Raw genomic sequence first — 127,683 nt, 5'->3', positions numbered from 1 at the left:
ATTGGCTAGCGTAATGCTGTAGTAACAAGCAATTCCCCAAATCTCAGTGACTAAATACAATAAAAGTTTCTTTCTCACTGGCAAAAGTTAACTGCATGCAAAGCAAAGAAAACCATCAATACAATGAGAAGGCAACCTATGGAATGGGAGAAACATTTGCAAATCACATATCTGATTTGGAGTCAATATCCAAAATATATGAAGAGCTCACACAACTCAATAGCAAATAACAAAATGAAACAAACAAACAAACAAGTGGGCAGAGGAATCAAATAGATATTTTTCCAAAGAAGACATACAGATGGCCAACAGTTACATGGAAAGGTACTCAACATCACTAATCATCAGGGAAATGCAAATCAAAAGCACAATGAGATATCACCTCACACTTAGAATAGCTATTATAAGAAAAGAGATAACAAGTGCTAACAAGGATGTGGAGAAAAGGGAACTTTTGTACACAGTTGATGGGAAGGTAAATTGATTCAGCTTTTATGGAAAACAATATGGAAGTTCCTCAAAAAATTAAAAATAGATCTACCATATGATCCAGTGAACCCACTTCTGGGTCTATATTTGAAGGAAAGAAAATCACCATCCTGAAGAGACATCTGCACCCATGTATTCATTGCAGCATTATGTATAATAGCCAACTCATGGAAACAAACTAAGTATCCGTCAATGGATGAACAGATAAAGAAAACAAAACAAAAAAAAAAAAACATGCTCAGTCCAACTCTTTGCAGTCCCATGGACTGTAGTCCACCAGGCTCTTCTGTCCATGGAATTTTCCAGGCAAGAATGCTGGAGTGGGGTTGCCATTTCCTACTCCTAGGGATCTTTCCAACCCAGGAATCAAACCCACATCTCTTGCATCTCCTGTATTGGCAGGCAGATTCTGTACCATTAGCACTGCCTGGGAAGCCATATGTCTTACACACACATACACACACACACATACATATATGTATATGAATGTATATTCAGTCATATAAAAGAAAGACACTTTGCCTTTTGAAACAACATGGATGAACATCGAGGTGTAAATTCACTTATTCATCATAAGTGAATAAGTCAAACAGCGAAAGACTTATATGTGGAACTTGAAAAAAAACAAATTCATAGATACAGAGAACAGATTGGTAGTTGACGGATAAAAGGTTTGGAGGGCTGGGAAAAATGGATAAAGAGGGTCAGAGTGTACAAACTTCCACTTATAAATAAGTTCTGGGGATGTAGTGTGCAATATCATGAGTATAGTTAATAATACTGTATTGTGTATTTGAAAGTTGCTAAGAAAGTAGATCTTATAAGTTCTCATTAGAAACACAAAAATTTATAACTATATGAGGTGATTGATGTTAACTAAATTTATGATGGTAATCATTTCACAATATATACCTCTATCAAATCATTATGTTGTACATTCTGAACTAATACAATGTTACATATTGATTATATCTCAATAAAACTGAGGGACAAAAATTTATTGCAAATGTGGGCAGCTGCTCTCCAGGTGCTGACTCAGTGATTTGGGCTGCTTCAATATTGTGGCTACTACATCTGAGCACAAGATTTCCTCCATGACAATTGTAGCAGGGCAGAGAAAGGCTAGCTGCTGCTGCCGCTAAGTCACTTCAGTAGTGTCCGACTCTGTGCGACCCCACAGACAGCAGCCCACCAGGCTCCCCCATCCCTGGCATTCTCCAGGCAAGAACACTGGAGTGGGATGCCATTTCCTTCTCCAATGCATGAAAGTGAAAAGTGAAAGTGAAGTCGCTCAGTTGTGTCTGACTCTTAGCAACCCCATGGACTGTAGCCTACCAGGCTCCTCTGTCCACGGGATTTCCCAGGCAACAGTACTGGAGTGGGGTGCCATTGCCTTCTAGAGAATTGCTCAAAAGCTTGTCACTGTCTCATCCTGGAAATGATGTATTACTTCTCACATCTTACTGGCTAGAGCTAGTCACATGGCCCTACTGAACTGCAAGGAGATTGGGAAATGTAAACTCCCATATGCCCAAGAAGTAAAAAAGGACCAGATAATAGTGGCATCTGATATGTTTGCCACAAATGAATTCAATAGTCTATCAACTTGTATTCCAGCAGCCCTTCCAAGGACTCTGAATTGCTTGACTGATAGCTGTTTGTTTCAGGTTTCTACAGTGAACCCTGGCTGAACCAGGTGTGCACTGATAGCTTTCTATCCCCTAAACTCCATCACTCTCCACCCTTTGGTTCCTTCCTCTGTGCCTCAGGAGGCCATCTTCTACCAACTGCATCTTCCAGGTTTCTTTGCCCTCTCACTTCGGTTGGTTTTGGATCATGGGAAGTAAGCAGCAGGAGATCAGAAAGCAGGAGATGAAAGAGGTCAAGATATTTAACTCCCCTCCTTTCAACACCCCACCAGTCTGTGGTTTCCTTACTCTGCAGTTCTATAAAGAATCCTTTCATTAAAATTTCCTCATTTAAACACTCAAAGTATGATGTTTGTTTCTTGTCTGGACCTTGACTCACACACAGTGTTTAATAATCAAGTCTAAATAAGAATACTAGACTCCCTTCCTTCAGTTTTAGTGAAGCTGGAGATCTTTATATACTTCGAATTCTAGTATATCATTCCCATTTTAAAACTTCAGTGGCTCCCTATTATATCCCTGTCACCACACCCCCCTCTAAGTTGCAGCCAGACTGAACTACTTTCAGTTCCTCCTGCAAAACAGTCTCTCTTCCTCTGAGCCTTTGCACATGCAGTACCTTCCTCCTGGAAACTGCTCTCCACCCCCACTCTCCATTCTGACAGAAGCTCGAATGTCACTTACCCTAGAAAGTTTTCCACAACCCTACTATCCTAGTTAGATGTACTATATTCCCACAGTCAGACACAACTTGACAACTGAACAACAACATTCCCACAGAAGACTTTATTCATACCTACTGTCATAGGAAGACAGATTCAATATCACATTGTACTGCAACAGTCTGCTTACTTACCTCCAAGAGACTCTAAGATTTGGAATAGAAACCGCATCTTAGATATCTAGGACTTAACAAATGTGCTTGGCACATACTAAGCACTTGACAAATGTTGGATAGTTCCAGAATGTCATTGAAAAAGTTTGAATGTTCCTCTCCTAGCTATTACTGTCTTCTCTCTTTTCATTCACTGGCAAAAATCAGGAAAAAAAATTGTCACTCATTCCTCATTGCTACCTACCATTCACTTCCCAGACTGCTACCCAAAAATTGGGTTTGCTTCTTGGAGGTGTCAAGCCAAAGACACAAAGAGAGGGAAGGATTTAATACTTGCAACAAGTAAGGAAAACACTGGGGATCTTTCCTGAAGCAGTGTCTCCCCAATTGCAAATTTGAGGAAGTTTTAAGCTAAGGGTATATGCCTATTCATGAAGGAATAGGCAGAGGAGAATTTAGTGAAGAACTGGGGCAAAGGTGATCAGAGTCCAAGCTTTAGTTGGTTGAAGTCAGAAAAAGTCTACGTCATCAATCCTTAGGTTCTGATCAGTCTGGGGTCCCAGAATGCAGTTATTGTCCTGCACCTGGGCGCAGGGGGTGGGGGAGGGGTGGGGAGGTGGCTTGTATCCTGCCCAACTCAAAAATGTGTATTAGATTGTAACATATATCCCTTGAGGAGGAACCAGGACTCTCTTTTATTGCTGAACTATTGTTTCTTGACTGCTTTTCCTTTGTTCTTGCATTCCCTCACTTCCCTTAAGATCATTAATTACTGACATCTGTTCAACGGCAAGTATAATCACCAGGCTTAGATCCCTAAATGACTTAGGCCAAAAAAGTCTTCTCTTATGTCCAGAAAACAATGCCTGGTTCTCTTTTTCCAGGGACTCCCTACCCTATCTGCTTATAAGACCATTTTAATCTTACTTTGCCATCACCTTTTATGGAGGCTTCACTTGCCTAGATTACCAATAACTTCCTAGCACTGCAGTTTAATAGCTTCTTTTCAGTCCAAATCCTCCAGGACTGCTCTACAGCAATGCAGACTCCCCTCCTCCACTCCCCATAGATCATAGACCTACATCCCTCTCCCTCTCTCTAATTGATCTGCTAGTACATCTGTATTATAAGCCCCTCTGTGCCTTGTTCATTTGTATCTCTAGTCCCCAGCACAGTGCCTGGCACACAGTAGGTCTTAATAAATATGAATATTTAAAACTTAAATAATTTAAAACTTAATATTTAAATTTAAATATTTAAAACTTAAATAATTATTTAAAAGTTAAATAATTAAAGCTCTTCTTTGGCTTCCAGGCCATTTATCTTCCTTGATCTCCTCTTTCTTTGTTCTCAGGTGCCTTCACAAGCTCCTCTTCCTCCATCTACCCATTAAATATTCTTCAGAGTAACTCATTTTTAATCCATTCTTGGGGTTTCAGCCATCAAGGCATACTCTAATTCCCAAATACATGATTTTGGCTTTAACCTTTCCTGTGATCTAAGGCTGCCCTTCTCTCCCTGATGTGTCACAGCTTAAAGACTCATTATCTCTTCCATTCCCAATCTGCCCTCTCCTGCTCCCATCTAGTTTTCCAAGTTACAAACTGCAAAGTTCCCTTTTACTCTTCCCATTGCCTTTCCTTGTCCTGATGGCCAACCAGCTATATTCACCACCAACTCCCAACCCCAGACTCCTAAACTCTGCCCCTGGCTTTTTACCTTCATTTCCTCTGCCTGGAACACACCCTATTTCCACAACCCACTTTGTCCCAAATTCTGTTCATTCTTTGAAATTCAGAACACTAGTTAGTATCAATTACTTTAACTGCTTTCCCTTCCGATCTCGAGACAAACTGTCTTCATGCTAAACAAACACACGTGGTACGTTTTCTTTTTTAAGGACCGATTTATATATATATGTATACATATATATCTCTCTCTCTCAGTAAATCATAAAACAGTTGAGGTCAGGGTTTTTATGTGGTTTTTTGTTTTGTTGTTATTTTTTAAAATAAGTCATTGGGTCTTCATAGTGACCAACATTTTAGGTGATTAAAAATATTTTTATGTGAATGAATGCATGAATAAATGAGTGAACTGGAAACGAGGATCTTTTCAGTTGCAGCCGTTCAGAGAGATTACTGCGAAGGTTAATAATTTAGACTGAAAACAGGAATATTATGTAAGTAAGCAGGCAAGACACATGCAACAACATACACATGCCTATAGAGGGCAGGTAGTTGCTATGCATCTATGGACACTTTATTTTTAGGCTTTTCAATCTCGGTTTGGACAGACTACATTTTAGAAAGAAAGGTATTATTTTAATCTTTTCTGTACTCTTTTATCCTGGATGAAAGGAATTAAAGAATAAACAAGAGAAAACGTCTGTAGCAGTCAGTGCCTGAGTCCTCAGCACATTTTAATCCTTTCTTTTCCTTCCTCATTTTATATGAGGAGGCTCGTGAATTTTAGTTTTAGGATTTCAAATTGACGAAAAGAACGTCGTGGAGATTCTGATTCACTCTATTAATCCATGACTCTCAAACCCAAGGGGAAAAAAATATCGCTGAAGAGGGAGGGGGAGAAAGGAGGCGGAGCAAAATAAAGAAAGGCCGAGAGGAAGCTGTAGAAGGAAGTTCCTTTTTGGTAGGATTTGTTTTTTTTTTAACCCGAGAGAGGCGTGACACCCTAACTGCCGTCGCGGGTCAGTTTCCCTGCGAAGCGCCCGCCCGCCCCGAATTTCCTCGCCAGCCCTCCCCACTTCCGCCCAGCGGTGCGCTGCCGGCCGCGGCCGCTGGGGGCGCCGCTGGGCCCGTGGCGCTGAGAAGGCGGCGGCAGCGGCGGTTCTCCCGGCTTCGCCTCTCCTCCCAGACGGGCGGCGGCGGCGGCGGCGGCAAGCTGCACACGGAAAGGGCTCCCACTGCTCAGCCGAGCTGCAGCACGACCACTCCCCGCGGGCGGGCGGGGTCCGCGCTGCGGCCGCCGCCGCGCTCGGACCCGAGTTGCCGCAAGAAGACGCGGCGGCGGCCGGACCTCGGCGCCCCCCGGCCGCGCCCCCGCGCGCAGCTCGCGGCCCGGGCCATGGGGCTGGGAGGGCCCGGGGCTCGACCGAGTTGAAGCGGCGGCGCCGGCCCGCGCGCCCCTTGGGGCCGCCCCCGCACCCCGCTCGCCGGCGTCTGGCTCTCATGATGATGAAGAAGAAGAAGTTTAAGTTTAAGGTGGACTTCGAGCTCGAGGAGCTCTCCTCGGTGCCCTTCGTCAACGGGGTCCTCTTCTGCAAGATGCGGCTGCTGGACGGCGGCAGCTTCACCGCCGAGTCCCCCAGGTAACGCGCCCGCCGCGCCGCCGGCTGCTCCGGAGCAGCTGGATGGGCAACATCTCTTGACGCAGCCCCTTAACTCCAGGAGGGCGGCCAGCCTCGTGAGCTTTTCTTTCTCTAGGGACCAGTCTGAGTGAATCGATCTGCATAAAGTGCTTCGCAAATGGGTTTTCGGCTGGGGTAGCCACCTGTGCTCATGATTCCAGATGGTTCCTGGTATCTGCTCTTCCCTCCTCAGTTCTCCAGGAATGGGAGCGATGGTCAGAAGGGAGAGGATGCTTCTGGTTTCTCTTCAGACCTTTCCATGTTTGTGAGATGCAGAGTGGAACTTGAGCTGTTGTTAGAACAAAAATAACCCAAACTGCTCGAGTTCCAGGAGCGCCGGCTCTAAACAGAATCTGCCTGTACATTTATTTAGCTTTTCTCTTTATGCCTGTCGGTTGCTGAAGTGCTCGGGCGCCCAGGATGCCCAGGCCTTGTCAGACTTGAGTCAAGTGTTCCCTGGAGACAGGACAAGTCTGTGTCTCATCTCAGAGCTGCGTGTCCAGTTACGCCCAAACACTCACTGAATGACCAGTCTTGAAGTGACCGCTAGTTGCTCTCAGTGTGGAGGACTTAGAACCAGAAGCACAGCCCAGACCTTGTTCTCATTTGGGGTTTTTCTGTTGTTTTTTTTTGTTTGTTTTTTTTTCCGTTGTATTGGTCTCATTTTGAAATGCGCCCCTGGGCCTCTCAGGGAGCGTTATTGGCAGATTACAGAATGAAGTCAGGAGTGGTAGTGTTCCTTGAGTCATGCCAGACTATTTGTAGATTGACAGATCTCCTGTAGGGTAAGTGTTCCTTAGGAAAAGAGAAAATTTGCGGAATTTAAAAAAATGAACTTTTAAGGAATAAGGCTTTTAGTTAATGCTTATTTTCTCATTAGTGCTGTACATGGACTTTATCCTAAAATATACTCTGTTTTCCTTTTGTCATCTCTATTAATTATGTAAAGGAAATAATGTCCGTGGGTTGTGGAGTTGGGACGGCAATATTGAAGCCTGTGAAAGCCAGAAAATGTAATTGTCTTGTTGACTAAAGCAAGAGAGTTATGAAGCAATATTGATTCTCAGAATTTTTTTTTTTTTTAAAGATCAGCTGAGGAATTTTTTTAAGTGTGTGTATGTGTTAGTCACTCGTGCCCAACTCTGTGACCCCATGAACTGTAGCCCGCCAGGCTCTTCTGTCCTTGGAATTCTCCAGGCAAGAATACTGAAGTGAATTGCCATTTCCTTCTCCAGGGGATCTTCCAGACCCAGGGATCAAGCCCAGGTCTTCTGCATTGCAGGCAGATTCCTTGCTGTCTGAGCCATCAGGGAAGCCCCATTTTTTTTAAATTAAACTAATATGATGATACATCCGCTGCAGTCATTTTTAACACACTGGTGAGAGAACAGTGTTCGGAGAAGGCAATGGCACCCCACTCCAGTACTCTTGCCTGGAGAAGGAGGAGGAGGAGCCTGGTGGGCTGCAGTCCATGGGGTCTCGAAGAGTCGGACACAACTGAGCGACTTCACTTTCACTTTTCACCTTCATGCATTGGAGAAGGAAACGGCAACCCACTCCAGTGTTCTTGCCTGGAGAATTCCAGGGACCGGGGAGCCTGGTGAGCTGCCGTCTGTGTGGTCGCACAGAGTCGGACACGACTGAAGCGACTTAGCAGCAGTAGCAGCAGCAAGAGAACAGTGTTACTCAGAATGGTGGAATAAACATTGTACCAGCTCTTAAGGTTGAAAGCCAAAGCCAATTTTTGAATGTTTCTGTAGGTGCAAATGACAGTCTTATTCTGTCCTGTGACACTCCCATCCCCCGGCTCCTGGCAGTTAGACCAGCTCTCCTGGCCCAGTGGTGACACCTGGTGGTCAGGGTATTTCTCTACTCCCTGCTTTCTCCCTCATTGACTTGATTCATACCAATTATGAATCAGTTATCCGGGTATTGTAGGCAGTCGTTTATTTGGCAAATATGAATAGACTAAACCCTTTAGGCTTCCCAAGTGGCGTTAGTGGTAAAGAACCTGCCTGCCAATGCAGGATACATAAGAGAAGTAGGTTCTATACCTGTGTCGGGAAGATTCCCTGGAAGAGGGTGTGGCAGTCCACTCCAGAAGCCTTGCATGGGGAACCCCTATGGGCAGAGGAGCCTGGTGGGCTACAGTCCATAGGGTCACAAAGAGTCTGACACAACTGAAGCGATAGAGCAAGCACGCACGCAAACCTTTTAAATATATTATCTTCTCTCACTGCAAGCTTGTAAGGTAGGAATCCCCATTTTGTAGATGAATGAACTGAGATAACTTTCCCGAGGTCCCCACATCTGGTAAATGAAATGCCAAAATTGGAATTCAGGTCTGTATAATTTCAAGCAGATTAATGTCAGATAAAGTACAAAGTTGTGTGCTGTGCTGAATAGGGAATTTCCCATTGTAGTTAATGAGCAAGGGGTGTGATTTGAGTTGGAGTTAGCAAGATCGAAAAAGAAAAAGTAGAGTATCCTGTATGAAATTTATCCCTTTCTTTTCCAACTAAAATGTGACTGTAATCAAAGTCAGTTAGATTAAAAATATGCTGTGTATAACCAACCAGGCAACACCTATTTAGTTTGAAAGGAAGCGATTTATAATAAGGAGCCTGTTCCTTATTAGGTAGAGATAGTTGATAATAAATCTAAGACCAAGAGTATGGAATGAGGCGGATCTGAACCTAAATCGTAGCTCCACCATGGCAGATCTATAAAATAGAAATCATCGCTGGCTTATGTGGGTGTTGTGAGAATTTAGTAAGATGATGCACCTAAAACAGCTACCACAATGCTCTGGCACCTAATTGACATTTAAAGAGAAGACAAGGAGCTTATCTAAGAGGGTTTGTTTCCATTACATGTTATATTTCTTTTCTCCTGGCGACTATGAAAATGTTGAGTTGAAAAAGATTACCTCATTTTAGAAGAAAAAGAAAGAAAACCAGGAATACTTAAAGGATGTGAATTATTTAAAAATTGTGTAACTTTATTTGTGGATACCAGTCTAGGCAGTGTATCTTTAAATAAATGCTAGATTTTAATTGTTTAAAAAATTGCCTGTGCTTTGGCAAAAATCAAATATAGTTAACATCTAACATTTCTACCGTAGAAATATTCATTGAATTACGTAGAAAAGGGTTAATTTAGCAGACCCAAGACTGCTTTCCGTAGAAAGGCCAGCTTACAGTGTTTTTGTTGGCATCTGGGAACCTCAACAATCAATAGTTGCCTACACTGACATAAAACTTTAAAGTGGCTCATTGTGCCTGAACTACAGTGTGATTTGTGCTGAATACTTTCTGGGAGTCTGGGATTTTGGCCTGTGCTGGGCAGAGGGTGCCCACATGACCAGCTCAGGGGAGGCGGGCAGGGGGGGACCCTTAGGTACTGCATCTCTAATGAGCTTCCTTGGTAGACACATGTGTTGTCCCAGTTTGATACCTGAGAAGTTGGTTCTTGGTGACTCCACTGGGAGAGAGCTCTTGGAAGCTTGCACTTGGCTTCTCAGGGCTTTGTTCCATGCACTTTTCTCCTTTACTGATTCTGTTTGTATCTTTTTGCTGTAGTTCATCTTAGACATGAGTATGACTATATGCTGAGTCCTGTGAATCCTCCTAATGGATCACTGAGCCTGGAGATGGTTGTGGGGACCTCCTGATGGATGCATGAACCTACATAAACTAATAATTCATTTTGTTAAAGAAAAGCTTTGGAGGTACACAGCAAATTATAAACATACTTGGTTTTCTGCAAACATTAAAGCTGTAGATCATTCATTGTTTCAGATCAGATCAGATCAGATCAGTTGCTCAGTCATGTCCAACTCTTTGCGACCCCATGAATCGCAGCACGCCAGGCCTCCCTGTCCATCACCAACTCCCAGAGTTCACTCAGACTCATGTCCATCGAGTCAGTGATGCCATCCAGCCATCTCATCCTCTGTCGTCCCCTTCTCCTCCTGACCCCAATCCCTCCCAGCATCAGAGTCTTTTCCAATGTGTCAACTCTTCGCATGAGGTGGCCAAAGTACTGGAGTTTCAGCTTTAGCGTCATTCCTTCCAAAGAAATCCCAGGGCTGATCTCCTTCAGAATGGACTGGTTGGATCTCCTTGCAGTCCAAGGGACTCTCAAGAGTCTTCTCCAACACCACAGTTCAAAAGCATCAATTCTTCGGCGCTCAGCCTTCTTCACAGTCCAACTCTCACATCCATACATGACCACAGGAAAAACCATAGCCTTGACTAGACGAACCTTTGTTGGCAAAGTAATGTCTCTGCTTTTGAATATGCTATCTAGGTTGGTCATAACTTTGCTTCCAAGGAGTAAGCGTCTTTTAATTTCATGGCTGCAGTCACCATCTGCAGGGATGTTGGAGCCCAGAAAAATAAAGTCTGACACTGTTTCCACTGTTTCCCCATCTATTTCCCATGAAGTGATGGGACCGGATGCCGTGATCTTTGTTTTCTGAATGTTGAGCTTTAAGCCAACTTTTTTACTCTCCACTTTGACTTTCAGCAAGAGGCTTTTTAGTTCCTCTTCACTTTCTGCCATAAGGGTGGTATCATCTGCATATCTGAGGTTATTGATATTTCTCCCGGCAATCTTGATTCCAGCTCGTGTTTCTTCTAGTCCAGCGATGTTTCTCATGATGTACTCTGTATATAAGTTAAATAAACAGGGTGACAGTATACAGCCTTGATGTACTCCTTTTCCTATTTGGAACCAGTCTGTTGTTCCATGTCCAGTTCTAACTGTTGCTTCCTGACCTGCATATAAATTTCTCAAGAGGCAGATCAGGTAGTCTGCTATTCCCATCTCTTGAAGAATTTTCCACAGTTTATTGTGATCCACACAGTCAAAGGTTTTGGCATAGTCAGTAAAGCAGAAATAGATGTTTTTCTGGAACTCTCTTGCTTTTTCCATTATCCAGCGAATGTTGGCAATTTGATCTCTGGTTCCTCTGCCTTTTCTAAAACCAGCTTGAACATCAGGAAGTTCACGGTTCACATATTGCTGAAGCCTGACTTGGAGAATTTTGAGCATTACTTTACTAGTGTGTGAGATGAGTGCAATTGTGCGGTAGTTTGAGCATTCTTTGGCATTGCCTTTCTTTGGGACCAAATACTAATTTTGGTTTTAACAAGTTTCTAGCTGTCTGTCAGGGGCTATGAAAAGTACAACAGCTATAAAGGCCCATAAGGCAGTTACCTCTACTTAAGGAAATTAGATCATACACGTATAATTGCTTGACAGTAGGAGACAGTATCATTTAGTGCCTAATCAATGAGTCAGACAGTATGTGGATATTGTTGAAATTCTGACAGTAAAGAGTTTATTTACAGCTGTAAAGGTTATGAAAACCACATCAGCTTTTCAATTGTGCATGCTGGGCGGATGAATTTGTGTTGAGGAAGTGTGGGTGGGAGGACTGATTGAGCAAGTTGGTAATAGGAGTTGGTGATAGATCAGCCTGATTGCTCAGAGAGTTCACATTAAACTTCTAGCAGAATATAGAGACTTTGAGTGCCATTATAAAGAATTTACTTTCCACTGCTCATAGGATAAGAGTCGATTTAAGATTCTTACACTAAGTTGTAACGTGATTAAAGTGCTTTTAAGCTGGCTGTTGGGCTGATGTTCTTTGTATTCAAATAGGAATAGATTAGAAATGAGGAGACAAATTACAAGTCTATTAAAATAACCCAGGCAAAGTGATTAAGAAAATGAACGTGGAGGCTTTCATGTATTAATAAATCACTGATGAAACGATAACGCTATGGCAAATGACTTGATGACAAGACAGAGTAAAGAAGTCAAGAAAAATTTTGTTTCATTTTGTTGAGGGGAATATATATATATATATACATATATGTATATATTATTAAGGAGGATTGAAGAGGTCAGTTTTATGTTTACCATACTACATTGAGTGACAGCCTGATAAGCAGCTGGAGATATTTTTAGTGTGGATTTCTTAGGTTCTGGTAAGCCTGCTTACTGAATTTTTCATCTAGAATTTCCTTACATGATTTTGCCCTTTTAAAGATTATTATTATGCTCTGTGGAATGGAAGCAGGGAGGGAAGCTCAACAGGGAGGGAAATATATATATATGTGTATGTGTGTGTGTATATATATATATATATGTGTGTATATATATATAATTATAACTGATTCCCTGTTGTTATACAGCAGAAACCAACACAACATTGTAAAGCAATTATCCACCAATAAAAAAAAAGATTGTTATCAAAAATTATTCTTGAAAGGATCCAGCTTCTTAAAGAAGGTGTATCCAGTGAAGGGGCTTCCTAGGTGGCTCAGTGGTAAAGAACCCACTTGCCAATGCAGGAGACATAGGAGACCCAGGTTCAACCCCTGGATTGAGAAGATCCCTGGAAGAAGGAAATGGCAACCTATCCAGTCCTCTTGCCTGGGAATTCCCATGGACAGAGGAGTCTGGCGGGCTACAGTCCACAGGGTCATAAAAAAGTTGGACACGACTTAGCGACTGAGCAATAACATCATCCAGTGAAGAGGTTAGGAAAAAATATAAAGATTAAAAGATATTTATTTGTAATAAATGTTATTAAAATGATCAGCTATTTATATACTATAAACATACATTGTATGATTATAGTGATCTAATAAACTGAAGCCAAATTATTGCCTAGTAAAATATTTTTGAAGACCTTTCAAAAAGACAGAATATTACATTAAAATCTTTTCAGAACACTTAACTTTATAAAAGCATTCAAATCACTTTTGAGGTTTACTGAGACTATCAGAACAGATTTAATTTCTGGTCTGCTTTAATAAAGAATATAATAAGAAAATTTTCCTGTATTTTTTAGGATTTCCGAGTTTGCTTTATTTTTTTCTTTTGTGTGTGTGTGTGTGTGCTCATAGCTAAATATTTTTCTAAGTTTCACATGAACTTGGGGCAGAAAACCACGTGAATCCAGGGAGTGTCTGGGAAGCTAATGAGCACATCTGTATCGGATCTTTTACTTTGTAAACAAACTGAAGGGGTTTTTTTCTGTTTGGCCAGAGTATATTTTCATGTTTTCAAGGTTTTAGTTCTCTGCACATTGTGTACTTCTTTTTAGTAAACTTTTCCCTTATTGCAAAAATAATACATACTCATGTGGAAAACGTAGGAAATAGAAGAGAAAAAGAACAAAAGTTGCATGTAAGTGGACCAACTAGAGATAATTACTATTATTAGTATTTTGATGTATAACCTAGGAGCCTTTATTGATCCACACATACACACACACACACACACACACACACACACATCCCCCACACACTTATCACATACTTTATTTTTAAAACCAAAGTGCAGTCATACCATTCTTACATTCTTCTCATTTAATGATTCTTCCCATATCATTATTCAATTAATTTATTTTTAATAGCTGTATACCATTCCATTGTATAAATGTGTGCAGTTAGTTTGCTGAACAAAACCCTTTTTGAAAGTCTTTCTTCTTTGCTTTTTTTTAATTAACATTTTTATAAACACACTAAACTGAGCATCTTTAAAGTCAAATTTTGCACACATCATTATTTTTTAAGGATTAGCACTTAGAAATGAAATTATTGAGTCAAAGAGCACTTTTAAGGCTTTTGATTTATATATCAATATATTACTAACTTGCCCTTTGGTACATTAAATTGAATTTAAGATGAAAGAATTACTAATAAGTAGCAAATGCAGAAAATAACCAGCGTTAGAAAATGCTCTTTGACCATATGGCACAAAATTATTTATACACTGACCAGAAATGAGATTATTTGTTCACTTTATAGCAGTAGCTAGAACTTTACTTACGTGTCAGGAACTTTTCTGGGCTTCTCTGGTGGCTTAGACTGTAAAAGAATCTGCCTGCAATGCAGGAGACCCAGGTTCAATCCCTGAGTTGGGAAGATCCCCTGGAGAAGCGAATGGCAACGCACTCCAGTTGAGTGTAGGCACTCTTGCCTAGACTAGAATTCCATGGACAGAGGAGCCTGGTGAGCTACAGTCCATGGGGTTGCAAAGAGTTGGACATGACTGAGTGACTAACACACACACACAAGAACTTTTCTAAGCCTTCACATCCTCAAAATAATCCTAGGAGGAAGGTACTATTATTACGTTATCACTATTACTACTGCTATTACTCTCGTTTTATTCCTAAGGAAACAGAAGCCAAAGAGGTGCTGAAAATGAACACAGCTAGTAAGTGGCCAAGCAGGGAGTCAGTCTGACTTCAGGGTATGCCGTTAGTCACAGAACTCTGCTGTCTCTCAATTTTTATGTTATGTGTTAAACATCTTATGTTTTAACAAACCAGTAATAATATATATAGTATGTTTTCTGAATGCTGCTGCTGCTGCTGCTGCTAAGTCGCTTCAGTCATGTCCGACTCTGTGCAACCCAGTGGATGGCAGCCCACCAGGCTCCTCTGTCCCTGGGATTCTCCAGGCAAGAACACTGGAGTGGGTTTCTGAATGCTAGTTTAAGAAAACTGGTTCCAGCGTGCCATACCTCTAAACAAGTCTTTAGACCTGGCCTGTTTAGATTTGCCCAAGGTTATTGTATGTGGAAGGTAAGAAACATAGTACTCAGGCACATACTGGTTTTTTTCCCAAGGTGTGACTTTCCACCCATAAGTCCTCAAAACTGTTTCATTAATGGATAGTTGTAAAATTGTTATTAATGCCATTTACACTAGGAAGTTAATATTCACTATTGTATCACTGAGTCTTGCACACTAGGCAGTTTATAAATATTTATTGAAAGAATGCAGATATTTGAAGAAAAAATCAATTGTAGCTTTGCTAAGAATGACAAATACACAGAAATTCCCAAATTATATATATAGGGAAGTCATATGGGGAAATCACTGCAGATGGTGATTGCAGCCATGAAATTAAAAGACTTTTACTCCTTAGAAGGAAAGTTATGACCAACCTAGACAGCATATTAAAAAAGCAGAGACATTACTTTGTCAACAAAGGTCTGTCTAGTCGAGGCTATGGTTTTTCCAGTGGTCATGTATGGATGTGAGAGTTGGACTAGAAAGAAAGCTGAGTGCTGAAGAATTGATGCTTTTGAACTGTGGTGTTGGAGAAGACTCTTGAGAGTCCCTTGGACTGCAAGGAGATCCAGCCAGTCCATCCTAAAGGAGATCAGTCCTGGGTGTTCATTGGGAGGAATGATGTTGAAGCTGAAACTCCAATATTTTGACCACCTGATGTGAAGAGTGGCCTCATTTGAAAGGCCTCATGTGAAGACTCATTTGAAAAGACCTTGATATTGGGAAAGATTGAAGGCAGGAGGAGAAGGGGACGACTCAATGGACATGAGTTTGGGTAAACTCTGGGAGTTGGTGATGGACAGGGAGGCCTGGCGTGCTGTGATTCATGGGGTCACAAAGAGTCAGACATGACTGAGCGACTAAACTGACTGAACTGATTGGGAAATAAATGCTGTTCTCTATACACAGCTTATAAGAATTAGTATTCACTTTGGGGTGTCAGCCTTTGAGGAATATTATCAGGTAGAGATCCAGGGAACTATATTAAGCGAGTTTCAGGAGAAAATGATGGTGTTCAAATACTAAGGAATGAGCGTGTATATTTATATATTTTACATTCCTAATTTTATTTATTACAAAATCCCTTTTATAGAGGTAAAATCCCTTTTGCCTCCTACTGGGTTAGGATATATATCAACTTTTGTAACACATACATTTGAAAGATAACAAGTGGCCTAAACAAGCTGATGTGGTGGCTCTGATCTGTCAAGTTACCAGGGGCCCTGACTCTTTATCTTGTTGCTCTTTCAGGTCCAGGGTATTGTTCTTTTCCACAGGGACTAAGTTGGCTCACCCCACATCCGAATTCCAGCCACCGGGAAGGAGGAAAGGGGAAGGGGAGGTCTTTTTTGCTCATAGCCCATTGACCAGAACTTGAGCAGGAGAATACATCCAGCCCCAAGAAAGCTGAGAAATGTCATCTCTGCTGGGTGTCCATTTACCCAGCAGAAGATTCAGTTATGATAAAGAGAAGGGGAAGACAGTTATCAGGGGACAGTTAGCTTCTGCCATTCTTCTCTTTTAGAGAAGAAAAAGTTGATCTGCAGGAAAGCAACCTAATTTGTTCAAGGTCACACATCAATTAAATGAAAAATATTTGAAAGACTGTCCCATAAAGAGAGAACAGACTTAACACTGGGTAGATCAGAGAGAACCAAGGACCAGTGGGGAAATGTTAAAGATGGCATGTTTCTATTCAATATAATAACAGAAAAAATAATCTCCAACATTTAAAGGAATGCAGTAGTTAGTGAACAGGCTGCCTTGTCCATTTGTCAGGAATGTTATCCTTCATTAGAAGGATGGGTGACCCTAGGTGAGTCTTACAGCTCTTACTCCAGGATTTCTATCATACAGGACCCCAAAAAGTTTGTTCAGGGTCCTGTATGATCTTATGGAAGAACCCAAAGGAATTTTTTGGCCAACCCAATACGGTGACTGCAGCCATGAAATTAAAAGACGCTTATTCCTTGGAAGGAAAGTTATGACCAACCTAGATAGCATATTCAAAAGCAGAGACATTACTTTGCCAACAAAGGTTCGTCTAGTCAAGGCTATGGTTTTTCCTGTGGTCATGTATGGATGTGAGAGTTGGACTGTGAAGAAGGCTGAGCGCTGAAGAATTGATGCTTTTGAACTGTGGTGTTGGAGAAGACTCTTGAGAGTCCCTTGGACTGCAAGGAGATCCAACCAGTCCATTCTGAAGGAGATCAGCCCTGGGATTTCTTTGGAAGGAATGATGCTAAAGCTGAAACTCCAGTACTTTGGCCACCTCATGCGAAGAGTTGACTCATTGGAAAAGACTCTGATGCTGGGAGGGATTGGGGGCAGGAGGAGAAGGGGACGACAGAGGATGAGATGGCTGGATGGCATCACTGACTCGATGGACGTGAGTTTGAGTGAGCTCTGGGAGTCGGTGATGGACAGGGAGGCCTGGCGTGCTGCGATTCATGGAGTTGCAAAGAGTTGGACACGACTGAGCAACTGAACTGAATATGATTAAGTGTTCAATTTTATTTCCTAATAAACTGCTCTTCCTGTGTGTGCCAAATGTGTGTATGTTTCTGTCTCCTTGATCCTTTTTCCTATTTTCACCTCTTCTTTACCATTCTTTTAGTTGATTGACATTCCAGGCATTCTTCAAGATCTAGATCAAATGTCTCATTGGTTTTATGCCCACATCTGTCCCAGACTACAGTCCACCCACTGCTTTTCTCCAGTACTTATTTCACATATTGTGTTCTTAATATATATATATTATTATTTGTTGAATAAATGAAATCTTTTCTCACCATCCCTAATATGATTTTACCTCTTACTCAATTCCTGTAGTTCTTGTTTCTACCATTCATTTCACCCAAACTCATTCCTTTAATTACCTGTAAAGAGTTCCATGCAGTGTAAAATATTCAGGTGTTGTTCAGTTGCTAAGTTGTGTCCAACTCTTTGGAACCCCATGGACTGCAGCACGCCACCCTTCCCTGCCCTTCACTATCTCCCGGAGTTTGCTCAAACTCACATCCATTAAGTCAGTGATGCCATCCAACTCTCTCATCTTCTGTTGCCCCCTTCTCCTCCTGCCCTTAATATTTCCCAGCATCAGGGTTTTTTCCAGTGAGTCAGCTCTTCGCATCAGGTGGCCGAAGTACTGGAGCTTCAACTTCAGCGTCAATCCTTCCAATGAATATTCAGGGTTGATTTCCTTAAGGATTGACTGGTTTGATCTCCTTGCTGTTCAGGGGACTCCAAAGAGTCTTATCCAGCACCACAATTCAAAAGCCTCAGTTCTTTAGTGCTCAGCCGCCTTTATGGTCTGACTCACATCTGTACATGACTACTGGAAAAACCATTGCTTTGACTAGACCTTTGCTGGCAAAGTAATGTCCCCGGTTTTTAATGTGCTATCTAGGTTTGTCATAGTTTTTCTTCCAAGGAGCAAGTGTCTTAATTTCATGGCTACAGTCACCATCCTCAGTGATTTTGGAACCCTCCAAAAATAAAATCTCTCACTGCTTCCACTTTTCCCTCTTCTGTTTGCCATGAAGTGTTGAGACTGGATGCCATAATCTTTGTTTTATGAATGTTAAATTTTAAGCCAGCTTTTTCACTTTCCTCTTTCATGCTCATCAAGAAACTTTCTAGGTTCTCTTCTCTTTCTGCCATTAGATTGGTATTATCTGCATATCTGAGATTGTTCATATTTCTCCCAGCAATCTTGATTCCAGCTTGTGCTTCATCCAGCCAGGCATTTTGCATGATGTACTCTGCTTATAAGTTAAATAAACAGGGTAACAAAATACAGCCTTGATGTACTCCTTTCTCAATTTGAACCAGTCTGTTATTCCACGTCTGGTTCTAACTGTTGCTTCTTGATCTGCATACACGTTTCTCAGGAGGCAGGTATGGTGATCTGTTATTCCCATCTCTTAAAGAATTTTCCAGTTTGTCGTGATCCACACAAAGGCTTTAGTGTAGTCAGTGAAACAGAAGTAGATGTGTGTTTAACATTCCCATCTCTTTAGTAGAAATAAATGTGTGTTTACACGTTCCCATCTCTTTAGTAGAAATAAATACAAGAAAGGGTAGGAAAAATGTTTACCTGGTTTTGTTTTGGGTGGGGGAGTGTTAGAGGAAGTATCATAGAAGATAATTCCTTAGCAAGATTTTGAAAAAAGTCTCACTGGAGAATAAATGGGACAGTAGAAGGAACACTATGCACAGTGGCAAGGAACAGCAGCATGGTGTGTGCTGGAAGCCCTATGCGTTTAGTGGTTATTACTGCTGCCACATAGGAAACAAGAGAGAGTGGGCTTGCTTGGATGCTGTAAGCTCCAGGGAACCAAGAGCAGAGGAGTGACTTATGCAAAGTTAGTAGGTTAGCTTAGGGCTGGAGTTTAAGAGAATTCTCATCTGATGACCTTAGCTTTCTCAGTAGGAATCCAGAAAGATGAGGGATATGAGGATAATGATTGAAGACCAGAAAAGCTTCTATAAGGAATAGGAGAGGTAGATGATCAAAGACAAGGTCCAACTGAAATTTCAAACATGAATTTTAGTGATGGCAATGTGCATGTTCGTGCTTCTTTCTCTGGAGAAAGTCTAGAGAGTGAGCGAGGTCCAGTGTATAGGTGTTACTGAAATGGTGTGAGGATAGGCATAAGTCAGAGGACTCTGGGTCTAGGATGTTAGGTTATTTGCATAATGTTAAAACAGCCAGAGAATAAGAGTGTTACATAGCCAGATGTCATGTGCCTCATGCTGGAAGTAGTAGAGTTGGAGCCTATAAGTGGCACCAAGGATTTGGGGAAATGCTCGCACTGCTTCCTGTGGAAGATGGGAGTGGAAAATAAATAGCTACCCTATAGGGCTTTGCAGCCATGAAATTAAAAGATGCTTACTCCTTGGAAGGAAAGTTATGACCAACCTAGATAGCATATTCAAAAGCAGAGACATTACTTTGCCAACAAAAGTCCGTCTAGTCAAGGCTATGGTTTTTCCAGTGGTCATGTATGGGTGTGAGAGTTGGACTGTGAAGAAAGCTGAGTGCTGAAGAATTGATGCTTTTGAACTGTGGTGTTGGAGAAGACTCTTGAGAGTCCCTTGGACTGCAAGTGATCCAACCAGTCCATTCTGAAGGAGATCAGCCCTGGGATTTCTTTGGAAGGAATGATGCTAAAGCTGAAACTCCAGTACTTTGGCCACCTCATGCGAAGAGTTGACTCACTGGAAAAAGACTCTGATGCTGGGAGGGATTGGGGTCAGGAGGAGAAGGGGACGACAGAGGATGAGATGGCTGGATGGCATCACCAACTCGATGGACATGAGTTTGGGTGAACTCCGGGAGTTGGTGATGGACAGGGAGGCCTGGCGTGCTGCAATTCATGGGGTCGCAAAGAGTCGGACACGACTGAGCGACTGAACTGAACTGATAGGGCTTCCACACAAGTAGTGTGCTCACGAGACAGCCAGGGTTCAGTTAGGCAGTGGACTATTAAGTGAAGAGAATTTAAGAGTTTGTTTAGCCCTGGAACCAGGGTTTCATGTGATGTGGTAGAATGAGTTGGGGGAGAGAGCATTCTGAAGATGTAGGGAGAATAAGGTAACCAGGACTTGAACTGTAGTCTTTCCCTGTGGATTAGAGGAATGAAAGGTATACACAGAACTCAATGGCCTTAAGATTTCCAGTATGGGTATAAAATAAATTAGGATTGTATCCAAGGACGAGGTAATACAGGACACATTCCCCAGCTTCTCCTTCTAGGAGAGCAAGAATGAGGCCATATTAGGTCATGCCTTTTACTACCTAGGAGTCCTTGCCTGCTTTTATTGTCTGTGTCTCTCTCTGACACCCTCCATATACAAATTTAGTCTTCATCCACACCGATCTTTTCACTCTCATTTCAGAGAACAAACTGTTCTTTCTTTTAGATGCCAGGTCATTTCCCTTTGATCCTATCTTCATCTAACTTCCTTTTTCCTCTCCCTCTCTGTACAATCGTGATCCAAATTTTATTGTTTTAATTTTAAATTTATTTTTAATTGGAGGATAATTGCTTTACAATGTTATGTTGGTATCTGCTATACAACAGTGTAAATCAGCTGTAAGTATACATATATCCCTTTCCTCTTGATTTGACCCATACTTTATGAAAGAATAACCTGCATTTGCCATCTCTTAAGTGTTCTTCTCCCCTCAACCCCACACTTTGAATTCTACTCCAGCTCTTAGTGGAAATCATCCATGCTCATTTTATCAACCATGTCTAATATCTAGTCATTGTTTTCTCATTTGTGCCTTTGTGCTCTAAACTCTGTGATAATTAGCTATTTCTTAAAACTTGACTGTCTTGGTATCCAGGAACCTTCTTTTCTACTTTAACCTCCCATTTCTCTGATTCCTTCACTGAATTCTGTGAGGGCACTTCTACCCACCCTCCTTTTTTAAAAGCAAACTTTAAGAGCAGTGTTAGATTCACAGCAAAATTGAATGAAAGTACAGAGTTTCCTGGGTATCCCTTGCCTCCATGCATGCACACACATACACACATGCACACACATACACACATGCACACACATGCACACAGCCTTCCCTGATGTAAACATCATACACCAGAGTGGTACATTTGCTACAATTGAAGAACCTGCATTGGCACATTATCATCACCCAAAGTCTATGGCTTGAATTAGGATTCACCTCTTGGTGTGTAGGGAGAAGGAAATGGCAGTCTACTCCAGTATGCTTGCCTGGAGAATCCCGTGGACAGAGGAGCCTTGTGGGCTGTCCACGGGGTCACACAGAGTTGAACACAACTGAAGTGATTTAGTATGCATGCGTGCATTGGAGAAGGAAATGGCAACCTACTCCAGTGTTCTTGCCTGGAGAGTCCCATGGACAGAGGAGCCTTGTGGGCTGCCATCTATGGGGTTGAACAGAGTCAGACACGACTGAAGTGACTTAGCAGAAGCAGCAGCAGCAGCAGCAGCTCGGTGTGCAGTTGGAGTCATATAGTAGGTAGCCATATTCAGATTCAGTAAGTAGACTTCTTTCATTTAGTAATACACATTCAAGATTCTTCCATGTCTTCATGACTTGATAGCTCATTTCTTTTTCCCAGTGAATAATATTCTGTTTTCTTGGCATACCACAATTTATCTATTCACCCACATGGTACCTAGAGTGGTCACATCTACAGAGACAAAGTAAAATGATGGTTGCTAGGGGCTGCGGGGAGGGATTTGGGAGTTTTTGTATAATGGATACATATTTCAGTTTTACAAAATGAAAGGGGTTTTTGAATATTTGGTGCACAACAGTATGAATGTGTTTGAAACTGTTGAACTTAAAAGTGGTTAAGAAAGTACATTTTGTTACATATTTTTCCACATTTTAAAAAATAAATATCTTACACCCTCCCCCCCCCATTTTTATTAGGCCAAGCTGATTAATTACATGTTGCTGCTGCTGCTGCTAAGTCGCTTCAGTTGTGTCTGACTCTGCGACCCCACAGATGACAGGCCATTAGGCTCCCCTGTCCCTGGGATTCTCCAGGCAAGAACACTGGAGTGGGTTGCCATTTCCTTCTCCAATGCAGGAAAGTGAAAAGTGAAAGTGAAGTCGCTCAGTTGTGTCCGACTCCTAGCGACCCCATGGACTGCAGCCTACCAGACTCCTCTGTTCATGGGACTTTCCAGGCAAGAGTACTGGAGTGGGGTGCCATCGCCTTCTCCGAATTACATGTTAGTACGTTCAAATAAGACCTTTCCACAGTTGGTCATGTTCCACTCAGTCAAAGGCTTTAGCCTAGTAGTTTGACTGTGATTGACTGTGTGAAACATGACAAACTGTGGAAAGCTCTTAGAGAGATGAGAACACCAGACTCTCTTACCTGTCTCCTGAGAAACCTGTGTGTGGGTCAAGAAGCAACAGTTAGAACCCTGTATAGAACTGATCCGTTCAAGATCAAGAAAGGACTCTGCCAAGGGCTGTCTGCTATCACCCTGTTTGTTTAACCTGTATGCTGAGAACATCATGAGAAATGCCAGGCTGGATGAATTACAAGCAGGAATCAAGATAGATGGGCGAAACATCAACAATCTCAGCTATGCAGATGACACCACTCTAATGGCAGAAATCGGAGAGAAACTGAAGAGCCTCTTGATGAGGGTGAAGGAGGAGAATGGAAGAGCCGGCTTAAGACTAAATATTGAAAAAAACTAGGATCGTGGTATCCAGCCCCATTACTGGCAAGGCAAATAGAAGAGGAAAAGTGGAAATAGTGACAAATTTCCTCTTCTCGGGCTACAAAGTCACTGCAGATGGTGACTGCAGCCTTGAAATCAGAAGACAATTGCTTCTTGGCAGGAAAGCGATGACAAACCTAGACAGTGTGTTGAAAAGCAGAGACATCACTCTACTGACAAAGGTCCAAATAGTCAAGGCTCTGGTCTTCCCAGTGGTCACATACACTTGTGAAAGCTGGACTGTAAAGAAGGCACAATGCCAAAGAATTGATGCCTTTGAACTGTGGTGCTGGAGAAGACTCCTGAAAGTCCCTGGACAGCAAGGAGATCAAACCAATCAATCTTAAGGGAGATCAACCCTGAATATTCACTTGAAGGATTGATGCTGAAGCTGAAGCTCCAGTATTTTGGTCATCTGATACGAACAGGCAACACATTGGAAAAGTCTCTGATGCTGGGAAAGATTGAGGGCATCAGAGGATGAGAAGGCTGGACAGCATCACTGATGCAGGGAACATGAACTTGGGCAAACCTTGGGAGATGGTAAGGGACAGGAAGGCCTGGTGTGCTGCAGTCCATGGGGTCACAAAGAGCTAGACACAACTGGGCAACTGAACAACAAAAATATTCAAATAGTGGAGAAGGAAATGACAACCTACTCCAGTATTCTTGCCAGGATAATGCTATGGACAGAGGAGCCTGGAGGGCTCCAGTCCGTGGGGTTGCAAGAATTGGATGCAACTGAAACAACTGAGCACACATTCAAATCGAAAGTATTAAAAAGAAGGTTTTCTCTTTTAAAAATTTTGTAATTTAGGGAAACTGCACCCTGAATTTTCTGCAGTAGCATTGATGAGTATGTTTAGCCATTCTACCAACTAATATGATTTAACAAAATACAGACCTGGGCTTATGTAGTAGTTTTTATCTAACAGTTTTAGGAAAGTCCCTCTTTCCCCCCCACTTGGATTTCTGCTTATTTAAGCCATTATTTTTGCTTGTAAGTCTTAAAGATATATCTTACTTGTTGCTCGTAGTATTTTACAGGGAAAAAATTTCTGTAAAATACTATGTGTAATGCTTACTTTCATCTTTTGTGTTAGCACTTTTCATCATTTCAAATGATGTATTCTTTATAATAATCATTACTGTAAACAGGGATAAAGTATAATTTTTACCATCCAGGAGTGTGAAGTTTAGTGGAAAATACACATGCAATATAGAGCAGAATGACAAAGTCCAGAGTAGCAGTAAATACAGTAAATAAAATTGTATGGCAGTTCAGAGGCAAAAGGGAGCTGTTAATTCTTACTGAGAAGGTAGAGAGGACTGCTTAGAAGAGGTAGCATGTGAGCTGAGCTTTGAAAGATCAGTAGGATTTAACCAACAGGAGTGGGGGGGAAGGGATGAAAATGTCATTTTGACTCTTAATAATATTTTGACTTGTGTTTATTATCAAAAACTATTTTTAACAGTGATACATCAATACTGGGAGCTTCCCCGGTGGCTCCACAGTCAAGAATCCTCCTGCAGTGCAGGAGATACAGGAGACACGGGTTCAATCCCTGGGTTAGGAAAATCCCCTGGAGAAAGGAATAGCTACCCATGCCAGTATTCTTGTCTGGAGAATCCCATGGACTGAGGAACCTGGTGGGCTACAGTCCACAGGGTTGCAAAGAGTCAGACACGACTGAGGGGACTCAGCGCACACATGCGCACACATGCGCACTCGCGCGCACACACACACACACACACACATCAGTTCTGAATCTTCATCAAGAAAGCATTTTCTAGTGCAACTGCTTTAAAAAACACTGGTAATTCCTGAAATGTTAAACAGTTACCATATGATCTGACAGTTCCACTAATGTACCCCAAGAGAAATGAAAACATGTCAACACAAGTTTATTCTGTAAAATACTAGGTACAGTGAACCCTTGAACAACATGGGGCATGGAGGTTAGGAGTTGCTTGCCCTGTGCACAATGAAGCCAAACTGAAACTCTGAGTTCAAAGCAGGAAAAGGCTTATTGCAGGGCCATGTAAGGGGGTGGGTGGCCCATGCCCCCAAACCCCAAATTCCTCCAAAGGTTTCAGCAAAGCCTTTCTAAAGGTTCAGTGAGGGAGGGGTGTGGTTAGTTGTTGCAAACTGGTATAGAAATCCTTTGTTCTTGAAGCTGTCCAGGTAGGTTGGGTTGCAATGTTTTTGTAAACCTAGGACAAAACAAATATTATTATTCTCTGTTCTGCAACTTTTTATCTCTGTGTGAATGGACTCTTAAAGATCAGTACCTGAGAATGGGCTATCCTGTATATTTTAGGTAACAGGCAACATTCTTTTTACAAAAGGTGCAGAGCCAGCATGACTAAGCACAGGCAACAAAGCATACGTGTTAAAGCACAAGGAACAGATCTAATATGGAATCAAATTTGGGTTTGTTTTTCCTGTTACATGCAGAGTCTGCACAGCCAAAGACCCACCTATATTAGTCAGCTCTCCTTATCCTCAATGTCCACAGTTCTGCATTCTGAGATTCAGCCAGGCATAGATTGTGTCAGTTCAGTTCAGTTGCTCAGTCGTGTCCGACTCTTTGCAACCCCATGAATCGCAGCACACCAGGCCTCCCTGTTCATCACCAACTCCCGGAGCTCACTCAGACTCACATCCATTGAGTCAGTGATGCCATCCAGCCATCTCATCCTCTGTCGTCCCCTTCTCCTCCTGACCCCAATCCCTCCCAGCATCAGAGTCTTTTCCAATGAGTCAACTCTTCGCATGAGGTGGCCAAAGTACTGGAGTTTCAGCTTTAGCATCATTCCTTCCAAAGAAATCCCAGGGCTGATCTCCTTCAGAATGGACTGGCTGGATCTCCTTGCAGTCCAAGGGACTCTCAAGAGTCTTCTCCAACACCACAGTTCAAAAGCATCAATTCTTCAGCGCTCAGCCCTCTTCACAGTCCAACTCTCACATCCAGATTGTGTAATACTGTATTATTTACTGTAGTATTACTGTAGTATGGTAGTATTGAAAATACCTGTGTGTAAGTGGACTTATGAGGTTCAAAACCATCTTATCCAAACTATACATGAATTTTTCATTATTTATAATAACCAAAAAATCCAAATATCCCCACTGTCTGTCAGCTGATGAAGATAAGTGAAATGTGGACTGTCCATACAGTGGAATATTATTTGGCAATGTGAAGAAAGTCCCAATACATGCTACAACATGGATGAAACTTTAAAACTTTGTGCTAAGTGAAAGAAGCCAGTCACAAAAGACCACCTGTTATATGTTTCCATTTTTATGAAATGTCCAGAATAGGCAAAGTCTGCAGAAAGTAGACAGAAAGTAGATTAAAAGTTGCCTAGGTTTAGGAGGTTGGAGGGAAATGAGTACTGACTACTCATGGGTATGAGGTTTTTTCCCCAAAGTGATGAAGATGTTCAAAAATTTATTGTAGTGGTGGTTTCACACTCTATGAATATACTAAAAAACCATTGAATTGTACTTTTAAATGAGTGAATTGCATAGTGCATGAATTATATTTCAATAATGGTATTTTTAAAAGCATTTTCTGAAAAAACTCCATTAAGCCAATCTAATTAACTCCTCAGACAGTTTTCTATATCAGCTTATTCTTTCATTTAACAAATATCTGTTATGTGTGTGTGCCAGGCACTATTCCATGCAATTGAACTGTTTCTGTTCTCACTTTACTTTTTATTTTGTGAAATTATTTTCTTTGGTGTTTATTCTTTTCTCTGTATATTTTACAATGAACATGAGGTATAAATCAACTGCAAAGATTATAATAGCTATCTTAATTTATATTAATGTGCCATAATCCGTATAGTAGCTATTATTTTTATTAAGTCCCACATTTTCAGGACCAGATTTTACATTATCTAAATTTTGTTAATAACTTTAATTTTTGTGGCAATTTACAGTCAAGAACAGTCTTTATCTTGTGTTATTTAGCCAGTGAGTTATTTTAGCTAATTTTATGTTTATATTGTTGCTACCATTAGTATTCATTATGAGTTGGATAAAAGACTTGTAAAATTTTTCTGTCTTAGCTAATAGAACAGAAAACTTTGAGCATTACTTTCCCACTTTGTATTGTGGTGTAGGGATCAAAAATGTTCAAAGTCAACAACATATCCTGCTCTGTGGTAGGAGAAGAATGGACCTGATAATCAAGAGCACAGAACCATAAAAATGGATTGCATTAAGAACATGGTGGCTAGGTGGTAGAGCAGAACAGAAAACATGTGGGGCCAATATTTAAGGACAAGACTGCTTTGGCGGTCAGATTTTGGCAGGCCTGGGGTGCCATTCTGTGAAGACTAGGTTTTATTCTGTCGGCAATATGACTTTGAATCCCTCTTTTTTTCTGATTCTAAAATTAAGATTTCTGTAGAACATTTGGAAAAATACTTAAAATTATGAAGGAGAAAATGTTACCCATCAGAGAGAATCATTGTTAACGTTTTGAAATATACCTTTCTAGTTTTTTCTAATTCACTTTTTACACAATTGAAGCCAGGTTACATACACAGTCTTTTATCCCACTTTTTTTTTAACTGAACATTTTAAGCATTTTCCTTGTTATGAAATGTCTCTAGAAAAAAATAACCTCTTTAGCATGTTATTTTAGTAGTGCCATACATTGTACTCTTTTATGAATGGGCTGTATATTAAGTAACAATTCTGGTTTGGATATTCCTATTAGTTCCAGTTTATGCCTTCTCTTGCCAGTACCAGGTTCTTTCTTGTGAATATCTGAATGTGAGGTGCAAGCAAGGTGTGTGATAGGCAGCTGAGAATTTGTCTAAAACTGAGCACAATAGTCAGAACTTCTTTCATACCTAGATCTTAGGATAATCCATATGGGCAAGATAATTAAAACCTGAGATAGCCTATAGAACAAAACACAAGAGTCAAAGGATAGAACTTTGGTAAAAGACATAATGAAGACAAATGAGAACAAAACCCTGGATAGGATTTAACATCACAGAAGCTAAACAAGGAAAAAAAAAAAAAAACTTGAGGGTGTTCAGCCCTGCCCTAGAGTGGAGAGATGGAGTCATGTGAGAACTATACTCTTTATTTGAAGGTCAGCAAGTATTTGGAGAACTGTTTTAATAAATTATTGAGGCATAATTGATGTAACGTTATGTTAGCTTTAGATGTACAACATAACCATTTGGTATTTGTATATGCTACAAAGTGATTACCACATCAGTTTAGTTAACATTCATCATCATACAGTTACAGAAAACCTTTTTTTCTTGTGATGAGGACTTTTAAGACCTACTCTCATAGTAGCTTTCCAATATGCAATACAGTATTATTAATTGTAGTCACTATGACCTCATGACTTATTTATTTTATAACTGAAAGTTTGTACATTTTGATCCCCTCACCAATTTTACCCACCCGCATATCAGTGAGAGCATCTACTATTTGTCCATATGTCTCTGACTTATTTCACTTAGCATAATACCCTTGGGGTACATCCATGCTGTCAAAAGGCAATATTTCGATCTTATTTTTGGCTGACTAATATTCCATTGTGTGTGTGTGTGTATTTCACATTTTTCTTTATCCATTAATTTATTGATGGACACAGGTTGTTTCTGTATCTTGTCCATTGTAGATAATCCTACAATGAACATGACAGGGGACTGTGTATGCAGATATCTTTTAGAATTAGTATTTCCTTTTTTCCCTCCTCCCTAGATAAATACTCTGAAATGGAATTGTTGGATCATATAGTAGTTCTGTTTTTTTATTTTTTTAAGAACTCCTCACTGTTTTCTATAGTGGTTGTACCAGTTTACATTCTCACCAGCAGTGCACAAGGGTTCTCTTTTCTCCACACGCTCATCAACACTTGTTATTTCTTGTCCTTTTTGATGATAGCTGCCAGGGTCCAGCCCCAGCAGGATCCAAGAGTACCCTCAGGATGAACGGCATCGGCGAGAGAGATGACACGGATCTTATAATGGACTGGAACCTGATGGTCCGGGGTCGAATGATAAGAAAATAAAGGAGAAAGAATAAAGAAGAAAGAAAGAGGCTGATATTCCTTGGTTTACACAGAAAGCCAATAAAGCCCCTGACACGGGACTTGCTCTGTTCACGGAGGCCTCAGGCGCCCTCTCGATGGAATGAAGATGCAGAGCGCCTTCTCTATTGGGTCTTAGAAGCCCGGGCAAAAAAGTGAACTCAGAGAGCCTCTGTGCTCCAGGGAATCAGCCTGAAAAAAAAGAGAAAGAAAGAAAGACACAGAGACCAGAGCTCTGGTGAAGTGGGATCCGCAGCTTTATTTTTGGGGGCTTTTATACCCTGAGTTACACATTTCCAGAAGTAAAAGACACAGAGTCATGCAGAGTCAGCTCAGCATTACATCAGTTTTACATTTATCGAAACCAGGACATTTTCTGCATAGCTTTTCATAAACAAGGGTCTTATGTTACGTACATTATCTTCTGGCTCTGTGGCCTGTTAACATTTTGTGACTCTTTCCTGATAAAGGTTGGTCAACCAGAAAACTTGTTTTCCCTTTATCTTTCCGATCTGCAGTCCCCTTCAGGAAACAAAGCTACATTCTTATGGAGCAAAGGTACTGTGGGTTACAATAAAGAAAGAACTTATTAACTCAAGGGTCTTATGTTGCTAATGCCAAGGCTACTGCTTGTTTTTCTTGCATACCAACTATATTAACTAATGCACTCCCAGGCGCACATTGGGTAAGGGATAAGGAAACTTGGTAGCAAACATTGGCTCAACAATGCAGTATTATTCTAATAAAGCTTTTTCATCGCTCAAAGGTTATGGTTGGGATGTTGTGAACAATCGTGTGCGTTAGTTGCAAAAGTATGGATAAACTGCCAAGCAAGCTAGAATGCCAACAGAGGGGTCTGAATTGAAATACTCCTTTCAAGCCCAGGAGACTTATTAACTAGAGCCCTAAGTTGATTTTCTTCAGAGAAAGGTGGTCAGGGATAGCCCCCTGTTAATATCAGAAGAGTTGGTAAAAAGCATAATATAGTAAACAGTAGACAGACAGATTTTGGTTTCGGGGTAGATGCTCGAGCAGGTCCAGGGAGTCCCTTGAGTCCTGATCCGCCTTGCCTGTCAGGTCTCCTCTGCATGACCTTGTCATGGGTGGGATCTCCTGTGCTGGCTCCCGGCAGATAGCCATTCTAACAGTGGTTTTGGTTTGTAGTTCCCTTATGATTAGTGATGTTGAGCATTTTTTCATGAACCTGGATGTCTTCGGAAAAATGTCTGTTGAGATCCTCTGCCCACTTTTTAATTGGATTGTTTGGTTTTAATCAGATTGTGTGTGTGTGTGTGTGTTTATATTTTGGGTACCAATTCATTACCAGATATGATTTGCAAATATTTTCTTTCTTCATTCAGGAGATTGTCGTTTCATTTTGTTAATAGTTCCCTTTGCTGTGCAGAAGTTTTTTAGTTTGATGTAGTCCCATTTGCTTATTTTTGCTTTTATTTACTTTTGCTTTTGGTGTTAAATCAAAAAATCATGGGCAAGACCAATGACAAGGAGCTTACCACCTGTTTTCCTCAATAACATTTAGGGTTTCATGTCTTACATTCAGTTTAATCCACTTAGAGTTAATTTTTGTGTATGGTGTAAGATAGTGGTCTGGTTGCCTTCTTTTGAATGTGACTATCCAGTGCTTCCCTGGTAGCTCAGCAGGTAAAGAATCCAGCTGCAATGCAGGAGACCCCAGTTCGATACCTGGGTCAGGAAGATCCCCTGGATAAGGGATAGGCTCCCCACTCCAATATTCTTGGGCTTCCCTGGTGGCTTGGACAGTAAAGCATCCTACTGCAATGCAGGAGACCTGGGTTCGATCCCTGAGTTGGGAAAATCCCCTGGAGGAGGGCATGGCAACCCCACTCCAGTGTTCTTGCCTGGAGAATCCCATGGACAGAGGAGCCTGGCAGGCTACAGTCCACGGGTTCCAAAAAGTTGGACACGACTGAGTGACTAAGCACAGCAAATCCAGTGATAAACTTGGAAGAGTAGTTTTATTGGAGTCATAGGAATAGATGCCAGATTTTAAGGGATTCCCTGTGGCTTCCCTTGTGACTTCCCTTACAGGGCTTCCATTGTGGCTCAGCTGGTAAAGAATCCGCCTGCAATGTGGGAGACCTGGGTTCGATCCCTAGGTTGGGAAGATCCCCTGGAGAAGGGAAAGGCTACCCACTCCAGTATTCTGGCCTGGAGAATTCCATGAATTGTAGTCTGTGGAGTGGCAAAGAGCGACTTTCACTTTCACTTTCACTTTTGAGGGATTAGGGAGTGAGCAGGTGGTGAAGCCCTGGAAGCAGTGAGTGTAATTTTTTTTTTTTTTTTTGAGAAGTTTGTTAATAAAGAAAGGGAGAAAAGTGGAATTAGATAAAGGAGGGGAAACAGGAACAAACAATTTTATGTTTTTATTTTTAGGATAGAGATTTGAAAATCACTATAGGTTGGGGCAAAAGAATAGTGTAAAAGACAATAGGGGTACAAATATTAAAAACAAACCCAAGACTGAAAGTCTTTCTTTTGTCTTAAAGAAAAATATTTTTTTTCTGTCCTGAAACCTATTTACTGGTTTCAGAAGAAATTCTAGGGCTTTTAGTAATCAAATTCTATCTCCAAGCATTGTGGCTTAGAAACTAGCTTACACCCAAGATTTATTTTATCTTAATCAAATGAGAAACTACCCATAGTTTTGATTTTGGACTTTACATGTTTGCTTCATTTCTTCATAGTGAGTCATCATTCACGTCGCTTTCAAGTGAACTTATTTAGTGACATTTTCTTTCTAGTTATAATTTTATATATTTCCTTGTTCATAGACTGCAGCCACATTTCTATAGCAGTTTCTGGGAATTCTCTGGTGCTTTAAGCATAAAGTTATTAACATTTTATCTTCTGTTATCTTTTGAGGCCAATTCAGAGTCCCTGAAGGTATTATTTTATTTTTACCTCTGGGTACCATCTGGTCATGAAGGTGGTCATGCCCCATTTTGGTCATTCCTTATGGTTGAGGAATGACTTCCAGTTCAAATAAATATCTTACTTGGTCTATCCTGTGGATGTTATTATTTACACTATGTACAAGGAAGAAGCAGTTTTAGAAATAACAGCCCCAGGAAGGTAGTTAGAAAAGATTGTTCATGGTCCTTTTCTAACAAGGAGATTGGTTCTAAAATTTTGCTTGGAGGCTAAATCAGTAAAGAATGTTTTATAAGCAATTATAAATTACCTTCATAATTTCTGTTAATGGAACAATAAGCAATCATTGTTAACAATGTAGATAATATGAATTTGTAATTATATGTAGTTGAGAATTGTAAACTCTCTCATTGTATAGTGTAAGGCTTCCTGAAGCAACCAGGAACTCAGTAATAACTACATTGTTAGTTAGTACTGGCTGCTTCCTAATTTGAGAAACTGTAAATTAGTACCAACTGATAGTAAGTCAAGAATCTGCTAAGGTAATCCTTAAAAACCAGCACACAAAACAATTGAGAGGCTGTGTAAAATATTTATGGCAGTTTCTCTAACTCAGCTACTCTGCCTCTACTGTGGTTTCCTTCTATGTGAGGAATGTTGTCAGACATGTCAAGTGATACAATGTGATGCATAAACCTGAAGCTTACACTGGCTGTGATCAGTCATCAGGAAATGCTGCAGCAGGTCTCTGCCACTCAAGAAATAGCCCACCATGTATTCTCAGTACAGTCCTTTTATATGCAACCTCCTTGTAATCTCATTTTTTCATTGCTGCACAGATCTCTCCCACTCTATCCCCCAGACTTCCCTTCAAGTAGAGTTAGCCAGAGTGTGCTGCTGTGCCTTTGATTTTAATTTACTTCATTGGAATGAGTTTTTCCTGATTATTGTATCATTATATTAAGGATAACCAAGATAGCCAGAGTAGAGCCTTCGAAGTCCATTTTTAATATTATTTTGTACTATTTCATCACATAGGGGCTTTCCTGGTGGCTCAGATGTTAAAGGATCTGCCTGCAATGCAGGAGACCCAGCTTCAATCCCTGGGTCGGGAAGATCCCTTCAAGAAGGGAATGGCTACCCACTCCCACTCCAGTATTTTTATCTGGAGAATTCAGTGGACAGAGGAGCCTGGTGGGCTACAGTTCTTGGGGTCGCAAAGAGTCAGACGTGACTAAGTGACTTAACACTTTCACTTTTTTTTTAATTTTGTCACATACCAGCTGAGTCACTGGCCTATTTCCCTCTGGATCTCAAGAATGTAAACATTCTGCAGTTTTCTCCTCATCTGTATCTCCAAATAGGTTTTGATGGCCAATGCATGTTCTTTGGAATTCGCTATTTAATATCACTGTACCAGAAAACCTCCTCTGATACTTTAGAGTTCCTTTCAATAAATACACTTATGAAAATATCAGCATACTTTTTTAACACACAGCAAAACTTCGTTAAAGTCCTATTTCTCTTGCTGTCAGTATCTTTGATTTGCAAGGCAGCTCCAAACATGGATGTAATGTCCCAGGAGTTTATAGGAACAAGAGAATAATTTTGTCCAGGGCGCAGGAAATGCGTCATAGAATAAGTTTTTGAGTGAAGTCTTGATTTGTTAACACTTTGTAGTTTACACAGATATATATAAAGCGGTAAAGAATCTGCCTGCGGATTCAGAGCCAGTGATGCAGGAGACTTGCGTTCTATCGCTAAGTTGGGAAGATCCCCTGGAGAAGGAAATAGTAACCTACTCCGGTATTCTTGCCTGGAAAATCCCGTGGACAGAGGAACGTGGTGGGCCATGGACAGAGGAACGTTGTGGGCACCAAGAGTTAGACATGACTTAGTGACTACACAACAACAACTATATGTGTGTGTGTGTGTGCCTGTGTGTATTTAAATTACTATGTTTTTTGAGTCACTTAAACGATAGAAATCTATATTCTCACAGTTCTGAAGGCTGGATGTTCAAGATCAAGGTGTGGTCAAGTCTGGTCCTATTTTGCAGATCCCTGCCTTCTTGCGGTGTTCTCACATGGCTTCTCTCTGTGTGCCTGCGTCCTTTGTGTTTCTAAATTACCCCTTACTGTAAATTTTTATAGATTTTATAGATTCAGGCAACATGTTTGCCAATTTATATAATATATAAATATCTAGATAGGTATAATTTGTACTAATATGTTTAGCTAAAATCAAAGCATTTCATAAAAGAGAAAACTTTGTAAAGGAAAGTAATTTGTGCAACATCATTCAGTGTTGAAATTAGACTTGAGCCTAGGTCCTCTGAGTCTAAAATTGGTTCCCTTTCCTATATTATGTGGATGAGGTTGGATCGTAGGAAAAGGATAGAAAGCTTTTAGGAGGGCATCCTAAAGGAATAGAACGGTATTAGGTAGGTATACGTACACAGAGCTTGGATAGGGAGTAGTGTATAGTTCAGTTAGGTGAAGTTAATGAAGGTGAACAGAGGGGGTCAAGTTTGAGAGGCTGAGAGGTAGACCTTGGAGGGATGAATGCATAGTTGAAGAATTTGGCCTCTGCTCTTCAGACAAAAAGGAACCATTCATTTCTTGATCTGGAAACTGGCTAATTGAATAAGTGACTGAAGAAACTGTATCTGTTATTTTCACATATGTCTTTAGACAATTCAGGAAGGGGAAAAAAGTCCTCTTGTTCAAAGTAAAATGTTTTTTAGAGAACAGGTAACCTCTTAATTGGTTTCTGGCCTTTTTTTATTTTGAAGATACAACTTTTAATTCTTTTCTTTCTTGTGCAGTTCTTCATGTCTTAATCAGAAATGGTACCTGTGATAGTTTTTTGCTTTTTCTTTAGTTTAGTCCTTGAATGCCTGACAAAATATTTCTTTTTCCTTCATACACAATACAGTTTTTTGGCTCAATACAGAATCAGTAGTTCACATCAGCTTCTGAATTCTGTAGTTAGTCCCTTGTCCCTTTGTTTATAAGGGTTGTGGAGGACATATTTTCATTCTTATATATATAACTTGATTTTAATTTTTGCTATCTCAAAGGACTTTTACCTGATGAAAATTGGGAAGTTTTGTGTAGTTTTCTTTTCTTTAAAATTTCCTAGACTATATGTATTCTTAAATTTTTAGTATAGGTCCTTCCTTAAATTAAGATTTTTTTCCCCTGTTATTTCATGTTTTTATTGTGCCATTTTCATCTGTACTGTCCTTTCTAGAAAGTAAAGAAATGCTGCTATGTAGTTACAGAAAAATAAACTATTTTTCATGTATGATAAAATATTTCTCAAAAATATTCATTTTCATTCTACATAGTACCTAGGTCAACACTTGTTTCTCAGTGAAGAAATTGAGGCCCCAGCAGGTTAAATGACTTGTTCAAAGTCAATATAGTTTATACTAGAAAAGGTCTTGATACTTTATCTTTTTCTCTTTCCATTATGCTATCCAGCTTTCCTTTGGCTGGCTAATATGCTGAAAAGTTATGAATAGAAAAGTATATGTTAGAGAATAGATCTGTAGTTGCTGGGGGTGGGAGGAGGGTGTGGATTAGGAAATTTGGATTAGCAGATGCAAATTATTATATTTAGAATATTTAGAAATGGATAAACAAGTTCCTATTGTATAGCACAGTGAATTGTATTCAATATCATGTAAAACCATAATGGAAAAGAATGTGAAAAAGTAGATATATAACTGAATCACTTTGCTGTACACCAGAAACTAACACAACATTGTAAATCAACTATACCTCAATTAAAAAAAGAAGGACAACTGTAGGTTAAACTGAGAGGTGACCTGGGTGCTAGTCTTCTTTTTTTATGTTATTCTAATTGTGTTCATTGTTTAAAAATATGATCCAAAAGTATGTAGAAAGAATGACCTGTGAGTTTATGTGAGGGAACTTAAAGAATACATGTCTCTCTAGATGAACATCAATTCATATTTTTGAGTTTAAACACTTTTTACTCATAAAAACAATTATTAGTCAATTATCATACTATAAAAATGGGACATAACTTTACATACTTTTTTAAAAATGAAATTTCTCATTAGGCCATCTGCCAGGTCACTGAATGGCAGTCTTTCTTGCATGAGCCTTCAGTTTTTTGTAATATGTAGAGCAGATTATTAACAAGCAAGTATTTGGCAAACATTTGACTACTATATATCAAATAGTACTGTTTCTTACATGGACTTTTTCTCTAGAACAGTTCTGGCAGTGAACAGTGATCTGTTGACAAACTTGCCAGCAGTAGAGCTTGGTCCTTTCTCTACCCCTCCTCATGATGCAGGAGGAGCCTCGTCTATTCAGGGCCACTCCCTCCAGCTGTTGTTTGAATCCCATCCCCTCTGACTTTCTGGCACCATCTTTCATACCCCCTCAACTCTAACTTTTTCTCTTTACTGGTTCTCTCCTATAACACTAAGCATGTTAAAATGAAATCCTTGCTGCCACCCCAATTTTTTCCACTGTATTACTAAAATATTTGAAATCAATTGTCTGTGTTCCCTGTATCTACTTCCCATAAGTCATCTGCCTTCACCTGCACCTTCACTGAACTGCACAGTATTATCAGTGACTTCATTGTTGCTTCTTTTTCATCTTTATCTTACCTGACCTCTCTGCCACATTTGATTTTGTTGAACTCTTCCTTCTTAAAAATCTTTTGGTAATAACATGATCTCCTTTGTGTCTCTCTGTTGACACTGGAGTCTTCTTTGCCTGTCCCCCCTTCTTCTCCTCGGAGAAGGCAATGGCACCCCACTCCAGTACTCTTGCCTGGAAAATCCCACGGACCGAGGAGCCTGGTAGGCTGCAGTCCATGGGGTCGCTAAGAGTCAGACACGACTGAGCGACTTCACTTTCCCTTTTCACTTTCCTGCATTGGAGAAGGAAATGGCAACCCACTCCAGTGTTCTTGCCTGGAGAATCCCAGGGATGGGGGAGCCTGGTGGGCTGCTGTCTATGGGGTCGCACAGAGTCGGACACGACTGAACCTACTTAGCAGCAGCAGCAGCAGCCTTCTTCTCTGTATCTTCTGTATCAATGTTCCACAGAGTTCCAGACTCTAGCATGGTGGCACATGGAAGTGTTCTGGTTCCCTGACATAGAAGCTGTTTGAAAAAGGACCAGAAAACTATCCTTTTGGGTTTTTATGAAGCCTTCATTGTTTAGTCCAGATGGTCTAAATCATTGGTCTATGGCTGTTGATTCGACCTTAAAGCCTCTCTCCCCTCCACAGAAATCATGGGGTAGGACTGAAAGTTCCAATCCTCTATTCTCACGGTTGGTTCTCCTGGCTACCAGCCCCCACCTTAGGGTGAGATCTAAAAGTCACTTCATTCACATAGCAAAAGACACCTTTATTATCAACAGTTAGGAAATTACAAGGGTTTGGGGAGCTGTAAGCCAGAAACAGTCGATGAAGACCAACTATATATGAGAAATATATTTTGGTTATCTGAACAAATATATATTTCTGCTAAGTTATATGATCACAGGGACTCTCAGGCTCCTCAGCCTCAAGATATCCAAAACTGGATTGTCATTTCCCTCACTAACACTACTAGCAGAATGAATGAATGTATAATTGAGTGAATGAATGAAGAAAAAAATCTTATGTTCAGTTTTTTCCACTGAATGATAGTACAGTACACTCAGCTCCTCAAGCCAAAAATACTTGTGGGGTAAGAGACATTCACTGATCCTTAGTGTTGTATGTTAAAGTCACAACTTTATAGACCTAATTTATCCTTAGAGTCTCAAAATGCTGTTTTTACCTCGGTTCATTTTTTCAGGAATCTGTATCTTTTATAAAATAGAAATCTCCATTACTGTGGAAGAAAATTCTCTATAAAATTTAACCATTATTTATTTCTCTCTGGAAGGCAAATGTAGGTGGACTTGAACTACTTATATCCTTAATAGTAACAATTTCTAACATCTATTATTGAGGTCCAATATAAATCAGGCATTGTTCCAAATACCAAGTGTTCACTCGGTTTCCCAAAATTTCCATGAGGTATAAGTACTGTTAACCATCTCTGTTTCATAAAGGAGGAAATGGAAATGCAGAGTTTAAGGATTGTGTCAGGGTGACAACTGGCAAGAAGAACGCATAGGATTTGAACCCAGTCAGACTGGCTCTGGAGATAAGCCTTTAACATCCATGCGGTAATGCTGTCTGGCAGAAAGCTTGCATTCTTCATGACCGTTTTTTACTACTGTTTTTAACAAGTTAAAAATGCTTTGCGGTACCAAAGTATGGCATAATTTTAGTATGTGCCTAGAGTACACATGTGCAAGTAATTCTTAGAATATTAAGTAATGCAGTTCTAAGTAGTCATAAAAAATGGATCCATAATGTTCATTTCATTTTATATTATTTGTATTTGTTTAAGACTTTTTAGATTTTCTTTGACTCTTCTGAAGCATAAACAATGGCCATAGCAACATTTATCTTCTGTTAAGTAAGTCCCCTTAACTTACATATTTACATATTTCACAATCAGCAGCTTTATCATTTTATCTTACAAATATTTGGTTTTCCACAGTATCAACACAAATCATATTCTGTTGCTTTGTTTCTGGAAAATGGTTAAGCAACTATATAAGACTCATAGGAAGTTAATGAGTCACATAACGGAAAGCATTCACTAATGTGACTTTTGTCTCAGTTGTCAAGTAGTCTGAGTTTGTTTCCGTGGTAACTCATCACTATAACAAACTGTCATTACTAACTTGGCTACTTTTTTTTGTTGTGTGGTCTGGACCATTTTCTGACAGCTGTGTGTGTGTTCATTAAAGATTATGACACAAAAAAATTGAGTAATTGTTGAAGGAACACAAAAATTTTTTTGTTTGGAGAAATTGTTTGAAACTCCAAGGCTATTACTTTGACAGTATAGTATAAAATCTAAAAGATTATTTAAATTAATATATTCTATTTGAAATCCTATTAAGAAAGAGCATAGTCAGGGGTACCTTAGGCTTATAAATTTTAAAAATTCATTTACAATATTGACTCCTTTCAAATATGTATTAATTGTTGGAGAATCTGCCAGAAACAAAACAAGGATAAAGGAAATTAGGACCACATCCTGGGGGATGAGGACTGAATGGAATGATGGAGGAGGCCAACTCAGCCACTTTCTGCCCCCCTGGAGCATGGAGTGGCAGTGCTCCAGGAGAGAGAATGGTGGACGCTGAGGTATTCAGGGGACCAAGGCAGGCCAGGTCAGACAGGACACCAGGCTTTCACCTAGAAGCTGAGTTGGGGAAAGATTCCTGGAGGGGATAATGACTAGTCTAAGTGAGTTAGAATTAAACTGGGGATTGTGGTAGTTGAAAGGGAGAGTAGATGGTGGACTAGGTAAAGAAAACATCATGAACAAAGGCATACAAATGAGAAATAGTGTGAAGTAAGCGGGGAATGACAATCAGTATGAGATCAGAAGGGTCAAGCGGTAAGCCTAAGGGGTCTCATCATGGAGATTCCATGTTAAGGAGGTAGGGCTGAATCTGAAATGGGGAAACAGTGACAGAGTTTAAACAGAGGAAGGATGTCACCTTCTGTATTTTAGAAGGAGCTCTGTGGTAACATGCTGCTGCTGCTGCTAAGTCGCTTCAGTCATGTCCAACTCTGTGCAACCCCATAGACAGCAGCCCACCAGGCTCCCCTGTCCCTGGGATTCTCCAGGCAAGAACACTGGAGTGGGCTGCCATTTCCTTCTCCAATGCATGAAAGGGAAAAGGGAAAGTGAAGTCGCTCAGTCGTGTCCGATTCTTAGCGATCCCATGGATGCAGCCTACCAGGCTCCTCCGTCCATGGGATTTCCCAGGCAAGAGTACTGGAGTGGGTCACCAGTGCCTTCTCCTGTGGTAACATGAGGAAGGTAGATTTGAGTGGGGGCCATTTAGGAAAATGTTGCCATATTTCAGCAAAGAATTTTGGAGGGACAAAATTAGGGTAGTGGGACTAGACACAGGAAAGAGATTGATTTAGGAATAGTTGTGAAGTAATATAGAAAGGAATTGGTAATTGAGACTGTTCGTTTGTGGCCCATGAATGACAATTATCTGTTTAGTCCACAAATATTGAGTGTTTACTGTGGTTGGCAGTATATTGTGCAGAGTATTATACGGTTCTTACTCTGCCTTCGTTTTTGGATTTCTCCTCCAATAAGGATTCTTTATTGTGCCTTGTTGTGAGTTAATTAATAGGTGAGTACACTTTTAATAGCCCATTTAATCCCAGCCTGGTCTCTTGGCTCATTATTAGACTTTCTTACTCTCACCTGAGAACCTGACCTAGAGTCCTAGTTCATATGTCAGTCTGCCACTTGGGAGGTTATATTCATGTGTCTGGGTAGTGTCTTAATCCCTAGAAAGTTAACATTCTTGCCTTGTGCTTACAGGAAACATTGCCTGTTTTTCCCCATTGATTATGCTATTAGCTATAGGCTTTTCATATATGGTCCTTACTGTATTCAGGTAAGTTTCTAGTCTACCTATTTTGTTAAAAGACCCTTTATCATGAATGGATGTTGGATTTTGTGAAGTACTTTTGTCTGCATCTATTGAGATGATCGTTTTATTCCAATCCCAAAGAAAGGCAATGCCAAAGAATGTTCAAACTACTGCCCAATTGCACTCATCTCATATGCTAGCAAAGTAATGCTCAAAATTCTCCAAGCCAGGCTTCAGCAATACGTGAATTGTGAACTTCCACATGTTCAAGCTGGATTTAGAAAAGGCAGAGGAACCAGAAATCAAGTTGCCAACATCTGTTGGATCATCGAAAAAGCAAGAGAGTTCCAGGAAAACATCTACTTCTGCTTTATTGACTATGCCAAAGCCTTTGACTGTGTGGATCACAACAAACTGGAAAATTCTTCAAGAGATGGGAAAACCAGACCACTTGACCTTCCTCCTGCGAAATCTGTATACAGGTCAAGAAGCAACAGTTAGAACTGGACATGGAACAACAGACTGGTTCCAAATCAGGAAAGGAGTACGTCAAGGCTGTATATTGTCACCCTCCTTATTTAACTTATATGCAGAGTACATCATGAGAAATGCTGGGCTGGGTGAAGCACAAGCTGGAATCAAGATTGCTGGGAGAAATATCAGTAACCTCAGATATGCAGATGACACCACCCTTATGGCAGAAAGCGAAGAACTAAAGAGCCTCTTGATGAAAGTGAAAGAGGAGAATGAAAAAGTTGGCTTAAAACTCAACATTCAGAAAACAAAGATAATGGCATCCAGACCCATCACTTCATGGGAAATAGATGGGGAAACAGTGGAAACACTGACAGACTTTATTTTTTTTTGGGGGGGGTGCTCCAAAATCACTGCAGATGGTGACTGCAACCATGAACTTAAAAGATGCTTGCTCCTTGAAAGAAAAGCTATGACCAACCTAGACAGCATATTGAAAAGCAGAGACATTACTTTGCCAACAAAGGTCCGTCTAGTCAAAGCTATGGTTTTTCCAGTAGTCATGTGCGGATGTGAGAGTTGGACTCTAAAGAAAGCTGAGCGCTGAAGAATTGATGCTTTTGAACTGTGGTGTTGGAGAAGACTCTTGAGAGTCCCTTGGACTGCAAGGAGATCCAACCAGTCTATCCTAAAGGAAATCAGTCCTGAATATTCATTGGAAGGACTGATACTGAAGCTGAAGCTCCAATACTTTGGCCACCTGATGCGAAGAGCTGACTCATTTGAAAAGACGCTGATGCTGGGAGATTGAAGGCAGGAGGAGAAGGGGATAACAGAGGATGAGATGGTTGGATAGCATCACCGACTCAATGAACATGAATTTGAGTAAGCTCTGGGACTTGGTGATAGACAGGGAAGCCTGGCATGCTGCAGTCCATGGGGTTGCAGAGTCGGACACAACTGAGTGACTGAACTGAACTAAACTGAGATGATCATGTGGTTTTTATCTTTGATTCTGTTACTGTGGTATATATATCATGTTGATTTTGCATGCGTTGATCCTTTTAATATGTTGTTAAATTCAGTTTGCCAGTATTTTTATTGAGAATTTTTGTATCTATCTTTATCAGAGATATTGGTCCATAGTTTTATTTTCTTATGGTGGTTTTATCTGGCTTTGGTATCAGGATGCTGCTGCTTATAAAACGAGTTTCAAAGTATTCCTTCTTTTCTGTTTTTTTTTTGGGAAAGGTTTAAGAAGGATTTGTATTATTCTTGGAGTATTTAGTAGAATTCACCCCTGAAGCTAGCCGGTCCTGGGTTTTTTGGTTGTTGTTGTTGGGAGGTTTTTGATTACTGGCTCAATCTCATTTTGTATTGGTTTGTTCAAGTTTTCTTCTTGATTGTTTTGGTAATTTGTGTGTTTCTAGGAGTTCACTGATTTCCTCTGGGTGATCCTATTTGTTACCATGTTAGTTTCCTATATGTTCCTTTTTTAAAAACAGTATCCTATTCCTGTACAGTAGATGTACTTTCTTTCTCTCTGATATTCTTTTCTTCTTCCAGTGTAGACTTTGTTTTGTTCAAGTTGTTTTTTGTTTTGGGTTTTTTTTTTCTTTGCTATTTATTGATCTCTGCCTTACATATTAAGGGACTTTCCTTAAGTATCTGCTCATGTTTAACTTGGAGCACTAAAAATTGAGTAAAAGCTTTGTGCATGTGGAGGGTGCTCATTGACTCTGCCTTTTGTCCTTCCTTCATTCTACTTCAAGATCAATTTTAAATTCTTGCTCTTGGCTTTCAATGTTACCAGCTTAAGGTTCAGCGTTCTTTGATTTGCTTAATTAGTGATTACTTGTCTGTCACTGCCTTTTTTTTTTCTTGTCTCCTGTCTGGTTTTCTTTGTCCTTGTATGAGGGTGACTTAAAAAATTTTGTTTTAATTTAGAAAGTTTGGGGGAGAGAGCTGAAGCTAATACAGGTATTACTGCCATCCTTGATCAGAAGTTTTTATTTAATTTTATCAGAAAAGTAAAATAACAGGTGTTTTTTTTAATGTTATTTCTGGTTCTTGATCATTTATCAGTGGTCTCAATGATAGGAACTACCAAGCCTTGAAGCTCAAAATATTCCTGAAGAGTCCAGGGGTACTGGGATTTGTTTATCTGCATACCTTAAGGAGGAAGCTCCAGAGACCATGGCTGATACCTTGATCAAGCCTTTAGGCTAAGAGATGTTTAGAGGAAAGCTTGTTTTTCTCATTATTCACTGATTTTTCAAATTCACTTATTTTTGAGTATACAAGTTAGCTACTTCTCATCTTACTGGGGATGCCTCAGGTTGCCTGACAAATACCTTCAGACCTATCCTTTGCCAAGCAACTCTCATTCTACCTGTGCTGTATGTAGATAAATTTATACAGATAAATTGCATACCTGCTGGATTTCTAGGGAAATTCCCCTAAGAACACATGCATTCTCTTCATAATTTCTTAAATCAGCTAAAGCTTCCTAATGGGAAAAAAAAAAAAGCTAAAGTTACTACAGTTAAACCTATGATAAAATACACCCCCTCATCTCTGTTTATATATAACATGCACATACCACACACAAACACATAGTTGGCTTTTAAATTATATTTCTTTTTGCACTTCATGTTTTTGGATGTCTGTGCATTGATAGAGAAATCTATAAAACCAAATCGATTGGTCCTAGTACAAATTCATTTTATTCACTAAGGCAGCTACAAGTTGACTCCCTGTCACATTCACCATCCTCAGCCTAACAAGTCACCCATCAGCTACTATCATCCTATAGAAGTCACCTTATAATTATTTTCCTAAGAAAATAAAAACTGTTTAACCTGAGCTCTCTTGCCTTTCCTTTCTGCTTTCTCCAGCTGTTTTTGCCCACTGCCTTTCTTTTCTTCTGAAGTCAGAGTATTAATTATCCTTCCTTTCTAAGAGAATGGTAGAGGGAACAGCATGTACACAGAGACCTGGAAACTTGAAAGGGCAGAGTTGTGAAAAAAATGGGCACATGGATTTTTGAATTAAATCGAAATTAAATCGAGCCTGGTTTGAATGCTAATGATGCTGCTTCCTACCTAAATGACCTAGAGTTAACATCTCTCTGTATGCACATTTCAGTTCAGTCATTCAGTCGTGTCCGACTCTTTGCAACCCCATGAACTGCAGCACTCCAGGCCTCCCTGTCATCACCAACTCCCAGAGCTTACCCAAACTCATATCTATTGAGTCAGTGATGCCATCCAACCATCTCATCCTCTGTCATCCCCTTCTCCTCCTGCCTTCAATCTTTCCCAGCATCAGGGTCTTTAACAGTGAGCCATTTCTTCACACCAGGTGGCCAAAGTATTGGAGCTTCAGCTTCAGCATCAGTCCTTCCAATGAATATTCAGGACTGATTTCCTTTAGGATAGACTGGTTGGATCTCCTTTCAGGCCAATGGACTCTCAAGAGTCTTCTTCAACACCACAGTTCAAAAGCATCAGTTCTTCGGCACTCAGCTTTCTTTATAGTTCAACTCTCGCATCCATGCATGACTACTGGAAAACTCATAGCTTTGACTAGACGGACCTTTGTTGGCCAATTAATGTCTTTGCTTTTTAATAAGCTGTCATAGCTTTTTAATAAGTTGGTCATAGCTTTTCTTTCAAGGAGCAAGCATCTTTTAATTTCATGGTTGCAGTCACCATCTGCAGTGATTTTGGTGCCCCCCAAAATAAAGTCTGTCAGTGTTTCCACTGTTTCCCCATCTATTTGCCATGAAGTGATGGGACCGAATGCCATGATCTTAATTTTCTGAATGTTGAGTTTTAAGCCAACTTTTTCACTCTCCTCTTTCACTTTCATCAAGAGGCTCTTTAGTTCTTCTTCACTTCCTCACCTATAAAGTGAGGATAGTGCCAGCTGCCGAGGTTGTTACTCCTGGGGTTGTTGTGAGATTAAATAACATGTGGTGAACTGTCCATAAATGGTATCTGCTGTTGCTCTTGTGACTGGAATAGAAGTAAAGCTGTGACAGTAGTTGTTTTAGAATAAGTATTTTTATATTTCTATCTTTTACACTAACTAAACTCTAAGCCCAATCAGGTTAAAAAATAGTTATTCTGATCTTCATATTTTAATCACCTAGCACATACTCATCACATCTAATATAAACAAATGTGTATTGTGTATTGAATGAATGGTGAAGCATCATTCTATATTGATTGAATTGATAAGTAAATTCACTATTTTTCAGTTGCCTGTGAATAATTAAAACTTTCTGAAGATTTTCAGATTACACGATTAGGAATTTGTTTTCTTCATATTTCATAGTTTCCAAATATTTACATTATGGACTTGCGTGAAATAGTGTGTGTGTGTTTTAACATGTCATCCATGCTATCATAGTTAATTAACTGGTTCTTTTTTTTCCCCCCTCAGGGAGGTGGTGCAAGCAAACTGTGTTCACTGGAGAAAGAAGTTCTCATTTATGTGCAAAATGAGCGCCAGTGCCACCACGGGTGTCCTGGACCCTTGTATCTACAGAGTCTCTGTGAGGAAGGTATAAGAACAGCCTGTTCCTTCTCTCCTTTCAGAAACCGTGGTTGGTTCCATCGTCACTGACTCACTTTAGCTCTGCTTTACTGTTAGAACTGTTATAAATTTCACTTCATACCTGCAGCATAATTTACATTTCTATGATAAGTATGATGAGGAATCTAAAGAAATAAAATATTATCAAGATCCTTCATCTCATTATCATTATGCATATAATTAATAATCTTATTTCTGTTAGTTTAGGGGCCATAATAGGTCTTTGTCCTGCCATTCATTGTTTCTCTGCTTTATTAGGCACTGTTTTTTTAGGGACTTTACATATTTTGTGTCTAATAACAGCCCTGAAAATGTGTTATCTTTTCCGTTTTCAGGAAAACCAAGGCTCAAAGAGGTTGTTACTTGCACAAACTCACTTTGCTAATAAATGATAAATTAGGAACTCAAGCACAAATCTTTCTGATTTTAAACCCATGGTTTTTTTTAAATGTCATTTCTATTTACTAAGTTGAAGCATATTACCAATAATCTATAAAAATTATAATCTCAGATTGTTTCAATGTAATACATTGTAAACTTAAAATAGAAGTGTATGTCTCTCTCAGGTAATAGCCAAGGAATCCAGGGCTGGTAGAGCAGCTGTGACATCCTCACTGTATGATGCCCATTTTTAGATCCAAGGAAGTTGCTCTAGTCTTGTTATCTCTCCACCAGTGAGAAAGAAGGAAAAGCAACGAGAGAACAAATGCATTCCTTTTTAGGGCATGACTCAAAAGTGCTCATACTGGTTAGAACTTAGTTACATGATCACACCGAACTAGAAGAAAAGCTGCGAATGTAGTCTCAACCTGAGTGATGTCAGATTCCAACATTAAAGAAGGAAAGAACAGATACTGGTGAACCACTAGTATTCTCTTACCATGCTTGGTATATGGAAGTACTTACTGAACTTACTGTACCTTATCCTAATTATTATGTAAAAGTGAGAACCCATAAAGAAAAATTAGTAAAGCCAACTGTATAAATACTATCTGCATTGCAAAACATACTTTAAGATATAATGTTTAACCAAATATCTGGGCACCCCATGACCCAGTCTAGTTGACACATAAAATTAACTGTACAGATTGTCACTCACTCAGTCATGTCCAACTCTTTGCGACCCCATAGACTGTAGCCCGCCAGGCTCCTCTGTGTGTGAAATTCTCTAGGCAAGAATACTAGAGTGGGTATCCATTCCCTTTTCCCGGGGATCTTCCCAATCCAGGGATCGAACCTGTACCCTCCGTCATTGCAGGCAGATTCTTTACCGTCTGAGCCACCAGGGAAGCCCTGAAAGTAAAAAACCCCTTTGTTAGATTGTGAGGGCTGCTACAACAAAGTATCACAAACTGAGTGGATTAAAACAATTTATTTATTGTCTCACAGTTCTGGAGGCCAGAAGTCCAAAATCAAGATGTCAGTAGGGCCATGCTCTCTCTGAAAGCAAGAAGGGAAGAAACTGTTCAATGCCTTTCTCTTAGTTTCTTAGTCTGAGGCTTTCCTCGACCTGGAGCTGTATCACTCCAGATGCATGGCTGTCTTCTCCCTTTGAGTCTTTGTATCATCCACCTGCTGTGCGTGTCTATGTTCAGATTTCCTGTTTTTTATTAGGACAGCAGTCATATTGGATTAGGACTGCATTTTTAACTTGATTATCTGTGTAAAGCCTCCTCTGTTTTCAAATAGGGTCATATTCTGAGGCTCTGCATATTAAGATTTCAGTATTTCTTTGGGGAGAGCACAGTTAAATCCATAACAGACCCTAAAATTATAATAAACTTGGGAATTTATGCTTCTCAAATTAATGAACTAGCTTGTTACAGGCCACCCTTCCCTCTGAGAAGGGTGAACTTTTCCAAAAAACCATACAAAATATTAAAAATAGCTGCTTGAAGGCATTAGAAGCTGCCTTCAGCAAGGATTTAAGAGGTTTAGAATCAAAGACCAGGGAAGCATAAAGACATGAGCCTGACATTTGGCCTTGGTTTTACCCTCAGAGCAGTTGCTAATTTGTAAGCAGCAGCTAAGGAGCTGAGCCAAAAGCAGTGATGGAGAGGCTAAGAAGCTGAGCTAAGATGCTGGCAATTTTATAGGACTAAGGCAACAAAAATGGAGTCCAGAGCCCACTCACAGAAGGAGCCTTGGTAAATACCCTGAGTTTCTAGTTGGGACTCTGTAAGAGTTTCAGCCTAGAAAAATGAGTATAATGGCTGTAGATCAACCCTTACAAAAATTGACATTCAGCTTCCAATCAGCTTAGTCACTGCTTAAATGAAAGTGATAGGTTGACCTTTCTACTCGCCAGAAAAAAATGTTGTATCTTCTCTGGAGGAGAATAACATTACTCTGAGCCTAAAATTATTTCTTCGAGTTATCACGCACAGAAAGTTACCAAGCATCCAAAAAGACATGACTGCCTGACCAAAATCAAAAGGAAAACAAGATGATAAAAACAAACCCATGGGAGATACAGATTTGGAGAAGATGTAATAAACTTTCTACAATAATTATAATTAGTCAAGAGTATGGAAAATAAGAGTTAAAACTTAAATTGAATTTTAGAACTGAAAAATACAGTAACTAAAATTTAAAACTAAGTAAATGAAACTAAATCTCAACAAATGTATTTAACATCAGGTTTGTCACAACTGAAGAACACTTTGGAAAATAAAACAGAAGAAAATATCAGTAGGGAGTTTGGGATTGACTTGTACACACTGCTATGTTTAAAATAAATAACCCAACAAGGACCTACTATTTTTTAAAAATGGAGAGACAACAAGAGATAGATAAGGAATTATACGGATAAGATGAAATTGGCCAAGTGTTGATAATTCTTAAAGCTAATTGATGGGTTCATGGGGATTTATTATACTACTTCTTCCACTTTTGTGTATGTTTGAAATTTTCCATAATAAAAGAGTTTTAAAAAATTATAAAGGAAGAAAGAAAATATAAGTGTGGGACACACAGAACAGGGTGTAAGACACAGAAAACAATATAAAGGTCTGACATATATATGACATGTATGGAGCCCTGAAAAGAGAGGTGAGAGTTTGTGGAGATTGTGGCTGAGAATCTTCTAAAACTGATGAAAGATATTGAGCCACGTGTTCAAAAGTCACAAAAAACAAATCTAACATGTTTAAAGATAGACCACCAGCCTAGCTGGAACATGGAACACATGGAAGTGGAAGTTCTTGGTGATGAGATTGGAGGCACTGGATCAGCAGGGCTTTATAGGAGTTTAGATTTTATTCCAATTGTATATTTGGAATACATTTGTTTGTAATTAGAAATCAATTTGAGGATTTTAAAAAGGAGAGACATGGTCTTCTAAGATGACTTTTGCTGCTGTGTGGAGGATGAATTGCAGAAGCCACTTAAGTGATTGGGATAGTTTGGATGAGGAACGCTTATGTTTTGGCATGGAGTTATAACAGTGGAGGTGGTATGATTCAGGATGTATTTTGGAGGTAGCCCCCTACTAATGGATTGGGTATGGTGAATGTGGGAAACAAAATTAAGAATAACTCTTAGATCTTTTTCTTGAGCATATGGGTAGATGATTCAGCTGTTTATTGAAATAGCAAAGACATGCATTGGAGCAATTTGGGGGGGCAGATAAATAGAGATCAGTAGACCTATTTTGACCACGTTAAACTTGAAGTGTCTATGAGACATCAGGGGCTTCCGCAATGGTTCAGCAGGTAAAGAGCCTGCCTGCAATGTAGGAGCCCTGAGTTCAATCCCTGGGTCAGGAAGATCCCTTGGAGGAGGGCATAGCAACCCACTCCAGTGTTCTTGCTGGTAAAGTTCCATAGACAGAGGAGCCTGGCGGGCTATAGTCCATAGGGTCACAAAGAGTTGAAGGTGACTCAAGTGGCTGAGCACACATGAGACATCAAGTGGACATGTCATGTAGGCATTTAAAATACTAATATGGAACTCAGAGGAGAAGTTCAGACTAAAGATTTGAGTCGTCGGCATACAATTCTTATTTAAAGCCATAGACCTGAATGGGATAGGTCAGCGAGAAAGTGTAGATAGAGAAAACAAGAGGCCCTAGACCAAACACTTAGAAGTGGTATTAAATTACTTAGCAAGTACAAGAAAGGAGCAAGAATTCATATATATCATTTCTCATATACTTTTGGCCAGATCTTAGTGACACTGCTATAGTACAAAAAGAAAGTGAAAAATGTAGTCAGTTACTTTATTTTGGGTAGCCAAAGCCCAGCTAAAAATAGAGGATTCTATTATAATGGAGAGGGAAAGAATGTATATTTAGGATGCAGCTAGCATACTTTCTACAGAGGTTGAATAAAGGAGTAGTAGGTCTTGCAAAGGAGAGTGAGAAGTAGCCGGGGAGGTAGGAAGAAAAGTAGACAATTGTAGCACCTTGGAAGTTTCTAGAAAAAAAAATCTTACTAAGAAGGAGGCAGAGAGCTATTTTGGAATTAAGTAAGATGAAGCCAAAGCCTTGGGCTTTAATAAAAATGGAGTTCATTGGTAATCTTAAGAGCCACTGCAGAGGCACAAGGAGCAAAAACCCAATTAGAGTTACTTTGAAGAGAGAGTAGGGTACAGCAAATTTTGGTAAGTCTTTTGGAAAATCTGGCTGTAGAAGGGAGCAAAGAAAAGAATTATCTAGTAGAGACTAGGATTATCTAGAAAAAGTTTTGTTTTGCTTTGTTAAAGAAAGGCACTATTACAGATACGACAGTAACTTTATAATAAAGGAAAACTTGGTAATTCATAATGGAGTACACCTGGTGGCATGACTAAAGGGGCAGAGAAGGGGAGGGATAGCAAATATTCATGAGCAATAGAGTTTACCATAGATTAGCTCTCAGCTTATTTAAGTTCACCCCTTTAAAGATGGAAATGGTACATAATGCATTGTGCATCTTGGTTTATGAAGGATAAGAAGATAACTCCATTCAGCAAACACATGTACAGAGTATATACTGTGTGATAAGCAGTGTCTAAGCATTTTAAATCTTGTATCTGTGTGATGTCCCAAATTGAGGGATTTGGCAAATTAATGTAGTTTATATATTTTAAAGTAAAGTGTTAAGACATGTATATATATTTTTATTATTTTTCACTTTTGCCAGTTTTGTTCACATTAGATAAGAGTTAGACAAGGAAGTTTCTACTATATTACCATGGGACAATGTTATATGTTTTAGGTGGGAAAAAGTAAGGTATATGTATTATGTTAAGGTATATGTATTATGTATATGTATTATGTTAGTATAATACATATACCTTACTTTATCTGAGTAAAGGGGGAATAAATATATATACACACACATACACATATACACATCTAAAAATTGCTAACAGTGGTTGTCTCTAGGGTGGGGATCTCCACTCTTGTTGAAATCTTTGTGCAGTGTATTATTAATATGCTTAATTAAGTAAATAATTTAACCTTTCTTTGGTGATTCAGGTTATTGCAATGTGTCCAGAACACTTTTCGGCAGTTTCTTCTTCAGCAAATAGATTAAATGTTAGTTTGTCTTCTCACCATTTGTCTCCTTCAAATTTAAGTTAAATTCTAAATAAAAACTCTGGTTACTTGCCAGAGGGAGGTGGGGGACATCCAAATAGTTGGATTTAAGATCATCAGAACTTTAGTTTATACTTGAAGTGAAAGTGTAGTTGCTTAGTCATGTCCAGCTCTTTGTGACTCCATGAACTGTAGCCCACTAGGCTTCTCTGTCCATGGAATTCTCTAGGCAAGAACACTGGACTGGATTTGCCAGCATATAAATAAATACCTACCTCAAAACTATTTGACATATATTTAATTTTAAATCATTAGTCGTATGATATCCTTATAGTGTTTTTTATCTTTGGCAGGAATTAAAAGGTGGAAAAGCTTATGCAAAGGTAAGTTGGTCTTCTTTAACTCTTTTGGAATTTGTAATATCCCTCATTGCCATTTATAAGCCTAAATATTAAATGGTTTGCTTTTCTAATTGCTATTCAAGCATGGATGTTTTTAAGTGAGCAATTTGGAGATTAAATAGTTGGATCCAACAATAAATTATAGGCATATTCTTTATAAATGCTGATTATGGGATGTCATTAAGTTTAAACTTCCTTGCTAGAAGACAATCTCTGGTTTGCATTAAACAATAGCAACTGTTAATTTGGTTTCCCCAGGATGTAGTCTCATTCCCACCCAACCCCCAGTGGAATAGGACTCCCCACTCTGTGCTCGTTTAGCATTCTCTATACTGTCTTTGCCCTGGTGGCTCAGAGGATAAAGCGTCTGCCTGCAATGCAGGAGACCCAGGTTCGATCCCTGGGTTGGGAACATCCCCTGGAGAAGGAAATAGCAACCCACTCCAGTATTCCTGCCTGGAGAATCCCATGGACAGAGGAGCATGGCGGGCTACAGTCCATGGGGTCGCAAAGAGTTGGACACGACTGAGTCACTTCACTTCACTTCACTTCATACTGTCTTTTATACTTTTATATGGAATTACTAATGAATGTGCTCACTTTTTGCTAGATAGAAGGAATTAGTAATTAATAATACTACCAGAAACCCACATACTGTCTTTTATTTCTAAACCTCTTTATTTTCTAAACCACATACTCCTCTTTTTTTTTCTGGTCACACCATGATGCTTGTGGGTTCTCAGTTCCCCCACCAAGGATTGAACCCAGGCCACAGTGAAAGCCCAGAATCCTCACCATTAGGCGATCAGGGAACTCCCCACTCTCCTTTTGTATTTCCAGCCCCTGTGATGGTGTCTCCTTCAATCCAATCATCTAAGCCAAGAACTAGGGCACTAGTTTCAACTGTCAAATTACCTAACTCCCTAAAACTGGTTGGTTGCAATGTCAATTCAGATGCTCTTTGCTACAAGTAACAGAAAAGTCCCCTCACATAGAGGCTTTTTTAATCTCACAAAACAGGCAGATAGGAGATAGAGCTTCTCCAGGATTCACTGACTAGAGACTATCAAGAACCCATGTTATTTTGTTTTATATTTTTTTTTTCTTACATTCTCTATGTGATGGCTTTGTCCTTGGCTCGTCCCTTCAAGATCAGGAGGTAGCTAGCTGCTTAGGTTTTAGTCAACATATTCACATGTAACAAAGCCCAGCTGCTTTCTCCATTTATGTCTTTTTTAAGTGAGAAAACTTCCTAGATGGCCGCCAGAGGATTTCCCCGTACCTCTGATTGGCAACAGCTGGATTATATGCCCCCTCCCAAATTAGTCATGGGCAGTAGGAATGGATGGCCATGGTCAGCTTAGACTAATCACAGGTGAACTATCATCTGGAGTCGGGTTGCTTTCCTTGTGCACACAGATGAGCTAAGAGTGGATACTTAAATAAAATCACGGCTTGCTAGCAAGGAATACCAAGGCATTAAATGGTGGGTAGGCCAAAAAAAAAAAGAGTCTGCTGTGATTGACAAATCTTCATTTCTCTCTTACAAAAAGCTTTTGAAACCATCTCTTCTCTCTAGTCCCAAGACCACTGCCTTAGATTATGCCTTCATTATTTCTTATGTAAAACACACATTGGCCTCCTGTCTTTTGCTCTCTTCCTCTGTTGTCTCTCTCCAGTTCATTCTCTGTATTATTGCCAGGGGTATCATTCTAAAATTCAACGATATCATATCCTTCCTCCACTTTTAGTCCTCCAGCAGCTCTCTATTGCCTGTAAGGACAACGAAATGAAAAGTCCTCCATCTAGCATATTAGACTCGTGTTGGTTTACAGATCTTCCATCTATACGTGCACCCACCCACCCACACTCACTCATCCTTACGCTTCAGACATACTGCCCTCTGAACGTTCCTGGGCGTGCTGGGCTGTTTTAGCACTTGTGCCTTGTGACTTGGTGTTTTCCCTACCATGCACGTGCTTCTGTCAACTCATGTATCATTAAGAACTCAGCTTAGTCATCCCTCCCCACTGAGAAATGTTCTTTTTCACTCTCTTTCTTGTAATTGTGCCTTCCTTTATCCAGCACAAGATCTATCACAGTTATACCTAGAATGTATGTATCTATGCCATTTTAATGAGACAGTTATCTCAGTGAAACCAAAGAGAAAATCACAAGGAAATATGGACTCTTGTATCTCATTAGAATGTAAGCTCTTTCAAGACAGTTGGGTTTTTTTTTTAAGGCCATGTTGTATGGCTTGTGGGATTTTAGTTCCCCAACCAAGGATTGAACCTGTGCCTCCTGTAGTGGAAGCCCAGACCACTAGAGAAGTCCCAAGACAGTTCTTACCTGTGTTGTTCATGACTGGTTTTCAGTATCTAGAGATATAAAAAGTGTTCAGTAAACATTGACCTTAGTGTGCTTTTCTTCATGGAACTCACCAGATTCTTTTTTTTTTAATTTGCTTTATGCTTAGTGACACCGTAATACCAGCATTCTGGCAATGGATGGTAAGCCTTAGGGCTGTTTTTTTTGTTTGTTTTTCAAAAATATATATATAATTGCCTACCATGTGCTAAGCATTGTTCCTAGCACTACTCTTACGTGTAAGAGATACAGCAGTAAACTAAAACAGACAAAACCCCCTGCCTTTGGGGAGCTTACATTCTGATGAGGGATTGACTGAGGAGGACAGACTGTACACTAATAGATACGAAATATGTACATACATGATGTGATGATAACTACTAAGAAGAATAACGCAGATGAAGTTAGAGGGGAGGGGAGGGAGGAGGCAGGCATGCTCTAGAATGGAAGAGCATAGAAGCCCCCTTTAGAGAGATGACATTTGAACATAGACCCTAATGGAGGGAGAAAGAGTGCTAAGAGAAGCTTTAAGAAAGAATGCGTCAGGCAAAAGAACAGTGAGTACTAAAGACCTTGAGGTGGTCTTGACACTTTCAAGGAAAAGGATCTTGTGGCTGGAAGAGTAGATAAGGAGGTGAAGGGGAAATGACAAGGTGGCCGTGGACAGAGAATCAAGACAGTCAATGCAAATGTCTTTCAAGGAGTTTTGCTGTGAAGGGGGAGCAGCAGAAAAGTACAGTGGACTGGAGAGAGATGTGGGGTGAGGTTTTGTTTCCTTCTGTTCATTAAGATGGGAGAAAATCCAGCATGTTTGTGTGCTGATGGGAATGATCCAGTAGAGAGGGAAGAATCCCTGAAGCAATGAACTTGAGTAGGCAAGAGCAGAGTGCTTGACCTCAGATGGGAGCACAGCCAGCTCACTTAGGGTAAGTTTTACTTAAGTTATTACTTAAAGTAATAAATTGCTTTTATTTGTGAATGAAATAGGAGGCAAGACATCAGCAAAGAGTGTGGGTGGAAAAGATATTGGAGGTTCAAAGAGGAAGGCTCATATGTGAAATGACATAATGTGATAGGCATGATATGGCAGGGCATGTGGATGATGTGTGATCACACTGCCACAGAAGTCCTCACATGTTCATCTGGGTGTGGCTTTGCCCTGGACATCTCCTGGTTTTTTGCTGATCTCTTGGGCCAGAGTAATCACATGAAGGTTAGGTAGAAGTTACTTGTGGCTTACCGTGTTTCTGACTCCTGCCTTTGGAGCTCGTGTCCTTCAACTGATCTCTTAAGTTCTTTCCTTCATTCTTTTTGTACCAATTAAAAACTGCTAAAATAGTGCTCCAGCCTACAAGTAAAATCTTCATCTTGAATGCCATTCATACATGCATTTATATGCACTTTAAAGTGTTAAAGCAGGCATTTTAAAATCACAGCAGGGGGCTTTGCTGGTGGCTTAGTGGTAAAGAATCTGCCTGCCAGTGCAGGAGACATGGGTTCAGTCCTGGTCCAGGAAGATTCCACATGCCTCAGAGCAACTAAGCCCATGTGCTGTGCTCAGTCACTCAGCCGTGTTTGACTCTCTGCAACCCAATGGACTGTAGTCTGCCAGGCTCCTCTGTCTATGGGGAGTCTCCAGGCCAGAATACTGGACTGGGTTGCCATGCCCTCCTCCAGGGGATCTTCACAACTTAGGGATTGAACCCAGGTCTCCTACATTGCAGGCAAATTCTTTACCATCTGAGCCACCAGGGAAGCCCAACTAAGCCCACGCACCCCAACTATTGAGCCTTTGCTGTAGAGCCCAGGAGCCACAGCTGCTGAAGCCTGTGAACCTATAGCCTGGGCTCTGCAATAAGAGAAGTCACCACAGTGAGAAGCCTGCACACCACAACTAGAGAAAAGCCCATGCAGCATTGAAGACCCAGCACAGCCAGAAATAAATATTATTTTTAAAAAAGAAAAAAGAATCCCAGGAACCTTTAAAAAAAACATCACAGGATTTGAAATGTATAATACTTTTTATTATATATTCAAGGAGATGTGCTTAATTAATTACAAACTCAAAACACTTTTTGTTAATAAAAGACTATATACACTTAGTGATATAGAATAAATTTAGTTTGTTCAAAAAATAATGATATAAGGGGGATAATTTTGGGGAATGAGAAATAAAGTTGAACAACATCAGAGGAAAGACCAGACAGTAATCTTTGGTAGCTGCAGAAAATGGGGCCCAAACTTGAGTAGTAATAAGAGGGAGGAATGGGTTTGAGCCAAGCTTTTGGGTTAACAGCAGAGAAGGCTGGTGTGGGGAAGGAAAGAAGAAGGCTTCATTCATAAAGAGAGATTTAGCTCAAGGGAGACCAGTGAGGCAAATATTGTGTAAGGTGGTGAAGGAGCAGGAGCTTGTACCAAAGCAAGTGTGTGATACACTTAGGTCATTTTGCTCTCAGGTGGAGAGTGAGAACTTAATAATCTGCAACTATCTGTAGTCACCAGTGGTTAACTGGGAATAGAGCCAAACCAGAACAGGGAGAGGCGAGTCTGATCAGTTTTCTCTGTGTGTGTGCAAGTGATCAAGGTTGGTCTGTTAGTATTTCCCTTAATGTGGTGTGCTACTTGCAGTGATTTCCATTGTTTAATATACATTTTTATATCAACAGTTATATGTTTTAATGGGTAGAGAAAAATATATGGAGTAAACAAATCTGTTATTTCAGAGATCATATTACTGAAGACAAGAGTTAAATAGGTAATGAAAGTGAAAGTCACTCAGTCCTGTCCAACTCTGTGACCCCCATGGATTGTACAGTCCATGGAATTCTCCAGGCCAGAATACTGGAGTGGGTAGCCTTTCCTTTCTCCAGGGGATCTTCCCAACCCAGGGATCAAACCCAGGTCTCCCACATTGCAGGCGGATTCTTCACAAGCTCAGCCATACGTTTTTACAAAAAGTGAGCCAAGTTTTAAGACATATTAGGCAAAGAAAAACAGGTATTGTTAAGTTGGCAAAAACTGCAAATAACCGAAGTTTGAGACAACTTGGGTAGAACATGGGTTGATTGTCTTCTTTAAAGAGAATATGATAGAAGCCTACTAGATATTCTATTAATATAATTCTCTTTCTTTTCATAGCTGGGCTTTGCAGATCTAAACCTGGCAGAGTTTGCTGGATCAGGAAATACCACTCGTCGTTGTTTACTGGAAGGCTATGATACCAAAAATACAAGACAGGACAATTCCATTCTTAAAGTAAGCACATTTCCAGATTTACATGTTCAACAAATGAGATTCTCTGCCTTTAAATAATCATAGGTGTATATTGTCAGGCTTCTCAGGTGGCTCAGGGGTAAAGAACTCTCTGCGTTTGATTACCTGTGTCGGGAAGATCCCCAGGAGCAGGAAATGGCAACCCACTCCAGTATTTTTGCCTGCGAAATCCAATGGACAGAGGAACCAGGTGGGCTACAGCCCAGAGTCGCAAAGAGTTGGACATGACTTAGCGACTAAACAACAACAAACAATGTAAGGTCAAGATGGGAATCAGTACTAGGATCATAAGCTGGCCACACCACTAAAATGCACAGCACCTAGGAGGAAAAAACAGTCCAAATTACAGAAGCACTGAAAAGGAACAGATGTTCACCTTCATGATCCTAAGGTGTTTCTCTTTGGTGCTGAGAACATTCAGGGAAGAATACATACAACCACTACAGCATGAGAGCTTACTGAGCAGAAGGAGCATCATAAATGAACGCCTTACAATGTTTCCAGCTCCCAAAAGGTGATTGCCAGCACAGCTGTGGTGGGCACATAGAAGTCACTGGGTTCTCTCACAAGTGAAGTGACAGGTGGAACTCACTTTGGACATCTGCCCTACTGTTTCCAAGTACCTTCAGAAGCTCTATACCCTGGGGAACCCAGAGGGAAGACACACTTCCGAGAGTTGGTGCCAGTATTAAATGAGACCAGTGGAGAAAATGTTTGAAAAGTACTTGGATCTAGTAAAACTCACTGGATGAAACTTTTGCTGTATTTTAGTTAGGTTTACCTAACTAAATTCGGTGAGTTACCGAATGATAAGAAAGGAAAATAATCCTGAGTAAAACTAAATAGTCTGAAGTTAGCAGACAAAGAATTACCTATACTTGACAGTTTTCAAACTCACTTAGCCTGGCACATAATAGATACTCAAATCATGACTGTTGTTAAGGTTATTGTTGTTATTACCATTATCACTGGTATTTCCAGAAGAACATAATAAGATCCTATGGCTGATTTTTTTAAATTAATTATTTAAATTGGAGGCGAATTACTTTACCATATTGTAATGATTTTTGCCATACATTGACATGAATCAGCCATGAGTGTACATCTGTCCCCCATCCTGAACCCCACTCCCACCTCCCTCCCCATCCCATCCCTCAGGGTCATCCCAGTGCACAGCCCTGAGCTCCCTGTCTCATGCATTGAACCTGGACTGGTGATTTGCTTCACATATGGTAATATACATGTTTCAGTGCTATTCTTGCAAATCATCCCACCCTCTCCTTCTCCCACAGAGTCCAAAAGTCTGTTCTTTACATCTGTGTCTCTTTTGCTGTCTCGCATATAGGGTCATCATTACCATCTTTCTAAATTCCATATATATGTGTTAATATACTGTATTGGTCTTTTTTTTTTTTTCTTCACTCTGTGTAATAGGCTCCAGTTTCATCCACCTCATTAGAACTGATTCAAATGCATTCCTTTTAATAGCTGAGTAATATTCCATTGTGTATATATACCAAAACTTTCTTACCCATTCATCTGCCAATGGACATCTAGGTGCAATGAACATTGGGGTGCACCTGTCTCTTTCAGTTCTGGTTTCCTCAGTGTGTATGCCCAGCAGTGGGATTGCTGAGTTGTATAGCAGTTCTGTTTCCAATTTTTTAAGCAATCTCCACACTGTTCTCCATAGTGGCTATACTAGTTTGCATTCCCATCAACTGTGTAAGAGGGTTCTCCACACCCTCTCCAGCACTTATTGTTTTTAGACTTTTTGATAGCAGTATGGCTGATTCTTAAAAGGCAGTCAGCAACTAGAGAATAGCATTTCAAAAAGCATTAGCAAAGCTTTAAGTTCTGGTCCAACAAAACACAAAAACACTATTTCCAAATAATAGTACTCTAGGTATTCATTCCTTCATTGTTTTAGCTTTCAGCCAGAATTTGAGTAGCCACAGGCTTAGGGAGCTTAGGGAACATAATTACAGCCACGTAGCAGGAGGGTGGATTATGACATCAGGGCTCTGTGTTTGTTCTTAGACCTCTGGAGCCCTGTGTAAGCACTTCAGCTCTGCCCCACTGTTTCCTCCTCTATAAAAGGGGAATTTCAATAGTTGCCCCAGGGGGGCTGATCCTGAGGTCTGAAAGAGTTACTGTATGTGATTTTGCCAACACTCTCTAGTTGTATGAAATAGAAATCCCTTAGGTTAGCTCCTATAAAAGAGAGCTTTAGGTCAAATGCAGGGACATTTCACAGAGCCCTAGGATGGGAAGTTACAACCAGACCTGAACTTCCAGGAACTGAAGGACCTTTCTAGGGACTGTTCTTGGCTCTCTGCATTATAATTTCTGTCTGCAGACCAGCTTCCTGTGCTTACTCACAGCCTCCCTGCCTTCCTAAGAATGTCAGCTGCTAAGTGGCGTTGGCTTGCTATGATGTCAGCAAAATATGGGACGTGGAGGAGGCTATTTTTAGAGACCTTGTCTGAAAGGTCTTGGCCTGGTACGTTTCCCAAAATGTGTTTGCAATAGTAGCCTCATGGTACGCTTCAGGACAGGATGGATGTTCAACAAGATGCTAACTCCTCCTTTCCAGAAAGTGGCAAGAACATTAGTTTAAGTCACTTAGTACCTTGAAAGAGAAGCTGATCCAGCTGGTAGTAGACAGGGACTTTGAATACTTTTAAATTTTTATAGCTTTATTGAGCTATGATTCACTTGCCATACATTTCACCCAGTTAAAGTACACAATTGAATGGTTTTTAGTGTATTCAAAGGTGTGTCCAACTATTGCCATAATCAGTTTTAGAACATCTTCATTACCCCAAAAAAGAAACCTCATATGTGCTCAGTAGCAGTCACTTCCCACTTTACCCCAACTCTCTGCCCTTCCCCACAGCCCTCAGCAATCACTAGCCTACTCTCTCTCTGGATTTGCCTATTCTGAACATTTCATATAAATGGGATTATAGAATAGGTAGTATTTTGTGTCTGGCTTCTTTGAACTTAACATAATGTTTTTCAAAGTTCAGCCATGCTGTAGTATGTATCAGTACTGTGCTCCTTTTTATAGCTAAGTAATACTCCATTGTATGGCTATACCACATTTTGTTTATCGGTTAATGGTCCTTCACTTTTTTAGCTGTTATGAACAGTGCTGCTATGGGCATTCATATACAAGTTTTAGTGTAGGCATATGTTTTCTTTTCTCTTGGGCATACATTCAAGAGTATATATGCTTGGAACAGAATTCTTGGGTCACATGGTAACTCTGCTTTTAACTTTTTGCAGAACTACCTGACTTTTTCAAGTGGCTGAAACATTTTACATTCCCATCAGCAGAGTATATGGGAGTCCAGATTTCTCCAAATATTGAGCCCTTTTATTCTTTAGCTTCTTAGAATGGGGAACTTCATAGATGACCCTGTGCGTTTCATATTTCAGATGCTGCTAATAGGCATGTGGAGACTTGCATTAAGCATTTAGTCTTCAGGATAAACTTGTACAGAGATCCTCCAGAGGAAATGCCTTTACTCTTGGTGAAAAGCATTGAATAGCTTGGAGTGTCGGGAAGTCAGATATTTCTAAGCCTCACATAATGTACAAGCTTTATAAAATAATTGCTGCTGAATAAAATTTTTTTTAAAGTACATTAATGCATTCATTCTGGTGCAAAGCTAGAGCAAAGGCCAGAAGCATTCTTCTCTTAGCAGGCTACCAACAGGCACCCCTAGAAGCATCATATGGCAAATGTGTTGGAGGAAAACATTCTAGACACTTAAACAACACAGGAATCTGGGAGGAAAGACATATAAAACAGACCAGAACAGCACAGAGGATAATTACTGGTGAAACCCTTGCCTTTTTTTTCTAAGAATTTTTTTTTACATGGATCATTTTTGAAATCTTTATTGAATTTGATACAGTATCATTTCTGTTTTGTTTTGGTTTTTTGGCCGCAAAGTCTGTGGGATCCTAGCTCCCCAACTAGGGATTGAACCCTCACTCCTTGTATTGGAAGGTGAAGTCTTAGCCACTGGACCTCTAGGGAAGTTCCGTGAAGTCTATGCTTTTCATTTCTATCTTTTCCACTCTTATTTTTGCAGTTACAAAGTTTTGAATGCTAAAAATTAGTTTTAACCCATGTCTGTATAAAGCAGCAATTCAATATTGGATATAACCCAATTCAGTAATCATTGTATTTAATACTTTCTAAAACAGGCAGTAGTGGATTAGGTACTGTGGAAGGTGCATAGATTAACAGAATGTGGCTTTTCCTCTTGAGATTTTTATAATTATGCTGTTTCTTTTTCTCATGTTTAGGTTTGGATTAGTATGCAACTGATGTCTGGTGACCCATGTTTCAAAACGTAAGTTGGTGCTCAGTAAATGAGTTATTTGTCTGAAAGTATAACAGTCATATATTTATTTACATTTGCACGTTCATATTTTGTAGTGTCCGTAGACTAATACCATTGAAGGAATAGTTCCTCTTTTAGAAGACTGACCTGAACCTCATAGAAGTTACTCTTAATTCTTACCAAACAAACTCTCCACTTTCTAAATTAATTAAGCTATGGGTTTTTTGTCATCTTCAGGCTTTGGGTGAAATTATTACAAGGCAGAATTTTTAATCTGACCTCTGTGAACTTATCATTTCTTCAGTAAATACCTAATAGGTGCAATGTGCTAAGCCCTAATCTAGACACTAGACACACAGCAGTGAAAAAAAATAGATCAAGTCCCTGACATCTTAGAGCTTATAGTCTAAGAGGGAAAACAGACAATAAATGAACAAGTAAATATATGATATAAAGATGGCAATGAGTATTTTGAAGAAACATAGAGCAGGGTAGGAGGGCCATGGTGAGGAGAAGCATTGCTGTTTTATATATTATCTACCTGGTTAGGGTGATATTTGAGCAGAGCCCTGAGGGAGGTGGGAAGCATGCCATGCAGATATTTGGGGAAAGAGCATTTGAGACAGCAGTGACAAGGACAAAGGCCTTGAGATAGAAGTGTGTTTGGCAGGTTCAAGTAACTTCCAGGAGACCAGTATGTCTAGGACAGACTGAATGAAGAATATGATGATAGGAGATGAGACCAGATGATAAAGGTCTTGTAAGCCATTATAAATAATGGTCTCATAGGCCACTTATAATCTGAGTGAGATAAAAGGCTACTGGAGTGTTTAAAACAGAGGAGTAAAAATCATCAGACTTTTGGCTACTAGGTAGAGAATAGACAATTTGTGGGACCAGCAAAGGGGCCAAAGGTAGAAACAGGTACATGAGTTAGGAGGCTGTTTCAGAATTCAAGGCTTGGGGCCTGAGTAACTAGGAGAATGGTAGACACTTACTGAAATGAGAGTGCCTACAAGAGGAGCAAGTTGGGAGCTTGGATGTTGGACGTGTTAAGCGTGAGACCCCTATTGAACATCCAGCCAGGCTTTCTGAGTAGGCAGTTAGGTTTATCACTACAGCGTCCAGTAGGGAGGCCCAGACTAGAGATACAATTCAGAAATCATCATATCATCAGTACATAAATACTAATTAAAGCCATGAGCTTCGATTAAATGACCTAGAGGAAATGAGTTTAGAGAAAGAAAAGGACCACAGACTAAGGTATGGGACTCTCCTGCCTGTTAGAGGCTGGGGAGGTAGGGAAGCCCCAGCAAAGTAGCAACCAGACAGACAGGAAGCAGGAGTCAATGGAGAGTACTGTCCTGAAACCAAGTGACGAGCATGTAGGAAAAAGGAGGGAATAATCGGCTGTGTCCCACACTACTGAAGTAGGTCAAGGAAGATGAGGGCTGAGAATTGATTACTGGTGACTCTGACAAGCACTGGTGGAGTGCGTTTAGACTACAGCCACACTGGAGAGGTTAAAGAAAGTTTTGGAAGAGAAACACTGGAGATAGTATAAACAATTCTTTTGAGGATTTTTGCTGCGAAAAAGGAACAGAAAAAAATGGGGTCCTAAATAAAAGCAATGTGGAGTTAAGGGCAGGTTTCTGTTTGGTTTCTTTTTTAAAGATGGGAGATAGCGCAGTACACTTGTATCCTGACATGAATAGTCCAGTAGACAAGGAGAAACATGGTTCTGAAGAGAGAAAGGACAATTGCTAGAATAGTGTCCTTGGATTATCAAGAGGGATCAAAGCAGAGAATATGGCTACAGATGCAGATATATGAGAAGTGGAAACATACAAAAGTAACTATCAAATTATTCCCGATTTCCTAATGATATAGGAAACAAGGTAATCATTGTTTACCTTGATGGGAAACAAGGATGGGAAAGATGGAGGTGGTGTTTGAGGAAAGAAGAAAATACATGTAAAAGTCTTTTCAGGGAGTAGGAGAGTGAACTGAATGGGAAAAGGCAGTAGGATGCCTGTTAGCAATCTTAAAAACACTTTATAATTAAAAATGAAAGTTAACCAGATAGCATTTAGATATCTGAGAAAAATATGTTTAGAAAAGTAAACAATTACTTCACTATGCATCAACTTCATGTTTTTAATATTAACATCCATATAGTTCTCTACTTATATCTAAAGATGAATAAAAAAATATATATATATATATATATATGTATAGGTTGGAAAGATCCCCTGGAGAAGAAAATGGCAACTGACTCCAATATTTCTTGCCTGGAAATTTCCATGGACAGAGGAGCCTGGCAGGCTATAGTCCATGGGCTTGCAAAGAATCAGACACAGCTGAGCATACACACACCATGTCGTGCCATACATATTTTATAAAGATGAAAATATATACAGAGTGCATCAGGCAAAATGCCAGGCTGGATGAGTCACAAGGTGGAATCAAGATTGCTGTGAGAAATATCAATAATCTCAGATATGCAGATGACACCACCCTTATGGCAGAAAGCGAAGAGGAACTCAAGAGCCCCTGATGAAGGTAAAAGAGGAAATTGAAAAAGCTGGCTTAAAACTCAACATTCAAAAAGCTAAGATCATGGCATCCAGTCCCATCATTTCATGGTATATAGATGGGGAAACAATGGAACCAGTGACAGACTTTCTTTTCTTGGTCTCCAAAATCACTGCAGATGGTGACTGCAGCCATGAAATTAAAAGACACTTGCTTCTTAGAAGAAAAACTATGACAAACCTAGACAGCATATTTAAAAGCAGAGACATTACTTTACCAACTAAGGTCCATATGGTCAATACTTTTTCTAGTAGTCATGTATGGATGTGAGAGTTGGACCAGAAAGAATGCTGAGCACCAAAGAATTGATGCTTTTGAACTGTGGTGTTGGAGAAGACTCTTGAGAGTCCCTTGGACTGCAAGGAGATCAAAGCAGTCAATCCTAATGGAAATCAATCCTGAATATTCATTGGAAGGACTGATGCTGAAGCTGAAGCTCCAATACTTTGGCCACCTGATGCAAAGAGCAGACTTGTTAGAAAGACTTGTTAGCAGACTCTGATGCTGGGAAGGATTGAAGGCAGGAGGAGAAGGGACGACAGAGGATGAGATGGTTGGATGGCATCACCAATTCAATGGACATGAGTTTGAGCAAGCTCCAGGAGATGGTGAAGGACAGGGAAGTCTGGTGGGCTACAGTCCATGGGGTTGCAAAGAGTCAGACATGACTGAGCGACTGAACAGCAACAACAACACAAATCAGTTCTTGATTAAAATTATGCATTTTCCAATAATTTAGCCTTCCTATTCTTTTTTTCCCCAAATGATAATTTCCTGGCTTCTTTCCTTATTTACTGCTCTTTGGGGACTAAACAATTTTTGGTTTCTTAGGTAACAATATGTTTTCCCAGTGTAATCAGTTTAGAGTGAAATGAGAAAAAGAACAGCAAAATTTAGTAGAAGAAAATACATTCATTATTCTTTCTTAGGAGCTTTTTAATGGCTGTTCCCTTTCTGGCCCTTTCTCTGCCATTTCACCTATTTGTGAAACTCAAGTACTGAAGAGGTCCAAAATAGATCATCTTATATTCTGTATTATCTCCACAAATGTAATTCTGGTAATCTAGAGTTTATAGAGAAAGACTTTCATGACTCACTAGAATAAACAAACTTTACCTAATCCTAAGATACATAAAAGTATTTCTCAGAAGACTCAAACCCCTAATATATGTTTTCCCTTTGAGTATCTAAAATTGTGCAACTGTCTATGAAAAAGGAGCCACTGTAACACATCCATGTACTTCTTATATTGAATATGGATTGAATTGAAAAATGTTTGAACTCCTGATGAGAAAAGTGAGTTATTTTTACCAGGTTTTATTTCAGTGTATATCAAATATGTAAAATGACAGTACTTCAGAGCTGAAACAAGTGTTGGAAATTGTCTGGTGACTTTTTTTCCCAGAATACCTATCCACAGAAATCCTTGGCACAAATATATTAGGAGTCCCCTATATATCATTTTCCTGTTGAGGGGAAAAAGATATAGTACCTTACTACCCCTGAAGTTGCTAAGAGAGCGTCATGAAGCCAGTTTTAAAAGTATGAGTATAATCCAAGTTCACTTTATACCAACGAGGACCCTAAGGCACAGAGCAGTTGAGAAACTTGACTATTTGTCTGCAGGACAAAGATATAAATAAGTTTGGGAGAGGGTCATTGTGCTATTCTATCTGCTTTTGTCTGTCTTTGAATTTTTATAAGTTTTCAAAAATCTACTAGAGAAATAAATGAGTATACAGATCCTTAGCACTCTGAGTTAAATTCTAGTTTTTATATTTCATGAGCAGAAGATCTGTGACTTAGATCAAACAGTTTTTCAGAAACAAATTGTATACTAAAGCCAGTACGTGTGAAGAAGACAGCTGGTAAATCAACCTCTAACCACTTGCCCTAAACTCCATTTTATAGTTCTCTGCTGCTGCTGCTAAGACACTTCTGTCATGTCCAACTCAGTGTGACCCCGTAGACGGCAACCCACCAGGCTCTCCTGTCCCTGGGATTCTCCAGGCAAGAACACTGGAGTGGGTTGCCATTTCCTTCTCCTATGCATGAAAGTGAAAAGTGAAAGTGAAGTCGCTCAGTCATATCCGACTCTTAGTGATCCCATGGACTGCAGCCTACCAGGCTCCTCCATCCATAGGATTTTCCAGGCAAGAGTACTGTAGTGGGGTGCCATTGCCTTCTCCTTTATAGTTCTCTACAACTCATCAAATATCCACCAGCTTTCATAAAAGAATGAAACTGACTCTGAAAAGTAAGCCAACCACTAATGCTGATGAAAAAGATACTTGGAGAGAGAAGTTGTATTGGCATTTAATGATTTGGTGGTAAAGCAGATCTAGGGATGATGTAACCCTCTTGAATAGCTTAGGGCTTTAGAGCGTTCATATTCTAGAAGGAAGGCAGTTTTCCATTTCTCAAAATGATTTAATGAATATTAGTCTCCCAATTTATTTCTTGAAAGAACTCTATGATGTGATATTATTAACTTTGTAATGTCAGGACATGTCAGAGATTAAGGAACTAAGTTGTCCATGGCCCCAGGATTCACTGATTCAGTACATGTGTATTGATTGCCTACCATGTGCTAACCTTTACCAAACTCAGTTAAGACTAACCCCTTGCTCTGAAGGATTCACTATTTATATGGGCGACAGCCACACAACATAGGATATTATTGAGGCATAGAGGATGGAGTCCTTAACTCTTCTTCTTTGAAAGCCAGGAAAGTCTTCACTGAGGGGATGACACTGTGCTAAGTTTTAAAGAATGAATAGGAAAACCATGAAGCAGGGGAGGTAGGTAGAGACATTTCAGGAAGAGAAAACAGCTTGCATAAGTTTATAGCATTGTTACAGGGCATGGAGAGAATATTTTTGAAATACCAAGCAGGTAGTAGTGTCGTTTTAGGAGATCATTTTTCACATACTTTTAACATTGTTGTTGTTGGTTGGTTGGTGAGTCATGTCTGACTCTTCTGCAATCCCTTGGACTATAGCCTACCAGGCTCCTCTGTCTATAGAATTTTCCAGGATCTTCCTGATCCAGGGATCAAACCTGCATCTCCTGCATTGGCAGGTGGATTCTTTACCACTGAGCCACCAGGGAAGCCCACTCTTACATTACTTGAAATTCAGACACAACTGAGCAACTAAGCACACAAAATAATCCCATTCCTTTCATTCTGAAATTGAACTACATTAAACAATTTTTGATAAGAGATACAAAAACATTTTCAGAACAAAAGGGGTAATTTAGAATAAAAATGTGGCACATGATCAGCACTCAGTGATTATGGATTTAACACCACTGAGTTGTCTAGGGAGACTGAGATTTCAGATTCTAAATTTGCCTTAATGTCAGTCCCTATAGTTGATGAATTTTCGCCATAATGCCTAGTTGCCCCAGTATTAAAGCAGTTGGTACAGATGGCTGAAACTATCAAGGGTTGGGGGTCTTAAGATTTTTTGAGACTGCAGAACAAGTGGTGCCAAGTTGAAGGAATAGCTCAAAATATTATGGTTGTGAAGTCAGGCTGGACAGGAAGGAGCAGAGCCAGAGGGAGACTGATGGAGAGGGAGAAGGGTGAGAGTGTTGAAGGGTTGGAAAGCAGGTCCAAGAGGTAGAGGGGTGGAGACACCACAAGCTGGCCACCTATGAAAGGCAAAACAAAGGATCTGGCTTTAAAAATACAAGAATTTAGATAGGCAGGCATGGGTCACCATCGGTGATTAGTGACTGTGGCTATACACTCCATTCTTGGTATTTATTTTACATATTATATAGTTTTTCCCACAGATTATTATGATACTGAATATTATTCCCTTGCCATACAATAAATTCTTATTGCTCACCTATTTTGTGTATATAATCATATGTATCTGTTAATCTCATACTCCTAATTTATCCCTCCCCTTCACCTTTGATAACCATAAATTTGTTTTCTATGTCTCTGTTTTGTATATAGATTCATTTTGTTTTATTGTTTTAGATTCCACATAAAAGTGATATCATCATGTTTGTGTTTCTGTATCTGTCTTCACTGAGTGTTATATTCTCCAGGTTCATCCATGTTGCTACAAGTGGCAATATTTCATTTTTTTTTGGTTGAGTGATATTCCATTGTATTTATGTACCATGTCTTCTTTAGCCAGTCATCTGTTGATGGGTACTTGTGTTGTTTCCATGTCTTGGCTAATGTAAATAAATAGTGCTGCTATGAACACTGGGGTGCTTATTATGTCAGAGAATGTTTTACCTATGTTCTCTTCTAGGAGTTTTATGACAGCATGTCTTACATTTAGGTCTTTAAAACATTTTGAGTTTATCTTTGTATGTGATGTGAGGGAGTGTTCTAATTTCATTGACTAACATATAGCTCCCCAGCATTCCCAAGACCACTTGTTGAAGGGTCTGTCTTTCCTCCATCATATATCCCTGCCTCCTTTGTCATAGGTGTAGGTGTGTGGGTTTATTTCTGGGCTCTTTGTTCTTTCATTAACCTATATGTCTGTTTTTGTGCCAGTACCGCACTGTTTTGATTAATGTAACTTTGTAGTATGATCTAAAGTCTGGAAGTGTTACACCTCCACCTTTGTTCTTTTTCCTCAGGATTGCTTTGGCAATTTTGACTCTTTGTGGTTCCATATACATTTAAAGATTATTAATATTTGTTCTAGTTCTATGGAAAATACTATGGGTAATTTGATACAGATTGTTTTAAATCTGTAGATTGCTTTGGGTAGTATGGCCATTTTAACAATATTTTTCCAATCCAAGAGCATGGTATATCTTTCCATTTCTTTGAATCATCTTCAGTTTCCTTTATCAATGTTTTAGTTTTCAGTGAATAGTTCTTTCACTTCCTCGGTTAAGTTTATTTCTAGGTTTGTTTCTTTATTTTTTATCCAATTTTAAATTGGATTTTTTTTAGTTTTTTGTATTTCACTGTTAGTGTAAAACAGTGAGTTCTATATATTAATCTTGTATCCTGCTATCTTCTTGAATTCATTTGTTAGTTCTAATAGTTTTTTGTGGAGAGAGAGGCAAAACCTAAGATTCTAGTTTGGTGACTTTTGGATTGTGGTGGCATTCACAAAGGGACTATAAGAAGAAAACAGATTTGGGAAAAGAATATGAGTTGAATTGGACAAAAAATTGCAGGATAAATAGTTAGATATCCTAATAGAATATGCAGTTGTGGAATTTAGGAGACCCTGGAATAGGAATAATCTATCAATTAAATAGGTTTAATGCAAATCTTTCATGCAAAGATAGGCACAATAAAGGACAGAAATGGTATGGACCTAACAGAAGCAGAAGATATTAAGAAGAGGTGGCAAGAATACACAGAAGAACTATACAAAAAAGATCTTCATAACCCAGATAACCACGATGACGTGATCAATGGACTACAGCCAGACATCCTGAGATGCAAGTCAATTGGGCCTCAGGAAGCATCACTATGAACAAAGCTAGTGGAGGTGAGGGAATTCCAGTTGAGCTATTTCAAATCCTGAAAGATCATGCTGTTAAAGTGCTGCACTCAGTATGTCAGCAAATTTGGAAAACTCAGCAGTGGCCACAGGACTGGAAAAGGTCAGTTTTCATTCCAATCCTAAAGAAGGGAATGCCAAAGAATGTTCAAACTACCACACAATTGCACTCATCTCACATGCTAGCAAAATAATGCTCAAAATTCTCCAAGCCAGGCTTCAACAGTATGTGAACCATGAAATTCCAGATGTTCAAGCTGGATTTAGAAAAGGCAGAGGAACCAGAGATCAAATTACCAACAACCGTTGAATCATCAAAAAAGCAAGAGAGTTCCAGAAAAACATCTACTTCTGCTTTATTGACTACGACAAATCCTTTGACTCTGTGGATCACAACAAACTGGAAAATTCTTAAAGAGATGGGAATACCAGACCACCTTACCTGCCTCCTGAGAAATCTGTATGCAGGTCAAGAAGCAACACTTAGAACTGAACACGGAACAACAGACTATTTCCAAATCGGGAAAGGAGTACATCAAGGCTATGTATTGTCACCCTGCTTATTTAACTTCTATGCAGAGTACATCATGCAAAATGCCCGGCTGGATGAATCACAAGCTGGAATCAAGATTACTGGGAAAAATATCAATAACCTCAGATACGCAGATGACACAACCCTTATGGCAGAAAGCGAAGAAGAACTAAAGAGCTTCTTGATAAAAGTGAAAGAGGAGAGTGAAAAAGTTGGCTTAAAACTCAACATTCAGAAAACTTAAGATCATGGCATCTGGTACCATCACTTCATAGCAAATAGATGGGGAAACAAAACAGTGAGAGACTTTATTTTTTGGGCTCCAAAATCACTGCAGATGGTGACTGCAGCCATGAAATTAAAGGACACTTGTTCCTTGGAAGAAAAGCTATGATCAACCTAGACAGCATATTAAAAAGCAGAGACATTACTTTGCCAACAAAGGTCCATCTAGTCAAAGCTATGGGTTTTTCCAGTATTCATGTATGGATGTGAGAGTTGGACCAGAAAGAAGGCTGAGCATTGAAGAATTGATGCTTTTGAACTGTGGTGTTGGAGAAGACTCCTGAGAGTCCCTTGGACTGCAAAGAGATCCCAACCAGTCTATCCTAAAGGAAATCAGTCCTGAATATTCATTGGAAAGACTGATGCTGAAGCTGAAGCTCCAATACTTTGGCCACCTGATGTGAAGTACTGGCTCATTTGAAAAGACCCTGATGCTGGGAAAGATTGAAGGCAGGAGGAGAAGGGGATAACAGAGCATGAGATGGTTGGATGGCATCACCGACTCAATGGACATGAGTTTGAGCAATCTCTGGAGCTGGTGATGGATAGGGAAGCCCGGCGTGCTACAATCCATGGGGTCACAGAGAGTTGGACGTGACTGAGCAACTGAAGTGAACTGAATGCAAATCTTAAATGTCTGTATACCCAAGGACCTAAATAGCATGAGAATTCCTGTGACACAGTAAGGTATTTAAGTTGCCACTTAATGGGTCAGCTTCATGATCTCCCTTCACCCACCTTCCTATTGTATTTCAGGTCACCAAGGGATAGTCTCTAGAGAGATGTGATTTTCCTCTAGATATCAACCTCAAAAGATTAAGAATGTTTTCTTTACCAAAAAAAAAAATTGTGCCTAGAAGTCAGTCTCGCCCCTCCCTGCTTCACAGCTTCTATATGGAGACAGGAGCCTTGAGTGAACGAATGAAACTATATTCATCGCCTACTCCCGAAGAATCCAGCCCCCAAAATCAATTGTAAACAACTAGGCTCTTTATTGACTCTCCCTCAAGCAGGTGGCCTGTGTACACAGAAGCAGATGGAAGATAAAACCATAGATAATTTAAGTAGATGGAGCCAACAAGAGATCTTAGCGTCGGAGGCGTGAGGTATCCCCTGCAGCCTCAGCTACAGAGGGGCTTGTGCCGCCACCTCCAGGGCACAGACACATCCCTGCCTGGCCTGAGAATCAAGCTGACAGTTGGAGTCCCTGCACCACACTCCTGGGAATACACCTCCTCTCTTTTCTCTGTGGAGGCAGTGTCCTTTCTGGTCTTACTTCTTTTGTCATGTAAAAAACTTTTTTCCCTCATGAATTTTAATCAAGTTTTGAGGAATGCGCGTACATTATTTTGTTAATTTTTGTCACTTTCATCCTCAAAGAGGCGACATTACCAGGCACCCTTACTGAGGCTGTGCACTGACTACGTAATCCATCCCTTAACAACATTTCAAACTTTCACATTCACCATCCGTCAAGTTCTGATCCTTGGGAATGTTTGTTTGCAGGCCTCCTTCTACATCAATGTGTATACCAATTGCTGGTGAATCTGAATCTCTGGAAGAAGACAGAAAAGGTGGAGAGACTCTCAAAATTCATCTTGGGATAGCAGGTATGGATGTGTCACTTACTCATTTTCTAGTTTGTGAGTAATGGTACTACCCTAAAAGATTCCCAAAGCCCCTCCCAGATTTGTAATTCTGTGAGTATATATGACTTGAAATGAGCCAATAAGTATTAGCAGAGTTTTAATCATGCAATTTTTCTTTAAGCCAGTGCTTCATTTTGTCCAAAGGGTATGTCATGCTTTGATGAATTAAAAGCTCAATGTTGCAGTGATGCTCCCAGCCCCACCACTGTATGCCTCTGCTGCCCACAGATCCAATAGGACACTACAGGGTTGTGCACATTCCCATGGCTTCTGCCAGTCACCTTTCAGGTCATGCTTCTCTTCCACGAATCACGTGCCCTGTCAGTGGTTCCCAAATATTAGTGCACATCAGAATCACCTAGTGGGCTTGTTAAACCATAGATTGCTGACACTGCAGCCAGAGTTTCTGATTAAGTAAATCCAGATTGGAGCCTGAAAACTGCATGGCTAAGTTCCCAGGTGATGCTGCTGCTGGGATCACTTCTCCAGACAAACTCATAGTCAGAGGCTGCCCCCTCCAGTATAAAGCAGGTAAGGGGAATGTCAAGTTGGCTGGAGAAAAAGCACTCGTGAGCTTCCTTTTTTATCCCATGCCATGTGACCAGGGTTATTATTTGAAAGAAGAAGAAAGGTGTAGTGATACAATTAATGTTTTCAGCACTCCTTAGATTGCAAAGATAAGGTTTCTTATACGTAATGAGGATTATGATATTGCCTGATTGGAGATCAGTGAATTCTTTGTGACTTTTAACTCTCCTGTTAGCTCCTTCTCTTCAGTATTTAAACATTTGGAATTCTTTCTCATGTTGGAAACCAAACAGTCATCAGCCCTATATCATTCTCTATCGCCTGTTCCTCCTTGGGCTCATACTCTCCTCCTCCCTCCATGCCCACCATCTTTCTCTCACACTTTTCATAGCCAAATTTCTAGGAATAATATACTGCCCAATTATTCCTAAACACATAGGATTCTGACTTCTGTATTCTGCCCTCTCTTGATGATATCTCCAAGAATATGACTGTCAAATCTTGTGGGCATTTTTTCTGTTCTCATTTGAATAAATTGGCCATTTATTCTTTCTGGAAACTTTCTCTTCCTTTGGCTCCCTCTTCTCTTCTCTAACTTCTCAGAGGCTTCTCTATCTTCTTCCTCCTTCCTCTTAAAATATTGATGCTCACCGGGATTTGGTTCTCTCCATTCACCCCGCCCTGGGCAATGTCACTGTACCTTCAATTTAACTATCATGTAAATATGAGCGAGTGTGTTTGATTTACAAATCTGTGTTGCCTCCAAAACTTCATCCTGACTCCAGGCACATGTTTCCAAATGCTTTTTGGAAACATCCACTTCGTGTCACATTAGACTGAACCCCATCTGTTTAACTTTTTTCTCAGCAAGCCTCTAAGCTCCTCATGATCAGGTCTTAATTTATCTTTGGGTCAACAGCGTAATGGCCAGGGACACAGTAGAAATCTGTGACCAGTGGACGGGTGTCCTCAGGTGTCTTAAATTCCACGTGCCCGGCACACCTTCATAACTCTTCCGCCTGTGTTTGTGTTGCAGTTATCCTGGCACACACATCTAGTTAGTGATGAAGCACTGTCATTTGTGCCTGCTCAGCATGTCTCAGCTGAATTATTATGAAAATCTTTACTCCTTCACCTTCTATCCATCCTGCTGCCAAGGTGATCTTCCCAAAATGTCAATCTAGTCAAGTTACACCCTTGCTTGAAGCCATTGGATTATTTCCTTCCTTAAGCTCATAGAGATAAGTCCTTCATTATCAGGTATCTGCTCATCTCTCTCTCCTTCAGTCATAGTTGGGTATATGCCAGCTTTACGGAACTATTTGCCTTTTTACAGACAAGGCATGCTTTTTCCCACCTAATCTAGCCAAGAAATTCCTATATATTGTTAAAAACCTGGGGTTAATCTCCAACAGAGCTCTTTCCCCCGTTACCACACAGTGTTCGATGTGTTTGTCCTTTGGAGCTCTTGATAGCTTCTTTTTGGTGCTTGTATTTTGGTACTTGGCACATGAAGCATATATTTTATTTATTTTGTACCCTTATATCTTGTACAGTATTGGGCATTGACCTGCTAAGAGCTTAATAAATATTTATTGAATGAACATATTTAGAAAACCAGTAAATGGATGAATTAAGATCTGAGCTAGCCCTAGGAGTAAAGTGTATAATTCTTGATATGAACCAACTCTTCATTCAGAATTTGCTGTACTGGGGCTTAGGACCACTGTCAAGCAGGACTAGGGATGCTGGTTTGCATCTGTACCTTACAGTCTGTCCAGAAATGAAAAACCCTTTGCAGAAGGTCCAGGCCACTCCAGTAGCTTACTTACTTGGCAGCATTTGTTGGCCCATCTGTGTTCAATATCATTTATAGAGCTGTTATAATTGTTATGTTACTCATTTGGGTTTTATTTTGCCTGTAAGTGAAAAACAGTTCTAGTTTTCAAATATTTCACCCTAATGAAAATGGCCACAGTTCTGCATTCTGTAGAAGAAGCCTAGTTCTGAAAATACACAGTTGGCATCTGGAATATGCACATTATTAGGGAAATAGCAGAAGTGGGTTTGACACTGCTTTTTTTGTACATTTACTTTGAAACTGAATACTATAATCAATTTCTGCAGAACCTTATTCTCAGTGGTATATCACATGCTGTGTTGTTTTAAACCATAGACATTTGTACAAATTATAGCCTAGCACTGACATCTCTAATGCAAAAGTCACAAAGTACTCTTTAGCCTCCCGTCGTGATAGATTCGGGAAGCAAGATTTCCTCAAACACCACACAAAATCCTGGCAATTCTGTGAGAATTCAGAAGAATCCATCTGACTCCCTTTTAAAAAAATATTTATTCTTTATTTGGCTGTGCCAGATCTTAGTTGTGGCATGTGGGATCTAGTTCCCTGACCAAGGATCAAACCTGGGCCCCCTGCATTAGGAGCATGGAGTCTCAGCCACTGGACCACCAGGAGTCATTTGACTCCTTTTTATCAGAGAAATACTAAATATAAAAACTGAAATAGTTTTATTTAAGATAGAATGCTATTAAATCTTATGAAAGGTAGCATAGCACTTTGGTAAACTGAGGTATTTAAATTCTTTGTACAGTATTTCTTACAGTTATTTACATTGTACTGATTTAAAGGAATTTCACTCGATAATGAATTTAGCAGCTTCTGAAATCTCTAAATTGGGCTTCCCTGGAGGCTCAGTGGCAAAGAATCCACCTGCAATGCAGGAGACCCAGGTTTGATCCCTGCGTCGGGAAGATCCAGTGGAGAAAGAAATGGTAATCCCACTCCAGTATTCTTGCCTGGAGAATCCTCTGGACAGAGGAGCCTGGCAGGCTACAGCCCATAGGGTCACAAAAGAGTTGGACATGACTTAGCGACTAAACAACAACAAAATCCCTAGATTAGAATACATATAGACCATTGACTTGTTGACAATAAGAGTAACATCATGTTATGACGTATTGCAGATCTCTCAGCAAAGAGTGCCTCAGTTCCAGACGAACTTGGTGCCTGTGGACATTCTAGAACATCAAGCTATGCAAGCCAGCAATCGAAAGTGTCAGGTAGAGGCTAAGAGCGGTGCAGGGAGGGCAGTTTGGTTGCAGTGTATTTGATACTAGTGTTAACAACCAGAGTGATTTTCTCTGACAGGGTATAGCTCCTGCCACTCCCGGTCATCTAGTCTCTCTGAGCTCTGCCACAGAAGAAATACCTCAGTGGGAAGTACATCAACAGGAATTGAAAGTATTCTAGAGCCATGTGATGAAGTTGAGCAAAAGACAGCTGAACCAAGTCTTGATGTAGCAGATAAAGAAGATACAGCTTTAGAAATACTCAACAGGTATCATATTGGACTCACTTTAAATGGGGGGGGGGAAAAAAAAACTTTGATTTTAATGACATACTAAAGGGAGGAATTTTTTTTAAATTATTTTCAAAGATGCCCAGTGAAGCAAGATTCTGTAGAATCTCAGCTGAAGCGAGTTGATGATACCAGAGTGGATGCAGATGATATTGTGGAGAAAATATTACAGAGTCAAGACTTCAGCCTAGATTCCAGTGCAGAAGGTGTGTAGATAGCCATTAAGTATATGTAAATATGGACTTCTCATGTGGCGGTAGTGGTAAAGAACCTGCTTGCCAGTGCAGGAGATGTAAGAGATGTGGGTTCGATTCCTGGGTTGGTTGGGAAGATCCCCTGGAGAGGGGCATGGCAGTCCACTCCAGTATTCTTGCCTGGAAAAATCCCATGGACAGAGGAGCCTGGCAGGCCTATGGCCCATAGGGTCGCAAAGAGTCAGACATGACTGAGGCGACTTAGCACACATATATAGATATATGTGATCCAGGTTTGAATAATCCATGTGGTCAGTAGTGAATAGTCCGTACATCATGATACTGAGTGTTGCATATCTGTAAAATAAACTTCACACCCATTAAAAATCTGAAGATAACTGTATACCTTGGGCTTCCTGGGTGGCTCAGTGATAAAGAATCCACCTGTCAAGTAGAAGACATGAGTTCATTCCTTGGGTCAGGAAGATCCTCTGGAGGGGAAAACGGCAACCCACTCCAGTGTTCTTGCCTGGGAAATCCTGTGGACAGAGGAGCGTGGCAGGCTACAGTCCATGGAGGGCCGCAAAGAGTCAGACACAACTTTGTGACTAAACAACAACTTCATAATTTATTTGCTAATGGTATTAAATTTGGGAAAGAATTAATTTTAAAAATATCAATTTTTAAGAAAGCTCTTATTGTGCTTTTTAACTATGCATCAATATCTGCTTTATAATAGATATCTTCATCTGCTTTGTCATAATGGGGCATAAGTACCTCAGGTCACTGCTGCAGTTTGGGATGTTGGGTGGTAGTCCCTCATTCCTTCCGTAGCATTTTCACTGAAGCTGAAAATTTACATGCTACCGATTTGAAAAGTATAATTATTCATGCTGGTGTGACTAGAGAGCAGCTAACAATGGACTTAGTTTCATGATGTAACTGGTTGTGAAGAGAAATAATTAAACCCCACTTGAGGAAATTTGTAGGAACAGCTGTCTTCTTTACTCAGCCCTAAGAAAAATAGCTTACAGAAAGTTAATGAGAAGTAACTATTAGGATTTCTTTTAAACTGCCTGTTTTAAAACATGTGTGTAGCTCTTGTTTTAAGTTTTTATTTCTTTAACAAAACTGAAATGTAAAATGTTAATTTATTGTAATATGAATATTATCTGACAGTAATCTAATAATCATATGTATAACAAATATTGTCAATGTGTCTTGCAGAAGAAGGACTGAGGTTATTTGTGGGTCCTGGAGGAAGAACCACCTTCGGTAGTCGTCATCTTCCAAACAGGTATGTAGACCAAAGAGAATCTTACTAAAGAGTAGAATGACTTTTTATTTTAAATGCTCATGAGTGGAAGACGAAAGTTACAAAGTTTGTATCAGATTGAGTCTAGAAAGCAAAGTATCAGTAGTTCCATGAGAAAAATTACAGCTCTTAGTGTAGCTTAGTTTTCCATATCCTGAGTATGTTTCCTTATCCTGAGTATGTATAAAATACAGTTTGCATTTTGTAAGTTTATTTGTTGATTTCCTTAGATGTGTTTTTAGAATGTATTAGTAGAGAACTGGTAGAGTATTGGGAGAATAAAATAAGTGAGCAGTTACCAGGGAGTATGTGGAAGACAAATATTCCTGGTGGTAGGAACAAATAGAAATAACTTACAGGCATGATAATTATAATATATAACTATTTAATAGTGAATATATAATAATTATAGGTGGTACTTACTGAGCATTTATTAGTTATGTGCTGAGCACCATATATATATATTTCATTCAGGTCTTACCTTTTTCAATGCTCAAAAAAATACCATTATTAGTTTTTTAAAAGAGGGAAAAAAAGATAAAAAGAGGTTAAGGTAATTTACCCAAAGAAAGCCTTAAAGCTAGTAAGTGGTAAAACCAGGACTCACACCCATGTCTCTGTTGAGTCTAAAGCCCGTTCATTGTACTTAATCATTTTACCTTGCTGGCTCATGATTAATATAACCTATGTAAAGAATTGCCAGTGAACAGGTTTTTCTGAGGAGGTGGGGCATGTGAAATGGAGTTGTGAGACATGAGGCTGGGAAGTGTCTTGAAGACAGGTTATAAAGGGCCTCTGTTGCCATAACAGAATGTTTAACCTTCTTGTATACACTGGGGATCCACTGGTCATTCTTCAACAGAGAACTGGCAGATTGGCATTTTAGAAAAGTAACTGGCCATGATTTTGAAGGTAGATTGGAGCAAGCAGAGTCTAGTAGTAGAGAACAGGTAGAAGAATAAAATTTATAAGGACAGTGATATATGTATGGTAGAGAAAAATGTATTTCTGAATTAAAGAGACAAGTTCACATCCTAACCAATCACTTTCGGAGTAAACCATTTAACTTCAATTTAACTTAACTCTTGAAAAATGCGATCATATGCCTACTTCATGGAGTTGTTTTAAAATATAAATGGCATGATTATACTCACTAAGCCCTAGCTATTATTATTTTATTTTATTTTTTTACAATGCATCATTCTTTTTTTTTCTTTTTTTTAAATTTTATTTTATTTTTAAACTTTACATAATTGTATTAGTTTTGCCAAATATCAAAGACTATACTCACTAAGCCTTCACTGTATTATTTAGGAGGAGCAGCAAAAGACACAGTTACAACCAAAAGGACCCAGAATAATAAATGCTCAGAAGCATGGGCTGTCTCATTAGACTGCCCAGGGGCCACTATTGACTTGACAGTGTTAATAACCTCCCTGTAAGCCTCAGTTTCCTCACCTGTAAAATGGGGATGATAAATAAGTTACCTAACTCACAGGCTTTTTGTGAGGGTTAGATCATTGATGTAAAGTTGTTTAACACAGTACCTGGCACATAGAAAGCTCTCAATATATGCTAGCTATTTGTGTTGTTATGCAGAGAAAAGATAATTTCTAGTTGAGAAAGAATTTAGGCTTTAATTCTTTAAATTAAAGAATTCTTTTATTTCTTTAAAACCAAATATAAAGAGAACGCTAGAATATTATCACTCAGTACACAAAAGCTTAAAGGGACCATTGGGGTTGAAGTAGGTTCATATTACATGCTGAAGAACATCAGGGACAGTGTGTCATGGTGAAAGGAGAATGGGCCAGAGTCAGGTATGGGTTCTGTTCCTGTGCATGCTCAGTCACTTCAGTCATGTCCGACTCTGCAGCCCCATGGACTGTAGCCCGCCAGGCTCTTCTGTCCATGGGGATTCTCCAGGCAAGAATAGTGTAGTGGTTGCCACTTCCTACTACAGGAAATATTCCCGACCCAGGGATCGACCCCGCATCTCTGTGTCTCCTGCATTGGCAGGCGAATTCTTCACCACTAGCACCACTGTCCTGGCTTAGCCATGATTGCCCAGCTTAGCCTTAGTGATCTTGACATATTGCATCTCTCACTTGCTACCAAAAAGACAGCTGCATCCCTGGAAGAATAACACACACAGCCCAACACACATGGGCTGCCTGGGTTAGGTTTAGTCCCAAGCTTCACCATTTATGAGCTGTGTGTCTTTGGAAAGTTACTTCACTTCCCTCTGCCTCAGTGTCCTCACATCTAAAATAGTGATGATAATACAACCAGCTTCATAAAAGTTATACTGTTTAAATGATATAAGACATGGTAATGCTTAGGACAAAATCTGGCATGCAGTAAGCCCTTTAGTACTCAATCAGTTCAGTTCAGTTGCTCAGTCGTGTCCGACTCTTTGTGACCCCCACGGTCAGGCTTCCCTGTCCATCACCAACTCCCAGAGGTTGCTCAAACTCATGTCCATTGAGTTGATGCCATCCAACCATCTCATCCTCTGTTGTCTCCTACTAATTAAAGGTCTGTCTTTCACAGTTACTATGGCAATTAATCTATTTACTGTCCAGCAAGTACTTGCACACATAGGTCTGTCCATAAATAGTGGGTATTCATCAGAGAAGCTAATGTGTTAGTGTTAGATATATTATGTAAGATAAACTAGTAGCACAGGATAAAACCAGAATCATTTACGTAGGACACAGAAGAGGCACAAGTGAACCAAAGTTCCAACAGGGAACCTGTGAGATTGAAGAGAACAGAGCAACAAGTGATAGAGACTTGGGGAGGACTGTCTGCAGTAATCCTTTATAAGTCTAGCAAATAGAGCCTGGCTGGCTCAGAGCTGCTTACAGAACCCTGCATGCACCTTCCTGCTTGCCGTTAGGACATTTAATTTCTGTCAGGTAGTCTGTTTTCATTCCTCTGTGATTTATCCCTCATCTCTGACTGCTTTTACACTTTTCTCTTTATCACTGGTTTTTAGCACTTGGTTGTGATGTGCCTTGGTGTGTTTTTCTTTGTATGTATTCTACTTGGGGTTCATTGAGCCTCTTGAATCTGTGGGTTTACACTTTTCTTCAAAATTGGAAGTACTCCAGTCATTATTTTTCTCCACTTCTTCTGATACTCTGGACTTACAAATTCTAGCCTGTGGCATCCCTGAGCTCTGACATGATTCCTCCATTCTAAGAGACCACCTCACTGTATTGGGTTCTCCCTCCCGGCACTGTAGGCTTGGAGGATCCAAAAGGAAATATCTTCAGGCAGCATGCTGGGGCAGCTTGTCTGGCTTGCTTTCTTTCTTACCCTTATGTCAGGACCAGTCCCATGCTGCCTGTTGTCCAGTGTATGAAAACTGTTGTTCCATATATTCTATCCAGTTGTCTGGTTCCTATTATTCCATCACTTCGAGAAACAGAACCACTTTAGGACATCTGAAAGCCACTGTGTAGTGGCGCTTACTGGGGTTCCTTCAAATTCTGATTATCTGCAGACATGAAAGAGTGTTCACTGGTGTTCTGCTGAAGGTGTTCCTATTTCTTCTGTAGAATGAATCCATTAGAAGAGAAGTCCCTGAGCAAGAAACTGAGAACTCCAGTCAGTCCATGGTGGACTAGTAATCACCATTACTAGTGGTTACTACTACTTCCATTTTTTATAATTTTAAAATTTCCTCTTAAAATTCCATTAAGGGCAGAGACCAGTCATGGTAGTTACTTCTGGTCTTACTGATCTCTGGTATGCTCAGAGTGCTAAGACATGACTGAGCGACTTCACTTTCACTTTTCACTTTCATGCATTGGAGAAGGAAATGGCAACCCACTCCAGTGTTCTTGCCTGGAGAATCCCAGGGACGGGGGAGCCTGGTGGGCTGCCGTCTATGGGGTCGCACAGAGTGGGACATGACTGAAGCGACTTAGCAGCAGCAGCAGCAGCAGCCCCTGTTATCTTGACCAGTGAGGAGATTGGAGCCTGGTGTTAACTTTGAGCAGTGATACCCTCCGTCCATGCAACCCCACTTTAGCTTTCCTCCTACTTATTCAGGAGGGATAATGGAAAGGGTAGAAAGATCCTCATCCAAAAATAAATCCAGTGCCAACAAAAAGACACTGTTTACAGTGCTACAGAAAACCTTTATTAGGGGAGTTCGGGTGGGTTTTTTGTTTGTGTGTGTGTGTGTGTGTGTGTGTGTGTTTTGCTGCACCCCACAGCTTATAGGATCTTAGCTCCCCAACAGGGATTGAAATTGTACCCATGCCATCAGCAGAGTCCTAACCACTGGAGTGAGTATGTGTGGTCACAGCTCTGACTCTCTGACTTTCTGACTCTTTGTGACCCTGTGGACTGTAGCCTACCAGGCTCCTCTGTCCATGGAATTCTCCAAGCAAGAACACTGGAGTGGGTAGCCATTCCCTTCTCCAGGGGATCTTCCAGACCCAGGGATCAAACTTGCATCTCCTGCACTGGCAGCAGGTTCTTTACCAACTGCGCAACCTGGGAAGTCCGACCACTGGACCACCAGGGAATTCCTAGTTTGGGTGTTTTAAGTATCACCTGCCCTGGACTCCTGGCTTGGTACCTTTCGAAAAATGCTGTGCTTTCCTTCAGCACGCACACACAAACCTTATCCTAGACCAAGAAACAATAGAAGGAACATGCATATTTATTCCATTGTAACATAGGCCAAGGCACCAAGTGCATCAAAAATAGCAAAAAAAAAAAAAACAAAGAAAATCTGTTGATGAAGCCGTTAAGTATTTCTAAATACTTTTATTCACAAAGCTTGCAAATTTTAAGTCTTTTAGTATTCTCCATATTTCATTAATAGAGGTCAGATAGTACCTGGCATATTAGGGCAAAGGCTAAGCTGCTGTAATAAAGAGACTCCAAAATAAAATGGCTAGCCTGGAGGGACAAATTTGCCCCAGAAGTGATTCATTGATGCAGGTACCTCTGTTTTGTCCTTTACCATTCTCCTTAACCTGTGTTGTCAAAATTGCTACTCGTCCGAGGCGCAAGCAATTTCCCTTTAAGTAAGTGAGGAAGAAGTTGGCATGTCTCCGTTCATGTTCCCTGGGGGAAACTTAGTCACAAGGCCACACTTACAGACAAAAGAGTTTAGGAAATGTGCTCTCAAGCCAAGCAACCTGTACCTAGCTAAAACCATGGAAAGGGGGAGAGTAGATGTGGGAGACAACCAGCAGTCTGACAAACCAAGCTTGTAAAGAAATAAATCCCTCTTCAAGATCATTTTCCCCTTCAATCTGCATTTACATGGATATAATTTATAATATGGACCACTTACAAAGAGGGCCACTTACAAAGATATTTGCGTTTGACTAAAGTAAATTTTGCACTTCCAGGTTAAGTATGTAAAGACACCACCACACTACTAATGCTACTAGAAGCTGTCATGGGTTAACTCAATGCAAGATCTGAACCCAGTCAATATATTTCGGATTTATATATAAACATGTTTGCCACAGTATGTTGACACAGTAAGAATTTGGAAACATTTCTAGATTACATGGGAATAAGTATGAGGTGATCAGGGACCAGACTAATCCCAGTGCAGCAGTTAATAAACATTTAAGACTTTCTCTGTGATACCTATAAGCCTTGTGGATATCAAATCAAGTAGAAAATGTCTAATGCACTGTCTCTTTGGGGACAAGGTTAACTGGAACAATTTTAAACACTGCAGCTCACAAGTCTGAAGTTTTGTTTTGTCTTTTCCCTCTTTTTAGGGTGGGGTCTGGAGCTTATGAACAAGTTGTGATCAAACGCTAGAAGTCAAGCTGGTGAACTGAAGCTTCCCTGTGGGTTTAAGATGTGGGCAGTTGAGCAATTAAGGCACTTTATTCCAGCACTTAGAGCAAATGAACCTATTAAAAAAATGAAGCATGTTCGTCTATCAAGAGGAAAGCCAACACTGATTTCTTCTCTGAAGGTGCCCACCACTCTTTCTCACCTACCAACAGGGAACATCGGAATGGCAGTACCAGAGCAGTGTGCCACGTGTGGTTATAGGAACACAGCCTCTGTGGTCACTGCACATAATAATGAAAAGCCTGCTTTTTCTGTAAAAACATCCAGTGGGAAAAAACACTATACATCTGAGTATAGTTTTAGTGTTTAAGTGTCAAACCTGTGACAGACAATGTTCGACAGATTTGGCTCTAGCTTTTAAATTTTGTGTTTGCGAGACAAGAAGTGAAAATAATTTAAACTATAAATTCTGCCAAGAATAGGTATAATTCCTGGGAAGGAAATCTTCCATATTATACTCCCTACAGTATTGTACTAAATTTATTCACTCTTCTTGATGCAATAATTGATATAAAATGTGGGTGCTTGTGCTTTGGGAAAGTGTTATACTACAGTTTAAATATGTAAAATGCTTAATTCTAAACGAATCAGTCATAAATTCAAAAACAAGTGTGTGTTATTTAAGTCTGAGATACATGAATGAGTATAATGCTATTATTATGCAGTATGTGTCATTACTTGTTAATATTAGATGAGCTGCAGAATTCCCATTAGTGCTATATGAAAGACTAAGAGAAGTATAAGATTCAGTATGTTAAGCTTCCATAAGATGCCCTAACGTAAGAGCTCTGTTAACTAACAATAATATCTGCTGGGTTTAGGAGTCAAATATTAGAACAACAGGAGGAAAATTGAGATGCAGTCAGAAACAAAACTGCCTTTTCTCTGAAGATTCAAGCTTACATGAAACTGAAAATTATTCCAAGGAGGTAATGGATAAAGAACAAGGGATAGCCACTTGACCTTACTGACATGGACCCGTTGTTTTGTTTTCTTCTTTGCTGCATCAGAAATCAGTTACTTTGAGGCAAGAATAGAATACAACATACATCAAGTAGAAGTAAGAATATCTGATCTGGATCCAGTTAAATAGCACAGCAGATAAACCTCAAGAGTTTTTCTGGTCTTACATGACAGTTTCTGTGTGGAAAGATCTCAGTTTTCTTGGACTCAATTAGTCACTGAAAAAGAATGTTGCTCCTATGGAACCAGTAATTCCCAGTCCTTAACTTTCAAACCAGGTCCAAGAAATATAGTGTGTTAGAGTTACTTTGGTCTAGTATTTCCATGTTGGCAAAATAAGGGAAAAAATATTATTTTTAAAGAAAATTTATTTTAATATCCAAATTTAGAGGTTTGAAAGTGTTTGAATAATTCAGGTTAGGGTTTTTTTTTAATATTTCAGTGATTGGGTATTCCAAATTAATTCAATACTACTTTTATAAATAGATGCTGATTTTTTTTTTAAGAGATAACACCCTATTTTGGGATATTTTGAATGTTGAAAGATAGAATTTTGACTTATTAGTTAAACTTTCTTGTTAAGATTTGAAGAAAAACACTGACCTGAACATTTTAGTCTAACCAAGGAAAATACTACCTTAAGTGGTAAAGACTTGCTGTCTATGAATAAACAGGTGAATTGATCCATTCATTATATATTATGGGAAGAAGAAAATCAAAGTTTTTAAAAGAGATGTGAAGATATTGTTTAGAGAGATATTTAGTATGACGTCTTAAAAACTATTTTTCTATTTTCAAAGCATTAGTTCTGTATTTTTTATTGGCATCTCTACAGATGATTTTGCAGTTTTGAAAGTGATTATGAAAACTAGATTGTAAGTTAGGTTCCATGATGACGTTCTTCAGATACATAAGCGATGCCATGGTGAGGACACTGCCCCCATCTTACTCATCCTTGACTGCCCTTGGCCCAATACAAGACTGGCTCTTGGTAGTTAAGATGATAGAGAATTCTTTTTAAAAAACAAAATGTGGAGAGATTTTGAAAATCGTGCCTTTGAGCAGTCACCAGATACATCTTGATTAATGTAGTAGTAAATATAACCAATATTTTAATAAGTAGAAACACTAGGAAGAAAAAAGATGACAGTGTCCACTGTAGTCAGTGAAAGTCTGGATTTATTTTATTCTATTTTGTGTTTTGTCAGCATACTTTGCAACTAGATTTATTTAGAGTCCTCGAAAATGTTTGTTGAAGGACCTATGTGTCTTACTTTCTAGTTTTTCTTAAACTATTGTACTATTAATATCTTAACCATGTAGCTATTCAAAAAAACTTATTAAATACCAAGTCCACTTTTGGTTCCGTTTTGAGTTTAGAAAATAAATTTGAAAACTTAATAAATTTTTAACTTAAATATTACAAATTTTATTTTTTTAATATTAAAATCTAATATTTATATCACCTAGTCTTGGAGAATTTGCAGATGTATAACTTTTTTTTTTTCCTAATCTTACCCTTGTAAAAAGGATTCATGATCTTTTAAAGCTAAGTATTTCTGATCAGATAATGAAGTGTCTTAAATACCTTGGGGGGGGGCACTTCCTGTGACTTGTGCTGGTGACCAAAATTAGAGAGGATGTGAAGGGTCGAAAAGGGCAGAGCAGGCCGGCCCTGGGCCATTAGTTTACACACGCACTGTCGACTCCCCTTGGCAATGGTGGTGGTGAAGCCTTCTGTATACAGACAACTGATTCAGATTGGTTACTTAGAATCTGAGAAAGTCTTGACCAAAAATCCTTAAGTCCACCAACCCATTCCAGCAAAATACTATCAGAGTAGTGCTGTCCAAACTAGATTCTTCTGTATGTGCTTGTTGTTTTTTAAGTAAAAACCATGAGCATCTACCACTTAGCCCATTTGTTGCTAGAAGGGAAAATAATCTTCTAGCTTCCAGTCAAAACATATTCAGTTGTCAATGAGTTTTGATATGTTAAAACATCCAGAAGTATTTTTAGAATTTTAAGATTTCCATGCTAACAGACTACTTGAACGTTCATGCTAATAGTATGATTAAATACTTCATTGAAGTTCTCTGAAATGTTACACTTCCATTATATATGATAATGTTCTGAAAGAGACTGGGCTCATGTGACAGGATTGCATTTTAACAGATCTTTAACTGGGACAGTTCAGAAATTATGCTTGGTCAGTTCTCCTGGATGGTACGTCATGTTAATATAACCTATACTATAGTTGAAATTGGGTTATGCCATTACTCATATGTTGGCTTAGGTACTGTACATAGTCTTAATAGCTGAGATGTTAAAGAATATGAAGTCTAAAAATACAAAGGATGAAACAGGCCTATATTAACCTGTTTTAAGACTGCTTTGGATATAAAGGCCTTATTCCCTTATATATGACTTTTTAGAAGATAATATATATTCACAATATATTTTAAATGGTCATGTGGGTCATCTCTAACTACTCTCCAGGTGACAAAATTTGCAACATTTTTAATTTATGTGGACAACAAACTCCACATTCACAAGTGTTTATGTTCATCCTATGTATAAAACAAAGAATTCTCTTTCTGATACTATACTCATTGACCAAATCCCATGTACAGGAAGACATTTAGGGTATATTCAGTTTGGTTTTTTTGGAGATATGTCTTATTTTGGGGATCACCTTCCTCTTAAACATTTACTTGATCCTCTGGAAGTTGATAGAGTTGTGGGTAATCATGTAAATGCTTATGAATAAAATTTTATTGAAGTGATTCCATTAGTATTCTAATCTCTAATACATGGAAAATGACCTTCATATTTATATTTTTTGTTAATTTTCCAACTGTTAATCCAGGAAATGTTTTCCTTTTTTTTTATCAAAACTAATTTTTTATTGTAAAATATGAGTAATGTAAAGGTGAATCTTACCCATGTTCAATAAAAATCATATCTTAAAGTTTAGAATGTTGTTATCCTTTAAAATTTCAGTTAAGATTCTGTCAGAAATCTACCAGATTCTTGCCAACAAAAGAAAACCAAAAGGAAAGGACCAGTGTATAACTTCTTCCTTAGGGCTTCCCTTTATTTATGACCAAGTAGTATACCAGGTTTACAGACTTCTCTACGGTCCTGTGAGCATGGACTCTGGAATCAGACAGACCTGAATTTGAATTCAAACTCCCCTCGGAACCTGTTTTCTAATCTAGCATGGAGATAATACCACCAAATCTTTCTGGTTATGATGAAGAACATAAAAGCTAATGTTAGGAATATGCCACATAGTAGGCACTTAAGAGTTTGATCAAGCCAAAAATTTGTCTTTGTGTAGCATCTACAAACACATCTTAATTCTAGTGTTAAGACAAAAGATGGTCAATAAGTGTGGCACTATTTGAGGTTAAAATCATGGCTTTAAATGATATTCATGGTCACCACACCTTTGTACAGACTGTTCTTTTTGACTAAAATGTCCTCACAGAGAGGGAAAACATCAACATATTCTCTCTGCAGATAATCGAATTATAACAATTTAAAGTTAATAAAGAACTACGGTTCACTATGAGTTTGAACCCAGATCCTTGAGACCGTCATGACTTCCCGGGATGGTGCAGATTATGAAAAGTTACATAAGTTAAGGAGAAAGTACCTTGCTTGCTGGCAGAAGTGGGGTGGGCTGTGGCCACTCTAGGTGAAACCCTCAAACCTCTTCCTCAGTACACAGGATCACTGCAGGTGACTTTGTGCCAGATCACAGCAGAACCTGGCAGGAGCCTCTCATCTGTCCCCTCAGACTCTTTTTTCAGTATAGTTGATGTACAGTTTAAATCAGCCATTAAAAAGAATACATTTGAATCAGTTCTAATGAGATGGATGAAACTGGAACCTATTATACAGAGTGAAGTAAGCCAGAAAGAAAAACACCAATACAGTATACTAACGCATATAGATGGAATTTAGAAAGATGGTAACAATAACCCTGTGTACGAGACAGCAAAAGAGACACTGATGTATAGATCAGTCTTTTGGACTCTGTGGGAGAGGGAGAGGGTGGGGAGATTTGGGAGAATGACACTGAAACATGTATAATATCATGTATGAAACGAGTCGCCAGTCCAGGTTCGATGCACGATACTGGGCGCTTGGGGCTGGTGCACTGGGACGACCCAGAGGGAGGGTATGGGGAGGGAGGAGGGAGGAGGGTGCAGGATGGGGAACACGGGTATACCTGTGGCGGATTCATTTTGATGTTTGGCAAAACTAATACAATATTGTAAAGTTTAAAAATAAAATTTAAAAAAATAAATAAAATAAAATTACAGGTATACAGCATCAGATCAGATCAGATCAGTCACTCAGTCGTGTCCGACTCTTTGCGACCCCCTTAATCACAGCACGGCAGGCGTCCCTGTCCATCACCAACTCCCGGAGTTCACTCAGACTCACGTCCATCGAGTCAGTGATGCCATCCAGCCATCTCATCCTCTGTCGTCCCCTTCTCCTCATGCCCCCAATCCCTCCCAGCATCAGAGTCTTTTCCAATGAGTCAACTCTTTGCATGAGATGGCCAAAGTACTGGAGTTTCAGCTTTAGCATCATTCCTTCCAAAGAAATCCCAGGGCTGATCTCCTTCAGAATGGACTGGCTGGATCTCCTTGCAGTCCAAGGGACTCTCAAGAGTCTTCTCCAACACCACAGTTCAAAAGCATCAATTCTTCAGTGCTCAGCCTTCTTCACAGTCCAACTCTCACATCCATACATGACCACAGGAAAAACCATAGCCTTGACTAGACGAACCTTTGTTGGCAAAGTAATGTCTCTGCTTTTGAATATGCTATCTAGGTTGGTCATAACTTTCCTTCCAAGGAGTAAGCATCTTTTAATTTCATGGCTGCAGTCACCATCTGTAGTGATTTTGGAGCCCAGAAAAATAAAGTCTAGTGACTCACAATTTTTAAAACTTATACTCCATTTATAGTTATAAAATATTGGCTATATTCCCTCTGTTGTATAATATATCCTTATATCTTATTTTATACTTAATAATTTGAAAATTTTAATCCTGAATCACCCCCCCTGGGGGGAGGGGGCTTCCCTGGTGGTCCAGTGGCTGGGACTCAGAGCTCCCAAAGTAGGGGTCCCAGGTTTGATCCCTGGTCAGGAAACTGGATCCCACATGCCACAACTAAAGATCCCACATGCCACAGCAAGGACCAAGGATCCCCAGTGCTGCAGCTGAGATGTAGCACAGCCAAATAAATAAATATTTAAAAAACAATAGTTTTCTACCCCTGTCCTGCCCCTCCCTTCTTTCCCCTCCACTCTGGTAACACTAGTTGGTTTTTTGTAAGTGTATATAAGTTCTCTATATCTGTAAATTTCTTTGTTATATTCACTAGTTTATTTTTTAGATTCATAATATGCAGTATTTATCATCCTCTTATTTCACTTAATACCCTCCAAGTCCATCCATGTTGTTGCAAATGGCAAAATCTTGTTTTTATGGCTGAGTAGTGTTTCACTGGAGAAGGCAATGGCACCCCACTCCATCCCATGGACAGAGGAGCCTGGTAGGCTGCAGTCCATGGGGTCGCTAAGAGTCAGACACGACTGAGCAACTTCACTTTCACTTTTCACTTTCATGCACTGGAGAAGGAAATGGCAACCCACTCCAGTGTTCTTGCCTGGAGAATCCCAGGGACGGGGGAGCCTGGTGGGCTGCCCTCTATGGGGTCGCACAGAGTCGGACACGACTGAAGTGACTTAGCAGCAGCAACAGCAGCAGTGTTCCACTGAATGTATATATAGCACATCTTTATCCATTCATCTGTTGATCTTGTAAATAATGCTATGAAAATCCGGGTTCATATCTTTTCAAATTAGTTTTTTCTTTTCAGGTATATATCCAAGAGTGGAATTGTTGGGTCATATGGTAGTTTTTAATTTTTTGAGAAACTGCCATATTTTTTTCTCACTGTGACTGCACATAATTTACATTCCCACCAATAGTGTACAAGGGTTCCCTTTTCTCAATATTCTCACCAGCATTTGTTATTTGAGCTCTTAATGATACCATTCTGACTCGTGTGAGGTGGTTATCTCACTGTGGTTTTGATTTGTATTTCTCCGATGATTAACAACATTGAGCATCTTTTCACATGCCTCTTGGCTATCTGTATGTCTTCTTTAAAAAATATTCAGATCTTCTACACATTTTTTAATCAGGTTGTCTTTTTATGTTGAGTTGTATGAGCTCTTTACGTATGTTGGCTATTCACCCCTTATCAGTCATATAATTTGCAAATACTTTCTCCCATTCCATAGGTTGTCTTTTTGTTATTGATCATTTCTTCGCTGAACATATAAGTTTTAAGTTTCATTAGGTTCCATTTGTTTATTTTTGCTTTTATTTCTGTTGCCTTGGTAGACTGGCCTAAGAAAACATTCTTATGATATGTCAGAGAATGTTTTGTCTGTGTTCTTTTCTAGGAGTTTTATGGCATCATGTCCTAAATTTAGGTATTTAAACCATTTTGAGTTTATCTTTGTATATGCTGTGAGGCAATGTTCTAATTTCATTGAACATTCATTGTAATTTCATATACATAGCATATATATAGCTGTCCAGCTTTCACAGCACCACTTGTTGAAGAGATTTTCTCCATTATATATTCTTATCTCCTTTGTCATAGGTTAATTTAGCATAGTTATGTGGATTTAGCACTGGGCGCTCTACTCTGTTCCATTAATCTATGTATCTGTTTTTATGCCAATACCACACTGTTTTGATCCTGTAGCTTTGTAGTACAGCCTGATTTCTGGGAGGGTTATGCCTCCAGCTTTGCTGTTTTTCCTCAGCATTGCTTTGGCAATTCTGGGTCTTTTTTTTTCCATACAGATTTTTAAAGTTTTGTTCTAGTTCTGTGAACAACATCCTTGGTATCTTGCTAGGAACTGCACTGGATCTGTAGATTGCCTTGGGTAGTGTTGTCATTTTAGCAATATTAATTCTTCCAATCTGTTTGTGTCCTGTCCCTTCAGACGTTCTTGCCCATATCTCAAGCATGGGGTTCCCAGGCCCAGCCTTCTTATGACTTGCTCCATCTTTCCTCAACACCTAGTTTTTTCTCCCTTCCTCCTTACATCCTCCCCGTTCTTTCACCTTATTTTACCTTTTCCTTCCTGTACATATATAGCATATACCTGGTTGCAGCAGATGTAAGGGAATGAAACCTTTCTTTTCCTTTGCATCATATGCAATCTTTGGTAGAGCTAACCCATCCCACATTACACAAGATGTAACACAAATTTAGGAAACATAAACAGAAAAGGCTTAAATTTAGACACTCCATGAATCAGTGATCTCTATTCCATAGGGACCATGTAATAACAAAATACAAAAACCATTCTGTATGAATTAGTTTAGACCCCATGCCTATGCATTACAGCTCAGCTAAGTGGAGATGTCTCTTCGACCATTTCTCAAGAAACTGACTCCACTGCTAGATCTGGAAACCACTTCAGCAGTGATTTTCCTGAATATGCATAGCAAAAGCTTCAAACATCTACAGAAAATGGGCATAACTAGAATTCTTTTTTGCATTTTATTTATAGGGATTCCTCAAAGCAAATGAATGCATTTACTCTTAAGTGGGAAAAGTATGCCACCTTCTGGTATTGAACTTAAGTGATTCTGTTCAAAACTGCCTCTCCCACATGAGCCTGTGTCTGGCTTTTCTTTCCCGTATATTCCTATATTCTTTGGAATTAAGACCAAAGGAAAAACATTTTATGAGTTCTCAGTACTAAATTTAAAAATTTCAAGCACTTTAAAAGATTTTAAAGCATTGCATATTCTACTTAAACAAGGCAAAACTGTTTTTAGTATGGAATTAACCAAAGATTCAGTAAGTTCAATGACATGATTCCTCCTAGAAAAGACTGGGAGGTCAGCATGATAAAGGGATTCCAGAGGGACAAGGCTGGACAAAGACAATGGCAGTGGGAAAACATAGCCGATTCAATGAAGGCAAAATCTCTGAGTGTGGGATGAGGTGTGGAAATAGGAAGCAATGCAGCACTTCCAGGAAAGAACAGAATGACCAGAGTTTGACTAGTTTCAGGTCTGGTCATAGCATATAATACAGGATGAAATGGAGCAGGGAGCAATGCTGGCAGAGAGTACATACAGTTTAATAGGAACTTAGAACCCAACAGGTGAACGGGTAGAGGCCATTGACAATTAAGACAGGTGTATAACTAGGCTAATGGTGGCATCAAAAACTAGTTGCAAAAGAGGTGAAATTAACATTTACTGTACAAACTTGACTTCCAGCTCCTACCAGCTGGCTTGCTAGATCTTACCAATACTCTTAAATATTCCCTACTTCTGGATATCCCCAAAGATGTGCACCACATTCAGTGATAAACCATGTTGACCACAGTTAACACCTGCGTGCTCCATGAAGGTATAATCTAGTAAGACTCCGTCTGCCATGGCACTGCTGGCAGCGCTCAGTCCCTGGCTCCAGCCTACAGCTGCTTAGCTCAGTCTCTACAGTACCAGCTATAATGAGGTAATTTTGTTGGTACCCAAATTCTAATCAAAGAAATTACTTTCATTTGGAATAACTTCCTGACAGAAATGAGCCCCAGAGGCTTGAGAGCAGTTCAAAGAGAGCTGAACTGCTGGGTATGCTGTAGACAGGGGGCTTAGGAAGGAAAGAGGGGTGAGGAGGTGAGAAGCTAAGGGAAGGGTGGCGAGCCTGGGGCTGTGTGGAATGTCTTGAGACACTGAAGGGGCTCAGTTTCACATCTCAACTGCACTACAAGGGAGTGCTGTGAGCTGTGCAGAAATCCTTAAAGGGGTTTTGGAGTTGCCCAGACCACGAAAACAGGAATTACAGGCAAATTTCACTCAGAACAAGGGCCGGTAAGTTCCAGCTAATACCGAGTAGCATAAATTTCAATCTAACCTGGTGGGTGGGCCATGATGGTGGCAGTGCTGGTCACTTTCCAAGCAAATCTGCAAATAAAACTCTTCCTCCTACAGAACAACCTTTTTCACCGTCATACAGTGTACTTTAATTCCGTGGAGCAAAGTTTGCTATTCTTAAGGCCTTTATAGGTACAAAAGTGTGACCCATTCAAATGGTTTTCCTAGGAGAAACAAAAAGCTGCCCCCCTAAAAGGCCACTAGTCTTTGCAAAACTGGAATTTACTTGTACTTTATTGGGGAACAAAAAACTTTTAATAGTTTTCTAGGGAGTGAAATGGAAGGGCTGGGTGCAAACTGTTGAGGGATTTCTTCACACCCTTATGAGCAGTCTGGGTTTCAGAATGAACTTGCAGTACTATTTCCACTTTATTAAAAAGCATACGTAGTCATTAAAAAGAATGGGATAAAAATAGATGAAAATGAATTTTATATTACTAATGATAAAGCTGCGTCAAAATCTATACCATTTATATGAAATAATTGATATCAGAATAGGTATTTTATCCACTGGACTTCTGTAAAGAATAGTGGACTGTCTTAGAAAAGCAATGAATTTGAGAGGAAGTGGGTTCCCAGCGATGTTTCCAAAGGCAGGCATTAAAGAAAAATTTTCAAGTTTATAAAGTTTAAAGTCAATAAAGTTTAGGGAATACCCTAGTGGTCCAGTGGTTAGAGCTCTGTGCTCTCACTGCTGAGATCCTACGTTCTATTCCTGGTCAGGGAACCAAGATCCCACAAGCTATGCAGCATAGCCAAAAAAAAAAAAATTGTATGAAGTTTACTTTAAATTCCATCAATGAAAAGATTTTTGAATTATGTAAAACACTTCACCAAATTGCGTATGAATATGCAGCCCACAAATAGGAAGGGGAGGGAGCAAGACATAATTGTGAAATTTCAAATACGATTATGTCACTTCTCAGAAACCCACCTAGCAAATTATCCTTGAAGTCAGGAAAAGCCACAGGCCTTCGAGCACTGCACCCTGGGGAGCTGGTTTCCAGTGAGCTGAGGGCTGCCCTTGGGCATGACTGTAAAGCGAGCAGGAGGCAAGAATAACAGAGGAGTGGCTGGGGGAGACTATACTGCATCTCAGCAGGTACCCACACTCCATGGATATCACACTTAGAACCTGGCGAGGTACCATGCAACTCATCATGTATACAGATACGAGTAGGGTTGCCAGTGCTGTTTTCTTTAAATCAGACATTTAATTATTCTGTCTCAGAAAGACGTGTAGAATTATTGTGTTCACTTTTCCAGTCAGCTCATGCAGTTGCATATTGCAACACTGAAAGTTACTCTGTCGCCAGAGGAGCATTTGCTGACCCCCAACTTAGAACCATTCAACATGCAAATAAAGGCTTGTATCAAGATAGGGAGGTAAAGACAAATCAAGAAGGCGGCAGGTACAGGAGCCACAGAGAAGTGAGGGAGCCACGGGGACATCACCCACAGTAGTCATGGGCATTTAAACACTTCTGGGAGGTGATTAAGCCTGAACAAAGTAAATTTTGGAGTCTAGGCTAGAAGATCTTGGCTATAACAGAAGAGCAATGAGAAGGAAACGCTAGAAAGCTGTATAAGCCTAGAAAGGTGAGGACAGAGGGCCCTTTGGGCAGGGTGGGGGTACAAAAGTCTAGATTGCATGCCTCTAGGAGTAAAATCAGTGTTAAGTACACAGAGGGGATCTGATAGAACAGTCTGATTAATACTGTTCTCTCCCAGAATCCCTTTTTTTTACTCACCATCCCCCACCAAATCCATTTTCCATCTACTTAATTATTAGCCCTTCTAAACTCAGCTTGAGAATTACAGCCTTCCCCCTCCTCCCCAAGGAAGCCCTTCCCAGGTACCCAGTCTGCGTAGCCCCGGCTTGTTTCAGGACATTCCAGCTGTGGCAGGTTGCCACAATGTCCTTTGGCAGAAGCCTACCACATGGGCACATGGCATCCCAAAATAAAAGGCTCCACTTCCCAGCATCCCTTGCTGTAAGGCCTGACCATGAGACTTCCATCTGGCCAAGAATCAGGAGCAGTGCAAAAAACCTTACCAGACAGCTGGCACGTGCCCTCTGTCCCTTCCCTTTTCTTTTTCACTGGTTTGGAATTTGCCAAGTGGTAGCTAAAGCTCAAACAACCATCTCTGTCCCCAGGGTGCACATGAAGTACAGTGGAATGGCAAGATGGACATACGCTTGCATAGGGGTCCGTGTGTGTACAGCAGTCTCTTGGTTGGCTAACCTCTGCACTGCCATGCTTCAGGAAAAACGTCTCATTTAGACAACGTTTTTTCTTATTACGTGCGTGTCCGACTTTGTGACCCCATGGACTACAGCCCACCAGACTCCTCTGTCCAGGGAATTCTCCAGGCAAAGATACTAGAGTGGGTAGCCATTCCCCTCTCCAGGGGATCTTCCCAACTCAGGAGTCGAACCCGGGTTCCCTGCATTGCAGGCAGATTCTTTACCATCTGAGCCACCAGGGAAGCCCAATACAAGAAACTATATTTCTCTTTCTCCTACTGCTACTACCACCCCAACTCCAGCCAGTAAGCTCCAGAGAGCGAAACTCAAATCCCATGGGCAAATATTTTGACTGTTGAGGTTTTGTTCTCTCAAATACCTGCATTCCTGTTGTATATGTGTTTTAGGCTAAGTATCACAGGTTAGAATTAAGCTCAAAGGAGGGAGAGATTTTAAAGCTACTCTACCCCCTGGAAAAAGGTTTTAAACACTACTAGATAATTCAGTTTTCTTTAAAACTCTTTAATATCAACATTCAACACACACACACCAAAAACCATAAAAGTCAGGTGATTTTAAAATGAAAAGCTACCTCAATTATGACTGCACAACGTTTAAATTCTAAATGAGCCCAATTATTGTGAAGATCCTGAATTTCAGGATGTAAGGATTCAAAAGTCACTACAATCGTTCAAGTCAACCTTCACTGCAGAACCATCACAGTTCAGTTCAATCACGTCACCAAGGAACTCTCTCAGCTTCTCTACATTACCGCATAAGTGCCCCAGCCTGGGATAAGCAATGATTCTTTGCAGGGGTACGTAAAACTTATCTTCAATACAGAAAGGTTGGGGAGCTATCTCCATGGCTTTGTCATCTTCAGTGAGTACTGGAACTGGAAGGTCTGAGGTGAATTTTCCTGTCTGGTTGCCAGGGGCTATGAACTCAGGCTCCAGTTCATGCTGTCTCAAACTCACTTGGTATTTCTGTTTCAATCTGCTCACTTCTCGGTACACTAGATAAATCACCACACGTCTACGGTAATTTATTTGCTGTAAACTTGGGTACGAGGTTGTATAAACCTGAAGGAGCAAAAAAAAAAAAAGATCTGGAATAGAAGAAAAATTTTCAAAACCACTAGTAACTTTTTAGCACATTAGAATTAACTGTATATATAATTAAGCACATGAACATGTCAAACCTTACCTATTGTGAATGTCCCAGTTATGAGGGTCAAAAATTCCTAGCATATAGACACATTCTTCAACATATTCTTTACCATACACATCTCCTCAAACAAAATGGGTCTGACAAGCTTCAAGACTCAATTTCAAGTCATGTCCTAAATCAAGCTACACAGAAACTGCTGCTGCTTTTCCTCTTTCCTAACAGACTACAAAGATGGGGGTGGAGTGCACAGCTGCTGGGGAAGTATTTCCAAGACACCAGCAGATCATCTCTGTAACATGCTTTGGGAGATCATGGGGCATGGGATTCTCCTCAAAAGAATGTCATTCACACCTCTCTCTAATGGGGACTTATCTCACCATCCCAGTAAATGAACTTGCTCTGAGAATACAAAGAACACTCACAACTTCATAAACATGTTCACCATGATGCTCCAAAACAGCCAGTTTAGCTGCTTCTGCTTTTCTCCGGAAGACCCCTATCTGGGTACAATAGCCAACATCCTCAGCTCCTGTGGGTGGTTCCCCCACACCAGTAAACTCCACCGAGTAATTGTAGCGACTGGCCACATCTAAAGCCCTAAAAAACAAAACAAAGAGAAAAGATGATTTTCTAAACTAAAACAACCATTTCTAGTTAGGACAGAACATAAAAATTACAAGTTAAAATAAACTGCAATTCCTACAACATCACATGAGGCCATATCACTGGCTTTGCTTATTTCTGCAAAGCGCATTAAGGCAATGACAGTGTGAGTTTCCCAGTAACCATAAGAATATGGAACAGCGTGCAGGGACAAAGAAACCAGAAGGGCTATAATCCCAGCTCCTATTTGGGTTTGCAGTTTTGCCAGAACATGACCATCTGTCACGCCATTCTGGGAGATAACTCCTGATACCTTCACATGAAAGGTAGCAGTGCCCACACACACTTTCGACACTCGACAGAGAAAATAAATGCCCAAATATGGTAGTTCCTTAATGATTATATGCCAAGTTGCATTCTGGGAATCAATTTTGTTGGAGTAAAGTAAGAAATAACTTATTATGGTAACCGTAGATACTAAGATTTCATATGGTTTAAAACTCCAGTGTAGTCACATACAAAAAAGACACTTAAGAACTCACCAGGTCTGAAACTGCATTCTGCTCCACTCAAATTTGTGATCTGAATCTCTAAAGACTGCACATGGAAACAGGGAATTGAATTCAGAGTTTGGTGTGCTGATGACAATCATGGCTGGACACATGTACCCAAAGACAACTTCAGGAAACTTCGCCAGATCTTCTGAATCAAAATGTTCTATTCTAAAGTGGTCAGTGAGAAAGATATAATGAAACCCAGCTTCACTTGCAAGTAGCTCCCTAACTGATTTAGCAAAACAATGTCTAACCATGGACCTCTCAGACCAGATAAGAGAAACATAGTTTGACGTTTTTCACAATAGCCAAAAGGCAATTAAAAATAAACAAATGATGGATAAGCAAACTGATATATACAATGGAATAGTCAATCTTAAAAATGACATTCAGACCCAGGCTACACATAGATGACACTGATCACTGCGCCTTGCTCTTCAACCAATGTTCTAATGTTCTCCGTCAGTCATTTCAAGCATTAGGCACCTACTGTGTGCCAGGCAATAGGAAATACAAACGAAATAAAAACACTGCTCTAGAGAACATGTTACTAAACACTGGAAATCTGGGCACAATAGTAGGCAAACTGACCCTAGAATAAGATACTTAACTACTACTAAAGGTCATTTAGAGACATATTTTGGTTTGTGAATACCATTTCCCATTAAAAGGAACCAGAAATGGCAGATGAGGAAGGAAAGGTAGACAACCAGTCTGGTACATCTTGTTATAACAGGAAGTAAGTGCTCAAAAAAACAAAAACCAGACATATCACAAGGACACAGATGCCAGCTTGAAAGGATCCCTCCACTGCTGTTGACCAATCATGGGAAGATATGAGTAACAAAATAAAGTCAGTCACAATCCATTAAAAAAAAAAACACAGGAATTCATGAGTTCACACTGATGATGGTTAACTGAGGTGGGAGGGCTCCTGACTAGTAAATACAAAGAACTGCTGAAACCACAAAAAAACATTTACCACCATATAATATAGGCAAGTTAAGGGGGGAAATATGGATGAGTAACAAGATATGTGCATGGTGTGCAGTCTCCATGCTGCTTATTTGGGGCTGGAAGGCAGTAATTATACAGCTAAGCAAGCACAAACACACCTTGACTGGAGAGAGCAAAATTAACCTCCCCAGGGACAAACAGACATTAGTGCCTCCAGATCGAACGACCTGAGGACCCAAATATAGAGCTCTACTGTATTCCAGGAATCTAATCATTAAGAGCCAAAACTGAAAAATACTCCTATTAAAAATAAAGAGAACCATGGAACTGCCTGGTGGTCCAGTGGTTAGGACTCGGTGCTTGCACTCCTATTGCCTGGGTTCAGTCCCTGGTCAGGAAACTAAAATCCTGCAAGCCATGAGGCACCACCAATAACAAAAAGGGAACTGGCTGTTTAATACTGAATTTATTAGGGGCAAAGAGTAAAACCTACACTTACACGGTTCAGAAAAAAAAATGTGTGGAGGGAAAGGGAGACTGAGGGAAACAAGAGAGCACATGTACATAAGATAAAGGAAATATGGAAAATGTTCACCTGTGAATCAGGATAAAGGAGATGGGTGTTTGTGGTACTATATACATTTTCTATCTTAACCTATAAACTTGAAATCATCTCCAAACAAAAAGCTGGAAAAAGCCAGTGAAAACCCAGTCCCAACTGACAAGCAATTTTCTCCACAAATAACTCAGATTATGACAAATATTTAGCATACTAACTTTACTGAGACTGATTAATTCATATTTTCCAAATGAATGTGTATAGTAAGAACCAGTTTCATACTTACAATTCAATACATGCTGCCAAGTCAAATCCAAGCAAACGACAGTCTTTCTCTAAAACAGAGCCATGATACAAGGTAATCGCTAAATCCAGCTCTCGGGGATCCAGATGATCCCCTACACATGGGGACAGCCTTGACCTGCAAAGCATTATTGCAGAAGGAACACTTGCACACATATAATCTATTTAGAGTATCTTACCAGCTACAGAAACTCTGACCCTCTGATAAATTATCTCCTGCCTACACTGGTTAAGTCTGACATAGCCCATTTCCATGAATTGCCGTATTAAGCACAAGGTCCCAGGGTAACTTCCTCTCTCATGAGGCATTAAATGGCCGACGAGAACAAGATTTTTATATTTGATATTGCTCTCATCATTAATACTTTTGGTTCTCTCTCCTCACTCTGGATCAGTGATTTTTCAATTTTTTGTTCTTTAGAAGAAAAACATTCTTAAAAGGAACTGTAGAAGTCATATATGAGCAAGCAACTCATTCACACTGAAGGAGGCCTTGGGCCTCTGCCCCAGTGCTGTGGCAATTTAAATCCTCTGCTATGTTATCTTGGTGTTCAGCATTGGACTTTGCCATTTGAAACTGAATTTGCAGTGCTTTGATGGCCTTAATTACTGAATTGAGGCTATACTTTCTACATAGGTAAACAGAACTTCTAGATATTATTCACAACATAGAACCAATTAGTGTCATGGTAAAGGCATTATTTGGTGAGCCTGCAGCTCTCATAGTGCCTTCTTTTAAACAAGTTGTATAGAGCTGGTGTAAGTAAACGCTTCATCTGGGAATTCCCTGGCAATCCATTGGTTAGGACTCCAAACTTTCACTGCCAAGGGCTTGGATTCAATCCCTGGGCGGGAAACTAAGATCCCATAATTGCATGGCGTGGCCAAGAAAAAAAAATACTTCCTCTAACTATAATTAATAGTGCCACTGGTTTTAGATTAATGCATAATTATTTTGGAGAATTCAGTATTACCCATTCCACTTAAGTCTCCCCTCATTGATATCTACTCCAACAAGCTCTTCAACGCACTTTTGGTATTTTAAGATCGCTAAGAGGCAAACATCACCACACCCCAAGTCTGCAACCTGTAGATGAGAAAGAATGTTATTTCAAAGACATTATAGCCAAAAATCACATATGATCAAGCATTTTTTTTCCAGAAAGAGTTGGGTATCAGTAAAATTACATAATATATTTTTGATAGAAAAATTACATACCTTTTTGGTAGAAAAATAAAAAGGAAATTAACCTGATACATTGAAAACCTAGAGGGAAAAATAGGTCCTGTTAACTTCCCAAGACCTACTACAGTGTTTGGACAGTAAACTAATTCATGGACTTCCCTGGTGGTCCAGTGGTTAAGAATCTGCCTGCCAATGCAGGGGACACAGATTTGATTCCCTGGTCTGGGAAGATTCCACATGCCGCAGGGCAACTAAGCCCATGCACCACAACTACTAAACCCGCACTCCAGAGCCTGTGTTCTGCAACAAGAGAAGCCGCCCCAATGAGAAGCCCGCACAGATGTGAAGACCCAGCACAAGCAAAACTAAATAATTAGAAATAAACAAACTAATTCCGTTTTCAAGGTAAACCCTAGGGGCCTGGCATAGGAACAGCACCTATGACAGGCCAAGTGTTCTGAGAGGGGTCTGTGCCTCTGAGAAGCTTCAAGATTTAAAAAAGGATACTGACCAAACGGACTAGGATATGGTCTAATCTGTTAATCTAGTCCCCTTAATTTATATTCACATACATTCTTAAGATTTTTATTATATCTGACTTTCTTAATCACACAATAGTCTTCATTAACCACAGAGGGTTATCTATATACTTCTGAAGTCTACTTTATGAAAAGGGCAAATGAAGATAACTCATGACAAACACTTAAAAGTACCAACACCCAAAAAGATACACAGTATCTGAGTTGCACCCATGGTTATTCACTAATTTTCCTCTTTGGGGCAGGCACATTTATGGAATGGTGGGAGAAGGGGAGCACAGAAATGAAAAAGGAAAATCTTAACTACAGAAAGCATATCACAGAAGCACTGAGCTGCACTAATTTTTAAATAGTATATTATATACTATATAATAGTATAAAGAAAGAATGGAGCTGAAACTATACTAAATATATACGAGCCCTATCACTAACTGTAAACCACCTAGCAGAGAGAAGTCTGTAAAGATTAATTTAATTCATGAGAGAAGCTACCATTTTCTTAAGAAGTCGACCATCCTTTAGCCTGTAACTAGCCCTACAGACTTCAGATGTTCACTGGGCTAGCCAGTTTCCCTGGTCCTATGAAATCCAAACACTGGACTTCCCTGGTGGCCCAGTGACTAAGACTCCACACTCCCAAATGCAGGGAACCCGGATTCGGTCCCTGATCAGACAACTGGATCCGATATGCCACAACTAAGACCTGGCACAGCCAAATCTATAAATAAAATATTTTTTTAAAAAAAGAACTGGCACAGAAGGGAAGTGTCACCAAGAGAGAATCCAGTGCCAGCACTGATCACATACCTCTGCTACAAAGGGAAAGCGGATGGATGCCAAGTGCTCCTTGCCTTCCTCCACCATTATTATCTAGTTAAAAAGAACCACAGTATCTCTGTCCACAAGACTTGTCTACCTGATGTGCGGACTAAATGCTCTAGAAATGTGAACCACATGAAGATCACATCCAGTGGTAAAATGTCAAGATCTCCTTCACATCTGAAACTTGCAATGTTGAATTTTACCTGAGCTCTGTGCTCCTATCCCCCATGCTTTGTACTTCCACCAAGAGTTTTCAGAAGGTACCATCTTACCCACACTCACAGATGTTGCCTAGTGTTCCCATTCTTTGCTTAGAATGATTACCTTGACTACTTGTCCCCAAATTCTCTCCTCCCTCCAGGCCCCTGAACATTGGACTACATTTAGCCAAGGACTGCTCCCTGGTAATAGGCTGGTTTCAAGGTTCACACCTTCCTCTATCCAATTACACCACTCTTTTATCTTACTTCTCCTCACCCTCCTCTCTATAAAAGAAAATTCCTTTTTGCCCATGAAGACAGATGCTCTCCCTATTGCAAACCATTTCCCCCCTTGCAAAAGTCCTTTTGTATAGCCTCTGCTTACTCGTTAGGTCCTTATTAAGATATTTTTATTTGACAAAGCATTACAGAAGGCATTATTAGCAAATATCTGGAAAGAGAAATACCTACCTTCTTGGGTTGATGTTGCTCCACTAAATTTTTAACGAATTGGTAACGTTGTTTGTATAATGGAGGATTAAATTTAATTACCTTCTTGCTGGGAACTTCTTCAACGTTTCCATCAACCACACTATTGCACTGAAAGTTTATAAATAACAACAACAAAAAAAAAGGTAAGTGTTCTAATCATGTATGACTTCAGGAATTAAATAAGAGAAAAGTTTTATTTCCCCCAACCACTTCATAGAATATAGGCCCTTGAATCACCTCAAATCCTAAGATTAGGTGGCACTGTACTTCCTCCACACTTCATTTCATTTAAGCCTCCTTTCATGTCTTTTAAATTATCATCTGATTTTAATGCCCCCTATAACTCAGGGTCAGTTGAAGGGAAAATTACTTATGAATTCATTTAATAAAACAATCATAAGTCTCCTAGCCACACTGAACTGTAAGGCCTGGGGTCCAGCTAGTGCATATATGCTAAGCTGTGTCCAACTCTAGCCCCCCAGGCTCCTCTGTCCATAGAATTCTTCAGGCAAGAATACTGGAGTGGGTTGCCACTTCTTTCTCTAGGCGATCTTCAGAACCTAGGGATTGAACCTGCGTATCCTGCATTGGCAGGCAGATTTTTTTTTTTTAATTTCATTTTATTTTTAAACTTTACATAATTGTATTAGTTTTGCCAAATATCAAAATGAATCCACCACAGGTATACATGTGTTCCCCATCCTGAACCCTCCTCCCTCCTCCCTCCCCATACCATCCCTCTGGGTCGTCCCAGTGCACTAGCCCCAAGCATCCAGTATCGTGCATCGAACCTGGACTGGCATCTCGTTTCATACATGATATTTTACATGTTTCAATGCCATTCTCCCAAATCTTCCCACCCTTTCCCTCTCCCACAGAGTCCATAAGACTGTTCTATACATCAGTGTCTCTTTTGCTGTCTCGTACACAGGGTTATTGTTACCATCTTTCTAAATTCCATATATATGCATTAGTATACTGTATTGGTGTTTTTCCTTCTGGCTTACTTCACTCTGTATAATAGGCTCCAGTTTCATCCACCTCATTAGAACTGATTCAAATGTATTCTTTTTAATGGCTGAGTAATACTCCATTGTGTATATGTACCACAGCTTTCTTATCCATTCATCTGCTGATGGACATCTAGGTTGCTTCCATGTCCTGGCTATTATAAACAGTGCTGCAATGAACATTGGGGTATACGTGTCTCTTTCCCTTCTGGTTTCCTCAGTGTGTATGCCCAGCAGTGGGGTTGCTGGATCATAAGGCAGTTCTATTTCCAGTTTTTTAAGGAATCTCCACACTGTTCTCCATAGTGGCTGTACTAGTTTGCATTCCCAGCAACAGTGTAAGAGGGTTCCCTTTTCTCCACACCCTCTCCAGCATTTATTATTTGTAGACTTTGGATCGCAGCCATTCTGACTGGTGTGAAATGGTACCTCATAGTGGTTTTGATTTGCATTTCTCTGATAATGAGTGATGTTGAGCATCTTTTCATGTGTTTGTTAGCCATCTGTATGTCTTCTTTGGAGAAATGTCTATTTAGTTCTTTGGCCCATTTTTTGATTGGGTCATTTATTTTTCTGGAGTTGAGCTGTAGGAGTTGCTTGAACCTGCGTATCCTGCACTGGCAGGCAGATTCTTTATCACTGAAACACCAGGGAAGCCCTGGGGTCCAGGTGGTCAGGAGGCTAGAAACTGTCTGTAACTGAAAAAGACTCTCCTTAACCAAACTGAAGTTAGATTGTGTCCTCTTTTGACTACACCTTCCTGAACCCTGTCCTGTCTTTGGCTGGCCTACCACAGTTTTAGCAGGTATCCTGTTAAGTCACCCACACTTGATATCTGATCACACACTTCATCCGACACTTCAATATGTGATCACACTGGCCCACCTTCAGAATCCTATCAAATAGGTTTAGCAAGAACCCCATACCCTTGATGGGGTTCTCCTCTCTTTTCCATCCACTGATTCCCTTACTCTGCTCACATGCTGTATATCCCCAGGTGTCTATTGCATAGAGTTGGGCCCCACCTCTCTCCCCTAAAGCAATGTTCTTATTGCAATAGTCCTAAGTAGTTTTCCTATTACAAATGTCAAAATTTCCTTGACATGACTCCCATTACAAAATAATGTCATGATTAATCCATAACTACTGTTACTGTTGTTCCTAAATTATTGTTGGTGTTTTTTTGTCACTAAGTTATGTCTGACTCTTTACAATCTCATGGACTGTAGCATGTCAGCCTCCCCGTCCTTCATTAACTCCTAGAGTTTGGTCAAATTCAAAATCATATCCACTGAGTCAGTGATGCTTTCTAACCATCTCATCCTCTGCTGCACCTTTCTTCTTTTGCCTTCAATCTTGCCTTCAATCTTTCCCAACAACAGGGTCTTTTTCAATGAGTCGGCTCTATCAGGTGGCCAAAGTATTGGAGTTTCAGCTTCAGCATTAGTCCTTCCAATGAATATTCAGGACTGATTTCCTTTAGGATTGACTGCTCTGATCTCCTGACAGTTCAAGGGATTCTCAAGAGTCTTCTGCAGCACCACAATTCAAAAGCCTCAGTTCTTTGGTGCTTGGCCTTCTTTCTGGTCCAACTCTCACATCTGTACATGACTACTGGAAAAAACGTAGCTTTGCCTATTCAGACCTTTGTCAGCAAAGTGATGTCTCTGCTTTTTAATATGCTGTCTAGGTTTGTCATAGCTTTTCTTCCAAGAAGCAAGCATCTTTTAGTTTTATGGCTGCAGTCACCATCTGCAGTAATTTTGGAGCCCAAGAAAATAAAATTCTGTCACTGCTTCCACTTTTTCCCCTTCTATTTACCATGAAGTGATGGGACCAGATGCCATGATCAGTTTTTTGAATGTTGAGTTTCAAGCCAACTTTTTCACTCCCCTCTTTCACCCTCATCAAGAGGATCTTTAGTTCCTCTTCTCTCTCTGCCATTAGAGTGGTATCATCTGTATATCTGAGACTGTTGATATTTCTCCCACTGATCTTGATTCCAGCTTCTGATTTATCCAGGCAGGTATTTCACCTGATGTACTCTGTATAGAACTTAAATAAGCAAGGTATAACAATATACAGTCTTGTCATACTCCTTTCTCAATTTTGAACCAATCAGTTGTTTCATGTCCAGTTCTAACTGTTGCTTCTTGACTTGTGTATACAGTCTTATAAAGAAATCCAAAATGCACTACAGCATTGCTGTTCAAAAAATATGCAAATATGCAACCTTCTCATAGCCTATCTTTAATAGTTTTAAGGTATAATTAACTAATATATCTGAAATATTTCAAAATCAGAAATGCTTTAACTGTATTTGAATGTCAAAAAAAGGTACCTTTAAAAAGATTCACATACCCAAGTTATTCCAAACATATTTCCATTTTTTCCAATAATGAAATATTTTTAATTAATTTTAAAGTCTACTACAGTTCCATTCTTCAGTTGTTAAAGCCACATCCTAAGTACTCAATAACCACGTGAATTACAACCATTTTACAAAAAGGACACGGGCATCCGCGAATTTTAGTGCGCACGCGGTGTCCTAGAACCTACATCCCCGGGTTGGCGAGGCAGGAATGTACCCCACAGTGCATCACGGGGATGACTCCAGAGTCACACAGCAAGGCACGAGGGGAAGCCTCACCTCCATGTTGTCTTCCGCCACTGTTTTCAAGTTTCGTTGAAACAGAAGTGCAGCTGTCTCCTTCAACCCCTAGGAATCAGCAATGACCAGGCTGTAAATACAGTTTTTGTAGAGGAAAAGCTGGGCTTAGTAGCCGCTGCCTAGATCATTGGGAAGGAAAAGAGCGAGGTTTCTCCCTTCTCTTTACGTTTAATCCACATTAAAGTATCATTTAACCCAAAGAATGTATCCAGAAAGCACAGCTTCAGACAATAGTAAAGAAAGTACGGCTGCCTAAGTAACCTTCCGCTCCACCAAACACACGCAATAACACCCATTCTTTCCTTTTACTATCAGTTTGATTAAAACTAACAATTCTATCAGTTGTGACTATTTCATTAAAGTCCTCAACGTCACTCAAATTGCTTTCAACTACTCTTTCACACGTGGTCAAAATGTAATTTTTAAAGAGAAAAGTGTCCTAAGTGAAAGTTACTCAGTCGTATCCGACTCTCTGCCACCCACCCGATGGACTACAGTCCATGGAATTCTCCGGGCCAGAATACTGGAGTGGGTAGCCTTTCTCTTCTCCAGGCGATCTTCCCAACCCAGGGATTGAACCAAGGTCTCCCGCATTTGCAGGCGGATTCTTTACCAGCTGAGACACAAGGAAAGCATATACGCTCCAGCACATATCCAATTCACTACTGGCCTTGAATTTTACATTTTTAGTTCTCTATTGCACATCTGCCTCTATCAACTAGAACTCAATCTAAAATGTAGACACATCCCTAAATCGTTAACTGGTAAACCCTCCTCAAGAGAGCTCAAGAGAGCATGAGTGGATGCAACTATTACCTTTCTGTAAGAAGCACCTCCGCGCGCGGCCAACCAGCGGACATAGCGGAGAAGAGCGGATGCCTCAAAGCGGCGGCCGCATTTATCTCCGGGCCCGGCCCTAGACACTGGCGCACGCGCGGTCTCACCACGTGATTTTACCCGCCCCCCGCCACACCTGCTCCGCCCACACTTGGGCCGCGAGCACTGCCCCGGGGACTCCCTACTCCTCCGCCCGAGGTGTCCGGAGCCCAGCTCCGGATTCAGCTCCTTTCCTCTAGGCTCTTGGCTCCAAGACATCGGGTTTGTGTCTTTTAACAGCGTCTGTGGCTCATTTCCCAGAGCCATGTCTTAAGTCTCCATCCGCACATTGGCGGGGGGACCACGGTCCCTGCCACGTCCCCCCCTCGCGAGCAGCTGCGACCCGCCCCAGCCGGCCAGGAGCCGCGACTGTTGGCCCGAGGCGGCACCTCGCTCGGCGTGTCCGGGGCCGCGAGCAAGACGCCGGGCTCCGACGGCTGTTGGCTTCGTGGCTCCCCCCGTGCGCGGCAAAGAGCCGAAAACGGTCCCGGCCAATGGAAGGTGCCAAGAGGAGCGACCGGGCTGAGCGCGAGCCGAGCAGCCGCTCGCGTCCGAATCGGCTAACACTCCCATCCCCAGAACAATCCACACGGACCTTAAAGGGGACCGTGGGCTGCCTAAAAGCTCTGTCGGTAACATCTGAACTCAGAAAAGCCTTGACACCTTAGTCCGCAAACCTCCAACTGGTAACTACCGCATGCTGGGGACACAAGTATCTGACCTCTTAGAAAAGTAACTTTATCGTCTGCCCTTCCCTTGCAGAGATTCAACCTAACACCTCAAAAGTTATTTCTTTTTAATATGTGAGGGAAGAACTTAAAGAGGAGAGGAGACACGAAGCTGCCTTTGCGGTTGGGAGAGGAATTTAGTCCTATTTTAAGAGACTCGATCTGGTTTTACTAATTAATAACCCACTAAGTGAAGTGAAGTCGCTCAGTCGTGTCCGACTCTTTGCGACCCCGTGGACTGTAGCCCACCAGGCTCCTCCGTCCGTGGGATTCTCCAGGCAAGAATACTGGAGTGGGAAAAAAAAAAAAAAAGAAATACGGCGGTGGGTTGCCATTTCCTTCTCTAGGGTATCTTCCCCAACCCAGGGGTCGAACCCAGGTCTCCTGTATTTGCAGGCAGACGCTTTAACCTCTGAGCCACCATTCAGATCAGGTATCTTCCCCAACCCAGGGGTCGAACCCAGGTCTCCTGTATTTGCAGGCAGACGCTTTAACCTCTGAGCCACCATTCAGATCAGATCTGATCAGACGCTCAGTCGTGTCCGACTCTGCGACCCCATGAATCGCAGCAGCCAGGCCTCCCTGTCCATCACCAACTCCCAGAGTTCACTCAGACTCAAGTCCGTGGAGTCGGTGATGCCATCCAGTCATCTCATCCTCTGCCGTCCCCTTCTCCTCTTGCCCCCAATCCCTCCCAGCATCAGAGTCTTTTCCAATGAGTCAACTCTTCGCATGAGGTGGCCAAAGTACTGGAGTTTCAGCTTTAGCATCATTCCTTCCAAAGAAATCCCAGGGCTGATCTCCTTCAAAATGGACTGGTTGGATCTCCTTGCAGTCCAAGTGATTCTCAAGAGTCTTCTCCAACACCACAGTTCAAAAGCATCAATTCTTTGGCACTCAGCCTTCTTCACAGTCCAACTCTCACATCCATACATGACCACAGGAAAAACCATAACCTTGACTAGACGGACCTTTGTTGGCAAAGTAATGTCTCTGCTTTTGAATATGCTATCTAGGTTGGTCATAACTTTCCTTCCAAGGAGTAAGCGTCTTTTAATTTCATGGCTGCAGTCACCATCTGCAGTGATTTTGGAGCCCAAAAAAATAAAGTCTGACACTGTTTCCACAGTTTCCCCATCTATTTCCCATGAAGTGATGGGACCGGATGCCATGATCTTCGTTTTCTGAATGTTGAGCTTTAAGCCAACTTTTTCACTCTCCACTTTCACTTTCATCAAGAGGCTTTTTAGTTCCTCTTCACTTTCTGCCATAAGGGTGGTGTCATCTGCATATCTGAGGTTATTGATATTTCTCCTGGCAATCTTGATTCCAGCTTGTGTTTCTTCCAGTCCAGCGTTTCTCATGATGTACTCTGCATATAAGTTAAATAAACAGGGTGACAATATACAGCCTTGATGTACTCCTTTTCCTATTTGGAACCAGTCTGTTGTTCCACGTCCAGTTCTAACTGTTGCTTCTTGACCTGCATACAGATTTCTCAGGAGGCAGGTCAAGTGGTCTGGTATTCCCATCTCTTTCAGAATTTTCCACAGTTTATTGTGATCCACACAGTCTAAGGCTTTGGCATAGTCAATAAAGCAGAAATAGATGTTTTTCTGGAACTCTCTTGCTTTTTCCATGATCCAACGGATGTTGGCAATTTGATCTCTGGTTCCTCTGCCTTTTCTAAAACCAGCTTGAACATCAGGAAGTTCATGGTTCACATATTGCTGAAGCCTGGCTTGGAGAATTTTGAGCATTACTTTACTAGTGTGTGAGATGAGTACAATTGTGCGGTAGTTTGATCATTCTTTGGCATTGCCTTTCTTTGGGATTGGAATGAAAACTGACCTTTTCCAGTCCTGTGGCCACTGCTGAGTTTTCCAAATTTGCTGGCATATTGAGTGCAGCACTTTCACAGCATCATCTTTCATCATAAATAATATATTGGGAAATAACATATTTTCAAACACTCAACACCTACTATATGCAAAGCACAGTGCTGACCTTTTTGGGGTATCAAAAAGATACATTACACAGTTTTTATTTTTGACATTTTGAGGGTTCTAGTCTTGTAGGGAAAAGTTTGTAACTTAAGGCAAGCTTCAGCAGGTTCCTGTTGGCTCTAGGAAACAAAAGTTTTAACCAACAGCCTTGCTTGAAGGTACATATGCCCTATTGCAGAATATATAAGCTAAACAAGATCTTTAAGCATGAGTAAGTTAATTCCACTTCTGTGTATTTTTAAATCAATTAAATAAGGAGGCTGTTGGACTGAGGTGGCTCTAATGCCCTGAAAAGCCTGTATAAACAAAACTGAAGCATGCAAATGCCTCAGTGTTAAGAAATCAAAACCTAGGGACTTCCCTGGCCATTCAGTATGTAAGACTTTGAGCTCCCAATGCAGAGGGCATGGATTCCATCCCTCGTGTGGGAAGTTAAGGTCCTACACATGCCTGGCTAGCCCACAGTAGGGGAGAGTAATGGAAACCTAAAGACAACCAATCATAAGCTAGTAGGCTTTCCCAAATAAGGCATCAGCTTAAGCTTGTGAAAGCAAAAAACAAAATGGAATAGATATTGCTAAGAAAGCTCTCTAAAATGGAGCCAGAAGACCGCTGAAGAAGTGTGACTCATGCATGTGTGAGTCTAGGTAGAGTCTGAACTTAACACCACTTACTCTCTTAATTCAAGCATCCAGACCATCTGCCCAATGTTCCAAAACTCAAGATACTTATTGAACCTCTACCCTGAAAGAACGCTTGACAGGATATCTCTTAAAGACAAATATTTCCTTTTTTGTGTCCAGTCAGTCATCATTTTTGGCAGGCAACTTTAACAACCTTGTGGCTTTTGTCTTTATAAACCCTTGACTTTCTCTTCCCCAAAATACTGGGTTTTACCCAAATCTGTGTCTCCTGAGTTGCAATTCCTAAGACCCCAAATAAACTCTTCTTATTGCACCCTTCTGCATTTCTTTGTTGACAAGTGGTACCCAATCAAGTAATTTCCTTGCTTTGTTTTGGCATCTTTCCTATAAAAGCCTTTCCTCTAGTTCCTGACAGTGATTAGGAGCTACCAGATTTGAACTGATGTTTGCTGAAATTCTTTTTTATTGTTTGATCAAAATCTTAAATTCCAACATGCCTGTTTATCTATTAACTTTATGTACCCAAAAGAATTGAAAGCAGAGACTGGAATGAATATTTTTACACCAATGTTCACAGCAGCATTATTCAAAATAGCAAAAGGTAGAAACAACCCAAATGCCTGTCAACAGATAAATGAATAAACCTAAGTGGCATATACATCCTTTACAAGGAATGATTCTGACATGTTACACATAGATGAATCTGGAAAACATTATGCTAAGTAAAATAGGGTGGTCACAGAAGGACAAATATTGTATTGTGGGTGGGGAAGGAAAAATAATCTTCAGTAGAACTGGATTTGTGGATACTGGATTCTAGTCCTGTTCATTGCCTTTGAGGTTTTGTTGTTGTTCAGTGACCCAGTCGTGTCCAACTCTTTGCCATGCCATGGACTGCAGTACACCAGGCCTCCCTGTCCCTCACCTTCTCCTGGAGTTGGCCCAAGTTCATGTTCACTGCATCAGTGATGCTGTCCAGCCATCTTATCCTCTGATGCCCTTTTCTCCTTCTGCTCTTGATCTTTCCCAGCATCAGGGACTTCTCTAATGAGTTGTCTGTTCACAAGATGACAAAAATACTGGAGCTTCAGCTTTAGCATCAATCCTTCCAGTGAATATTCAGGGTTGATCTCTCTTAAGATTGATTGGTTTGATCTCCTTGCTGTCCAAGGGACTTTCAGGAGTCTTCTCCAGCACCACAGTTCAAAGGCATCAATTCTTTGGCGTTGTGCCTTCTTTACAGTCCAGCTCTCACAACCGTACATGACCACTGGAAAGACCATAGCCTTGACTATACAGACCTTCATCAGCAGAGTAATGTCTCTGCTTTTCAGTACACTGTCTTGGTTTGTCATTGCTTTCCTGCCAAGAGATTTTGTTATCTACCTGAAAATTAGACTGAATCCTGAATTCTTCTAGTTTTCACCAATATCTGTCACTAAACTAACATTTCCACATTTTCCCCACTCTTGTCACTTGAAATCATAAAGACAAAAACTGCCATTTTCTCAAAGACCTAAAAGCTGAAGGTGGATGACTTGAGATAAACTTCAGAGAAATTGCCACAACATCTCACATCCAGACCAGTTTTGTGCTTTTTGCTCTGTGGCCCACTCAGAAATTTCACTAGAACACCTGACATCAACCAGAGATAACAGGAAAATCTATCAGATTACTGCTGCCTCTCCTTACTCTGAAGATGCTTCAAGCCCACCATCTAGAAATCTTGACTAACTGCTCCCTAGACTCAAAATTTTTGTTTATATTCTCTTCTCACCATTAACTTTGTTTGTCTTCTGTTTCTGTGGCAATGCCTCTTATTGAATACATGATTGCTTGTACCATTGCTTGTGACTTTGGAAGCCAACCTGCATCACTGCCTCCTGACATTAGACAGCATGCTTTAATTTAACTGACCTATTCTCAGGATAAAGAGGTTAATTCAATGAGAAATGGAGCAATGTATCAAATCAGCTTCTGGGGATGTTTCAAAGGCAGGAACTTCTCTGGGAAGGAGCAAACACAGGATAGCAGAAATGGCTCCCCAAAATGTGCCTTGTTGACATAAGTACTGTTTTTAGCTGATTGTTTAAAGAAATAGCAGACAGAGACTTCCCTGGAGGTCCAGGGGACCTATGTTCCATCTCTGGTCAAGGAACTAATCCCACGTGCCTAAACGAAGAGTTTGCATGCTGCAACTAAAGATCTCGCATGCCATAACTGAAGACCCCGTGTGCTGCAAGTAAAGATCCCACATGCCAAAACTAAGACTGGCACAACCAAATAAGTAAATATTTTAAAAAGAAAGAAAAGGCTGGTCCTTTTAAAAAATTAAAGTTAAAAAAATAAAGAAACAGCAGATGCAGAAGAATCTCTGAAAACACAGACGTTACCCTTTTGAAATGGAAATATATGTTTATAAAGGAAATCTCCTTTTATGAAAGTATCTCCCTCTTATCTGGCAGAGAAAGATGACTAAATCGCTTGAAATCTTACTAGAGAAAGAAGATACTGATTTAAATCTATAAAACAAATATTACCCCTTTTACCATGCTTTTCCTGGTGGCCTCCCATAACTGGCCTCTTCTCACCACCACCCCAATATCTTTCCTTTATCTCTACTGAAGACGTTATGTAAGATGGTAGCTTGGGCCTTCTCAGAGAGTAACTCATTCTTCCTAGATATATGTTAATAAGCTTCTATCTGTTTTTCTCTTGTTAATCCATCTTATTACAAGGAATCTCAGGCAAGAACTCAAAAAGGTAAGGGAAAAGTTATTTTTCCTCCTCTTTAGTATGATTCCATTTATACAGGATATCTACAATAGTCAAATTCATAGAGACAGGAAGTAGAAGTCTCACCAGTGGAACGATGATATCTTTGGTTCCTCTCTCAAGGGAAAAAATTCAGATGAGAGACTCAGACAGTCTTAAGGAGCAAGAGTTTTATTGGCAAAGTAGAAGTACTCTCCAAAGAAAAGCTAAGAGCCGGCTGTCTGGAAAACAGAAGCAGCCCCACAGTGGGGGTAGGTTGGTTTTTCAGAGTGGTGGAAAGTCCCTCCCTGTGTCCTGCATCATTTGACTGGCAAGTTGATTGACAGCTTTAGGTTATATAATTTTTCTCCTCGTGTGCATGCACTTAACCATAAGCACCCAAGTGAAACCCATGGTGTGTGTGTGTGTTGGGAGCATGGGAGGCGGGGAGGGGCGGGTAATGCAAAAGCTGCATTGCTAATTTATTATAAATATGGCATAATGAACTCCAGGTTACTTTGAGTCACCTTTTAGGTCTTGGTGGGCCTGCACCAGCCTGTGCTGTCAACTTGGTCCTGACAAGGCTGGAAACTCAGCAGTCCTTGACTAAATAAAGGAAGGATCTCTGGGCATATTCTGATCACCAGTGTCCAGGTGGGGGATGGAAAGATAACCCCATCCAGGCTGGGGCAGGGACTCACTCATGTCTGACTAACTACCTAACAGAATACTAGTTGCCAGGGTCTGGGAGAGGGAATTGGAACTTATTGTTTAATGTGTTTCAATTTGGAATGATGGAGAAATTCTATAGATGGATGATGGGGATGGTTGCACAACAATATTAACGTACTTCATGCACTGAACTATTAATATACACTTAGTTCAGTCACTCAGTCATGTCCGACTCTTTGCGACCCCATGAATCGCAGCACGCCAGACTTCCCTGTCCATCACAAACTCCCAGAGTTCACTCAGACTCACGTCCATCGAGTCAGTGATGTCATCCAGCCATCTCATCTTCTGTCGTCCCTTTCTCCTCCTGCCTCCAATCCCTCCCAGCATCAGAGTCTTTTCCAATGAGTCAACTCTTCGCATGAGGTGGCCAAAGTACTGGAGTTTCAGCTTCAGCATCATTCCTACCCAAAGAAATCCCAGGGCTGATCTCCTCCAGAATGGACTGGTTGGATCTCCTTGCAGTCCAAGGGACTCTCAAGAGTCTTCTCCAACACCACAGTTCAAAAGCATCAATTCGGCGCTTAGCCTTCTTCACAGTCCAACTCTCACATCCATACATGACCACAGGAAAAACCATAGCCTTGACTAGACGGACCTTTGTTGGCAAAGTAATATCTCTGCTTTTGAATATGCTATCTAGGTTGGTCATAACTTTCCTTCCAAGGAGTAAGCGTCTTTTAATTTCATGGCTGCAATCACCATCTGCAGTGATTTTGGAGCCCAGAAAAATAAAGTCTGACACTGTTTCCACTGTTTCCCCATCTATTTCCCATGAAGTGATGGGACCGGATGCCATGATTTTCATTTTCTGAATGTTGAACTTTAAGCCAACTTTTTCACTCTCCACTTTCACTTTAATCAAGAGGCTTTTGTGTTCCTCTTCACTTTCTGCCATAATGGTGGTGTCATCTGCATATCTGAGGTTATTGCTATTTCTCCCGGCAATCTTGATTCCAGCTTGTGTTTCTTCCAGCCCAGCATTTCTCATGATGTACTCTGCACATAAGTTAAATAAACAGGGTGACAATATATAGCCTTAACGTACTCCTTTTCCTATTTGGAACCAGTCTGTTGTTCCATGTCCAGTTCTAACTGTTGCTTCCTGACCTGCATATAGGTTTCTCAAGAGGCAGGTCAGGTGGTCTGGTATTCCCATCTCTTTCAGAATTTTCCACAGTTTATTGTGATCCACACAGTCTAAGGCTTTGGCATAGTCAATAAAGCAGAAATAGATGTTTTTCTGGAACTCTTGCTTTTTCCATGATCCAGCAGATGTTGACAACTTGATCTCTGGTTCCTCTGCCTTTTCTAAAACCAGCTTGAACATCAGGAAGTTCATGGTTCACATATTGCTGAAGCCTGGCTTGGAGAATTTTGAGCATTACTTTACTAGTGTGTGAGATGAGTGCAATTGTGCGGTAGTTTGAGCATTCTTTGGCATTGCCTTTCTTTGGGATTGGAATGAAAACTGACCTTTTCCAGTCCCGTGGCCACTGCTGAGTTTTCCAAATTTGCTGGCATATTGAGTGCAGCACTTTCACAGCATCATCTTTCAGGATTTGAAATAGCTCAACTGGAATTCCATCACCTCCACTAGCTTTGTTAATAGTGGTACTTTCTAAGGCCCACTGGACTTCACATTCCAGGATGTCTGGCTCTAGGTGAGTGATCACACCATCGTGATTATCTGGGTCATGAAGATCTTTTTTGTACAGTTCTTCTGTATATTCTTGCCACCTCTTCTTAATATCTTCTGCTTCTGTTAGGTCCATACCATTTCTGTCCTTTTTCGAGCCCATCTTTGCATGAAATGTTCCCTTGGTATCTCTAATATTCTTGAAGAGATCTCTAGTCTTTCCCATTCTTTTGTTTTCCTCTATTTCTTTGCATTGATCACTGAGGAAGGCTTTCTTATCTCTTCTTGCTATTCTTTGGAACTCTGCATTCAGATGCTTATATCTTTCCTTTTCTCCTTTGCTTTTCGCTTCTCTTCCTCTCACAGCTATTTGTAAGGCCTCCCCAGACAGCCATTTTGCTTTTTTGCATTTCTTTTCCATGGGGATGGTCTTGATCCCTGTCTCCTGTACAATGTCACAAACCTCATTCCATAGTTCATCAGGCACTCTATCTATCAGATCTAGGCCCTTAAATCTATTTCTCACTTCCACTGCATAATCATAAGGGATTTGATTTAGGTCATACCTGAATGGTCTAGTGGTTTTCCCTACTTTCTTCAGTTTCAGTCTGAATTTGGTAATAAGGAGTTCATGACCTGAGTCACAGTCAGTTTCTGGTCTTGTTTTTGCTGACTGTGTAGAGCTTCTCCGTCTTTGGCTGCAAAGAATATAATCAATCTGATTTCGGTGTTGACCATCTGGTGATGTCCATGTGTAGAGTCTTCTCTTATGTTGTTGGAAGAGGGTATTTGCTATGACCAGTGCATTTTCTTGGCAAAACTCTATTAGCCTTTGCCCTGCTTCATTCCATATTCCAAGGCCAAATTTGCCTGTTACTCCAGGTGTTTCTTGACTTCCTACTTTTGCATTCCAGTCCCCTATAATGAAAAGGACATCTTTTTTTGGGTGTTAGTTCTAAAAGGTCTTGTAGGTCTTCATAGAACCATTCAACTTCAGCTTCCTCAGCATTACTTGTTGGGGGATAGACTTGGATTACTGTGATATTGAATGGTTTGCCTTGGAAATGAACAGAGATCATTCTGTCATTTTTGAGATTGCATTTCAGACTCTTGTTGACCATGATGGCTACTCCATTTCTTCTGAGGGATTCCTGCCCGCAGTAGTAGATATAATGGTCATCTGAGTTAAATTCACCCATTCCAGTCCATTTTAGTTCGCTGATTCCTAGACTGTCGACGTTCACTCTTGCCATCTCTTGTTTGACCACTTCCAATTTGCCTTGATTCATGGACCTGACATTCCAGGTTCCTATGCAATATTGCTCTTTACAGCATCGGACCTTGCTTCTATCACCAGTCACATCCACAGCTGGGTGTTCTTTTTGCTTTGGCTCCATCCCTTCATTCTTTCTGGAGTTATTTCTCCACTGATCTCCAGTAGCATATTGGGCACCTACTGACCTGGGGAATTCCTCTTTCAGTATCCTATCATTTTGCCTTTTCATACTGTTCCTGGGGTTCTCAAGGCAAGAATACTGAAGTCGTTTTCCATTCCCTTCTCCAATGGACCACATTCTGTCAGACCTCTGCACCATGACCCACCCGTCTTGGGTGGCCCCACGGGCATGGCTTAGTTTCATTGAGTTAGACAAGGCTGTGGTCCTAGTGTGATTAGATTGACTAGTTTTCTGTGAGTATAGTTTCAGTGTGTCTGCCCTCTGATGCCCTCTTGCAACACCTACCATTAATATACACTTTAAAATGGTAAATTTTGGACTTCCCTCGTGGTCCAGTGTTTAAGCCTCCATGCTTGCACTGCAAAAGGCATAGATTTGATCTCTGGTCAGGAAAGTTCCACATGCCTCATGGTGTGGCCAAAAAATTACCCAAATCAAATAAATGGTAATTTTATATATATTTTACCACAATTTCAAACATTTAAAAAAATTTTTTTTAGAAATTAATAACTGATTTGTACAGGATTCCTGGATTTAGAGTTTTTGCCTTGCCTGCTGGTGGCTCATTAATAAAATTGAATTCTCATATCCAGCTCCAGTTCCTTCTCCAAATTTTCCTGTTTCATCATTCTCCTGGTCTTCTACTCTCTCAAAGCCTGATCATCATCCTTGGCTCTATTCATTCCCACCCTTCCCACATTTGGACAGTCACCAAATCTGGACCCTTTCAAGCTGTCAGTTGCATCTGTTCCTTCCCACAGCCAATATTGTAGCTTATTCTTCGTCATCTCATTTTCTCAGCATACCTAATCTTTGTTTCCTCCACTAGATTCTAAGTGCCACTGAGATACAGGACATGTTACACATTTTCAGGATGAGTTTTAAGTCAAATAGACCTAAAATCCTAATTTGACTATTACACTCTGAATTTTGGAAATTTACTTACCTTGTCTGTCAACTTTTTTTCAGTTGAAAAAGGAGAAATAACTAAGATTATCTATTTGATAAGTATGTACAGTCGGGCCTATTTTGGGCCAAGTACTGTTTGGAGTGAAAAAGAAACAGACAGGTCCTCTGTTACAGCTCGACTATTGCACCAGGTATGGATGTCTAACATGAAATAAATGACTGGGAAGTTATCGGGGATTTCCCTGGTGGTCCAGTGGCTAAGACTCCATGTTCCCAATGTGGGGGGCCCAGGTTTGATCCCTGGCTGGGGAACTAGATCCCACATATCCCAACTAAAATTTCCCACATGTTGCAACTAAGGCCCAGAGTAGCCAAATAAATAAATAAATGTTAAAAGAAGCAGCAGCACAGGAAACAACCCAGACTTGTGACCAATGTCTAACTGAGAGGAAGGGGTGGGCAGACTTGTAGGAGCCCTTAACCTATGGGGTCTGACATAATCTCCAGGTAGATCTCGTCAAAGTTAACTTGAACTGTAGGACACCCAGTTGGTGTCTTGAGCATTGCTTGATGGTGTGGAGAAATACCCACCCGACACACATTGCAAAGGGTAATCAGAATCCTTAATTACGTTTAGTTTTGTAAGAAATTGCCAAACTGTCTTCCAGAGTGGCCATAACATTTGCCTTTCCATCAACAATGAGTGAGAGTTTCTGCTTCTCATCCCATCAGCATTTGGTGTTGTCAGTGTTCTGAATTTAGGCCTCTCTAATAAGTGTATCAGAGAAGGCAATGGCACCCTACTCCAGTACTCTTGCCTGGAAAGTCCCATGGACAGAGGAGCCTGGTGGGCTTCAGTCCACGAGGTCGCTAAGAGTCGGACATGACTGAGCGACTTCACTTACTTTCACGCATTGGAGAAGGAAATGGCAACCCACTCCAGTATTCTTGCCTGGAGAATCCCAGGGACAGGGGAGCCTGGTGGGCTGCCGTCTATGGGGTCACACAGAGTCAGACACGACTGAAGCGACTTAGCAGCAGCAGCAGCAGCAGCAGCAATAAGTGTACAGTGGGATTTCCTAAAGACATAATTTTGAACATCTTTTTATATGTTTATTATATATATATATAATTTTTATTTTATTTTTTTACTTTTGGCCACACTACATGGAATGTGGGATCTTAATTCCCTGATCAGGGATCAAACCTGCACCGCCTGCAATGGAAGCTCAGAGTCTTAACCACGGAACTGCCGGGGAAGTCCTTCATATGTTTATTTGCCATCTGCATGTTTTCTTTGTTGCTGTTGTTTAGCCAGTAAGTCATATCCGACTCTATTGTGACCTCATGGACAATGTGTGGCCCACCAGGCTCCTCTGTCCAAGGGACTTACCAGGCAAGAATACTGAAGTAGTTTGCCATTTCCTTCTCCAGGGGATCTTCTTCACACAGGGATTGATCCCATGTCTCCTGCATTGTTAGGCGGATTATTTCCCACTGAACCACCAGGGAAGCAATATTTTCTTTGGCAAGGTGTCTACTTAGGTCTTTTTCTCATTTTTTAATCAGCTTGTTAATTTTCTTGCTGAATGTTTCATTCTTTGTATATTTTGGATAAAAATCCTTTATCATATATGTCTGGTATTTTCTCCCAGTTTGTGGTTTATCTACTTGTTCTCTTGATTGCACACATTTTTAAACTGATGTCAAATTTTTCACCAAATGCTTAAGTGTTTGTAATGGATCTAATTTGCTATGTATTATAAATATTGATGTTTGAAAATAATATTTACACTGCTTTTTAAAAAGTATTCAGTGTGGGACTTATGGGGTGGTCCAGTGGTTAAGACTCTGTGCAACCCATGGACTGTAGCCCGCCAGGGAGTGGGTTGCTGTTCCGTTCTCCAGGGGATCTTCCCAACCCAGGGATCGAACCCAGATCTCCCACATTGCAGTCAGATTCTTAACCATCTGAGCCGCTATTAATGCACAGTTGATCAAAATGGCACATACTATAAATATTGATAAGGGATTATTAAACATGAAAGTAACATTGTATGAGAAATACATCTTTTCATAAGATATATCTTTTTAAACAGTTAGTACATATAGCTGTTTATGAATATTGCTGATTTCTAAGATGGGACACATGGGACTTCCCTTGTGGTCCAATGGTTAAGACTCCAGGCTTCCACTGCAGGGGACATGGGTTCAGTCCCTGGTCAGGAAACTAAGATCCTGTGCAGCAAGGCAAAAAATAAAAATAAAAAAGATGAGACACAGCATAATATCAATACTATACTTTTTTTGGTAATTGTGTGCAGTTTGAAGGCTCTTAGTTCCCCAGTGACCAGGGAGTGAACCTGGGCCACCACAGTGAAAGCACCAAGTCCTAACCCCTGGACCACCAGGGGATTCCTGCTATTTTTATCATACTTATATATGTAAGTGCTAAAAACCTTATTCACATAAGCAAGTAGATGGATCTGAAAGGAGATTTGTTATTAGCATTGTAACTTGATTGTAACTTCCCTGCACGTGGCAGGGATTGAATCCGTGTCCCCTGCATTGGCAGGCAGATTCTTTACCACTGAGCCCCCAGGGAAGCCCCAGAGTTTGTGTTCTTAACAACTGACTATCCTTTTCTTACAGCAACATCCCACTTACATGAAATGATGAAGATAAGGCTTTTTCAGATAACTAGGTGTTAACCATTTAAAACTTAAATAACTAATAATTTTATGTAATTTTTTCTAAAATTTGCATACCTTTTCTAAAATAATCCCATGCCTTCATAACCATAATTTATATAATTCAGGTTCATTCTTATGAATGTTACATTACATCATGATTACTGCTTCACCTTTGAATAACACTGATGTATCTTTGAGACACGTCTATCCTTCTCTGACACGGAGTTAACTGACTTCCTAGACTGTCCTCACATTTATTGAAGACTTTGAATCAGGCTTACTCTCCAAGTGGAACCAATAATTTATTAATTTGTTTCTTCATTTAATAAATATTGTATATTGAGAAATATATATGCTTGGTCTTTGTCTTCAGTTCTTAGCACTAGAACTTCTAAAACCCTTGTTAATTTCCTGAGTGATAGGAGTAATAGGAGCATCTTTGTTACAGTATTTGGTTCTTAGTCCTCAGTTCCAAAAATAAGAGCTTCTTGTTTTGTTTTGTTTTTCTTTTTTTGGCCATGCTGCAGTATTTGCAAGATCTCAGTTCCCCAACCAGAGACTGAATCCAGGCCACAGCAGTAAAAGCCCAGAATCCTAACAACTAGGCCACCAGGAAACTCCCAACAAGAGCTTCTAAGATCCTTCAAATCTCTAGAATGATGAGGGGTTGTTTGTTAGTTTTTTTGGTAAGTATCATTTATATGCTAGTAAATAGCAACCCACTCCAGTGTTCTTGCCTGGAGAATCCCATGGACAGAGGAGCCTGGTGGGCTGCTGTCTATGGGGTCGCACAGAGTCAGACACGACTGAAGCGACTTAGCAGCAGCAGCAGCAAGGTGATTCTCGGAGAAGGCAATGGCACCCCACTCCAGTACTCTTGCCTGGGAAATCCCATGGACGGAGGAGCCTGGTAGGCTACAGTCCATGGGGTCTCGAAGAGTCGGACACGACTGAGGGACTTCACTTTCAATTTTCACTTTCATGCATTGGAGAAGGAAATGGCAACCCACTCCAGTGTTCTTGCCTGAGATTTCCCAGGGACAGGGGAGCCTGGTGGGCTGCCATCTATGGGGTGGCACAGAGTCAGACACAACTGAAGGGATGCAGCAGCAGCAAGGTGATTCTGGTTGGGCCCTTAAATAGCTTCAGATACAAACTGGTTGCCAGATAAACCAAATCAGGTAATTAGAAGGTTGAAACTTTCGGCCCTATCCTGACCTCCTCCCATGGAGAAAAAAATAGCAACCCACTCCAGTATTCTTGCCTGGAAAATCCCGTGGATGGAGGAGCCTGGTGGGCTACAGCCCATGGGGTAGCAAATAGTCAGACACGACTAAGCAACTTCACTCTCTTTCTTTCTGACCTCCTTGGCTTATGATTCAATCAAGCATCCCAATGTATCAATAATAGAACTTCACAAAACCTCTAAGTAATGGAGTTCAGAGACCTTCCAGATTGATGAAGACAGCCATGCGTCTGTATGCTGGTGCACCCCAAACTCCACTGGGATAGAAGCTTCTGCACTGAGGTCCTTCTAAACCTCACCCTATGCACCTCTTCATCTAGCTATTTCTTTATAATATCCTTTGTAGTAATAAGCAAAGTGTTTCTCTGAGTTCTGTGAGCGGTGATAGGAACTCAGGGAAGGTCAAGGAGGTTGAATAAAGCCTATTTTCTACAAACAAGAAACAAGGGGCACAGAAAGGACTTGCAGCTGGAGAGCCCTACAGGGTCCTGCTCTCATTCACCACTACTTGTGACTGATGCCTAAATTGGGAAGTCATGTGGGACTGAGCCCTTGACCTGTGCAGTATGTGCTAACTCTGAGTAATTAGTGTCAGGACTGCAATTAAATTGTAAGACACATAGTGTACAAAGAGATGAAAAATTGGTTGGTTTGTGGGGGAACCACTAACATTTGGTGTCAGATGTGTTGCAAGCAGTCAGTTTATTTATTTTTATGATTTTTATTTACTTTTGGCTGTGCTGGTACTTTGTTCCTGTGAGGGCTCTTCTCTGGTTGTGGTGAGTGGGGGCTACTCTCTCGTGTGGTGCACAGGCTACTCTCTCTCGTGAGGTGCACTCGTTGCGGTGACTTCTCTTGTTGTGGAGCATGGGCCCTAGGGCACACGGGCTTCAATATTTGTGGCACGTATGGGCGCAGTGGTTGCAGCCTCCTGGTTCTAGAGCACAGGCTCAATAGTTGTGGCATACGGGCTTCATCGCCCTGCAGCATGTGGGATCTTCCCGGATCAGGAATTGATTGTTTTAGTCTCTCAATTTGTTGAAGAATAATTGATATACATCACTGTGTAAGTTTAAGGCATATAGTAGAATGGTTTGACTTATGCTTATTGTGAAACGATTGACAGGTTCTACTAACACCTGATAATTCTTTTTTTTTTTTCCCCAAACTTTAAAATTTTTATTTTGTATTGGGATATAGCCAGTTAACAATGTTGTGGTAGTTTCAGGCGAATTGCGAAGGGGCTCAGCCATACATATTCATGTATCTATTTTTCCCCAAACCTAATAATTCTTAAATCTCAATTCATACCTCATCTGATTCATTACTTTGAAGTCATAACCAAGGAAACAGGGATAGCTTTGTCTAACACTTTTGACTATTTATAACAACCTACCAGTAGTATCGGATCTTTATTCTTGGGTACTTTAGTCAATGGCTTCTTTTGTTACTTTAGAATCCTGGTTGTTGTTTTTGTAGTTTGTTTTGAACAATAAAATCTTTAAAATATTAGAACACTTAATTTATGTTTAGTTACATATGGCAATTATTTTAATTATCTATTCATAAATGATACATGTTTATCAAGCACCTTCCACATGCCAGGCTTTTTAAGTAATTGATGGAAACACAAAGGCCCCAGAGTAACCAAAGCAATTTTTAAAAGAAAGAATGAAGTTGGAAGACCTAACCTACTTGATTTCAAAACCTACTATAAAGCTGCAGTAATCAAGGTAGTTTGGTATTGGCGAAAAGATAAAGATCAATGGAACACAGTAGACTTCAAAAGTAGATTCATACATGATGGGTCAGTTGATTTTTGACAAAGATGCTAAAGCAATTCAACAGGGAAGTAAGTCTTTTCAACAAATTGTGCTGGATCAACTAAATAGCCACATGAAAAAAAAAAGAAAGAAAATCAACTCTACCTTACACAAAATTAACTCAAAATGGATCACAAACCTAAGTATCAATTCTCAAATTATAAAACTTTTAGAAAACATAAGAGAGTCATTTCAATCTTAAAGATGGAAGTGTTTAGAACAAAAAAAAGCACAAATCATCAGCAAAACAAAAATTTTATTTGAAAGACACCATTAGCACAATTAAAAGGCAGGAAACAGACTGAAAATCCTTGCAACACGTGTTTCAAAGGATTTCTATCCAAACCATGTAAAATAAAAATCTTCCAACTCAATAAGACAAACAACCACATAAATAAATGGGCAAAAGACTTGAAGTTACTTCACAACAGAAGGTATATGAATGCTGGTAAGTACCTGACATGATGTTCAACATCTGCAAGGTGACTGTAACATTTTACATCCACACCAGCAAAGTCTTGAGAGTTCCAGTTGCCCCATAAACTCATCAACACTTAGTATGAGGATTTTTTTTTCTTTTAGTCATTCTAAAGGGTGTGCAGTAGTATCTCACTGCAGGTTAATTGTGTAAATTCTAAAGGGTGTGCAGTAGTATCTCACTGTGGGTTAATTGTGTAAATTCTAAAGGGTGTGCAGTAGTATTTCACTGTGGGTTAATTGTGTAAATTAAACCCACAGTGAGATACTACTGCACACCCTTTAGAATGACTAAAATAAAGAAAAAAAAATCCTCATACTAAGTGTTGATGAGTTTATGGGGCAACTGGAACTCTCACGACTTTGCTGGTGTGGATGTAAAATGTTACAGTCACCTTGCACAACAGTTTGGCTGTTTCTTAAAAAGTTAAACATATACCTATCATATGACTCAGTCAGTCTTATGTCTAGGTATTCACCAAGAGAAACAAAAACATCTACACAAAGACTAGTACACAAATGTTCATAGTCATAGTGACTTTATTTGTAATAGACAAAACTTAGATATCCACATGCCCACCAGCAGATAACTGGGTAAACAAACAGCAGTAATTCCATACCATGGAATACTACACAGTAAAAAAACAAAACAAGCACACATACAACTGATACAAGCAACAAGGATGAATATAAAAATTATTTCGAGTCAAAGAAGCCAGGTAAAAAGGGAACCTAGTGTATGTGTTTATTTATTATAATTCAAGAAAATGCAAACTAATATATATTGACAGAAGGTGATTGCTAGGGATGGCGATGGAGGGAGAGACTGGATTACAAAAGGACACAAGAGTACTTTGGGGGTGATGTATGATTGTTACCTTGATTGTGATGATAGTTTAACGGGTACTGAGGTAGACCTAAGGGTCCCTCTCAAAGTTCTAACCCTTGAAGTTAGAATTTGAAACCCTAATCCCCAAAGATGATGATATTAGAAGGTGGAGCCTTTGAGAAGTACTTAAATCATGAGGGAGGAGCCCTCACAAATGGGGTTGGTGCTCTTAGAAATCTCAGAGAACTTCCACATCACTTCAGTCTTGTGATTACATAGCTAGAAGGGGCCAACCATGAAGCAGGAAGAGAGTTTTCCCTTGGCCTTGGACTCTCCAGAACTGTAAAAAATAAATTTTTGTTGTTAATACGTTACTCAGTCTGTGATTTTTTTTTTATAGCCTGCAAAGACTAAGACAATAAGTGTACATGTATCAAAATGAAGCAAACCAAACTTCCCAGCTTTATCTATGTGCAGTGTAGTATTCCTAAGTTAAATATAACTTTTTAAATGGGGATAATAGTTATACATTCAGGCTGTTTTAGGGATTCATTGAATATGTCAAGCACTTTATCCTAATACCTGATTTGATATTAATACTTAGTTTGATGCCACTGAAACTTTGACATCAAACTTCAATCTCTCTACTAAGCTTTATCACTCAAAGTCTAGAGGTAAATGAATTTTTAAAAGATTAGGATTTGGCAATTAATGTCACTGAGTAAACTTAATAAACTTATTATCAAGGCAAAAAAATACACATAAAGGAAGAACTGGGTTCAAATTTTTTATCATGCTATTTTTAACAGTAATTCATTAAAATTTGGGATCATCTATTTCCCTTGGGAAGTAAGTCTATACTAATGTATAGAAAAACAAGATCTACTAGGAAGTTAACAACCACTTCTGAAAGCTTTAGTTCTCCGGTATAAATAAAGGAACTAGACAGGATGATTACTTACATACTGTTCAGCTCTAAATACTAATCACTCTAATCATTTCTCATTCATCTTTCCTTGCATTGTCATACCACTGTCTCCTACTGGTTCAACTTCATCCAAGTGTGGATTTTCCCCAGTTTCTGTCTTATCCTTTTCCCCTCCTCTGTGTCTAGGCCACTGAACTTAAGATCTCCACCTTCAATTAAGTCAGACAGAGAAGGAAAAATATATAACATCCCTTATATATGGAATCTAAAAAGAAATACAAATGAACTTAGGAAACAGACTCACAGAGAACCAACTTAAGCTTGGGGTGGCGGTAAGAACAGGGGGAAGGAACAGTTAGGGAGCTTGGCATGATCATATACACACTGCTACATTTCAGATGGATAACCACTAAGGACTTACTTTATAGCACAAGGAACTCTGCTCAATGTTCCGTGGCAGCCGGATGGGAGGGGAGTTTGGGGGAGAGTGGATACATGTATAGGTATGGCTGAGTCCCTTCAATGTTCACCCGAAAGGAACACAACACTGCAACAGTCTATATTCCAATACATAATAAAAAATTTAAATACTTAAAAACTCCACCTTCAAACTTCCTACTTCAACAGTTTCTAGGCAAGACTAAATGATTAAAGTGTCACAATGAGAAACCAAATAGGATGGAGAATGGAAAATGTCCTTGGATTTTGGCAATTAGGATAACGCTGAGAGCATCCAAGGTTTTGAGTAAGGAGTGCGGCGCTTTTCGAAGGATGACTCTGGCAACACTGTGAAGAATGAATTGGAACCAGAGACTTTGGCATATTAGCATCGAAGGTGACTTTGAAGTCATAGCTGTAACTCTTGGGTTTAAATGCCATTAAATTACTAATGTTTCATCTTGGCATTCCAGGCACTTGCTGCTGCTGCTAAGTCGCTTTCGTGTCCGACTCTGTGCGACCCCATAGACGGCAGCCCATCAGGCTCCCCCGTCCCTGGGATTCTCCAGGCAAGAACACTGGAGTGGGTTGCCATTTCCTTCTCCAACGCATGAAAGTGAAAAGTGAAAGTGAAGTCGCTCAGTCGTATCCGACTCCCAGCGACCCCATGGACTGCAGTCCACCAGGCTCCTCCGTCCATGGGATTTTCCAGGCA

General features: G+C 40.2%; 2 protein-coding genes and 1 long non-coding RNA gene across 6 annotated transcripts; 1 reads left to right on the top strand and 2 right to left on the bottom strand.

Moving 5' to 3' along the window:
* Nucleotides 1-6,075: 6,075 nt before the first annotated feature.
* FAM102B (family with sequence similarity 102 member B) lies at nucleotides 6,076-87,444 on the top strand. 3 transcript variants are annotated; one of them, XM_027536341.1, is made up of 11 exons: nucleotides 6,076-6,301; nucleotides 45,604-45,724; nucleotides 51,631-51,660; nucleotides 57,187-57,303; nucleotides 61,645-61,691; nucleotides 72,099-72,202; nucleotides 75,755-75,850; nucleotides 75,939-76,128; nucleotides 76,228-76,355; nucleotides 77,571-77,640; nucleotides 83,424-87,444. In XM_027536341.1, the coding sequence occupies exons 1-11, from the start codon at nucleotides 6,162-6,164 to the stop codon at nucleotides 83,464-83,466; spliced, it is 1,086 nt and encodes a 361-aa protein (XP_027392142.1). In that variant the 5' UTR covers nucleotides 6,076-6,161; the 3' UTR covers nucleotides 83,467-87,444. The 3 variants fall into 3 exon arrangements, with proteins under 3 accessions (XP_027392142.1, XP_027392143.1, XP_027392144.1); XM_027536342.1 differs by lacking the exon at nucleotides 51,631-51,660; XM_027536343.1 differs by lacking the exon at nucleotides 57,187-57,303.
* Nucleotides 87,445-96,229: 8,785 nt separating this feature from the next.
* Nucleotides 96,230-107,711, bottom strand: HENMT1 (HEN methyltransferase 1). 2 transcript variants are annotated; one of them, XM_027536339.1, is made up of 8 exons: nucleotides 107,606-107,711; nucleotides 106,769-106,837; nucleotides 103,088-103,216; nucleotides 100,844-100,956; nucleotides 99,853-99,987; nucleotides 98,039-98,218; nucleotides 97,316-97,490; nucleotides 96,230-96,805 (listed from the first exon to the last, which is right to left on the bottom strand). In XM_027536339.1, exons 2-8 carry the CDS (start codon nucleotides 106,772-106,774, stop codon nucleotides 96,395-96,397), a joined length of 1,149 nt encoding a protein of 382 aa, XP_027392140.1. In that variant the 5' UTR covers nucleotides 106,775-106,837; nucleotides 107,606-107,711; the 3' UTR covers nucleotides 96,230-96,394. The 2 variants fall into 2 exon arrangements, with proteins under 2 accessions (XP_027392140.1, XP_027392141.1); XM_027536340.1 differs by having other exon boundaries at nucleotides 106,769-106,859; nucleotides 107,606-107,705.
* A 17,584-nt stretch (nucleotides 107,712-125,295) lies between these two features.
* LOC113889536 lies at nucleotides 125,296-126,990 on the bottom strand. Its single transcript, XR_003510281.1, has 2 exons — nucleotides 126,952-126,990; nucleotides 125,296-125,942 (listed from the first exon to the last, which is right to left on the bottom strand). It is a non-coding gene; the product is annotated as an uncharacterized LOC113889536 (long non-coding RNA).
* Nucleotides 126,991-127,683: the final 693 nt, after the last annotated feature.

The sequence above is a fragment of the Bos indicus x Bos taurus genome, chromosome 3 (assembly GCF_003369695.1).
Source record: "Bos indicus x Bos taurus breed Angus x Brahman F1 hybrid chromosome 3, Bos_hybrid_MaternalHap_v2.0, whole genome shotgun sequence".
Lineage (NCBI taxonomy): Eukaryota > Metazoa > Chordata > Mammalia > Artiodactyla > Bovidae > Bos > Bos indicus x Bos taurus.
Note: the sequence above shows the minus strand (reverse complement) of the source record. Positions and strands in the feature narration are given on the sequence as shown.

Coding starts and splice junctions, on each gene's coding strand:
- FAM102B (XM_027536341.1), top strand. CDS start 6,162: ATGATGATGAAGAAGAAGAAGTTTAAGTTTAAGGTGGACTTCGAGCTC. Junction 45,725..51,630: donor ACAGAGTCTCTGTGAGGAAG/GTATAAGAACAG, acceptor TATCTTTGGCAG/GAATTAAAAGGTGGAAAAGC. Junction 57,304..61,644: donor AGGACAATTCCATTCTTAAA/GTAAGCACATTT, acceptor TCTCATGTTTAG/GTTTGGATTAGTATGCAACT.
- HENMT1 (XM_027536339.1), bottom strand. Junction 98,219..99,852: donor TTGGCAGCATGTATTGAATT/GTAAGTATGAAA, acceptor TGACCACTTTAG/AATAGAACATTTTGATTCAG. Junction 96,806..97,315: donor GTGAACATGTTTATGAAGTT/GTGAGTGTTCTT, acceptor TTGCTCCTTCAG/GTTTATACAACCTCGTACCC.